Source organism: Lytechinus variegatus, chromosome 6 (assembly GCF_018143015.1).
Source record: "Lytechinus variegatus isolate NC3 chromosome 6, Lvar_3.0, whole genome shotgun sequence".
Lineage (NCBI taxonomy): Eukaryota > Metazoa > Echinodermata > Echinoidea > Temnopleuroida > Toxopneustidae > Lytechinus > Lytechinus variegatus.
In genome coordinates this window covers 26,192,096-26,336,274 of record NC_054745.1, presented here as the reverse complement: position 1 = coordinate 26,336,274, position 144,179 = coordinate 26,192,096, and the positions used below count along the sequence as shown (strand labels likewise).

Sequence of the window (144,179 nt, the reverse complement as noted above, 5' to 3'; positions counted from 1 at the left end):
ATGTCTCTGAGCTTATTAGGACACATTAATACATGCTTGACTGCCAATGATTACAACATAATAGATTTTTAAATCCAGGTGGTTGTTTCATAAAGCTGTCCGTAAGTTAAGAGCGACTTTAAGAATGACTGGTGATCCTTTGTTGTGGTAAATGTTATTGGCGATGATTTAGCATGTAGGAAGGGTTCACCGTCTTTCTTGAAGTCGCTCTTAACGTACGAACAGTTTTATGAAACGATGTCCTGAGCTAAGTTCTGGCATATGCTTATATAATCCTATATTTCTATGATAATATTTTTCTTAGCATGTTTTTTGTTGCATGATCTGACATGTCAAAATGTTTGGTTTTATTTTTGGAATGTTTAGTAAGTCGATTTTTTTTATTCTTTGTTTTTTTTTACATTTAGTTCACTATAAAAGTAGAGGCCGAGTATGATGATGATGGCAATCTGCTAGGTGTGGCTAATCACAATGCAGAAGGGAAAATTACTGATCTGGAATGGAAGAACTATGATCAAATTACCCTGACACAAACCAATCCAATATCATCAGGTGATCAGAGGACCAAGTCAGGTGATCTCGTCTCTCCGTCATGTGAGCAGAAGGCAGAAATATGTGAGGCTAATCACAATGCAGAAGGGAAAATTACTGATCTTGAATGGAAGAACTATGATCAAATTACCCAGACACAAACCAATCCAATATCATCAGGTGATCAGAGGACCAAGTCAGGTGATCTTGTCTCTCCGTCATGTGAGCAGAAGACAGAAATATGTGAGGCTAATCACAATGCAGAATGGGAAATTTCTGATCTGGAATGTAAGAACTATGATGAATTTACTCAGAGACAAACCAATCCAATATTATCAGGTGATCATAGGACCATGTCAGGTGATCAGATCATTCTGTCATGTGATCAGAAGGCAGAAGAAGCTTCAGGAGGCAGCCAGACTCCAACCCAGTTCACATCCATATATGAAAAGGGTAAGCGTGTGTGGCCCTAAAATCTTAAACCATACCCTGAAAAATTAAATTTGCTTATGACTAAAGGGGCGCTTGATGTTATAGTCCATCTCCTAATTTGGCTCTTGAAAACTAGAATGCAACAGGAATATGTTGGGATTTTCATGGCGATGCTGTACAAATTGTTGATAAAATGTGCAAATTCCATTGGAAACGAGTACAGTAGCAAAGCAAACAACAGATGTGCTCACTTAATATGCAAATACATGGTAAGCCAAACCATCATTGACTTTGCAGATGGAAGAGCAATATGTTTTGACTGAAAACGCGCATTGAATTCACGGTCAGGGTTGTTGTTTTTCCTATGTCTTTCTTGTACAAAGAAAATATAAACGGCTCAAACCAAAATTATAAGTATGTAGCTCTTTTGCGATATTTTCCCTGATTCTTGGTTTTATGTAAAAATGAAGTTACAAATGTCAAGCAATTGTTTTGGTCTTTCCAATCATATATTTTTCTTTCAAGGATTATGTTGTAAGGCTGGGGAACAAAGTGTGGAAATTATAGTAAACTTTGAGACTGATTTACTCTAAAATGGGTTTCGACTGTCATGTGTGATACTATGGTTCGGACAACTACAGCTTTGGCAAATGTTTTATTTTAATATGTTGTGAAATGTGGAATGTTAGATCTGAGGAGCAATTCCATGAACGTTTTCGTCCGACAAGTTCTCACGTCTGACAGCTTTCCTTGATTATGATTGGCAAAGAGGCGCTGTTACCATAGTAACTGTCAGATAAAACAGTACTTGTAGGATAAAATGTCTGACAAATCCTTTCATGTAATGCTCCCATGTTCCAAGGATACCTTGTGTGTGTTATTCTTGCCCTTTGTAATATACATACCTAGTCCTTTCAGCACAATAATATAGCATGATGAAAACCTAGCATTTATACATGATAAAACTTTGGACACAACTGAGATAACGTAAATTGGGGCACACTGTAATCTTCCTCCTTAAAGGGGAAGTTCACCCTGAAGAAAACTTTGTTGTAAAAATAGCAGAAAAATTAGTAAAAAATATTGGTGAAGTTTTCAGGAAAATCCGTTAAAAAGTAAGAAAGTTATTAGAGTTCAAAGTTTTGGATTTGTGACGTCATAGACGAGCAGCTGCCCCATTTGGTATGTAATATAAAATGCATGAATTTCAAATTTTGTATGGTTCCTGATGACTTAATTTTGTTTTCTATTCATGATCGGGTGTGAAATGATTTGTCTATTGATATACAAAAGGTAGAGTGAAAAACATTTTCAATTTTCTGAGAAAATGACATTTATTTGATTTTTTACCATTCGCTATGTATGAATGCTGCTCGCATATGACGTCACAAATCAAATAATTGAAATTCTAATAACTTTTTAATTATTTGATGAATATTTCTCAAACCTTCGGCAATATTTTTTATTATTTTTTCTGCTATTTTTACAATAAACTTTTTGTCAGGGTGAACTTCCCCTTTAAGAGGGGGAGAGAGCTAGAGAGAAAAAGCACAGCTAGCTCCCCATGTGTTTAGCACTTTGCAACTTGCAGGGCTAGTTTTCAGTTAAAATTTTTTGCATCGCAATTTCTGCGTAATTTTGCGTTGTTCAGACTTTCATTTTGGTATTCATGACTTTTGGACAAGGAATTATTTTTAAACAAGTATAATTTCCTATCTTTTCCTGTCCTTTTTGGGCAAAACCCCAGGAAGAGTTTAAACTCGGATGTAAGAAAATGAGGAGTACGGCTGAAGGAAATAATCTCTCATGGGAAGCTGCAAGGTGCTGACCACTTATTAAATGGGGAAAACGAAATAGGGGTTGCCTGAGATACATAGGTTCCAGTGTTTTAGCGGTGAGTTTTAGTTCAATGATAGATTAACGTAATAGGGCACCTGTCTCCTCAATGAATCATTAAAATTATTGATGCATATGTATTGTTTTTTCTTAATAGATTCTGGAATCTACAGATGTGAGTATTGTGGATCAGTCTATGCTATTCCTCTCATCTTATCAAGGCATCTCAAGTACAAACATGGGCTTAATGGTGTTGTCTTGCCCTCGTATGCATCAAAGGAACGTATTCTACAGTTTGTTGAAGGAGAAATAAAAAAATCCATGTGTGAAATTAATGATTTTATGCATGGTGAAAAGAGAACTTTGAAAACAGGAAATAAGGAAACTATGATACTTGAAAAGAAACCTTATGTATGTTACCAGTGTGGTAAGGCATTTATTACTGCATATCATCTCACAAGACATAAACGAATCCATACAGGTGAGAAAACCTTTGTATGTGACCAATGTGGTAAGGCATTTTATGAAAAATTCAATCTCACAGTACACAAACGTATCCATTCTGGTGAGAAGCCCTTTGTATGTGATCAGTGTGGTAAGGTATTTCACCATGAATATACTCTCACAATCCATAAACGAGTCCATACTGGTGAGAAGCCCTTTGAGTGTGATCAGTGTGGTAAGGCATTTAGTAATGGAAGTTCATTGAGAAGACACAAGCAGATCCATACACGTAAGAAGCCCTATGTTTGTGATCAATGTGGTAAGGCATTTCATGATTTATCAAATTTTACAAGACATAAACGAATCCATACAGGTGAGAAGCCCTTTGTATGTGACCTACCTGGTCAAGCATTATATGAAAAATCTAATCTCACAGTACACAAACGTATCCATTCTGGTGAGAAGCCCTTTGTATGTGATCAGTGTGGTAAGGCTTTTAGTCAAATACGAGATCTTACTAGACATAACCGAATCCATACTGGTGAGAAGCCCTTTGAGTGTGATCAGTGTGGCAAGGCATTCAGTGTTAGAAATACATTGATAATACACAAACGAATCCATACAGGTGAAAAGCCCTATGTGTGTGATCAATGTGGTAAGGCGTTAAGGCATAAAGGTAGCCTCACAATCCATAAACGAGTCCATACTGGTGAGAAGCCCTTTGAGTGTGATCAGTGTGGTAAAGCATTTAAGCTTAAATCTTATCTTGAAACACATGAACGCATCCACACAGGTGAGAAGCCCTATGTATGTGATCAATGTGGTAAGGCTTTTAGTCAAATACAAGATCTCACCAGACATAAACGAATCCATACAGGTGATAAGCCCTATGAGTGTGATCAGTGTGGTAAGGCATTTAGTGAAAAATATTATCTTACAACACATAAACGCATCCATACAGGTGAGAAGCCCTATGTATGTGATCAATGTGGTGTCGCATTTAAGCAATCTCATGATCTCACAAATCATAAACGCATCCATACAGGTGAGAAACCCTTTCTATGTATCCAATGTGGTAAGGTGTTTAGTCGAAAAGGTAGCCTCACAAGACATAAACGAGTCCATACTGGTGAGAAGCCCTATGAGTGTTATCAATGTGGTAAGGTGTTTAGTGAGAAAGGTAGCCTCACAAACCATAAACGAGTCCATACTGGTGAGAAGCCCTTTGAGTGTGATCAATGTGGTAAGGCGTTTAATCATAAATATACTCTTACAATACATAAAAGAGTCCATACTGGTGAGAAGCCCTTTGTATGTGATCATTGTGGTAAGGCATTTAATGGAAAAAAAAATCTCATAGTACACAAACGTATCCATACAGGTGAGAAGCCCTATCTCTGTGATCATTGTGGTAAGGCTTTTAAGCATAAATCTTATCTTAAAACACATGAACGCATCCACACAGGTGAGAAGCCCTATGTATGTGATCAATGTGGTAAGGCTGTTAGTCAAATACGAGATCTTACTAGACATAAACGAATCCATACAGGTGAGAAGCCCTTTGAGTGTGATCAGTGTGGTAAGGCATTTAGTGAAAAATATCATCTTACAACACATAAACGCATCCATACAGGGGAGAAGCCCTATGTTTGTGATCAGTGTGGTAGGATGTTTAATCACAAAGGTAGCCTCACAACCCATAAACTAGTCCATGCTCATGAGAAGCCCTTTGAGTGTGATCAGTGTGGTAAGGCATTTAATGAAAAATCCATTCTTACAATACATAAACGCATCCATGCAGGTGAGAAGCCCTATGTTTGTGATGAATGTGGTAATGCATTTAATCAATCTAATGATCTCACAAATCATAAACGCATCCATACAGGTGAGAAACCCTTTCGATGTGTTCAATGTGGTAAGGTGTTTAGTCGAAAAAGTAGCCTTAGAAGACATAAACGAGTCCACACTGGTGAAACGCCCTATGTATGTGATATATGTGGGCGGGCATTCAATCAAATACAACAGCTCACTGCACATAAACAAACTCATACAGGTAACAAGCCCTTCATATGTGATTAATATGGTAAGGCATATTATGAATAGTCGAATCTCACAGTACACAAACGTATCCATACAGGTGAGAAGCGCTATCTATGTGATCATTGTGGTAAGGAATTTAATGAAAAATCCAATCTCACAGTACATAAACAAATCCATACAGGTGAGAAGCCCGGTGTTTGTGATTAATGTGGTAATGCATTTAATCAAGAATCTTGTCTCAAAACACATAAACGCATCTATACAGGTGAAAAGCCCTATGTATGTGATCAATGTGGTTAGGCATAATCCAATACAACAGCTCACTGCGCATAAACAAATCCATCCACGTGAAAAACTGTTTGTTTGCGATCAATGTGAAAGGGCATTTAGTCCATCATATAGTTTTACAATACACAAGTAAGTCCATACAGGTGATTAGCCCTTTGTGGTTTATTAAAAACAAAAAAATTAAAACCCACACTTCATACTTCTCTGCCAAATTTCCATTTCAGGGGATTTCTTTTTCCCCTAAGACTTTTGATCTAGGCCTATGTTGATTCAACGGTTACACTTCGTAATTCCGAAACATGTAAATTGCCTATACCTCGATGTTCGTTAATCCGAAAACGAAAAAGGGTTCTTTAATCTGAACATTTGTGGCATAATTCCGAAGGTTCGTTAATCAGAAAAGGAAATGAGGGTCGTTATTCCAAAGGTTTGTTAATCTGAAAACGAAATGAGGTTCGTAATTCTGAAGGTTCGTTAATCTGAAAACGAAATGAACAACGAACCTCATTTCGTTTTCAGATTTTCGAACCTTCGGAACAACGAACCTTATTTCGCTTTCGGATTAACGAACCTTTGGAATATCCGAACCTTCGAAATTACGAAGCTTCGGAATTAAGAATGTATACGGATTCAACTGTCCCTTTTTCGTCTTTGAAGTACTACATTGACTGATACTTCTTCTGGCATCAATCATGAGATGAATATGAATTATATATATAAGTATAATACAGTGCGTCCCACAAAAGAAGAAACACAGATTTATCGATGATTTATTATAACTTAATCACAAATACAATAGACACGAATGACCTACCAATGTAAAGCTTAGAATTTCATCTTTCATCTGAAATTACTTAGATTATTTCTCATGCACGCATGAGTCAGCAAAAACAATTTGAAGCCGGGATACCAAAAAGTCATTTGGCGGGCTGTATCTGGATTTCAAGAAGAAAACCACATTTTAAAAAAGTTCAATATCTGCTCTCTAATTTCATACCTCAATTACAGATAAAGGGTCAATAAATAACAAAGTTCTGGTTATTTGAAATAAGGCTTGAATTTCAATAATTTCATAAAATGAAGAGGTTTTACAGGCCTGCGTTCGAACTCACTTTTGTTAACGATCAGCCATGCATTAAGTCTTTTGTTAACCATACGATAGCTTCTGTGGGAAATCGGTGGAAACACGTTTAATGAAATTATGGAAATACAAGCCTTGTTTCGAGGGAACAACTTTTTTACTTCTTGACAATTTTTTGTAATTAAGGTATCAAATAAAAGAGCAGATATTGAACTTTTTAGGCATTTGATTTTCTTTTTGAAATTCAGATACCCCCCCCCCCCGCAGAGTGATTTTTTGGTATCCTTTCTTCAAATTGTTTTTGCTCACTCATGAGTGAATGAGGAATAATCTAAGTAATATCAGATGAAAGAAGAGATTCTAGGCTTTACAATGGAAGGTCAATTGTCTACTGTATTTGTGATTACATTATGATAAATCATCTCAGTTTCTTTTTTTCTGGGATGCATTGTACAGACATTATTGTATCCTATATATGCATACATGTAGTAAAATAGAAACCCCCCTGTTATTTGATTGCCTTTTTCTCGCATAAGTTATGTGGAGAATGGATAGTTTTTACTTCCTCATACAAGGAAAGTTGAAATTATTTACTGACATACGATTGATACGTCCTATTCACCATGTATTCTTCTCAATTCTCAATAGTTGATGAATGGTGCTTTGTTTTTAAGTATACTTTATTTTTAGGACCATGTGACCTGAGAAAAATGCTACAGATCAGAATTCAATGTGAATGCATTATTAACTTCAAAAGAATATCAGGAGTAAACTAAATAAATATATTATGAGAACGTTGCCATATTAAAGAGAGAACTGGTAAAATATTAATGCATTTTGTTGACTTCTTTATTTTTTATTATTATTTCTGATGATCATATAAGTCCTTAGCGTACGCTCCAGGCTAAGTAAAAACAATATGATTTTAATGGCTAGAGTAAATTCTGATGAATAAAACTGAATATTTCATCAAAATTGAACTAGGAGTAACAAAGATATGGTTACACTTCGTAATTCCGAAGGACAAGGTTCGTAATTCCGAAACACGTAAATTGCCTATACCTCGATCTTCGTTAATCCGAAAACGTAAAAGGGTTCGTTAATTCGGACATTTGTGGCGTTATTGCGAAGGTTCGATAATCTGAAAACAAACTAGGTTCGATGTTCCGAAGGTTTGTTAATCCGAAAACGAAATAAGGTTCGTTGTTCCGAAAGTTCGTTTATCCGAAAACAAAATAAGTTTCGTTAATCATTTCGTTTGCGGACTAAGGAACCTTCGGAATTACGAACCTCACTTCGTTTTCGGACTAACAGACCTTCGGATTTACGAACCTCATTTCGTTTTTTGAACTAACGAACCTTCGGAATCACAAACCTCATTTCGTTTTTGGACTAACGAACCTTCGGAATTACGAACCTTCGGAAATATGAACCTTCGGAATAACGAACCTTCGGAATATTTGAACCCTCGGAATAACGAAGCTTCGGAATTACGAATGTATGCGCAAAGATGCAATACTCTAATGTTTGGCATTATTTTGTTGAAACAGTGTTATGCCGGTCTTCATAAATATGCTATGAGCCAGCTTGTCTAACAATGTCTTATTTCTACTTATTATTTTGTATTTTATAATATGAAATTATATTAGTTGTCAAAGTTAAAGGTCAAGTCCACCTCAGAAAAATGTTGATTTGAATCAATAGAGAAAAATCAGACAAGCACAATGCTGAAAATTTCATCAAAATCGGATGTAAAATAAGAAAGTTATGACATTTCAAAGTTTCGCTTATTTTCAACAAAATAGTTATCTGAATGAGCCAGTTACATCCAAATAAGAGAGTCGATGATGTCACTCACTCACTATTTCTTTTGTTTTTTATTGTTTGAATTATACAATATTTCAATTTTTGCGAATTTTACGATTAGGGTCTCCTTGCCTGAAGCACAAAATGTTAAAATAATGGAATTCCACGTGTTCAGGGAGGAATGAAACATCATTTCACATGACAATGACGAGAAAATAAAAATATTTCATATAACAAAATACAAAAGTAATAGTGAGTGAGTGATGTCATCAACTCTCTCATTTGGATGCAACTGGCTCGTTCATATAACTATTTTGTTGAAAATAAGCGAAACTTTAAAATGCCATAACTTTCTTATTTTACATCTGATTTTGATGAAATTTTCAGTGTTATGTTTGTTGAATTTTTCTCTTTTTATTCAAATCAAGTCTTTGTTGGGGGTGGACTTTTCCTTTAAAGAAGAATTAGATTGACGTTAGATTATTATGTGTAAGATACTCATTCCTCCAAAGTATTTTTTAACAATACGGACATATCAAACCCATTATGTATGGAAATAAGTAGTAATCATGATTTCATAAAATGTCAATCATAATAAACGCAAAAGTAATAATAATAATCCGCTTTTATATAGTGCTTAATACATCGGATTGACGTGTCTTAGTGCTCTCCAGATATTTTATTATCCGGTCATCGGATTCAATCAGTCATTCCTGCACACAATGTGGATGTCAGCATGAATGTCATATCAACTTTTTCCCTTATCTTATTGATATTACATCAGTCCATCTTATGAATATTCATGGATGGGTGCATGCACATATCTTTTTTACACAAATATGCAACAGACTCTAGAATTCAATAACTTTGATATTTTTTATGGAATATTTCAGCATTCTGCTACATATAGGTGAATTTAAATTTTGTAGATATCATTTTCAGCCTGAATTACCACTTAATTTGTGTAACGCCGTTTGAAAATCATAACTGCTTGGGCTTGTTAAAGGTCCAGCCCACCTCAGAAAAATGTTGATTTGAATCAATAGAGAAAAATCAGACAAGCACAATGCTGAAAATTTCATCAAAATCGGATGTAAAATAAGAAAGTTATGACATTTCAAAGTTTCGCTTATCTTTAACAAAATAGTTATATGAACAAGCCAGTTACATCCAAATGAGAGAGTCGATGATGTCACTCACTATTTCTTTTGTTTTTTATTGTTTGAATTATACAATAATTCAATTTATACAAATTTGACAATTAGGACCTCCTTGCCTGAAGCACAAATGTTAACATAATGGAATTCCACGTGTTCAGGGAGGAATGAAACTTCATTTTACAATGACGAGAAAAAAACAATATTTCATATAATAAAATACAAAAGAAATAGTGAGTGATCTCAGTGTTGTGCTTGTTGAATTTTTCTCTTTGTATTCAAATCAAGTTTCTGTTGGGGTGGATTTGTCCTTTAAAAAATGACTTTGATAGAAGAAAACTCCTCTATCCCACGAAGACCACTTGCATATTGCAGGATTGGTAATGTCATAAAGTCATAGGCCTGTATTCTGAAGGCAGGTTTAACTTAAACCACAATTCATTTTGTTTTTTGTTTGAAATATGCAATATTTCAATTTTACAGAATTTACAATAAGAACCAACTTGACTGAACCATAAAATGTTAAAACAATGGTAATTTCACATTTAGGGAAGATATAAAACTTTGTTGATAAAATTTTCATATTTCATATAAGGAAATATAAAGAAATAGTGAGCGGATGATATCATCAGTTCCCTCATTTGCATACCGACCAGGATGTGCATATAACTGTTTTGTGAAATTAAGCGAAACTTGAAAATGCCATAACTTTCTTACTTTACATCCGATTTTGATGAATTTTTCATTCTTGCAACTGTGCTTGTTGGATTTTTCTCTTTTTATTGAAGTTAAATTTTTGTTGGTGTGGACTTGTACTCCGGCTTGTACCCTACATGTACGTTCACATTGACATTACCAGTGCACTAATATGCTTTTCACATTGCATTTCCTTAACCCCATACTATCCTTAACCTCGGACTATCCTTAACCCCATACTATCTTTTTTTCGATTCACACTGTCTTTCTTAACCCCATACTATCTGCTCAACCGTGGTTAATGCCTTAACCCCGGACTATCCCTCAGCTCATGAATACTGATGATTTTACCATACAGAGTGTGATTAACGTGCAATTCGACTTCTGTGATTGGTTAATGCTTTAATAGCCCCACTTTCCTTAGCCCTGTTTCGTTTTCACACTGCATCTCTTAGCACCGCAATTGTGCTAGCACGACAATAAGCCGGCTAACCCTGCTTTTTTGCAGGGCCAGATAGTACCATACTATTTACCGTGCTAGCCCACTTTGCTAAAACGTAGTGTGAAAACGAAGTGGGCTAAGCTTAACCCCGGGAAATTGGTGGGGCTAAGACCCCCCCCCCTTACCCCACCAATTTAGGAAAAAAAAGTACAGTGTGAAAAGCATAATAGTTTCCTTGTAAAGGGCTGTGATACCATGAAGAGGTATACATATACCACAAATTTATTAAGCTTGAACCACTATCGTTGAAGCCTATCTATTTCCAGCATGTTATTTTCAGCCACAAATATTTCATGATCCATATTGAGGTTTCAAATGTATAATTTAGATCAATGTACATACGTTTCTTTATTACATTTCAATTGATGTAACTGTATTTATGATGGTTTTGGTTACTGTTTTGTTTTAAATGAGGAAAACTGAAACTATATAGACTCCTGATACTCATAGTAACTTATCAAAAACCTTTTCTGTGTGGCCTCTGCTTGAGTTTTCAGGCAAAAGATAACAAACACAAAATATAGAATGATTTTTTTTAATGTAGGAGAGCCCGGACTTAAAATAGAATGATTTTTTTTTTAATGTAGGAGAGCCCAGACTTAATATAGAATGATTTTTTTTTTAATGTAGGAGAGCCCGGACTTGTCTAGTCAGACGCCTAGACCACGCAGCTACAGACTCTCCAATCCTATTCTCATAAATATACAATAATTTGGCTGATGAAGTCCCCCTTCCACTTTCCCATTTCTTATGTTATTACAAAAAAATCACAGTTTCATATTTTTTGTTTTCATATGAAGATAGAGTTTAGTTGCAAAAGGTGTTAGGTCCACTTTGCAATATTCTTGTGAGAAACTATATTGTCATGATGTACTACCCTATCATGTGAACATATAATTGGGTAGTACAAGAAATCTACCTGTCTTTTTTTCTCTATATATATTTTTTTAATTATCATCATGGACCAAACCCCTTTTGCAACTAAACTAAAATAGACCTAACCCTTTTGAAAAAAGGTGATTTTTCTTTGCCATTTTAGTTCACTTTTTAATAGGAATTTCAACTTTTTTTGTATCTTATACAGCTACTAAAAGTCTATACATTGAGACATAAAAACCAAATTTGATAAAAATGGACCTACCCCTTTTGCAAGTGAGCTCTTCATATGAAGATACGTTGCAAAAAGGTTAAGGTCCAATTTGGACATTCTGAGAAAAACCATGTTTTTTATTCTCACTTGATCAAATTTCATTCTCAGTTGAATTTCAAAATTTTGGTATCATCAGAGCGACTAAAAATCCATAGGTTTTGAGACAGATTACAATAAAATTTATGATAAATGTACCTAACCCATTTTGCCAAATGAGCTCTCCAGAAGACTTAGGGTTAGGTCCACTCTAAGAAAATCATTTATTCTTCCATATTGCAATATTCTTATGCGAAATTAAATTTTTATGATACCCTACGTACCATGAGGACATACGGTTGGTATAAAAGAAATCTACCCGGCTGTTCTTCATATTTTTTTAAATATTATTTTCCTAGCTTAAAAAACCTGTACCTAACACCTTTTGCAACAAAACTGAAATGGAGCTAACCCCTTTAGAAAAAAAAAATCTTTGCCATTTTAGTTCAATTTCTTAATGAGAATTTAAACTTTTCTTTGGCGTCATCTTATAGAGCTACTAAAAATCTATACATAGAGACAAAAATCAAATTCGATTAAAAATGTGCCTATTAAAAAACAAGTGCAGGCAGGGTGACCAGACGTCCCGTATTTCCCGGGATTGTCCCGTATTTTGCTCCTTTGTCCCGGCGTCCCGACAAACCCTTCCCGGGACGCCTATTTGTCCCGTATTTAAGAATATTGAACAAAATGTAGTTAATACATTTAAAAGTGATGAATCTAAAGCAGAGATAACAATGAAACCAATTTGGAGATGTAATCGGTGGAACAAATTATTGAGTTTTCATAACTAGATCTTGTTGTTTCAGCTTTCGTTTTGAGTCTTGTTGTGTATGATGCCGCTATGTTTCATCTAATTTTTAAGTTTGACAGTTGTTTCACTTTGAAATTTTATTATCTTAATCATTTTAGTTTTTCAAAATTCTAAAAATATATTAAAAAACATCTAATATCATTGTGATATTTGTTAGATGACTGGATTTTTTGTTTGCTTGAAGTTTGAACTTTTTTCCTCTTTCTTTCTTTTGTATCATTCTTTGTTCATCTTTATATCCTACCTGCTTGCCCTTTTTTGTTCCATCTATCTTTATTTCAGATCTTTATTCCCTGAATCTTTCTCTCTCTCTGTATACTTTCCTAAGTTATTAAATATTCATTTTTAGTTCCTGAATTCATTCTTTCTTTCCTTAAACTTTTCTTTGCCTCCTTCCCCCTTTCTCTCTTTTTTGTTCTTTTTCTCCTTCCATTATTTCTCTTTCTTTCATTCTCTCTTCCCTTCATTCTCTCCTCCCTTCATTCTTTCCTCCTTTCTTTCATTATTTATTATATATTTCCTTCTAATTCTTTTCCCTTATCATTTCTTTCCCTTCCTTCCTGTTTTCTTCTTTCTTTGTTTCTTTCTTCCAAAGAATGAAAGGAACATTTTTCTTTCCTTCATTCGTTCTTTCCACCCCTTTTTTTCTTATTTTCTTTTTTCCTTTCTCTCCTTTTTGTCTTTCACACATTTATTCATCTTCCCTTCCTTTTCTTTTATAGGAGCGCCTTGAGCACCTAACAAGGTGGATACGTGCGCAATATAAATACCCTATATTATTATTATCGTTTTTCTTTCTTTCTATATTCATTTTAAAGAATGAAGGAAACTTTTTCTCTCTCTCTTTTATTCTTTCTTTCATCCTTCTTTTATTCTAACTTTCTTCATTTTTTCTCTTCATTTTCCCCTTCATATCGTTTTTCTTTCTTTCTTTTCAATTCATCTCTTTTCTTTTGTCTTGTCTTTCTCTCCTTCATTCTTTCGTTTACCCTCCCTTTCAATTCTTATATTTTGCACAAGTCTAACACTGTATTTTTGTTGATCCTTTTGTCGATTGTCCCGTATTTCATTTTGTGAAATCTGGTCACCCTGAGTGCAAGTGAACTCTTCATATATATGGGCTTGAAAATTAGGTTCGGCCTTACTTCCTCACAAAAAATCAGTAGTCATTTCTAGTCAAACCTAACTAGGATTAAGAAGAAAAAAATGAAGCGACCCTTCTATAAGGATAGCAGGTGATCAATCCCCCTCCCCCCCGAAAAAAAAAAAATGTTTGCATTGATTATGATCCCTTTTTCATTGAGACTAGTTATGATAATAAATGCATACTTCTTTAACAAGTTAACTATCAGCCAATCAAAATTAATGATCTCCGTTGCTTCAGATTGTTATTGCAAATTTGTTGTTCTAACAGGCTTATTATGTAACATTGGGATACTGATCAGTGACCGCTCGTGATTTGCCGTAAGTTTGCGCCACTGATCTCTCCCCTATTACATGTATTAGGGGAGAGATCAGTGGTTTGCGCGCACAAATAGCTTTCCATACTTCCCTTATACTGTACGCTTAACAATACAAACCAAAAAGGGAAAAATCTAAAATTGCATGCTGGTGGTTACTCCACCGACTGTTGTATTCCGATAGGCGTGCCAATTTCCATTTTTTCTCAATCCGACAAGAAACTTATTAGTATAAACGCAGATCTTTGCAATTTTTCCAATGTATTCATCGGAGATCGTTTTTGGTAAGTAATCAGACAGTGCATAGCCAGGGCTATGGTCACGTCGCGTCGATGGTCGAGTTCAAACGGAGCGGTGCCGGTGGCGTGCGGCACGTACGTATACGGCGTGCATCGGCCATCCCATGGCCATGGCCACTGAAGAGTCAAGGGCATGACTTGATGCACTCACACGTATTGCGAGGTTAGTACTAACCTCGCACCAGCACCACTCATCCTACGAACGAAGTTTTTAATTTCATGTTAATTTTAACCTCATTGTTTGAAAGAAAGAAGAAAAAACAGGAACTTGAGGGAATGGTCATGATGGTAGGAGGAAGGGAAGGAAAGAAAGGGATAATGGAAAAAATTAGAAGGAAAATATTTTTTAAAAAAATGAAAAAAAAGGAGAGGGAACAAAGAATGGAGGGAGGAGAGAATGAAAGAACAAGTAATGGGAGGAGGAGAAGAAGAATGAAAAGGAGAGGAAGGGAAAAGGAAGCAAAGAAAAGATTAAGGAAAGAAAGAAAAATGAACACAGAGGCAGAGAGAAAGGATCAGGAAATAAAGACAGATGGAACAAGAAAGGGGCAAGCAGGAAAGCCCGGGGAGGGGCACTCGACCAAAAAAGTGGTAGGGGTGTGCGGCGGGCGAGACAAAAACGGGGGCCTTGGAGTTGGAGAGGGCTTATTGTAAAAAGGTAGGCAGTAGAGGCGCTGGTCAGAAAATTGGGATCGTCCCAGTTTACAGGGACTGTCTCAGTTTATAAGGATTTCTTCACACAAGAAATCTAGGAATGTTCATTCACCTGTCAAGTGCTGACACCAATCAAGTGTGCTAGTCAATGTAAACATATCAGGTTTCATAACAAGATTATTGGAAGACGGTAAGTCATGAAAAATAGACGGTGAACTGGGGGAATTGAGGTCACTGAATCTATTTTTAGCACTCTCAATTTCCGTAATTGCTGTCTTTGTCCCGTAGGGGAAGTGAAAAAAAAACGTCCCCATAAACAAGGACAGTCTCAATTTATCAAGACATGATTTGTCTTGGTTTATGAGGATATCCTTGTTTTCTGGGACAATCCCAATTTTTGGACCAGCGCCTCTACTGGTAGGGTCCTGGGAACGGGCTTCGGAAATACAATTTTGTGAAAACAGGCCCTTGGAATGGATCGCCAGTGTGTGAGTACGTGCGTATGGAATGGGTATGCGTGCATAATGCAGCTAGCGCGGCCTCCGCCGGGTGAGCTCGAACAGAGACGATGGTCGGACAGTGCTTGGCGGCCGCTTTTCACCAAAATTGCAGCAGATCAATGCGACCGGAATGGCGTAACGAAAAATATGCGAAGCTTTGGACCGGATTTTTTTCTTCTTTTTTTCTCGATAAGAACAAAATGCTATGCCTTGGAGCGGCTTTCTTTGATTTTTTTCTCAATAAGACAAAAATGCTATCCCTTGGAACAGAAATTTGGGTGTAAAAATGGGGGTCCCCTCAGCGGCACATACCCACTATGCATTATATACTGAGTGCCCCCCCCCCCCCCCCCCCCCGGGCAGGAAAGAAGAAGAAAGAAGGATAGAAAAGAAAGAAGGATAGAAAAGAAGAAGAAAAAAAGTTCAAACGTCAAGCAAACAAAAAATCCTGTCATCTAACAAAAATCAATATTCGGTGTTTTTTTATATATTTTTTCAAATTTTGAAATAAAATGTTTTAGAAACGAATGATATATCAAAGTGAAACATTGTCAAACTTCGCAAGACCAGGAACAAGTCTCAAAACGAAAGCCAAAACAACTAGATCTAGTTGAAAACTCAACAACTTGTTCCTCTGATACATCTCCAGATCAGCAATCCAGGCATTATTCATAACATAATTATAAAAATTTCCCGCCGAGTTTGTGATTATTTTGGTGTAAAAACTGTCATGTGATTTGTTGCACCATTGAGAATCTGCTACGGTCCTACATGCCTAGCTAGTTGCCTGTCACACGGAGGCAGGAGGCCAGTTTATTGCAATGTACTGACTGTATTGGGTTAGCAAGAAAATCATCGCATGCAGAACTCGCAAAAGTTTACAGTAAATTTATTGTTGTCTCTGCTTCGTCATCTGTTGGTTATTTGATGAAAATTTGTCACTTATGATAATGTATATTTTGTTCAATATTCTGAAATACGGGACAAATAAGCGACCCGGGAAGGGTTTGTTGGGACAAAGGAGCAACATAAGGGACGATCCCCTGCAAAAAACGTTCCACCAAAGTCTTTACAGTAAAAAGATTGGACACTTTGCTGCCTACGCGTAAGGCTTTGCCTCGATTTACGTGGAAAATAGTTTTTGTCTCACCTGCATAGCAGAGTGAGACTATAGGCGCCGCTTTTCCGACGGCGGCGGCGGCGGCGTCAACATCAAATCTTAACCTGAGGTTAAGTTTTTGAAATGACATAACTTAGAAAGTATATGGACCTAGTTCATGAAACTTGGCCATAAGGTTAATCAAGTATTACTGAACATCCTATTAGAGTTTCATGTCACATGACCAAGGTCAAAGGTCATTTAGGGTCAATGAACTTAGACCATGTTGGAGGAATCAATATCAAAATCTTAACCTGAGGTTAAGTTTTTGAAATGACGTCATAACTTAGAAAGTATATGGACCTAGTTCGTGAAACTTGGACATAAGGTTAATCAAGTATCACTGAACATCCTGCATGAGTTTTATGTCACATGACCAAGGTCAAAGGTCATTTAGGGTCAATGAACTTTGGCCGAATTGGGGTATCTGTTGAATTCCCATCATAACTTTGAAAGTTTATGGATCTGATTCATGAAACTTGGACATAATAGTAATCAAGCATCACTGAACATTTTGTGCAAGTTTCAGGTCTCATGATGAAGGTCAAAGGTCATTTAGGGTCAATGAACTTTGGCCGAATTGGGGGTATCTGTTGAATTACCATCATAACTTTGAAAGTTTATGGATCTGATTCATGAAACTTGGACATTAGAGTAATCAAGTATCACTGAACATCCTGTGCGCATTTCAGGTCACATGACCAAGGTCAAAGGTCAATGAACATTGGCCGAATTGGGTGTATCTGTTGAATTACCATCATAACTTTGAAAGTTTATGGATCTGATTCATGAAACTTGGACATAAGAGTAATCAAGTATCACTGAACATCCTGTGCGAGTTTCAGGTCACATGATCATGGTCAAAGGTCAATGAACTTTGAGCCATGCTGGTTTTTTTGTCTCACCTGCGAAGCAAAGTGAGACTATAGGCGCCGCTTTTCCGACGGCTACGGCGGCGGCGGCGTCAACATCAAATCTTAACCTGAGGTTAAGTTTTTGAAATGACATCATAACTTAGAAAGTATATGGACCTAGTTAATAAAACTTGGCCATAAGGTTAATCAAGTATTACTGAACATCCTATTAGAGTTTCATGTCACATGATTAAGGTCAAAGGTCATTTAGGGTCAATGAACTTAGACCATGTTGGAGGAATCAACATCGAAATCTTAACCTGAGGTTAAGTTTTTGAAATGTCATCATAACTTAGAAAATATATGGACCTAGTTCATGAAACTTGGACATAAGGTTAATCAAGTATCACTGAACATCCTGCACGAGTTTCACGTCACATGACCAAGGTCAAAGGTCATTTAGGGTCAATGAACTTTGGCCGAATTGGGGATATCTGTTGAATTCCCATCATAACTTTGAAAGTTTATGGATCTGATTCATGAAACTTGGACATAATAGTAATCAAGCATCACTGAACATTTTGTGCAAGTTTCAGGTCACATGATCAAGGTCAAAGGTCATTTAGGGTCAATGAACTTTGGCCGAATTGGGGATATCTGTTGAATTCCCATCATAACTTTGGAAGTTTATGGATCTGATTCATGAAACTTGGACATAATAGTAATCAAGCATCACTGAACATTTTGTGCAAGTTTCAGGTCTCATGATTAAGGTCAAAGGTCATTTAGGGTCAATGAACTTTGGCCGAATCAGGGGTATCTGTTGAATTACCATCATAACTTTGAAAGTTTATTGGTCTAGTTCATTAAACTTGGACATTAGAGTAATCAAGTATCACTGAACATCCTGTGCGTGTTTCAGGTCACATGTCCAAGGTCAAAGGTCAATGAACTTTAGCCGAATTGGGTGTATCTGTTGAATTACCATCATAACTTTGAAAGTTTATGGATCTGATTCATGAAACTTGTACATAAGAGTAATCAAGTATCACTGAACATCCTGTTCCAGTTTCAGGTCACATAATCAAGGTCAAAGGTCATGTAAGGTCAATGAACTTTGGCCATGTTGGGGTTTTTTGTTGAATAACCATCATATCTCTGTAAGTTTATTGGTCTAGTTCATAAAAAGAGGACATAAGAGTAACCATGTATCACTGAACATCTTGTGCGAGTTAGAGTAGTATGCAAAGTCAGCACTGCTGCTATATTGAACCGCGTGATGCAGGTGAGACGGCCAGAGGCATTCCACTTGTTTGTTAAATAACCATCATATCTCTGTAAGTTTATTGGTCTAGTTCATAAAAAGTGGACATAATAGTAACCATGTATCACTGAACATCTTGTGCGAGTTAGAGTAGTTTTCAAAGTCAGCACTGCTGCTATATTTAACTGCGTGATGCAGGTGAGACGGCCAGAGGCATTCCACTTGTTTTATTTATTTAACAATTTCTGACATTTTTCTAGACTATAAAATCCCCATTCACTAGTAGAGGCACAAAGCCAACATTGGAGACCCTCTCCAATATTGAGGGACATTCTCCCATATTGGAGACTTGCTTCGTAAAAGAACAAAACAACACCAACAATAGCATAATTTTTTCCACCCATGACCCCAAATTTTGTCTCACTGAGGTCAGAGGCCCATTTGTCTTGTGTGGGTGAGAACAGATATCCTTATCAAAATGAAAGTCGAAAGTGAATTTTTAAAAATAGACAGTGAAAAGGGGTAAGTTTTCATGAGGAATCTGCTTATCACATATTTATTTGCCGGCAATTTAGTACTTTTGGCAGCGAATGTAAACAAAGGAAATAGGTCTCCGAAACTAGAGACGGTCTCTGAAATTGTTTTTTGGGGTGGACCGTTAATACAGTCATGAGAAGGGGATGGGGGGGTGAGCAAGAATCCTAAATAAAGCATGAACCTAAGGTTACACTTTGTAATTCTGAAGGTTCGTAATTCCAAAGGTTCTTAATTCCGAAAGTTCGTAATTCCAAAACACGTAAATTTCCTATACCTCGATGTTTGTTAATCCGAAAATGTAAAAGGGTTCGTTGATCCGAACATATGTCGCGTTATTCCGAAGGTTCGTTATTCCGAAGTTTCGATAATCCGAAAACAAAATAAGGTTCGATGTTTGTTCCGAAGGTTAGTTAATCCAAAAACAAAATAAGGTTCGTTGTTCCGAAGGTTCGTTAGTCCGAAAACGATATTAGGTTCGTTAGTCATTTCATTGTTGGATTAACGAACCTTCGGAACATAGAACCTTATTTTGTTTTCAGATTATCGAAACTTCGGAATTACAAACCTCTTTTTGTTTTCAAACTAACGAACCATCGGAATTATGAACCTTCGGATATACAAACCTTCGGAATAACGAACCTTCGGAATATCCAAACCTTTGGAATTACGAATGTATGCGGAACCTAATTGGTACTGGTCTTATTCTTCTCCATCCTAGGATAATCTTGATACCTTCACTTCGGCTTCCAAGTAAAGTGATGTCACCATGCCTCTGCCAAAGACAGATGAATATTCAGATGTCCAGGTTTACTTCACAGCCAATGAATGGGCAGATATCAGTGATTACGAGAGGATTTGTATCCAGAATGTCAAGGAAAACTATGAGACGATGATAGAAGTTGGTAAGTCCAGTAATTTGTCAATGGAGCTTTTGTTCATTCATTATTTCAGGGAAAAAAATGTTGATTGAAAATTTGGGGGTAATGAGAGAAGGTATATTGGTACAATTAGTTGTCAATAAAGCAATTCTATAAAATAACCTTTTTGTACATCCGGCCCCAATTTTTCTCAAGTTTTACATCCCTTCATAAACTGACCAATTCATCATTTGAGAGCATTACAGACTGTCAAAAGAGCAAGGACTCATAAACATAAAATTTCCTGAAGGTACCCAAAGCATGGGGTCGGGTGTAGACATTTTATAAAATTGCCCAATAGAATTTTATCAGTTGAGTCACTAAAATTTGGTTCTATTTTGTCTTTTCCATGCTTACAAGTCAACAACCTACATGTAAAAGTGAGAGCTATAATGTCAGCAAACTAAAGTCTTATCCCTTTTGTTAGAGGAATCTGGAGGTGTTCTTTTATGCAGCATAGGTAGCCCAGGCCTTTAATTCTTTGAAGCTAGGCCACTTGTCACGTGTGTGAATCCCACTTCAGTCGAACGTCCTCTGGCAAGGCATCTATCGTACCGTGCCACTCTCCATCCAGGGCCCGTCGCATAAAAGTTACCATAATGGAAACTTAGCCATGCAATGGTATCTTTCACGGAATTCTTGGTTTTGATTGGCTGTTACCATTGGATGCACTAGCATACCTATGGGGGGGGCAGAGGGGGCAGTCCGCCCCCCTGACAAGCCACCACCCATTCAAAGTGCCCTCCTGACGAGCTTGAAAGACCTTTTTTGCCCCCCCCCCCCCCCGAAGAACTTGAACACCTCTATTACCCCCCTTGACGAACTTGAAGACTTTTTTTTTTTTGCTTGTCAATTTTTTTTCTGGTACGAAGCAATTTTTTTTCTGGTACAAAATCCTTTTTTTATGATTGAAAACCCTTTTTTGTTTGTCAATTATTGATGTGCTACGAAATCCTCTATTTGTGTTTGATAATTTTTATTCATTTTTCTCTTGTCAATTTTTTTTGGCGGACGGTTTTGCCCCCCCCCCCTGTGGAACATCCTAGGTACGCCACTGATTGGATGGTAAACTTACCATGTAACTTTTATGCAATGGGGCCCAGGTCTTGTATGGGTAGGCCTGCCTGTTAGGATGTGAAAGTCTATTTTTTGGAACACTCCCAGGGAGTGGAGAAAGTGCATTTTGTACATTGTGTGTGGGCATTTACCAACCATTGATGATATACATAAACTTATTTTAGAATATAAGGATCAAGAAAAGAAAATAGGCTTAATAGCTATTAAAATGGGGAAATTAGGGCGGCACTTGCAAAAATGGGAAACAGTAAAATTGTGACAAGGTTAAGTTGTAAGTCTTTATTTACTTTCAATATATGTAATGCTTCTCCCGTAAGCTTGTTATATTCAAAATTTTTCATCGAATTGTTTTGTACTTTTTTTAAACATGATTTATTTATAATGAGTGTGAGCAGATCTTCTGGGCAGTGGTGTGTTAGGTGTGTGTGTGTGTGTGTTTGGGTGTGTTTGTGGTGGGGGGAGGGGGAAGTTTGGTCTTTAAGCATTTTTTTAAATAACTGATTTTATTGTTGATTTTTTTAAAAGATATATATGACTCATGATTTTGTTAAGGGCAAGTCCAAGAAAAGGTCACCCTGGAAGGCAAAATTTAATCTTTAATTTAAGAAGTTATCTTTGGTGGGGTAAGAAAGCCCAAATGTGGAATTTTAAAATTTCATAAAGAAAAATTTGATAATATGCATATTTATGCTAATTTGGGGCACCTAATTTGCATAATCAGTAAAATGGGCGTTACGTATGGGACAATTATAAAAATTCATAGAAAATGAAAACAAAACTTCTGAGATTCAGTCATAGGTGGGACATGGACCCCCTTACATCTTATTACTTTTGGCAGAAAAAAGTGGTGTCATCTAATTAATTATGCAAATTAGGTCTTGTCCAAGGATGGAATGTCCCATACGTAACATTTTGAGGATGTTTTTTAAGTTATTTCTCATAATACAATACTTGTATTGTTGCATCTCTGGGAAGTTCTAATTTATTAAGTATGAAAATGTTATACCACAAAAAGTTTCAAAAATGGAGTTTACTTTTTAATTAAAAGTTAATTAAAAAATTGTTACGTATGGGACAACATGTTACGTATGGGACATTTACACACAATGTCAATGGGGAGATTTGTGTACAAAGTGAATGGAGAAAAACAAATTTGAAGAGTGCTCTAAAAACTGATTATTTACCTTTTCTTTAGTTTTTAAACACTGATTTGTTATGAATACTGATTAATGAATACACATGAAGCCCCCAAAAATGTGAAAATGGAAAAATATGAAAAAATAAAAACAATAGAAATACATAAGAAATTCATAAACCATTAAAAACAAGGAATAAAAAGGTTGAAATGGCTAATTTCCCCTTCAGTGATATCAAATATGTCTCAGTAGAACATTTAAAAAGAAAGAAACTCTTTTGTTATTTCCATATTTTAAATTATTTCAATTTTTTGAATTATGGGGAAAATTGTGTACGTTCTCTATGGGGACAAAATGTCCCATACGTAACTGTCCCATACGTAACATGTCATTAATTTGTTTAATTAGAGTCTGTAATTAGAGGGATTTGACTTATGACATGAAACTTGCCATAAATATACTATAGTATTGAGACTTCTATCACACTAAGTTTCAAGTTGTCAAGTGAAATACTTTCAGAGAATTCTCAACTTGAAACTAATGTTTTAAAAATTGTCTTTTCTCTGCGTCCCATACGTAACGGCGCATCTTTTCGCTCTAAAAGGTCAAGATCAAGGTCATATGTCACAATTTTTTGCATGATTATTCTTCTCCTAGATGTCTACCATCATGAGGGTACATGTATTCAATCTAATCAAAGTCATTTAACACTATTTTTCAGGTCATTAAAGCCTCTGAAATGTCCCATACGTAACGCGCGCGAATTCTTGGACTTGCCCTTAAGTTAGTGGAAAAAAAGTGAAAATATGAAGTGTAAAGTATTATATATGATTTGAAATGTTAAATTGAAATGTTATGTTCATGAAATCAGAATAAAAACATTATTCAAAACAAAAAAAATGCCGGGATCTGATGACCAGGGTCATATGAAGCGCAATATTACAAATGTAACTATTATTGGGCATTTTATTTTAATTATATGCTTGAATACTCCCAGGGAGTGGGGAATGTGCATGCATTATTTATGTGCAGGAATGAATGCTTGATTTTATTGACAGGGGTAACAAAATAGATACTGTACATTTAAGTTCAATGTATATCTTAAAGGGGAAGTTCACCTTGAAGAATGGTTTGTTGTAAAAACAGCAGAAAAAATAAGGTTTGAGGAAAATCCGTTAAAGATTAAGAAAGTTATTAGAATGCATAGTTTTGGATTTGTGATGTCATAAACGAGCAGCTGCCCCATGTGTTATGTAATATAAAATGCATGAATTTCAAATTTTGTATGGTTCCTGATGACTTAATTTTGTTTCTATTCATGATCGGGTGTGAAATGATTTGTATATTGATATACGAAAACTACAGTAAAAACCATTTTCAATTTTCTTGAGAAAATGAGATTTCATTAATTTCTCACCATTCCCTACATGTATGTAGGAATGCTGCTCGCATATGATGTCACAAATCAAATAATTAAAATTCTAATAACTTTTTAATTCTTTGATGAATTTTTCTAAAACTTTTGGCATTATTTTTTATTATTTTTTTCTGCTATTTTAACAACAAACTTTTTGTCAGGGTGAACTTCCCCTTTAAGTGCATTATAGATAATCAGATTATCATCTTTTCACTGGAAATTTGTTTGAACAATATTTCAATTTGTTTTTGTCAATAATATTGGTGTTTCATACCAACATTGAAAAAAAATTGTTTTATATACACAGGGGTACAGGTCAACCCACCAATGTTCATGCAACGTCAGCAGAGATTACAGACAGAGATAATTGAGGAAGGTGAGGATAAGGGGGCAGAGACAAGAGGTTTGTGAATTTAACTTAGCAATATAATAGCAACAGAAGTTTGCACTAAGAAAATTGTGATTAGCTCTATTGTTTTTTGGGCAATTTATGCAAAGGTAAATTGTTTTTTGTGTAGGCCTACTTCAAAAATAAAAATAATATCACCTTTGTGAAAGTCAAGCACTAAATTTTGAAGTGATTTTCAACGGTCTGATCTTTCGGGTATGAAGGCCTTACAAATGCTAATGAGTCAAGTGTTGTTTGATGTATCTCAATTGTCCAGAGTCAGAATCAAATTTCTGCTGATTGATTGGAATTGAACTTGGTTCATTGTTTGAACATGATGATTCCAGAAGATTATGTTACCAGAAAAATTAAAGTCAAGTGAGTATGTAATTTTAAATGAGCAATGACAGTGGCATTAACTGATATGCAGATGTGAGTGCATTGGTTGGTTTTGTGGGCATAAGGTATTACTATGGAAGTGTTGAACCCACGAGTCTCAGCCGGGTGGGTTTAGACTAGTTTCCATTGTTACCGCGTGCTCAGTAGCCTGACCGATGCACGAACAAACCTGTGTATCATTTGTTTTATATAATGGTGGAATTTTCTGGAGAAAAATCACTTTTGTACAACCATGCATAAGTCATTACCAACACCTGTCTTGCCATGTATCCGGTAATAAAGCATGCAAGTAATGACTGGATACATGACCAGCCATATGTCATTATACAAATAGCGAATAGGCATGAGTGCGATGGTGCGAGATTTCGCATGAGGTGAAAGAAAGATGCTCTATTGAATAGAGCGTTTCTTTCTTTCACCGAATGCGAAATCTCGCACCATTGCACGAATAAGAATATTCGCTATTTGTGTTGTACAACGCCTCGGAATCTAGCGAAAATATGAAAAAACACAAGAGTTTTTCCCTCCAGTAATCTATGAAAAGGGAGCAAAAATATTGAAAGCAAAAAGCAAAATCCCACAAGCCGGGCCCACAAGCGCACATGATCTTGGACAGCATTGCGCATTTAGCCAGCGGGCTGTACGCGCATTGTTACCTTATTCAATGAAATCGCATTGTGACGTCACCTCCTAAAGCCGTGCAATGGTACATTTTGGATGGTACGTCTTGTGTGCAACGGTACGAATGTGTGACATTCAGCCTCCCATTTGATCGCGTACAACAAGCTAAGTAGGCGTTGTACAATGATTCCTAATGCATGGTACCCATTTTATAACAATATGTATACAGTGCATCCCAGAAAAAAAACGAATCAGAGATTAAGCGATGATTTATCATAACTTAATCACAACAATAGACAAATTACCTACTAATGTAAAGCTTAGAATCTCCTCTTTCCTCTGATATTACTTAGATTATTCCTCATTCATGCATGAGTGAGCAAAAACTATTTGAAGAAAGGATACCAAAAACTCATTTGGCGGGGTGGATCTGAATTTGAAAAAGAAAGCCTGTGAACGCTAGCCTGTAAAACCTCTTCATTTTATGAAATTATTGAATTTCAAATAACCAGAACTTTTTTATTTCTTGACCATTTTCTGTAATTAAGGTATCAAATTAAAGAGCAGATATTATTTCTGAAAATGTAGTTCTCTTATTGAAACCCAGATACAGCTCGCCAAATGACTTTTGGTATCCCCTCTTCAAATTGTTTTTGCTCACTCATGCGTGAATGAGAAATAATCTCAGTAATATCAGATGAAAGAGGAGATTCTAAGCTTTACAATGGTAGGTCATTTGTCATTGTCTTTGTGATTAAGTTATGATAAATCTCGGTTTCGTTTTTTTTTGTGGAACGCCCTGTATATGACTGTGAAGTTATTAATCCATCTCTTCTTCTCTAGGATCTTCCGATGTTCATGATCCCAATCCATGTCTTATAGAGAAGAATGAGTTACACAAAGAGAATTTGAATACAGTAAGTACGAGCATTCAAGAAAATATTGGCAAGACTCTTAATTCATTGGGACAGATCAGTATATATAGGTGGGGGGATGGGGGGGGACAGATCCCCCCTAAATTTGAAGGCTCCGTCACCTTCTATGGGGGGGGGACGGGACGATCCCCTCTAAAGTTATGAGTTGAAAACTTTTTTTTTTTGCTTGTCAATTTTGTTTCCTGCGTCCCCCCTAAATTCATATGGACCCCCTAAACCCCTCTAAAATGTGTTTGGTCCCCCCCCCCCTAAAATTTAGGTTGATGACCTTACTTTTTTTTTTTTTTTTTTTTGCTTGTCAAATTTTTTACATGTGTCCATCACAAAATTTCAGGTGGACCCCTCCTAAAGTTGGCTTCCGCCGCCAATGTCAGTACATGCTGAGTTGACAACCATTACAAGATACATGTAATACAGTTTTTAATCCATGGCTATTACGCTTAAATAATAATCCCACATTTCTATGGTAATTTCTTCTACGGTATTTTAAAAGCATGTGTTTATTTGCATCATTTGACATTTCAAAGTGTTCAGTCTTATGATTTACTTCAGTAACTATATTTTTTGGAGCCTTCTTTTTTTTCAAGTGTAAACTTTTTTGTTGCCCCCTTTTGTCTTGTAATGATATTATACGAATGTACAATTTGATAATATTTTAATAAGAATAAATTGAATTTGAATTGTTGAATTTAAATTATTATAAGTGCAGACCATCCGAAAGGTACACCATTTCTTTATGCAAGCTTGCAGTCTACCCTGTGCTTGTACACAGCCCATGGTATAAGCAATGCCATACTACTTCCTCGTTCTGTTTCACCCTCCATCATGGATGGATGTTCAGCTTGATGCTCTTAAATCTAGCAATTTTTTTTGTTCATGGTTTTAGCGCTTTTTACACATTGAGCAACTCACAGTCTTACCCAGTGTGTTTTTATTATGATCGTAATATCTTCCGCACGAGTCTCCTCACAAAAATTTTGATAATATTTTGTTTATCTTTTTCCCGGGTGTTGCTTTGCCCCTCATCAGTCATAGCAGATGGGACGCTTCATGCTTTCTTGACCGGAGGTCTCGTGTTACTATTTTTTTGCGTTCAGTGCTCTATGTGCGACGCGAGCTTTTGAATTCTTGCTTTGTTTTGAATCTTTTCCTGCCTTGTCTTGAATTAATTGTACTTGATGGAGTTGTCTTGGCGTTGCTTAGTCTGTCTTCACATCTGAAGATGGACAGTCAACCTAACTGAAACGTTGAGTCTCTCATGCTTCTGCTAATCATCTGTAATCGCCGAATCAAGCCAGCATCTCCTCATTCATCTAAAGCTGTTTCAACTCATCAATCTCTTCTGGTTTACAGTCCTTTTCAGGACTACATTCAAGAAAGATTACTGTACTCTCAAATTTCCACTTTCTTGCCTATCCATTTATTTTTCTTCTATCCACTGTTCCTATAATACTCCATATGGTGTACCATAAACCACATCAGCTATTTACATGCCACCATGCCCAGTCCTTTTAGGTTAATCTGTGCTATCAATTTCTTGTCTTTACAAAATTTTCTTACGGACGGTCTGCTGCCTTCCTTGAAATTTTTGTTCTTGTAGATGGTCTTCTTTTTTGTTTTCTTGTCTTCGGGCTTTGTTTCTCAGAAGCCTTCTATTGTTTTTAATGAATTAACGATAATTAATCTGTCTTTTTTTTGGTATTTTCACGAGGGCTTCTTCTGTCATTTGACCTGTTCATTCTAAGTGGTATTTTTGCTTAATTAATTAGCAATTCATATTAATTAAAAAATAAATACTTATTTTTCCTTACAGAGAAGAAGGGAGGAGCCGTGGATTTGTGAGTCCACGTGCCCCAGACGGTCACGTACCTGAGAGAATAAGGTGGAATCATGAGGTTGCGGCCACGCACCCACCAAGTGATAGCCAAAGATCCCTCATCGGGAACTCTTTTGGCGAGAAGTCTGTACTAGATTAGAAAACTTCTCCTGCAGGGCTGCTCGACCCACCGGCTATCGGGTCAACAAGACTGGGATAAGAGAGCAGGACTCTTTTCTTGGCATTGACTGGGCTTGATGCTTTGTCAGCCTCCCTAAGGGACAGGGCTACCAGCCCTTAGTTGTAGGAGACACAGGAGCTTGAGCTTGACGCATAAATCTTACCCGTCAGATTTGGGAGACATTTTTTCTCTGCTGCCGCAAAGAAAACTCGCTCTCTCCCCAGTCTTCTGTACCTTCTGCTCCCCCGAAGGAGCTTGCATAAGAAAAGAAGTAGAAAACTAAGATTGTAAACTTTGTTATTTCAAGCCGGCCTTTTTTTCTGATTCTTGTGCCAATGGACAGGTGTCGTTACTTTATATGTTGCCCCAGAACACCATCGAGTGGTGTGGGTTTGTTCCCCCATGTTCCACATCAGCTTCTGTCGCTGGTGTCCCCGAGCTCCGTTCAGATTAAGCACATGCTCGCCATCCCATACTCTGGAGAGTCTCATAGAGATTCGTCATTGCCGGCCCACTCGTCTGCACGAGAAACCCCCACTAATACGCAGGTGCTACCGACACACTGGTTTTTGTCCCCATTCTGTCAGCAGACTCCCATATCTGCCCATGAGTCATCCACGGGCTGTGCAGGTTATGTCCTCGGACAAACCATTTACAGACTCGCCTGGCTTTACGCTTCTCGCCTGCCGCACAGGATGACACTGAGCTCCTCGAGCGGATCCTTCCTCACATCTACCCCCTGATTGGCCTCGTAGATGGAGTGCAAGTATCCCTCTTTTTTGCCTCTGCCACCGCGCTCATGATGGATTTTAAGGCTGCCTCCGATAGGCCAGCATACCAGGCCCGTGCCTCCACCATTCTCGCGGGGATGCCACTGGGCTGTGACAAATTCTTTTCTATTTATTAGATTGGAAGGTGGTTTTTGCCACAATTCCTACTCTCCCCAACTCTATCGTGTAAGGGCTAGACTAGACACCACTTTTCCCAGAGTTCTCTGCTGTACAGAGGTCAGATCTCCGAAAGGGGCATCATACCCGCTGATCGGTTGAGCTCACTCCATTTCTGGAGCCCTGCCGGGCTTACAGGCGCAAGCATCAGAGTGGAATGTCACGACGAACGTTAGCATACCTCTTGTAACTAATCTTGGGTCAGTAAATACAGCCTACCACTGCAGCTGGCACGGCGTAGTTTGCCTGAAGGGAACAGCTTCTTTTTAAGTTGATTATTTCCAAGGACATTCAAGGCTTTTTCTTTTGAGTCAGCTGGAAAGATGAGCACCTCTTCGGGGGAGGAGCGGCCTCACTTTTCAAAGAAGGGATTGATGGCCGTTACCAGGTGCCAAGCCCATTTATAGAACTCAAGGTCTTCTGCCCATCAGCTTCTTGCACAAGGAAGCGTGCCCCTGGTGTCGTGGGCTCAGTATGAAGAAGAATGGTGTTGCTTATGGGTTGCTCATGAGCGCAAAGGAAGACTGCATGTTGGTGCAAAGAATTGGTGTACCTTTCGGATGGTTTGCGCTTTAATAGCGGAACTTAAGCATAACAAGTAGGTGTCTTCGGTTATCTAGTGAATAAGAAAATCATACTATTTTCATGTTTGGAATGTTTAGTAACTAGTTTCTTTTTTTATTCCCTTTTTCATGTTTAGTTCACTATAAAAGTAGAGGCTGAGTATGACGATGATGGCAATCTGCTAGGTGAGGCTAATCCCAATGCAGAAGGGAAAATTACTGATCCGGAATGGAAGAACTATGATCAAATTACCCTGACACAAACCGATCCAATATTATCAGGTGATCAGAGGACCAAGTCAGGGGATCTTGTCTCTCCGTCATGTGATCAGAAGGCAGAAATATGTGAGGCTAATCACAATGCAGAAGATAAAATCAATGATCTTGAATGGAAGAATTATGATCGAATTACAAAGACACAAACCAATCCAATATCATCAGGTGATCAGAGGACCAAGTCAGTTGATCTTGCCTCTCCATCATGTGATGATGATGATGATCAGAAGGCAGAAATATGTGAGGCTAATCACAATGCAGAAGTGAAAATTACTGATCTTGAATGGAAGAGCTATGATGAATTTATCAAGGCACAATCCAATCCAATATCATCAGGTGATCAGAGGACCAAGTCAGGTGATCTTGTCTCTCCGTCATGTGATCAGAAGGCAGAAATATGTGAGGCTGATCACAATGGGGAAGGAAAAATCAATGATCTGGGATGGAAGAACTATGATGAAGTTACCCAGACACAATCCAATCCAATACCATCATGTGATCAGAGGACCAAGTCAGGTGATCTCATCATTCTGTCATGTGATCAGAAAGCAGAAGAAGCTTCAGGAGACGGCAAGACTCCAACCCAATTCCAGTCTATAATTGAAAAGGGTAAGTTTGTGTGACCCCAAAATCTTAAACCATACCCTGAAAAAAATTAATTTGCTTATGACTAAAGGGGCTTGATGATTTAGTCCATCTCCTAGTTTGGCTCTTAAAAACTTGAATGCAACAGGAAAATTGGGGTCTGGAAATTTTCCGAAAACTAAAGTGGGAGAAGTCACTTGGACAACAGCTTTAGAAACTCTTAATACAATATGTTGTGAAATAAATGGTAATATGGGTCATTATGGTCTTGTGTTACGACTCTCGTAAAGGGGCTTGATGATTTAGTCCATCTCCTAATTTGGCTCTTAAAAACTAGAGTGCAACAGGAAAATTGGGGTCTGGAAAACTAAAGTGGGAGAGGTCACTTGGACAACAGCTTTGGAAACTCTTTAGTACAATATTTTGTGAAATAAATGGTAATATGGGTCATTATGGTCTTGTTACAACTCTCGTCTTTCAATCAAAGGGACGTTTGTTTGAATCCCAGCCATGGTGTGTTTTCCATCAGCAAGAAATATACTCTCAATGTGCTGCACTCAACCGAGGTGAGGTGAATGGGTATCCAACAGGATTGATTCCTTGAATGCACCAAGCGCTATCAGCTGAAGCTAAAGCTGGGATAATATAAAGTGCGCTATTGAATAGGAAACTAGATTGCTATTATTATTAATTTCATTATTAACAGAGAGGACTGGAATGATTACACACACTTGTTTTCTTTGGAGCAGACCAAATGCCCTCGGCTACACCTCGGGCATCTTTTAACTGTTCTAAAGGGTACCTTGCTTCCTAACATGCCCCCTCTCACAAGGAGAACTACATGTAGAAGAACTCATGATAATCAGGTTACACTTCGTAATTCCAAAAAATGTAAATTGCCTATACCTCGATGTTCGTTAATCCGAAAACAAAAAAGGTTTCGTTAATCTGAATATTTGTGGCATAATTCCGAAGGTTCGTTAATCCGAAAATGAAATGAGGTTCGTAACTCCGAAGGTTTGTTAATCCGAAAACGAAAAGAGGTTCGTAATTCCGAAGACCTGTTTGTTAATCCGAAAACGAAAGGAGGTTCGTTAGTCCGAAAACAAAATGAACAACGAACCTCATTTCGTTTTCGGATAAACGAACCTTTGGAACAGCGAAGCTTATTTCGTTTTTGGATTAACGAATCTTCGGTTAAAGGGGAATCCAACCATGGTTATAAAAAGTTGTGTGAAGTTTGGCTGGTAGTCCATTTGTCTGTTTGTAGGTTTGTTAGTCTGTTCCGAAATGTTGAAGTTTTTGTTCCACATGCTCCTATTTCTTTATTTGTGAATCAGTTTTGGTAATACTTGGACATAAGATCCTTGGGTAGTACACATTTGACCCCATGAGAATGATGGGGTCTAAGGTCATCTAGGGGTCAAAAGGTCAAACGATATGTGGTCATGTTCATTCTTATGTGAAGTTTTTTGTTCAACTTTCTCACATTTCTTTATGTCTCTGTCAATCTTGATCACATTTGGTTCCATGGATCCTTTGGAAATACCGCATGAGTGTGTTGTTGATGATTGGTCAAGGGTCACCTAGGGGTCAAAAGTTCAAGTTTATTTTTAAATTGCTCTCATTTCTATATTTCTGCATCAATTAAGTTCACACGTGTTATGTATGATCCTTGGTTAATACCACATTTGTTTTATTGAGGATGATGATGTCAAAGGTCATCTAGGGATCAAAGGTTAAGTTTTTGTTCAAACTGCTCTAATTTCTTTATTTCTGCATCAATTCTCTTTGGGTAATACATGTACCACATTATATTTGTGTTTTTGACACCCTTATCACGTTATGTACGTAACGTGCCCTATCGTGAAAAGGACATCCTTTTTACGTGCTTTTTTGGTCGCGCATGATATCCACTCATCAATGTAAGTGGCCCCCCCCCCCGGAGGTAAACTACCAGTGTGTTGGCTCAGTTGGTAGAGCGTCCGTCTCACAACCGGGAGGTCGGGGGTTCAAGCCCCGGCCACGTCAGACCAAAAGACATTAAAAGATGGGAGTTGCTGCTACTCTGTTTGGCGTTCAACGATTAAAGGGATAGAGCCTCGTCGATCTGGCGCTGCACAGTGGCTGCCGGGCCCGCGATCAATTGGGCAAAGCAAATTTTCGGAGTACTTCATTTCATGTCTATTTCGAACAATAAATTATGGATTTTCATTTTTTTTCAACTCCTTAACTGCCCATGCCAAAGCTAAGCATTCACCCTCAACCATTGAATACCTTTGCTTGCGATCTAGCAGTTTACGACTTGCATAGTTTATTGGAAACAAGTCTCCATCTTGTGACAAATAGACCAGTTCTTAGTTACTTCATGGATAAGTTTGCTCAAATGACCTTTCGTTTCTTTCATTGCGATAGATTTAGCATGCCTTACATGTCAGGATGGAGAAATGGAATAGACCAGGTGACCAGTAGCACATCAATGAACACTCTAGAAAAGGAATTTGTTGCATTTCTACTTTGAATGCATATTACAGAGCTGCCAAGTAGTACTGATTTTCAGTATTTAGTACTGAAAAGAGAGAAGAATGCTGTTTGTTTCATGTAAAACACTGATTGTTTTTTAATTTCAGCTTTTTGTCTTGTCCTGAAAATACTGATTTCCTCACCAAAATACTGATTTTCAGCTTTAAAAATACTGAAATGTTCTCTTTCAGGTTGGCAGGTCTGATATTATAGCATGTTGTACAATGTACTTTGCAAACTGTGAATACCAGTCATTCGTGGATGCATTAATTTGTGTATGTCAATGAAAAACACTATTCAAAAGGATATTTGAAAAGTCATGACTTCGAAGTTGGTGCTTTTTTCATTAAGTTTTAAACCACCAATGACTTTCCTCTGGTCATGGGCAGAATCTTCTGATCATATTCAGAGTGGAACTACGAACTGGCCTATTGTCCTAATCCCTAAAGAAGTCTGAAGGACAAATGCATTGTGGTTGCCACATAGTTTGGACATTGGCATGCACTATGTTGGCCAGTGCGGGAAAAATGCATGCCAGCTTGCATATATACCTGTGCGTGAAATGAGTGTCAAAATTTGGGGACGTATTACAAATTCATGAACCATTTTGTAAACTATGCACTACATTAGCCGTGCCAGTGTGTGCCGCTGCTTGGCGTTGAAAATAGAAATTTTGTGGTGCAAAAAATTGTGGGCACACCCCGGGGTAATAGTGTACATTTCATGACAAGCTCACGGCGGGGCACTCATACTTTGCGCATAGGCTAAAAATAGTTTGCAAATGATATGCGCAAAAATTTTTGTGCAGACCACAAGATCGGTGTAGGAATATTTAAATTTTGGCAAGATACATCACAGAATAAGGTGTTGGGAATATTTGCTTAAAGCATGTGGGTACAGTGCATGAACGTTGCATAAACTATGCGCAAGCATTACTGAAACGTGTTGGGACAATGCGTGCACTAATACAGAGAGGTCATGCTATAAGATTTCCTGCACTGGCATGCTTCAATGCGGGCACTGTTAGAGAATTATTCAAATAGTTGATAAAGGGTATGTATTGTCTTTTCTTGATAGATTCTGGACTCTACAGATGCGAGTATTGTGGATCAGTCTATGCTATTCCTCTCATCTTATCAAGGCATCTCAAGTACAAACATGGGCTTAATGGTGTTGTCTTGCCATCGTATGCATCAAAGGAACGCATTGGACAGTTTGTTGAAGGAGAAATACAAAAATCCATGTGCAAAACTAATGATTTTACACCTGGCGAAAAGAGAATTTTGAAAATACGAAACAAGGAAAATATACTTGAAAGGAGACGTTACGTTTGTGATCAGTGTGGTAAGGCCTTTTGTCAATCTTATAGTCTCACAACACATAAACGAATCCATACAGGTGAAAAGCCCTATGTATGTGATGAATGTGAAAAGGCATTTAGTAAAAAATCTCATCTCACAAGACACAGCCGTATCCATACAGGTGAGAAGCCCTATGTATGTAATCTATGTGGTAAGGCATTTAGTCAACAAAATGTCCTCAAAAGGCATAAACGAGTCCATACTGGTGAGAAGCCCTATGAGTGTGATCAGTGTGGTAAGGCATTAAGTGATAGAAGTGCATTGAAAAGACACAAACGAATCCATACAGGTGAGAAGCCCTATGTATGTGATCAATGTGGTAAAGCATTTAGTCACGAAATTCATCTCAGAAATCATGAACGAATTCATACAGGTGAGAAACCCTATGTATGTGATTCATGTGGCAAGACGTTTAATGAAAAATCCCGTCTCAAAGAACACAAACGTATCCATACAGGTGAGAAACCCTATGTGTGTGATTTATGTGGTAAGGCATTTAGGCAGAGAAATGGCCTCAAAAGCCATAAACGAGTCCATACTGGTGAGAAGCCCTATGAGTGTGATCAGTGTGGTAAGGCATTAAGTGATAGAAGTGCGTTGAGAAGACACAAACAAATCCATACAGGTAAGAAGCCCTATGTATGTGATCAATGTGGTAAAGCATTTAGTCACGAAATTCGTCTCAGAAATCATGAACGAATTCATACAGGTGAGAAGCCCTATGTATGTGATGTATGTGGCAAGGCATATAATATAAAATCCCATCTCACAAGACACAAACGTATCCATACAGGTGAGAAGCCCTATGTATGTGATCAATGTGGTAAAGCATTTAGTCACGAAATTCATCTCAGAAATCATACACGAATTCATACAGGTGAGAAACCCTATGTATGTGATTCATGTGGCAAGACGTTTAATGAAAAATCCCGTCTCAAAGAACACAAACGTATCCATACAGGTGAGAAACCCTATGTGTGTGATTTATGTGGTAAGGCATTTAGGCAGAGAAATGGCCTCAAAAGCCATAAACGAGTCCATACTGGTGAGAAGCCCTATGAGTGTGATCAGTGTGGTAAGGCATTAAGTGATAGAAGTGCGTTGAGAAGACACAAACAAATCCATACAGGTAACAAACCCTGTGTTTGTGATCAATGTGGTGAGGCATTTAGCTGTGTATCTACACTCATAACACACAAACGAATTCATACACGTGAGAAGCCCTATGTTTGTGATGTATGCGGAAAGGCATTTAATGGAAAATCCCATTTCACAAGACACCAACGGATCCATACAGATGAGAAGCCCTATGTATGTGCTGAATGTGGTAAGGCATTTAGTCTAGAGATCCGTCTCAGAAATCATAAACGAATTCATACAGGTGAGAAGCCCTATGTATGTAATCAGTGTGGTAAGGCATTAAATGATATAAGCGCATTGATAAAACACAAACGGATCCATACAGGTCAGAAGCCCTATGTATGTAATCTATGTGGTAAGGCATTTCGATATGAAAATGGCCTCAAAAGCCATAAAAGAACTCATACAGGTGAGAAACCCTTTGTGTGTGATCAATGCGGTAAGGCATTAAGTGATAGAAGTGCATTCAGAAGACACATGCAGATTCATACAGGTGAGAAGCCCTATGTTTGTGATCAATGTGGTAAGGCATTTCGACACGAGTCTAGTCTCAAAACACATAAACGAATCCATACAGGTGAGAAGCCCTATGTATGTGATGAATGTGAAAAGGCATTTAGTCAAAAAAATCATCTCACAAACCATAAACGAATCCATACAGGTGAGAAACCCTATGTATGTGATTTTTGTGGTAAGGCATTTTGGCAAGAAAATGTCCTCACAAAACATAAACGAATCCATACAGGTGAGAAGCCCTATGTGTGTGATCAATGTGGTAAAGCATTAAGTGATAGAAGTGCATTGAGAATACACAAACAATTACATACAGGCTTTGTGTGTGAGAAAACTTTTGTTTGTGATCAATGTGGCAAGACATTTAATCATGTATCTACTCTCATTACACATAAAAAAATCCATACAGGTGAAAAGCCCTATGTATGTGATCAATGTGGTAAGGCATTTAGTCAAGGAATTCATCTCAGAAATCATAAACGAATCCATATGGGTGAGAAGCCCTAATATGTGTGAACAATGTGATACGGCATTAAGTCAATCTTGTAGTCTCACCATACACAAACAAACCCATTTGCCCAAATTCACAAAGGTGGTTATTAAAACCCACGGTTGAATCCATGGTTTATGCAGATTTCCTGTGTGAATTACGCTTAATTCAGTGCGTATCGGTCACGTTTAAAAAAATGTCCAATGCTGATGCCCGCTTTTGTCACAGTGCACCAAATTGTACTCCTGTTACCATGGTAAGATACGCAATTTTATTCATGAATAAAATATGTGGATAACCACTGCAACAGGCGTCAATTTGGCGCACTGTAACAAAAGCGCGCATCAGCATTGGATATGTTTTTTAAACGAGCCCGATACACACTACATTAAGCGTAATTTATACAGGAAATCTGCATAAACCATGGACTCAACCGTGGGTTTTAAAAACCGACCTTTGTGAATTCAGGCCATTGAAGTGATACAGTTGTAAGGCATATATAGAGATGTAACTGCTTTCAGAAAAAAAGTAAACCTATACATGTGATACCGGTAAGCCCTTTTTGTGTGATAAGTGTTGTGAACCATTTAGTTATAGAATTGTTTAAGAAAACTTACAGGCCAGAAGCCAGTCAGACTGCAGGTCCCAAGAAAGTGGCTTCTTTCATCCAAGTGATATTTATGACTTGAGTTGTTTTGCATATTTAATGAGCTTGATGCGGACCAAAACACCTCTTTTCATTCGGTCATTGCTGCTCTAATTGTGCATCGAATTTCATGAATTTGGTACCATTGTAAAGAAGAAGAATCATTCTTTCAGGTCATGTGTTTGGATTTATTCAAAGATTCTGTAATATAGGTTAAAATTTCGATCTAAGGTATTCTACAAAATAAATATTTTCACCCGACAAAAGCTGCTATTTTCACACTTTATTTATGTTTGAGCCCAAATGATTTTTATATCATGATAAAGCTGAATATGTATGCTTTGAAATGATATAGGTTTCAAAATAAGAATTGGTTTAATAATCGGGTCAAGATCACACTTTTCATTTGCCAAGTACATAAAGCAGTTTGAAAACAAGAATACTGCACTCTGATTGGTCAAAGGGACCACCCAGTGATAAATTCCAACGGTTACATTTTAATGATTTTCATTTTCACTGAAGGGTAATATAGAGGGCATGTGTGCAACGCAAGCATTTAATCTAAATTGATTGCTTACTTTAGTATTACGGTAAACTTGTGTGGTACAGAAGTATTACATTTTATCATTTGCTTATTTTCACAGAATTATGGTTACAGAAGTATTGCATTTCATGATTTTCTTATTTTCACAGGATTCTGGTTAACTTATGGTTACAGAAGTATTGCATTTCATGATTTGCTTCTGTTCACAGAACAGCAGAGTGATATACGTGTACGTAAGTGAGGTTGTAAGCATGCAAATAAGGGTACTGTTTATAATTTGCAGATTACAAAAGAATTGGGCTTATCCAAATACTATGTGTTTGGTATTTTATTGTATGCAAATTTACATTTGTTATCCTCTAATATAATGTTATATTATGTTTGATTTATCCCTGAAAATGTGGAAATATCATTGCTGCATCTTTACATGATTGAATCGAAAAATAAATGAAAAACCTTATTATGAAGTAGAAAAAAAATAATGTGTACTTTATATGATGAAATACAAAATGAATAGGGAGTATGTGACATTATCAGCTTTCTCATTTGTGTAGTTCATCACTGATGATGCTCATACAACTGTTTTGTGCATATAGTGCATTGAACTTTACTTTGTTTGTTAATAAGCGATTTAAAAAAATTTCAGTGTTAGGCTTGTTTGATTTTTCTTAATTTATTTGAATCAACTTTTCCTTGATGTCTTGATGTCGACTCACACTTTAAGGGTGTTAGTGCATCATTTAAACATCTACTTCATTGTGTTCCTCAAGGATCCCTTCTTGGGCCATGTCTTTTCATTGTGTGCATGAATTACTTCAGAAATTCTCACAGGGTCCTTTCACTGATGATTCTCCAGTTTTACATAACTCCCAATATCTTGTTAGAAACAGTATGCTCTTCAGTAATTGTCTGTCCAACCTACCTGGCAATGTTTATATTACTCCATAAAACTATGGAGTGATTTTTGCTTGCCAAATTTGATAAGCACTTTATAAGAGAAATGCTCTCATCTACGTTTCTGTCCGGTCATTTGTAAAATTCTCCTACACAGAAATCATCTGTTTAGCAGTCTTTCAAAAATATTGAGCAAATTGCGATACAATACAAAGAAAAATTGTTCTGCTAAATATAAATCTTCAAGTTGTATCGTTTTCTTGGTCTCTTCTCAATGACAATAAATTGTGGAAGAACATGATATGAATCAATGTGATTGCAGAGGTGATTGTCACCATTTTATATGAATTCAGCTATTTTATTAATAAAATCATACGTTTTGCGCTGTGATACAGGAAGCTTTTACAAAGATACTTTTTGTGTGTAAATGTCTTTTATAGCAGTTTTTACGATAGTAAAATCATGGGACCGGAATAGAGTTCTTATGTTTTTTGTTTCTTAAATTTATTATGTATTTCTTTGTTTTGACGAAAAAATTCACAGCCTTTTTTTTGTGAGCAGTGCAGTCAGGAAATTTCAAGTGGTTATTGCATGATATGTTGAGGGGTGGCGATAATGCATCCCCTCCGTCGGGAACACACTAAGAAATTTGGGTTAAATTTTACACCCCAAGGGGCGCACAGGCTTGTCCCTATACGAGTACCCCTAGGGGTGCACACGTACGGGGTGTACAGTGTGCACCCCTATTTTGGTGTCCATTAGAGGGTGTACACGTCTACCCCTTAGAGTGCATAATGTAACCCACCTAAAATAACGAAGATTATCGAGACTTCCGGTCCATTCAATTTCTGTATCGATTTTTTAGTTACTTTTGTTGGGACTCGAACTCACCTCATTTTTATCTGTTGTCAAGATTCTTCCCGCTATGCCAGCGAGAAGCACTGAGAATGGATGAGGTCTCTAGCGATATGATCCGAATTTTATTTGATTTGTGCTGATAGTCGTGATTCAAGTAGCTCTATTTACTGTTTCTCCAATTGTATACGTAATCAAATGTGTTTTTGAAACAATTATCACATAAATATTAAATATTTTAAAAATCATTTCACTTAGGTAAAGTGTGGCGTTAGTGCATTGTTACTTCAGGTAATCTTCGATCACAAATCAACTTTTTCCATACCATGTACGTCTAGCAGCGAGACTGGTGGGGTGTGCGCAAAGAATACAGGGGTGTACAACAGAAACATACTCTCGCATAAGAGCTAACTTGCACCTCGATGGTATTGCGAGGTGTACACACGTATCGTACACCCCAATTGAACCGGGATTTCTTAGTGTCTTCTGTCAGGATTAAAAGGGAACCTTATCTACAAGCACATTGCTACTAAGGATTCCTCCACATTTCCATTAATTGAAAATCCTTGTTATATATATATTTCCTACTTGTCTGTAAATGATCAGCTTTTGAAAATTGTCATTTAGTGGAAGTGAAATTGTCACAGATTTGTCAAAATAAAGCATAAATGAGATGAAACGAAGATAAATGCCAGTAGTGGTAACGACCTACCTCAAAGTGTTGGGTATTTTTCCAGCAATATAAATAGGCTGTTCCACATATGCCTTGTGTTAGTGATCATCAGAATGATGGTTTTCAGTTAAGTTTCACAATTTCTCAAAGATAACTTTATTTCAATGTACCAGATCTAGATTTGTCGTAATATGGTGGCATTTAATCTTGATTTTAAAGACCCTCTCATGAAATAATTGTTTGTTGCAGCTACTTTCTTTTACCTTTAAGCCATTCATTACACATTCTAAATTAAAGTGTTTTTTTAATCTGCATTGTAAATGAACGAACCAAGCAGTCATAATAATGATTTTTCTCCTTCTTCATGAAGCTGGATATGTATTATGTCTTTGTGGTTCTTCTGACTGAATCTTTTTTACCAGCGAGCATGATAATGAACTTTGCCCCGAGTCTCATTTTCATTCAATGTGAACGTTACGATTATTACACGAGATTTAATCGATTGCTCCTATGTACAGGTACTTTGTAATTTACTTTTGCCAAACATGATTTGCAGAATTTGTCTTCGTTTTCTTAATTGTGTATTTTTTTCTGAATAAACTCGAATACAAATAAGAGCCAAAATTCTAAGAAGGGTAATTATTTTAAGTGGTTATTTCTTTATCCAAATTAAGTCACAACCTATGAAAATTTAAATACATGCTATAAGATTGTGAATTTCATTATACGCTTAACCCTAAATAGACTGGGCTATTTCGACGCCTAAGAAGACGGGGGGGGGGGGCTGATTCAGCCCCCCCTTATGATCTCGGCCGTCGATCGTGCGATTGCGACGAAAATTGGCACACGCGTTACCCATGGCATTATCTACAAAACTTTAACATCAAATTCTGCAAAAAAATCTCATGTCTCATTAATTATGCTAATTTATGCGTAAAATCATAAGTTTGCTCTAATTAAATAAGTAATGCCCCTGAAATGCTAATTTTTGTTTCACATACTCTAGATAGGCATCTGATCAAATTGATTTTAAAAAAATTTCAAAATCACATTTATTTTCTTATGTATTCTATTGTTTTCTAAATTTCTTATGTATTTCTTTGTTTTTCGACTTTTTGTTTTTTATTGTTTTTTCAATGGAAATTGTCGGGGACTTTATTTTGACCATAAACAAGATAAAATTAATTGATTTTAAGCAGTAAAAGGAAAAATAATGATACATTTATGAATTTTGGCTAAGAACACTATTTGCATTGGATTTGTACACAAATTCACGTTTTTGAGTAATTTTGGGTCTGCATGCACTTACGAAATGTTGCGTAATTTTAGAACCGCGTACCCGGGGTCACAATTTTGGTCTCAAAAGTTGCGCGAGACTTGAAATTAAAAAGTCAGCGAGCGACGCGGTCAAAAAATTTCGCGTGGCGGATTTATCGCGAAAAATGTCGAGGGGGGCTGAATCAGCCCCCCCCCCCCCCGTCTTTTTAGGGTTAATTTAGCATATATATTCAGAAATGGTAAAATAATGAATGCTTTTGCCACAGGACGCTAATTTAATATCCATTACTAACCAACAATCTAATTGCATTAATGGTTTGAATTAACATTAACTCTCCTCTCTAATGCAATAAGTTTGGTAACAAACGCAAATTTAGCGTGATTTGATACAAGTGCATATATCAAAGCGTAATTAGGGCATAAATTCTGCATAAACTATATTTTAGAATTATAGAATCAAATCACAGTAGTGAATTCTGGGCCCAGTCTTTCAATCTCAAGTATGTGGAAATCCAATGCCATAATTTCAATGACGAAATTTGCACAATGTCCTTTGAAAACAAAAAGAAGCAAAAAAAAAATGTTTCGCCAGTTCCACATCATAAATGACATTTTATTGTCCATTTTGGTATTGTAGTCTGTTGAATAAAATAAATTGATTTAAACTGGAGGTGTTAGTTTTACAACACCTAGCGTTGTTACATTTACACTCTTTGGTTTTATGTTCAATCTCTAGGGTCTTATTTTAACACCTCAGGGTGTGGTCCTCTATTAACACCAATTTGTGTCAGTTATAACACCAGTTTTTACAGTGTACCCGGCTAAGCTAGTCTTCCAATTCAGGCTGGTACTGAAAGCTTTTTTTAGGAATTTCTGCCAGTACCCTTTTCGAATTTACCTCACCTGGGTTAAATGCAGCACAATATGGGTGAATTTGTTGCTGAAGGAGAACACTCAATGGCTGTGGACAATCGAACCCACGTCCCTCGGATAAGAGGAGAGTCTTAACCACTAGACCACGACGCCGTAAGTGAGAAATCCACCTAGCAACTATAAATCATAGAAAATATTGGTGGAGGTTTAGTGAAAATCCGTAATCTAGACTATTTCATTTATGAATTTCGAAAGTTCTGATTTGTGCGATGTCACAGACAGGCAGCTAATCCATATGTCAAGTTAAATAAGTTCCAGGAATGATATCTCAAAAAAGAGTTATTTAATGGTGTTCCAATGAAAAATACAAATTGATTTTTATTAGGCCAACATGAGACCTAATATTTATGTCCCGAATTCACAAAAGTGGTTTCATTTGAAACCATGTTTTTGAAGAAAAAAAAACGGTTTCTAAAACATGAAATGTGGTTCACAAACGATCGATGGTTTCCACTGATGATGGTTTCTAAAACCCACGGTTTAAACCAATGAACGTAGAGGGCAGCAACAAACAATCGTGTTGCTGCCCTCTACGTTCATTTGTTTAAACCATGGCACGGTTTCGACTGTGGGTTTTACCTCGAAACCTGAGATTTCCCCTTTTTTAGCACGCGTACTGGGCATGCTCAGTGCATTGAAAACTACATTCAACAGCTAGCACTGGCAACATTTTCCTTGTCCAAAATCTTTTAAAAATCATAGGAATTCTCTCCACCCCCCCCCCCCTAAAAAAATGTGTTGCCCTGGGTTTATGTACAAGTCACAAACACACGCACACACACACAACCACTGCATGCAATATCCACCACACAACAGCTTGCTGCTGCAACCTCCAATATGGCAAAGCAGGGCCACAACAAATGGCAAAACAGCGAAATTTACAATTCTAACAACTGATCGCCATCAAGTCATATGCAACAAAGAGACACATCAAAAAGCTAATGATGAGAATTAAGAAAGATGCCTAGATCCCGGTACACAAAGGTTATACGATTGATCGTATGCTTGATTTTCACGTTGATTGTACATTGTAGCCTATATGCAATCAATGGTAGAAAAAATGTTCTGCGACCATTCCTAGCCTTTGTGTTTCGGGTCCCTGGGGTCCTTTGCATCAGCATTTCACCCAAAGAAATCAAGCAAAAATGGACTGTACATCTAATGAAAGAATTAGAGGGGGGTTGGGGGGGGGGGCAATTTTGGACGCGGTCCGCGCTTGGACTCGTTAAGGGTATCAAAAACACCGATTTTCAAGAATAATTAAGGATGGTTAAAAAATGGTCAATGGTCAATCGCGGGGTCAAACACCTGTGAGAATTAGAGGGGTATTTTTTTTTTGGGGGGGGGTCAGTTTTGGACGCGGTCCGCGCGCTTGGACTCGTTAAGGGTATCAAAAACACCGATTTTCAAGAATAAGGGTGGTTTTGAAAAAAATGGTCAATCGCGGGGTCAAACGTGTAAGGTTTTTTTCATCGGCAAAGCTTTTTTTTCTAAGACTATATAGACAAACGTGTTTGAGGGCATGCCCCGTCCCATCCCCGGCTTTTTCCCTAGAGGTCATATTTTGGCGACAACTTGTTTAGGAACCAAAATGTGTAAATAATTAAAGCCCGCGAAAAACTAGTTTAGGGTGTTATTTTGCACACAGAGAAAAACTCGTTTACTATGTGGGTGATCACGCATGTATATTTGAGTGGCACCCCCGGGCTCCATCTCCACTGAAAGCGGCTACAATCCTCATCGAACGACTTTATTCGACTCCAAAATCCCTATGACGATGATGTCGTACTTCGGAATGGCCAGGCCATTTCAGCCCTGAAATTCATCCTCGGCGACAAACAGTGAATAGACCCTCTTTGCAATATTTTTATTCAAGATATAGTTCAATATAAACAAAATATTATTCAGTGCACATCATCACCATCGAAAGGTATAAGAGGTATTACCCCTCCCACCCCTTCTTTCCAGAATTGGTCCCTAATTCACTCGATTCCAAACAAGCCAAAGTCAGTCAAGATATCAATTTCCTGTCTTTTGTTAATTATGTTGCGCAAGCAATTTAAAGATACATGGAATAATGTTTCAAAATACTTAAACGCAGTTGAGTGTAAATAAGCTGCGCTATAGACCACATGTATAAATGGGCCATATAATTTATTATTAGGCTTTATAAAGACTAAAAATACCTGATTTTTATTCTATCTCAGAATTAGTCTTTTCATTCGATTTTTAAGTCAAGATTTGCTGTGAATTGTGTTCCACTGGCAATTTATTTAAAGATAAGATACCAAATGTAAACCGCAGGAGAGTTTATTGATATAGCAGCGCTATAGGGCCTATAAATGGTCCCTAAATTATTTTTATTTAGACCAAGAACTCTTGCTTTTATATTTATACTTTTTTAGATACTTTCCTCTTTTTCTCAACTTTTTTGTTTATTGTTTTGGTCAGAGCATCTTCATTACCTTTCCAACTCATATATCGATATATTTGCTAACCATGCATGCATAGAGACCATCTCCGAATGAATGCATTTTTGTCATGTTGCATTTCCTTTATTTCTGTATGAATTTGTGTATTGTATTTGAATATAATGTTTACTTTATATATTTGTTATGATTCCTTTTTTTCTAAACAGTCGCATATTGCCTGAGATTGTATTTTGATCCGGGGGGGGGGGCACTTCCATTCACAAGTGGATACCATGCGCGACCATGGGGTCTCGAAAAGCACCCGAAACACGTAATTTCCATATTCAGAAAATGCACCCCTTAACAAGTATTGGAAACAAAACGATACTCTTGGCAAATATTCCCTGAAATGAACCCCTAAACAAGTCACAGGAATGTTTTATTGTTACGGGTCCTTCGGTCGTCTGCTTTACCTTATTGGTTTAGTACGACCCCAGCACAGGCGCGTACGCAAGGGGGGGGTTTCGGGGGTTCAAACCCCCCCCCCCCCCCTTTCGTTTCCTTTTTTTTTTTTTTTTTTTTTTTTTGCTTGTCTCCCCAGAGGTCCATGGTCTGGTCAAGGAGTTATCGGGCAAGCGCCTGATAACTCCTTGGTCTGGTTATGGACAGTTCCCCTACCCAATAATGTATATGACAGCAATAATGAACAGAATCTCATGTTTCCGACGAAAAACACAGAAAAAATTTCCGCTCGCTTCGCTCGCTCCATTTTATTATATCTTTTATTTCCGCATGTCGCCGACATGATCACGGTATCGCCATTAACAAGGCCATACATGATTATCATGATGTATACTTATGAATACAAGTGAACCAAGACAAAGACATACGTTTTCTTACAAAATATGTTTTACCAATATGAAAACCAAAATGACGGAAAACGCTAAAATGTCGGTTAGCTCGCTCGTAATAATTTATGAAATTCCATAAGTATCTAGTCTCCTGTTCAAGGCCGTATTATGAGTGTTACGAATAGAAGGACATGTAGCATCGACTAATACTTGATTTACTAACAAACTATTGACAACAAATGTATGTTTTGACGGGAAAACGCGAAAATTTCGGCTCGCTCACTCCGCTCGCTCGTAATCATTTATGAAATTTCTTAAGTTTCTAGTCTCTTGATCAAGGCCATATCATGAGACTTACGAGCAGAAGGACATGTATCATCAACTAATATGTAATCATTACCAACAAGCTATTGAGAAGAATTGTATGTTTTGACGGAAAAACGCAAACATTTCGGCTCGCTTGCTCCGCTCGCTCGTAATTATTCATGACATTTCTCAAGTTTCTAGTGTTCTGATCAAGGCCATATCCAGGCGCGTAGCCAGGGGGGCGGTCGCCCCCCCCCAAAACGTCCCCAAAAAGAAAAAAAAAGAAGGGAAAAAAGGAAAAGGGAAGGAAGGAAAGGGAAGAAAGGTAGCTTTGTGTTTTTTCTATTTATTCTTTATTTTTTTCTCAAAAGAGAAACTCCTTCACTCTTCTTGCTTTAAATTCATATATGAATTTTGCTTCCGCGCTGCGCGCGGTTAAATGACAATATTGAAGTTCTCCATTGTTCCCCCACCTTTTCTCTAACCCTGTTTTTCCACCTCAGCTATGTGCTTCTTGCCAGTTAAAGTTAAAATTGTATACATTAGGACATGAATTTGAGTAAGGTTAGGCCGAAGTAAATGTATGAAGTTATCTTTTTTTTTCAATTGATCGCGCAACTTCTGGTCTGGTCGGCTCCGAGCGGGTAAAATCTTTATATCAGTTTCTGCCGTCACCTCCATAAAGTCAGCTTCTCCCGCTTTTTAGCTCATTACTATAAACAACCATAATTTGGGGGCAAACAGGTTCCTAATTTAAAAAGAGGAAGGTATGGAATTCGTGTCGTATTAAATAAAAAAGTACAATATTTTTTTTATCAAATTGTATTAAACTTCATGTCATTTCCCTGTATACATTCATCTCCTGTCCTGTTTTGCGCCCTCAGTTTGAAATTTTGAATGACACTTAAGTTTCTTTATATTCAAAATGAAGCGTTTTAGGATAAGTCAAAAAAATTAATCATCCTTTATTATATAGATAGATAATTTCAATAAATCACAGAAGTTTCAACTTTATGCGCACTATTTTCCTTGTAATGAAGTTCAATAATCTTAGAAAATCAATTGAATTAGAGACGATTGGGTATTAGAGATATCTACATTTGATGAAACGTCCGCCCTTTGAAATTTCATTGCTCATCGCGGGGAGGAATATCTTCCTCTACCAATCTTCTCCTCTGTTTTGCGAGTTAAAAATATGCACTGATGCTAAATTGTTTGTAATCAAATCTGATCTTTCCAAAGAAAGTTTCAATATATCTTTGAGAATACCCTTTTCTCGGGACCCTTTTTATGGCAAAAAATTGATAAATCACTTTAGCTTCCGCGCTTCGCGCGGAGTTAATCATTTTAATTTCCTCCATTGTATACCTCTTTTGTGCGTTTACAATCACTTTTGAAAACAAGGTTCAAAATCGCAATATAGTCAACCGAATTGGAGGTACTAGAGACAAGAGAAACGGCTCCTTTTAATTTTAATTTATGAAACACTAAAAGCTTCGCGCTTCGCGCGGGAGGGGGAAACTCCCCCTCCCTGCACCCACCCCCTACGGAGCGCGCTTCGCGTGCATTTACCGCCCCCTCCAAAATGAAATCCTGGCTACGCGGTTGGCCATATCATGAGTGCTACGATCCGAAGGACATGTAGCATCGACTATGATATCTACAAACTATTGACAATGATTGACAAAAAGGTTGTTTTCAACGCAAAAACGAGAACATTTCTGCTCGCTCGCGGGTCATGACCGCACTGTTACATACCCATCCCCACTTAAATGTTATTGTCTTATTTGCAGCGCTGAAAAAAATCATCACCTCCCCCCCCCCCCCCCGCTCATCACTTTTTAGAGACTGGGCGGGAGATTTAAAAAAAAAATCAGCTCGAACCCCCCCCCCTTTCAAAAATCCTGCGTACGCGCCTGCCCCAGCACCTTCTACACCTCGCGCAAATCGGACTCTAAACACGAAGTGTTGGGTCAAAAATGACATCCTTTATAAAACATTTTGATTTTGTTTTATCATCCCCGCAAAGTCGACCCTAAACACGTAATTTTCCTAGCGAAATAGATACCCTTTTTCATTATTTTTGTGTTTTTGACACCCTTATCACGTTACGTACGTAACGTGCCCTATCGTGAAAAGGACATCCTTTTTACGTGTTTTTTTGGTCGCGCATTTGGTATCCACTCGTCAATGTAAGTGACCCCCCCCCCCGGGATTTTGATATAGGTCAACGAACGTAGAGGGCAGCAACACACAAGCGTGTTGCTCTAAGGAAGGTCAACTCGATACGCGCATGCAACTGAGCTGCGCGCATATTTTATTGTTCATGACAACGAAATCAAATGCCGATCAAATACAACAACAAATTAGTAGTGATCAAGAAACGAATATGAAAGAATATGACTACAACGATATCAAAGATAACATTAAAAATATGTTGAAGGATATACATAAATATGAAAACATACTTTGATATTTAAAACTTTACAAATGCAAGTTTCAGGAAACTAAAATCATTACCAAATCGGTGATTGTTGTTATCAGCGATTTCACCAGACGGCTGAATTAGGTGATTTGCGCCGAGACGATTTTGTGACCACTCGCAAAGCATTTCGGGATTGAATATGTCCCCCTTATTTTCTCTGGGCTCTTCGCTGAACCCATCATCATTCTATGCATAAGCTACATTATGCTCCGTCGTCTGCTTAGATTTCAACCCCCTAGTCTAGCACTGGTACTTGTTCTGCTAGGCGTCGATCAGCATTTATCTGCAGTCCATATAGGCCGTGACTCGATCATTTATTTATTTATTTATTAGAGCAGCCGGGCAGCAATGCCAATGGGTATTAAAAAAATAATTCACGTATCTATCAGTAGTATGTTATCATTTCTTTTCACCATTTTCCCCAAAACTTATAAATTTAGAAATACATTCCAATCAGTAATAAGTGAAGTCTACATCTAACCTAGATCTTGATCATGTTGATCGATAAACCAAAAGCTTCAGTCTTTGTATTTTGGTTGCTCTGCTGAACTGCGCTGGCTCACTCACCGATGGAGATTATAGTAAAATGTCAGAAATTGTTGAATAAATCCCCAGAAACGACGGTTATTCCTGTCTAGTTGATCGATAGACCCAAGTCTAAAGATCTAACTTTATTTGTCTAACTAGACAAATGCTCTGACCAGTCTCGATCTGTTTGTTGAAGATGTTGTTCCACACTGGATATCTAAGTAGATCTAGAATATATATAGATCTAGCACGACTTGTTGGTATGAGATAGTCTATGCAACAATAAAAAATACTAAAATAATAAACTCAAAACAGATGAATTCCACATTGTCTTTATAGTATAGGACGCCTAAATCTAGACCATTTGAGGGTTGGTCCATGCAAGCTAAGTTTGGTTCAATTAAGGCCAGCCTGCATGGGCTAGCCGCTAGTTATGATTTTTTTTAGTCCGTTAAAAGCCTACACTCTACAGGGTAAAGTCTAGATCTAGAACTAGAAGATTTAATGGTTGAAAAGTTACCGTTAGGCCTTACCGTTAGGCATGAAATCTTTAAAATTCAGTTAGAAAATGCATAAAAATAAAATCACGACGAGCTCAGTCACTTTGCTCTTTCACTTTCGAAATTTCTCCAAAAAAGTACGTGTTCTGCCAGCCAAGCCCAGGCCATGCAGGCCCAGGAAAATTTACCAATTTTTGCAATATGGCAAACAAATTATGTAAAAGTCTTTGATTGCACAGAATCAATGGTCAAATTAAGATATGGATGCTGTCAATCAAATCTACTTTCTGCCCAAAATCATAAATTAAGATGGTGTAAAATCTATCTAGCTCCCATTTCTTCTAGTCTAGGCCTAGATCTAAGTATAACTAAGGTCTAACGCAAAACGATGATGGCACTCTGCAAACGATGTAACATTGCAATCAATTTCCCAGAATTGGCTGATTTTTCTTAGAAATTATTGAAGAAAACCAGGGAAAATGTGAATAGGTGGCCGTTTATTCAAGCTTTAATTTGGCTTTGGAAGTTTGGTTGCTCAATGATTATCGACCTTCGACGCGACGCCAGCGCCTGGCTGTGCAGCTCAGCTGCAGCGCAGCCAATGCAATGCATCCGATGCATGAGTTTTTTTCGCCGTCCATAGTCTCGGACTCGAAGTTGAAATTTAGACCCGGATTTCGGGGATTCGGCGCCTTGTATGAAGATTTATAGACTTAAAAGTAAAATGCAATTTAAAATTTGAAATCTGACCTTGAACAATCATCGTTGATAAACATCAGCCCTGAAGCAATTGCACTTCAAATCAGACCAGGCAAATTAGACGTCATTGTGTATGTTGCTAGAAGATCTAAGACGAGTCGACTGAAGCCCCAGCGCATCATCAACGTTACTAGTAGCTACGCGACCGGCCCAGACTCGGCGCACCCAGGCCAGAAAAATGACCTCGATTATTACGGTAGTTGTCTATGCATTTATTAGTGGTGCAGCGAAATTAAGCAGAGGAAAATAAGAGATAAGAGGTATCCTCGTCATAGACTTAATATTCCAAAATGAGAAAAAATGTCAATATCATGATTATTTAAGCTAAATAATTTCTTTAAAAATAAAAGTAATATTTTTAATATTTTTACCTAGAATAACCGACCTAATGATTGTTCATTAAAAATATTTAAAATTAACAAATGAAAAAAAATCAACTCGACAAATTTCCGAAAAGTCCCCCTTATTTTTTAGAGTGGTCACAAAATTCGAGCGGAGTTGACCTTCCTTAGAGCAACACGCTTGTGTGTTGCTGCCCTCTACGTTCGTTGATATAGGTTTTATCGCATTCGAATCGGGACTCATACGCGGTATAAAAAGTTTATATTCGATATCGATAGACTTTTTTTCGATAATCGAAATGTTAACGATCGCGATAAGCGGGATCGATCTTGAGAGGCGTAATGGCGGCAACTTCAGAAACTTCTTTCCGACACTTTTGTTACATTTACTTGGATTACCAACTCTCACTGTCTAGTAAGAAAAACCTACATTTATTACTGTATTATGATGTATTAAAATGATAATACAAGGCTGTGCATGAAGTTGAAAGTAGAAAAAAAGTGTGAAATTTGGGGTTCTTCCTCTGAGAAACTGAAAGCGAAACTGTTTTTGCACAAGACGACAAGTTAGCTGGCGTCGCCTGCGCTTTATATTTTATATTTTCTTGGCCGCCGCGGCAGGCGGCCACGCGCAACCAACCTGCGGATAACCGCTGACAGGGAACAACAGGAAAAGGATACGAGTTATAGATCTAGAAAAGACTAGGCCTAGATCTAGTAGTAAAAGTAGTGTGCAGATTATCCCTTCAAAAATTTACTTAGTCTTAGACTTGGATCTAGAGTCTGGATCTAGTCTAACGTTAACGTCACATATACTATAGCCTAGCTAGCCTAGGCCTACCGGTAAATTATCGCCGTGCGCAAGGAGGAGGAGACTTGATCGAAACATACATAGTACTAGAACTAGATAGTTACTACTAGGCCTACAACTTTATTTCACAGGTATGACCAGGAAGTAGTGCCAGATTTGGGACAGGTGCAGGGGCCTACCAGGGCAGGACCAGGTCAGGAGTCATGATAAAAAATTGTACATTCCGAGGTCAGTAACTGAGAAACGTAAGAATTCCTTTTATTTAGGCTAGGGGCCTAGGCCTACATAAGATTAAGAATGAGGAAACCTTGGAATAGCCTAAGTAGGCCTAATGAATTAGTAAATGCACCCAGTGTCCACAGCTTCGAGAATGGATTAGATCTAGATAAGTATTGGAGATGTGAACCTGTGAAGTTCAAGTTTGATGCTGACCCACCGGCACCAGGACATGACCCGGCCAAGTAAAACTAAAAAGGAGACAGAATTTGGAACTGAATATAGAGTCTTAGAAGTTAGACTGCGTTCAGAAGCATCCAGACCATAGTCATAGAAATGGAAATAGAAATAGGCCTATTGCACCAAGCAAAGGCAAAGCATAGTCAGACTCATACTAGATCTAGTCTAGATCTAGGGCCTAGAGGCCCTAGTCTAGGCCTATGCCATGGAGCCCTAGAAATCTACTCGGTGAAAGCAGAAGTAGGCCTAGAGTCTAGACCTAGATTCTAGATCTATAGTTTCACTGAGAAATCGGTACCATGCATTATAATAATATCTAGGCCTAGGCTTCGGTCAGATGGTATGCTAGTGACTTAACGACGGAAAATGGCAGTAGATCTAGGCTAATTTTAAGTAGGCCTATGCTAGATCTAAGACAGTTAAGAAATCTAGAGTCTAGGTCCAGTTAAGAAATAGATTCTAGATCTAGGACTAGATCTAGATGTACTAGTAGTAGATCTACTAGTACTAGATCTAGAGTCTACATAAGTAACTTAGGCCCTAGATCTAATAAAAGCTAGATCTATCAAATTTAGTCTTAGATCCTAGGCCTAGATCTTATGTTTTTAAGCCATTTAGCCTACAGAAACTTTAATTATTTGTTCACTTTCATATTAAACAAGTTAAGGGATCTGATTCTGATATGATTTTTATTTATGAGAAAGAATTCAATGGTCGTTATTTTGCTGTAGAAATTCTTGTTTAGATCTAGACCACTAGATTTTAGGTCTTGATCTACAGAAAAAATTGCATGGAAGTGGCTACTCACAATAGCCATTTTTTCTAGATGGTCCAGTGGGTGGCCAACCTATGTTGAATGCATACAAAATGCCGGGTTTTGTTGGAGATTTGTAGTCTTCCTTTACTTTTTGACAAGTGACATGGCATTCGAGAAGGTCATAAGCCGATAAGGTCAGATTTTATAGATTTCTACAAATTATTACTCATAAGAATGGAGTGTAAAGTATGAAACTTGATAATGATTTTGTTTTATCACACATACTTTATAGGGAAGACCTTAGATTTCTAAATGCCATGTAAAAAACAATAAGGAAGACTTCAATTTCCATTCAAAAAAATCATGCAGTTTGTAGGTAGCAAAAAAAATATTCTGTCTTACATGAGGTGGCCACCCACTGGACCATCTAGAAAGATGGTTCCAGTGAGTGTCTACCGCCATGCAACTTTTTCTGTAGTGATGTAAAAAAAAATATAAAAAAAAAAATTGCTGCCTATATAGATACTCTATCTCTAGACAAGATTTACATTTAGATCTAGACATATCCAGGTCGTAGAGGTCATATTGTGTCCAGGCCTAACCAGCGTTAGGTTATTTTAGAATCTAGGTTTATTGACCAGCATAGATTTTACTTAGACTAGACCAGTGAGAATCTTAGTTCTAGACCCTAGTTACACCTACATGTAGATCTATTTCTGTTATTTTCTTATTAATGAATATTCAGTTAATCAGGCTGTATCCATAATACCTTGAGATCTGGGGGGCGTTTCATGAAAGGACTTGTCGGACGTTTTATCTGACAAGTCCCATTTTATCCGACAGTTACCATAGGAACAGTGCCTCTCAGCCAATCAAAATCATGGAAAGATGTCAGATCTGACATCTTGTCGGATGAAAATATTGATGAAACGCTCCCCTAGTATCCCTACTATCCCTATCTACATCATCAACCTCCGGACTTTACTACATGTATTGTGGATCTATTTTTGTCTGGACCTAAAATATCTTCATTTTTTTTTATCCACAGGAAATCTTTGGGCTTGATTTTGATCTAGACCACTCAGTCATCATGCCTCTCCCAGCACCGGATGATTACTCGGCTGTTAAGGCTTTCTTCACAGCCAAAGAATGGGCAGAGACCAGTGACTATGAGAAGCTTCGTCTCAAGAACATCAAAGAGAACTACGAGATGATGATTGAAGTTGGTATGTACATGCTGTAGGCCAGGGCCCTGTTTAACAAAGTGTTGCAATTGATCCAAGCAATCGTAACTCTATGGATATCCATGATCAGTGTCATGATTTTGTTTCTACAAGAAATTTGCAAATTGTCCTTCGTAAACAAAGTCGAACGCACCAAATTGTAAAGAAAACAATGAATTGATGGGATGCTTGATACTTCATAATCTCTCTCTCTTAGCTAATCCCTCCACCAAGGAATCTAGAAGAAAACTTTTTTAACACACATGCAATTTAGATGTGGACGTTGCTGGCTTTCCATAGTTGAGGTTGATCAGATTAATTGCAACTCTTTGTAAGGTGGGGCCCAAGCGTTCCCAAAGCAGTACTATTTCCTTTGAAATTCAGTCAAAATTTCCTAGAAATTCGGAAATGGGGATAGTGATGAACCAATGAAAGAGAATTAATTGTTCCTGTTAATCTTCAACCACGTTGACATTACTTTCAACAAAGATATTTTTTGTATTCTACATTTTCTAGAGTGTAATTTAAAATATCACTTACATGTATTTGGGGTTCGTTGGTTTATTATTCGGTTTATTTCCAATTCGTCTTATGCCGATTTGTCCAATTGCCAACTCGTCTACTACCATTTGGTCTATCAGTTTGTCTACTCACCACATGGTCTACTTTCATTTAGTCTAATGCAATTCTGTCTGAAAGCCAGTTGGTCCAATAGCCATTTAGTCCATATACCATTTGGTCTAATTTGAATGAATGAAAGGAAAGCGGGTATTAGACCAACTGCTTATTAGACAAAATGGTCATAGACGAAATGGTGATTAGACGAAGTGATGATTGGACCAAATGGTTATTGGACAAAATGGTTTTTATACAAAATTTTGATGGATGAAAGGGCATTTGACTAAATGAAGGTAGACAATGCGGTGACTGGATGAGATGGCAGTGGACGAATTTGCAATTTACCTATGATTCATTACTCGCATAATGCAAAAAGAAGCTCATTAAAGAAAAGAAAATCATTTAAAATAGTTCGATGGGCCTCCCCATTTACAAAATCTTAGATTCATCTGCTTCAAAAGTAATTTCATCTGTTTTAATTTCTAATCATTGGCTCAGGGATGCTGATTAAAAACTTTTGCAATGTGTTCATATCTTCTCTGGATCTGTGCATTTGTAATTGGAATGCCTGTTGCAATTTATGTATGAATGGAAAGCTAAAGATGAGATTTCAGATAAGTTCAGTTTTGCAATACTTTTCTATCAAGATCTACTGTGGATCTGTATTTAACTGTCAGTATTAGGCTACATTTTGTTCACTGATATAAAAGCTAGATTATTTATAGCATGTGAGGCTTAAAAAAAGTATTCTGACCAGAGGAATAAACAAAATTCAGGAGTTCTTGATCTACATTAGAACACAATTGACTGCAAAATTTTTATATTAGATCTAAACCTTACAAAGAAAAGATGTGATGATTTGATATTATTAAAAATATTTTGAATCTAGATTAACAGAAAAGGGAGGGGTGTTTCCAAAAGGAATCCCAAAAGAAATAGAAGTTCTCGATCTACTGCAGATCACAATTGACTTCATGTAAAAATGTAAATTTGATTCTTATGGATCCAAAGTTACTATTTGAAGAAAAAATTGTGATAGAGTAAAGTAATTTGGTTTCTTTCCATTTTTGTCTCACCTGCGAAGCAGAGTGAGACTATAGGCGCCGCTTTTCCGACGGCGGCGGCGGCGTCAACATCAAATCTTAACCTGAGGTTAAGTTTTTGAAATGACATCATAACTTAGAAAGTATATGGACCTAGTTCATGAAACTTGGCCATAAGGTTAATCAAGTATTACTGAACATCCTATTAAAGTTTCATGTCACATGACCAAGGTCAAAGGTCATTTAGGGTCAGTGAACTTAGACCATGTTGGAGGAATCAACATCGAAATCTTAACCTGAGGTTAAGTTTTTGAAATGTCATCATAACTTAGAAAATATATGGACCTAGTTCATGAAACTTACACATAAGGTTAATCAAGTATCACTGAACATCCTGCATGAGTTTCACGTCACATGACCAAGGTCAAAGGTCATTTAGGGTCAATGAACTTTGGCCGAATTGGGGATATCTGTTGAATTCCCATCATAACTTTAAAAGATTATGGATCTGATTCATGAAACTTGGACATAATAGTAATCAAGCATCACTGAATATTTTGTGCAAGTTTCAGGTCTCATGATTAAGGTCAAAGGTCATTTAGGGTCAATGAACTTTGGCCGAATCGGGGGTATCTGTTGAATTACCATCATAACTTTGAAAGTTTATTAGTCTAGTTCACTAAACTTGGACATATGAGTAATCAAATATCACTGAACATCCTGTGCGCATTTCAGGTCACATGACCAAGGTCAAAGGTCAATGAACTTTGGCCAAATTGGGTGTATCTGTTGAATTACCATCAAAACTTTGAAAGTTTATGGATCTGATTCATGAAACTTGTACATAAGAGTAATCAAGTATCACTGAACATCCTGTGCGAGTTTCAGGTCACATGATCAAGGTCAAAGGTCATGTAAGGTCAATGAATTTTGGCCATGTTGAGGTTTTTGTTGAATAACCATCATATCTCTGTAAGTTTATTGGTCTCGTTCATAAAAAGTGGACATAAGAGTAACCATGTATCACTGAACATCTTGTGCGAGTTAGAGTAGTATTCAAAGTCAGCACTGCTGCTATATTGAACCGCGTGATGCAGGTGAGACGGCCAGAGGCATTCCACTTGTTTACAAAAGGAATCCTTAACAAATTTCAACTGTTCTTGATCTACTGCAGATCGCAGTGGATAGCAAATGTAGATTTTGTTCTACAAAATTAATCTTAAAGTTCTGTATTAAGAAACAAGTGTGGAAAATATTTGAATAGAACTTAAAGAAGTGCAATATATTGCTCGACATAAATAGGGAATCTTATTAAGTAAATTGTCTGCAGTTTAGGCGTTAGACATGGTGAAATCAAACTTTCTTGATATCTTTTGTAAACTTATAGAAAATAATGTATAGGTGTTTGTAGTCTAAGGCTGAGTACATACATGTACATCGACATTTGATTTTCACAGTAACTTTCAGTAATACTGCATATAATTTCATAAGTGTTTTCTATCAATTTGGTTCAGACCTAAGTAATGGTAAATTTTGCAGTATTTCCATATCTAATCTAGATCTCAACCTACAAAAAACAGCTTGCTTTGTGCTTGTTTTATTGGGATGGTTGAAAATATATATTTCTAAACATTGCAGATCTACATTAAAGCATTATGGCCATGATCTACCTTATAAAACTTGTTCTAGACCACACACACAAAAAAAAACAGAATGCAGAGTGGTACAACTATGCGATGATGAAATCTATATTTCATCAGCGGTCATCTACAACTGAAATGTATCTTATAGATTTTTCAATCATTTTATTATTGTTCTTTTAAGTGTAGTGAAGCAAAACTGAGTCTAGGGAAACAACCAGTGAAACAGACTGAAGCTTTCATTCTATTCAAATGATTTAATAATAATAATATAGGGTATTTATATTGCGCACATATATCCACCTTGTTAGGTGCTCAAGGCGCTCCTATATTACCCCCTCCTATTATATTTAGATAATGTTAAATAATGATTTGAAACTAAATAAAGGAATAAGTATCATGTCATGCGATATAAAAGGTGTCATTACGAATTGTTGCAGTTGTTGTGAACTTCTGCTAGACTAGTACCCTCATATGAGATTTCCCTTATGTTAAAATTGATGCTATGATATTAGTTGAAAATTTACAAGCAGGTTGTGTATCATTCAGGCGACTTTTTTCTCACCACATTAACACATGGAGCGTTCTTTTTTATATTTTTTAAAAATTAATTGGACTAGGATATGATTTATTATTTTGATGCAGGGTTACAGGTTGGTCCTCCAGAGTTCATGCGACCTCGGCGAGGAAGAAAGAAACAAATCGTTGAGGAGAGTGACAGCGAGGACAAGGAATGGAAACCTAAGAGAGCTAAAAAGAAATCAAGAGGTAAGAGCCAGGGTTAATTGGAAGCGCCGCCCGTGGTGTACATGTAGCGGTTCTGGCTCTTGCCTTGTAATCAGAGGGTTGTGTGTTTGAATCCCACCATGGCCTAGCGTCCTTTGGCAAGACGTCATTCAACGATTTGCCACTCTCCACCCAGGTGTTACATGGGTACCCGGTAGGATGGGAAAGCCTATTATGTAGTATGCCTAGCAATTGAGTCTTCAATAGAACTCTTGTTGGAATGCTCCCCAGGGAGTGGAGAAGGTGCATACATTGTATGCGGACGTGCAGTGATCTGATGACCAGGGAAATAATGTATCAGTAAAGCGCTTAGAGACGTCGTTCTGATGTGTTAAGCATTATATAAATGTGGAATATTATGTATTCTGTAAAATCAAATAGCCCACCTTCCTGGTCATCAACACCATCCCCCTATGCTTGCTTTAGCTTTTGAATTGTTCAAGGCTCAATCCCTGTTGATTTTAGAGTGTTACAATTGTTTATGTGAACTAGAAAAAAAGGCGTTTGTTTGACATGTTTTATACATGTCAAAGGTAAGAAGTATGGGTAAGTTTCTAATGCCCAACCAAAATGATGATAATTATGGTATATGAGAAGATGATGATGCGATCTTGATATTGTTATGCATGTCATTCCTGCAGGATCTTTTCATGCACCATTCAAGGTCCAGCAGAAAGTTCCCAAACCAGTTCATACAAAGAAGAAAAAATCATCTCAAGAGTGTGCAAAACCAGTGAGTACTAATAAAAACATCAAACACTTTTGAAAGAGAAAAATAGAATGCTGCATGCATTCAAAGTTACGAATATCAATTCTCTCAGTGTCCTGCTTGGTCAATAAAACAAAACACATTGATGGATTTATTTGACTTCTTTAATTGCACAACATTATGCTATAGTATGCACTTACCTTAAGCCAGGGTAACAGCATTGATGTTAGACGTATATAATACAGTCAAGGATTGCACATTATCTGTTTTCGTGTGCCTGAGAGTAAGTGAGAAGCTGTTGGTCTCACAAAAGTTTGTTATATTAAACAAATCTTTAGATTATGGTTGTGGAGTTCTTTTCTTTGGAACATTCTGATCAATATTTTTTTTTAAACATTTCTGGACAATCCTTCTCTAGCACACTGTAGCATCAGGGTTTATGATCATTTTATTCTAATGCTTAAATTGCAGAACTTTATGCTATAATATGCTCATACTTACATTAATGATAAGAACATTGACGTAAGATATGTATATATTTGAAAAACAATAATGCTGCAATCAAGAATTGAACATTATTTGTGTTGTGTGCTTTAGAGTAAGTGATAGATTAAATGAAATCTTAGATTTTTGTTGTGGCTTCCTTTTCTCTGGATCTTTTTTGTTCAATATGTGATTGTGAAGTACTTTCAAACAAATGTTTAAAAGTAGTCTTGAAAAGGACTGTAAACCAGAAGGAATTGATGAGTGAGAACAGCTTGAGTAGTAGAGCTGATGAGGAGATGCTGGCTTGAGTCGGCGAGTAGAGATGATGAGTAGTAGAGAAACTCGACGTTTCGGACAGGTTGACTGTCCGTCTTCAGGAGAATACTCTACTCTCAAATCTCCACTTTCTCGCCTATCCATTTCTTCTTTTCTTCTATCCACTGTTTCTATAACACTCCACATGGTGTACCGTAAACCACATCAGCGATTGTACATGCCACCATGCAAATCTTCAAATGTTAACATTGTTTGACATTCGATTACTATTCTAGCACACTGTAACGTCAGGTACTGTGTATGATGATGATGGCAATCCACTGGATGATTCCAATCACATCGGAGGAGAGCGGATCATCGATCTTCTTGAATGGAAGGACTATGATGAAGCTACTCAGACACAAACCAATCCAACATCATCAGGTGATCAGGGGCATCCGTCAGGTGATCTCAACGCTCAGTCATGTGATCAGAAGACTGAGGAAACCTTGACAGAAGCATCTCCAGCAGGGGAGCGGACTTCCAAGCCATCCCGATCATCCTGCATGAAAGTTGGAGGGAAAGCTGGTGGAAAGGCCAAGTCTCTGTCAGGTGAAATTAACATGGTCTAAATATGTCCATGAAATATCTCATAAGTTAATGTTTTCATACAATACAGTAATTTTCTGTCATTTTTTAAGATCTCAGGTAGGATTCCAGACAATAGTTTTCTTCATTTCAATGTATTTTCATTATAGAAATGAAAGCTGGCCCTTTACATCCTCTGGAAAAAGTGCTAATATAAATATTAGGAGTAGAGGTAGTAGTACACATTGTAGTATTAGTAGTAGTAGTAGTAGTGTATTATTGTTATTGTTATTATTACACTTTCTTTATTGTGTTCCAAACCAACACAAAACCTTGATGTCAAAAATTGAGGTACCCCATTCTGTGAAGAAATTGATCCACTTGCTTGGATATCACCACTTGGGCACAGTTACACAAAGGTAATAGCGATTAATCGCTTAATAAAATGACCAATCAAGATCCTTGTTGCATGCGCATATCGCTAAGTAGACTTGCTATGAACCAAAGGGAATTGTTCTTTGAAATTATTTATCATTTGCTGACCTCAGTGTTACGGGCTCTAGGTTTTCTCTTTAATTTCTTTTTCTCAATTCCCAAATCACATGCGACTGACAGTTTTGCCTCTCAAATTGCTAGAAGATGCATTCAAATACCAGTAGTTCATCTTTCCTGAATGTAATCATTTACTGAAAAGACAAAGTTTTAGGAAACCTTCCAAATTTTGCAGTCAGAGATTTGAAAGTTTAATTCTCTTTATCACATAAAATGTAACTTTTGTGTTTGAGGTCCCCCATCTAATCATAATTTCACTTTATCAAGAGGAGGATAGAAAAAAAATTCAAAGCAGACATCTCTTTCCTTTGTAATTAAAGCCTTTGAACATATCTGATGAAAATATTTATAGCATATCATTAACTTATGAGATAAGAACATCCTTATCAAGTTTGTGCTCTTTGGTTTTAGAAAGGAGAAGAGCAAAATCCCATCCATCGCCAAGACAATCTAGGTATCCTCGAAGATCCGTGACTAGGAAGTGCTACAAAGAAGATGAGGTTCCTGATGATGATCATTACATCTGTAAGTAAATATATAATGGAGATATACATGTATCACCATAATTACACCCCTATTTTCCTACAGATTAAGTACAAATCTTCATGGGCCATCACTAGTACAGAGTTGCCAAGTAGTACTGATTTTCAGTGTTTAGTACTGAAAAGTTAGAAGAATAATGATAGTTTCATGTAAAATACTGATTTCTAAAGTTTCAGTTGTATGTGTGGTTCTGTTGTATCTTTTGAAAATACTGAATTCCTTTCTGAAATACTGATTTTCAGCTTTAAAAATACTGAAATGTTCATTTTCATGTTGGCAGTTCTGCTAGTATATCAATGACTCTGAATAGATGATGATTCTGTCTTCTTTTATGTTCTCATTTGTAAAATTCTTTGTTTTTGTACAGCATATATTGTTCTGATTTTTATAGAGAGAGGAAGAAGAAGAAGTAAAAGGAGATTGGGTCATGACAATAAAGAGAAGTATACAAGCAGGAGAAGAAGATTTAGAATAATGAGGAAAATTTAGGCGGAAAAAAATAAGATCACAGAAGATAATGACAAAGGAGAAGGGAAAGTATTGTTTTAATAAATAGTAGGATAATAAAAGGTGAAAGAGATGCGTGCAGTAGTAGATAGTATTTGCAATGTTATAATTCAATGCCTAACATAAACTCTTAGATTGTGAGGACTGTCATGAGGTCTTTGAGGGTGAGTGCTCCAAACATCCCCTCACCATCATCAAAGACAATCCCATCGCTAAAGGATGTAAGGACAGAGCAATAAAGACTCTACCAGATGGTCTAATGGTCAAGCAGTCATCGATACCAGGGGCTGGTCAGGGAGTCTTTGCGACCAAGTTCATTCCTAAGGGATATCGGTTTGGCCCTTATGAAGGTGACATTGTAGACCTGGAAACCGGATATGATAGTGGATATGCTTGGGAGGTGCGATTTATTTTATCTTTGAATTTTTTCTCTGTCAAGAAACATGCCTGAACGGTTTTTCGTAAAGCTGTTTCTAAATTAAGAGTGACTTTAAGAACAACTGGGGATGCTTTGGCAAATGAATTTCGCCATTAATGTTCATCGGTGATTATCTAACGCTTAAGAAAGGTTCACCAGTCATTCTTAAAGTCGCTCTTAACTCGCAAACAGCTTAATGAAACAGTCCCCTGATATCAATACTTGACATGAAGCTTTTAGATATTGCTCTCAGTTTTTGTCTCACCTGCGAAGCAAAGTGAGACTATAGGCGCCGCTTTTCCGACGGCGGCGGCGGCGGCGTCAACATCAAATCTTAACCTGAGGTTAAGTTTTTGAAATGATGTCATAACTTAGAAAGTATATGGACCTAGTTCATAAAACTTGGCCATAAGGTTAATCAAGTATTACTGAACATCCTATTAGAGTTTCATGTCACATGACTAAGGTCAAAGGTCATTTAGGGTCAATGAACTTAGACCATGTTGGAGGAATCAACATCGAAATCTTAACCTGAGGTTAAGTTTTTGAAATGTCATCATAACTTAGAAAATATATGGACCTAGTTCATGAAACTTGGACATAAGGTTAATCAAGTATCACTGAACATCCTGCATGAGTTTCACGTCACATGTCCAAGGTCAAAGGTCATTTAGGGTCAATGAACTTTGGCCGAATTGGGGATATCTGTTGAATTCCCATCATAACTTTGAAAGTTTATGGATCTGATTAATGAAACTTGGACATAATAGTAATCAAGCATCACTGAACATTTTGTGCAAGTTTCAGGTCTCATGATTAAGGTCAAAGGTCATTTAGGGTCAATGAACTTTGGCCGAATCGGGGGTATCTGTTGAATTACCATCATAACTTTGAAAGTTTATTGGTCTAGTTCATTGAACTTGGACATTAGAGTAATCAAGTATCACTGAACATCCTGTGCTCATTTCAGGTCACATGACCAAGGTCAAAGGTCAATGAACTTTGGCCAAATTGGGTGTATCTGTTGAATTACCATCATAACTTTGAATGTTTATGGATCTGATTCATGAAACTTGTACATAAGAGTAATCAAGTATCACTGAACATCCTGTGCGAGTTTCAGGTCACATGATCAAGGTCAAAGGTCATGTAAGGTCAATGAACTTTGGCCATGTTGGGGTTTTTTGTTGAATAACCATCATATCTCTGTAAGTTTATTGGTCTAGTTCATTAAACTTGGACATAAGAGTAACCATGTATCACTGAACATCTTGTGCGAGTTAGAGTAGTATTCATAGTCAGCACTGCTGCTATATTGAACCGCGTGATGCAGGTGAGACGGCCAGAGGCATTCCACTTGTATTGGTTTTAAATCAATTTCCTGATTCTTAACTTCTACAAGTCATCTGCCAATCACATTGAATCATTTCAGTAGCTTCTCTGTTATTCAAAATTGTTTATCATAGAATTGACAAGATATATGAAATAGGCCCTTTTCAAATGGTCCAGATTCTAAACACTGACGTTACTTAAACCATGGAAGCTTTGCAGTCATCGTTTCTATTTGTTCCGATTTTAAAAATGATTCGTACAAATGAATCATCTTTAGTTTGAAAATTGTTCAATCAGCTGTTTACAAAAGGCAATGATCCCTTTAATAAGACAGCAAAATGTGACCCTAATTTCCCCCATTAAATTTTTCATTTATCACAAAACCATGATTAAAAATTTGTTACTCCCCTTTTCTGTTATATGAATTTCAACTTACAGTTTAAATGCCAGTACGACTACTAATTGATTGCAAATCAATTTTGTCACTTTGTTGCAAAGTGTAATCGTTGACATTTTCTGTCCAATTTTCAGCCCCATCTTCTTGTTCAAGCTCTATTTCAGTTACTATGTTAAAGTCTGGGCTGAAAAGATTTCTATCTAAATAAATAGAGTAAAATTCACAGAGAAAAATGCTGAAAATTTCATCAAAATCGGGTAACAAATAACAAAGATATTGAAGTTTAAAGTTTTAACTAATGCACTAAATCAATTATCAATTCAATTGTTTTAGTTCTTGGTAGAAAATTTTTAATAAACCTGATTTCATATAATGAAATACAAAAGAACAAGTAGGTAATATTACATCATCAGCCCGCCTATTGAATATTGATAAAGACATGACTAGAACTGTTGAGTCACCACAATAATGCAAATCTTTAAAATTCAATTGGTTTGTTTGTTATCCGATTTTGATCAAATTTTCAGCATTTTACTCTGTGAATTTTACTATATTTATTGAAATTAAATATATGCAGCCTGGACCATCCTTTTAAGTTCAATTACAATGTCTATTTCAATTTTCCACCTGCTAGATCTGTACAGAAAGCAAAACTCACCACTACGTTGACAGTAACAGTGAGCTGACAGGCAACTGGATGAGATACATCAACTGTGCACGCAATGAGGGTGAACAGAACCTTGTAGCATTTCAGTATCTTGGTGAGATCTACTATCGTACCTTTAAACCGATCTGTCCAGGAAGGGAGCTACTGGTCTACTATGGGGAGCAGTATGCTAAGGATCTCGGTATCCCATCACAGCTCAATAAACTCAGTGTAGAAACAGGTATTTGATTCAGGAAGATTCTTCCTTTCCTCCTCGTTCTTTTTCTTATTATCCTTTAAATTTGTTTCTTACTCTCCTTATGCATGCACATTGTCTTACAATTAGATTGAATTGGAAACTTCCCTACAATGTACATAAAGATATGTCCTAAATAGAAGTACGTGTTTGATGTGTAAGTCCTATTTAAGAAAAAAAAATGAGTCTACATCTTATGAAGATCATGACTGGAATCAATAGATTGACTTGAAAAAATACATGAAAGTCAAATAATTTATTTTATTCATTTGGGTATATTTAGTTCATTAAAAGGACTAAAATCTCATTTCAGCAATATTCATTCAGTGTGGCCTCTTTTACGGATGTAAACTGTTGTCTTTGCGGGCATGAGGCATTGGTCGATATACTAGTCTTTAATATCTACAAGCAATACTAGGTTATTCAAAATTCATACCGTAATAATTTTACAGGTTTTCCAGCCCATCATGGAAATCAGGGAAAACATTTAAACTCTTTTCCAGTCCGGGAAAATCAGGGAATTTGATTAAACAAATGCCTCAAATCAGGGAAAACTGCCTCAAATGAGGGATAAAATCAGGGAATTTTGATTGGCCCCAAAGTCAAAAGCATGGTAGTCAAACTCTGATTTTTTTTGCATGTCAAAACATCAACCACTGAATGACTGTTTGAGGTTTTAAGGGGGGGTCTTCTTTTTTTACATGTAATTCACTGCAACAACTTAGAAAACCATGCAAAACTGGGAATGGGTTTAAATGATTACTAGGGAATGTCTAAACTTCATCAGGAAAAAGTCAGGGAATTTTGTTTTCTATAAAAGCTAGGAACCCTGATATAAGGAGATACATCTTCATATCATATAGTTATAAAACTTGAAAAATTACAGGCATGGGGGGGGAGGATTATCAGAACAGAGGCTTTGAAAAAGAATGAAATTTATGTAATTGTTTCATTGACTTTGTCTGTACCCTCCCCTGTTATCCCTCATCATTTTAGATTCTGGAGTCTATAGATGTGAGTACTGTGGATCACTCTATGCTATTCCTCTGGTCCTGGCAAGGCATCTCAAGTACAAACATGGTCATCGTGGTGTCATCCCTCCAGCAGGTGCACCCAAGGAGGACATTCTACAGTTCATCAAAGGAGAAATACGAAAACCTGCTCTCAGTAGAGTGATGAAGATCAACACTAATATACTAAATCATGGTAGCAAGGCTGTGTCTAATTCTAAGATCAGAAATTATTGTAAAGCAGAGATGAAATGCTTTGATGAAAATAAGATACCTAAACATGACCTCTTTGCAGGTGATGTTGAAAATATCAAAACAAATAGGAACTCTGATATTTTTGATAAAGAATGTAATGAATTTCCAGATAATAACTCAGAAGGTAAAGAAAATCATGTCGGTGAAATATTGTGTACTATTGAACACAATCCCACAAAACAAAAACTAATTCATGAGAAGCCCTATATATGTGATCAATGTGGTAAGGCATTTAATCAAGATACAGATCTCACAAGACATAAACGAATCCATACAGGTGAGAAGCCCTATGTATGTGATCAATGTGGTAAGGCATTTAATCGTGAACATCATCTCACAACACATAAACGAATCCATACAGGTGAGAAGCCCTATGTGTGTGATCAATGTGGTAAGGCATTTAGTGATGGAAGTACTTTCAGGAAACATAAACGAATCCATACAGGTGAGAAGCCCTTTGTATGTGATCAATGTGGTAAGGCATTTAATCAAGAAATTGATCTCACAACACATAAACGAATCCATACAGGTGAGAAGCCCTATGTATGTGATCAATGTGGTAAGGCATTTAATCAAGAAATTCATCTCACAACACATAAACGAATCCATACAGGTGAGAAGCCCTTTGTATGTGATCAATGTGGTAAGGCATTTAATCAAGAAATTCATCTCACAACACATAAACGAATCCATACAGGTGAGAAGCCCTATGTATGTGATCAATGTGGTAAGGCATTTAATCAAGAAATAAATCTCACAACACATAAACGAATCCATACAGGTGAGAAGCCCTATGTATGTGATCAATGTGGTAAGGCATTTAATCATGAATCTACTCTCACAAGACATAAACGAATCCATACTGGTGAGAAGCCCTATGTATGTGATCAATGTGGTAAGGCATTTAGCGATGGAAGTTATTACAGAAGACATAAGCGAAAGTGTCTCGGTGCAAACACACAGTGCAATAAGAAAACTGTGCAGTCAGAAATGAACGTCATACAAACCAATGAAATATAACCCTTGTGTATTATGCAGTTTTCAAGACATGAACCTCCTTAGGTAATTACCAAATTCATTTAATTTGGATATGAATTACAAGATATTTCAAATGCATAAATAGATTTTTTAGCAAATGATTCCATTCTAGAATTTAGAAGCTCTCAAATTTTTCTGAATTGAAAACAATTAATCTGAATGAAATTCATTAACTTGATCATTTATTTATCTGCTTTTTTCCCTTAATTAGTTTATAGCATTGCATGTCCATATATCACAAAAATATTAATTTATACTTTTTATTATTTTTTTAACTGAGTGTTCTCTATCAACAGTGTAATATATGGATCCTTATATAAGGTATATATTATATATATGTGTGTAATATATATAAAATCAAGTACATGTCGACACAGGTGCATTGAATTCCACCAGTGTAAATTCTGAGGTATTTTGGATTGGAATGTTGTTCTTCTTCAAAGAAAAAAAGAAATGTTCATTGGTCGAGTATATTTCAGTTGAAATTTACTACCTGTTGTAGATTACATGTACATGCAAGTATGAGATGTAAATTTGATTGGAATTTATTTCTATTTAATTACACAGCAATCACCTTCAGATTGTTTTTGAGAATGTTTGTCTACTTGAGAGCATCGCAATAAAATTGCAATCACTTGTAAGTCAATTTTTGGTTTAAAAAAAATCAATCGTAAGTCTTGAAATCAATTGCAATTGTGGTCTGCTATCCGAAACAAGAAGTTTAAGTTGATAGTTAAACTTTATCACTTTCATTTTCAGATGGAAATTTTATTTGGCCTACATCTGTAGATACATTCAAACATCTGTTTCGTATTGCAAATTCGCCTTGGGAGTGAACTATATGCCATAAATGTTGAAAATGAAAGATTCTTCATTCAAAATTTCACTGAATTTCTGATATTTAATCTTAAACTGATTAAATGTTTATTTATGAAAGAAGTGAATAAATTCATCTTCCCAAATAGAATTGTGTTAGAAACAATATGATAAATTTTTGACATATAAACCATTATCAAATAAATATTCATTTGAAGTACAATTTGATAAAAACTTTATGTAAATATGTTTCAAAATGTGGTAATAAGTTGAATGCATGTGTTGTCAGACATACACAAAATAAAGTTGAATAATTTTACTTAATTTGGTGTTCTTAACCAATGTCAAAGTTGAATTCAAATTTCCATAGTAAATTGAATAAATCAAATAGTGATTAAAAATTATAAATTGAAATTACGATAAATCCTTAAAAGCAGGTATTCATTAGATTCATCCTGCTTAAGATATTTGATTATGCATGTCTGGGGAGCGTTTCATCAATATTTTCATCCGACAAGTTGTCAGATCTGACATCTTTCCATGATTTTGATTGGCTGAGAGGCACTGTTCCTATGGTAACTGTCGGATAAAATGGGACTTGTCGGATATAACGTCCGACAAGTCCTTTCATGAAACGCTCCCCAGGTGTATCACGGAGGATTAACTAAAGAACAGTTAGAATCAATACAGAAGAGAGCACTGAAAATCATAACTCCAGGAATGTCTTACGATGAGGCAATTTCATTTCTCAATCTTGAGTATCTATGCAATCGTCGAAAAAAGCTCTGTCTTAATTTGTTCCAACAAATACAAAACCCCAACCACAAACTTAAAGGGGTGGTCCAGGCTGAACGTATTTACAGCTCAATAAATAGAGTAGAATTCACTTAGCAAAATGCCGAAAATTTCGTCAAAATCGGACAACAAATAGCAAAGTTATTGAATTTTAAAGTTTAGTAATATTTTGTAAAAACAGTTGTCATGAATATTCATTAGGTGGGCTGATGATGTCTCCACTTTTTTTGTGTATTTTGTTATATGAAATTAGGTTTATTCAATTTTTTTCCTCCAAGAACTAAAAAAATTGGATTGACAACTGATTTAGTGCATTAGATATTTATTGCTGCAACTTATTTCATTATAAGGGAGACATTTTATTCACACAAGTATGAAATAATGAAAAAAAAACATGATTTTATGTAATATAAGAAAACGGAAAGTGAAGATGTGACATCATCAGCTCGCCTAATGAATATTCATGACGACCCGTTTTCACAAAATATTGCTAAACTTTAAACTTAAATAACTTTATTATTTGTTATCCGATTTTGATGAAATTTTCAGCGTTTTGCTCAGTGAGTTCTACTCTGTATTAAGCTATAAATATTTTCAGCCTGGACCACCCCTTTAACTGTATCTTACTAGCAAAACATGAAACCAGATACGCACTGAGAAAAACCAATAATCTTGACCCACCAAAGTGTAATACCAATAGGTACAAAAATAGTTTTATTCCCTGGTGCTTATATCATTTGCAATGATAATTTATGTATTGTTTTAGATTCTTGTTTGGGTCTGGATTAAGTTTAATAATGGCATTATTATGGGCATGCATTTTAGGACAGTACTTCCTGATTTTTTGTATGTCTGTAAGTTTCTCTCCTTTTAAATGTATAATTGTTTTTTTTAACTTTAAATAATTTATGTGTATTCAATTTTAATATAAGAAATTATCAATCTTTGTAAGATATGAAATGTATAATTGTCAACCATTTTTATTTTGTACATAATCCAACCTTGTATACGGTTGCAATAAAGATTGAATTGAATTGAAAATGTAAACATTGAATTGAAAATGAAAACATAATTTATTGCCCTCATTACTTATCTTTAATTCTTAAATAACACACAATTTAACAAATATATGCAGATCCAAACAGGGTCTATTTATCTTTATGTTTTTAAAATAAAATTAGAATATAAAAAGACTCACAGAATAATATTACAGACAAAATAAAGATGATCGAAATCTGATTCATAACCATTAAAACAAAAATTTGCACTTGTATAAAAGGAACTTGTATCTAAAGATTTAGGAAATAGACTAATAATGTGAACTTAAGTGCACTAGGTAAATAACATTTCAATCTTAAAAGAAGGTTAGTATTCATTCACAGTGAATTGTTTTTAATTGTAGTGATCATTCAAACTTGAAAAGGGCTGAATAATCTGTATCTTTCTGATTACTAGATTTATAAGTGATCATCTGGCCATTTATTGATTTAAAAGGTGGTGTTAAAATGACAAATTTGAATCAAAGCAGCTGAAGAAAAGATTATCAACTTGAAAGCCCGTCCAGTTTTGTATTATATTGAAAAAATAGAAGATGCTGGTAGATGTTTAATTCACAAAACTTACCCCCTTTTACAAGAGCATAATACCGGTTCGAAAATTGACATGGAAACAACAAACTGTACATTTTCATGTGTTCTGCATGTAAGAACATTTCTTCAATTCATTTCAAATTGATGTGAGGGGATTCTTATCAAATGAAGTGAATGTTCACATACATTCATGCTTATAAGAGAAAAGTGTAATAAAACCGATATATGTTATTTTTTATAAACTTTAAACCAGGATTTCATTGCTGCACCACCATGCACTCTTCAGTTACATTTTTAAAAAATAAAGAAATCAATATTAAAACTAAATTATGAGTCAATGGAAAGCACTATAAAGACTTCAAGTAATTGGGTGTTTCGTACTGCCAAGTGATGATTCATGTATATATGTAAATATTTGTAAAACTGTTAAAAAGTTTCAAAAATGTTTGCAGTGTAAGTAATGCATTTATAATATGAGTCTCAGCCTCAATTTACCATTACAGCCTGATGAAAATTTATGATTTTTTAAATTATATTCATCACTTTCATTGTAAAATAAATAATACCCCCAAAAATGTTAGCTTTGTACATAAACTGCTTGGTAATGAAAATATTGTTGGCATTGTTTTATTCTCCAGTTGGACTCATGACATCTGCGTATTTTGAAAGTTTTTATCGACAGTTACTGTAAGCTTGTAATTAATTTGAATTTTTATCGAATCAAATCAAACTTAAATATATTTATTCACAATTGCTACATTTTAAAGTATTTTAACAGAATTTGATGTTCCATGATGGCTTGTTTATTTCAAATTTTGAATAAAATTTGCTGGTTTGTTCTACACTTGTGCTAATTAAATTTTATCTTCCAATGAGAAAATATTGTATAATGTTGAATATTTTGTATTTGTGTATGTAATTGATGAGAAATTTGAATGTGTTATGAACATACAGGGAAAAATTGAATGATGGTGCTTGAATACATATGCTCGTGCGACATTTGCTCTGGTCTTAATATCTCAGAGGACATAGAGTTAGCATTGTAAGAGGGTTTTTTGTTCGGAATAATGACGGATTGGGACTTGTTTACTTTGGGATGTTAGGTTTTATTTTGGATACCGATTTTCCATCGGATCGATTGTCGCAGGAGCAAATGAGATGGAACCGAAAGAAAAGACAAATTTTTTTAGAAAGGTGGGGGAAATAGAGGGAGAGTATGGGTGGAGAATAAAACGGAGAATGCATTGCAAAAACTCTAGTGTTGATTTAACACCAGTCCGGAACCTATATTATGACCACACCAGCGAAGTGGTAAGCAACACCAGTTTCGTGTTGGTATAGCACCAGATAGGTGTTTATACAACACCAATTAGTTTCAAAACAGCATCGGTTTGATTCCAAACTGGTGTTGTTTCAATACTTCTCTGGTGTGGACATATATATCCGGGCTGGTGTTACATCAACACCGGAGAAGATGGAGATGGAGAGAGGGGCAAGAGGGTTTGATGTGGGAGAGGCAGAGTTCGTGAGTAGTACGGATTCTCGATATTTGATCCTGTAAATATAAAGAATGTTGATTTCATGCAAAAATAATAATTTCTAACGTTCAGTTTTTTATGTTGTCTTAAAGTATTCCTCATCAACAAATCTTATTTTCATCTTTTATAGCAGTGATGTTCATGTTGGCAGCTCGTGAGAGGAGTACATTGTAGATAAGAGGGAGCAGACATAAAAATGGACGATGAAAGGGATACAAATTATATAAATGGAACAAATGAGAAAGAAAGAGAGAGAGATTAGAAAGGGGGACGGAGAAGATGAGGGAAGGTGAAAGAGAATATAAATTATAGAGATGAAAAGATGAGAGAGAGAGAGAGATTAAAAGCAAGGGAACGGAGAAGATAAAGAGTTAGCAGGTAGCAGACACCAAGAGACGAGATGTGGAAGGGGGTAGAAATTAGAGAGACAAAGAAGAGAGAAAATGAGAGACAGGGGATTGCGAAGATAAGAAATAAGCAAGGAGCGCCATGGGACGCAGAAGGGCTGAAACGGGATAGATGTCATAGAAATTGAAAAATTGAGAGAGAGATTAGAAGAGGTGGAGAAGATGAGGGAAGGTGAAAGAGAATATAAATTATAGAGATGAAAAGATGAGAGAGAGGGGGAGAGAGATTGAAAGAAGGGGTCAGAGAAGAGGCGTCAGCAGGGAGCAGACAAGAAGAGAGAAGGTGGGTGTTGAAGGGAATATAAATTTCATAGAAAATGTAAAGGTGAGAGATTAGAAAGAGAGGGCAGAGCTAGAAGATGAGAGTTTAGCAGAAAGAAAAAAAAATGGAGGCGAAATAAAGAGATTAGGTCTACAATAAAGGGGAAAGTTGTACATGAGAGTAGGGGCAAATTGCCAGTAAATTTTAGATCCAATGAGATCTGCAGTTTTATTACACATGACATAGAACACATGTGGAGCTTTGGGTAGTGGTTTAGTCGTCTGACTTTGAAACAGAGGGTCGTGTGTTCAAATCCCAGCCATGGCGTAATTTCCTTCTGCAAAAAACTCATCAACATTGTGCTGCACTTAACCCAGGTGAGGTGAATGGGTATTCCCGGTAGGAAGAAATACCTTGAATGTTTGAGCGCCTGTATAGGCGGTTTAGCAAAAGCCGGGGTATAATAGCTTGACCCGCTGTTAGAACAGTTTTCGAAACTGAAGTGGCTACACTGGGTAAATATACCTATAGTATTATCATTATTATTATTATTATTGTGATCGAAGATAAACTAAAAAAGCACGGCCTGTAAAAAAAACAATACAAAATAGCACAGTAGTGATATGAATACAGGTGCAAGGATAATTCGATTCCCACTTGGTGCACTAGTGCCCTTTGGTAGGGCATTAAACCTCTTAATTACCAGGTCCCTCAGAGAAGACTTTAATCCGTTGGTCCTCTGGTTGCTTTCTTACACCCATTCGCTTTCATGGCAATCAGGTGACAAAAAGCATATCACCATCATTTACCGTTTAACATAATTCTTAGATAGAGCCTGAATAAAGAAAGCATGCATGCAGTGCAAGCATAACTCTTTGACATAGGGCATGAATAAAAGAAAGTTATGTAGTGCAAACATAATTCTAAGACATAGGGCCTGAATGTATATGTACAGCACATGTCAACGTGTATTGCATGCCTGCACCATGCCAAGTGTTGAATGAATATGAAAAGCTCTAAATGGTTGGCTTTTAGGGTGAAAGGTGTCCTGGGGAGCGTTTCATTAAATGAAGTGTCGGACGTTTTATCCGACAAGTCCCATTTTATCCAACAGTTACTATAGTAACAGTGCCTTTCAGCCAATCAGAATCAAGGAAAGATGTCAGATTTGACAACTTGTCGGACAAAAATGTTGATGAAACGGTCCCCTGGAGGATCCTTCATAGTCAAACTGTAGGCATATTATACAGTGCGTCCCAGAATAAACGAAACCGAGATTTAGTGGTGATTTATCATAACTTTATCATAAATAAAATAGACAAATGATCTGACCTACCAACGAAAAGCTTAGAATCTCCTCTTTCATCTGATACTACTTAGATTATTCCTCATTAACGCATGAATGAAAAATAATTTAAGTATTTTCAGGTAAAAGAGGAGATTCTAAGCTTTAAAATGGTAGGCCATTTGTCTATCGATTGTATTTGTGATTAAGTACTGATAAACCATCGATAAATCTCGGTTTCCTTTTTTGTGGGACGCACTGTACAACCTTGTATTTTGATCATATATGACGTGAGCCTTGTATGTGAAGTCTGAAGACATTGAAGTAAAAACTGGACTGAGAATTGAAGGAGATAATAATAAAGTGATATATGCATTCATTTTTATTGTCTATCCTTGCTTCTTTATTTCGTGCACCCGATTATTTCATTATCACTGTGAGTATATTGTAAGTCATGTGAAATCAAACTGAAAATTGTAAATAAGTGCATACAAAATTATCGACAATTTATTAGACATTGCCTTTATAAGGAAAGTAAGAACAAGAATTTAAAAAATGGAAGGAATGTGAACGAAATATTAGAATGAAAAGAAGATAACTGGGTGCGTCGTGGTCTAGTGGTTCTGACTCTCGGCTTTCAAACAGGTCGTGGGTTCGAATCCTAGCCATGATGTGTTTTCCGTCAGCAAGAAATTTATCCACACTGCTCTCGACCCAGGTGAAGTAAATGGGTACCGGAAGGAGATTTATTCCTCAAAAGCTGTTCGCACCAGAATCGGTAGACTATATAGCTTACCCGGGGTAATATATAGGAGCGCCTTGAGCACCTAGATAGGTGGATAGGTGGATAGCTGCGCTATAAAAATCCTAAATTATTCATTTTTAAGAGAAAAAAGGACAAGGGGTTTGTGAAGAAACGGTTGTTGTGTTTTAGAGAACTGAGAAAGGGGGACCTAATTTACACGATATTACAACACTTTTTATGATCATAATAGCAATAATAACAGTGTCAATCAAAATCACGAGTGTTGGGTCTCGGAGGGGGGGGGGCGGATTGGGGGTTTAAACCGGCCACCCCGAGCTCCCTAAAAAATAATTTGAAAAAAGGAGTGTGGTATCAAACTCAAACACCCTCCCTTTTTACGAGAGTGGAGTTGCGCAAGCAGAACTGTGTTGGATCTACGAGGGGGGGGGGTCTCAGCTCATCGTTATTGGTTCAAACTAACTTGTCAACCCCCCCCCCCCTCTTAGCAAAAACCTAGGTCCGCGCCACTGTATAATGATAAAGCATATCATGACAATGTTTTTTGAAATAGCATGAACAGAAACAAAAACAACAAATTTTCTTCAGGGTCAGATTTCTTTTCCTTCAAACAGGAAGTTCACCCTGAATAAAAGGTTGTTATATAAATAGCAGAAAAAAATTGGTGAAGGTTTGAGGAAAATACATTAAATATTAAGAAAGTTTATTAGAATTTAAACGTTTGGATTTGGGACGTCATAAACGAGTAGTGTAAAATGCATAATTGTCATTTTTTTAATGGTTCGTGGTGACTTGAATTTTAAAAACGGGTGTGAAATGATTTGTCTCTAGATATACTGAACGGATGGTACAGTAAAAACCGTTAATTTTCTGAGAAAATTACATTTCATTTATTTTTTTTATCATAGGATATGGTGGAAACCTGCTCGCACATGACGTCACAAATTAAATATTAAAATTCTAATGACTTTTTTTTATTCTTTGATTTTTTTGTCTCAAACCTTTGATGATATTTTTTATATTATTTTCTGCTATTTTTACAATAAACTTTTTGTCAGGGTAAACTTCCTCTTTAATAGAAAAGGGAAGACAGTATACAGTGAATTAAATCATGGTTTACAGGCTTTTATGTAATTTAGGGCGTTTACTATGGGCCTATTTGCTTTTGAGGAATTTTATCTCGATCCAAACAATTAACAATCCCATCATCATTTGTCTTCGTACTTAGCAAATATCACGATAATCTTCAAATGAGGATATCTTAAACCAAAGCTGCCCAATGTGAATGTTACTGTCTGGTACAAATCACTGTTTGGTATAATATCACACCGAAAATAGCAATGAAACATTAAAATGTAAATTGGGTTGTCTGGTTCAAATCGGTGTTTGGTATAACATCACATTAAAAATCGGGATGAAACATTTAAATGTGAACTGGGTTGTCTTTTTCGAATCAGTGCATGTTTGGTATAAGACCACACCGAAAATAGGATTGAATATTAAACTTTGAAGTGGGCTGTCTGGTTCAAATTATCTTTTCGTATACAGGGGCGGTGCCAGGTTAGAGGGGGGGGGGGGGTGCAAGACAGTCTTAATATGATAGATGTCATATCTTTTCTCATGTAAAAAACCCAAGGCAATAATTTTATAAAGTTACATAACCTATACCTAATTTCTATTCTATTTTTATTTATTCCTCGATTTTCTCCTCTCTGTCTTATTTTTTCACTACTTGTAAAATCATACAGGAAGTCGTGTCCCTGTCCCCCCCCCCTTCCCCTGGGACACGCCGTCATTTTTCCTTTCCCTTTTATTAGATTGATAACATTATTTAACTGGATATACTCTTGATGATCCATCACCAATATTGCGATACACTCTTAAAATGCAGGGCAACATACTGTCAACACAACAATTGGGTTAAAAAATATTCAACTCTGGGTAGGTTTCAACCAATACTGTGCAGTTTTCACCCAAAAATCTACCCAGAATTGGATAAAGGTTTAACCAACTGTTGTATGGACAGTAGTTACCCAACATCTTAAGAGTGTAGATAAGAAGAAAACAAACGATGAACTCTGCAATGTTATTTGGGTACTTTATGTATTCCCCCGATGCATTCTTATTTATGGATTCTTTTGTAACAGATTACGTCAAAGATTAAAGGACAAGTCCACCCCAACAATAACTTGATTTGAAAAAAAAGAGAAAAATTCAACAAGCATAACACTGAAAATTTCATCAAAATCGGATGTAAAATAAGAAAGTTATGGCATTTCAAAGTTTCGCTTATTTTCAACAAAATAGTTATATGAACGAGCCAGTTACATCCAAATGAGGAAACTGATGACATCACTCACTCACTATTTCTTTTGTATTTTATTATATGAAATATGAAATATTTTTATTTTCTCGTCATTGTCATGTGAAATGAAGTTTCATTCCTCCCTGAACACGTGGAATTAAATTATTTTAACATCTTGTGTTTCAGGCAAGGAGGTCCTAATCGTCAAATTCGTAAAAATTGAAATATTGTATAATTCAAACAATAAAAAACAAAAGAAATAGTGAGTGAGTGACATCATCGACTCTCACATTTGGATGTAACTGGCTCGTTCATATAACTATTTTGTTGAAAATAAGCAAAACTTTGAAATGTCATAACTTTCTTATTTTACATCCGATTTTGATGAAATTTTCAGCATTGTGCTTGTCTGATTTTTCTCTATTGATTGAAATCAACATTTTTCTGAGGTGGACTTGACCTTTAAATTTTCATTTCCATGCTGCGAGTATTTAAACGAAAATTGTAGGGAAAATTTATCGGAAGTAGATATTCTCCCCTCCCCCCCAAAAAAAAAAATATCGACCAGGTTTTCCATTGAATAAACTATAAGTGACATGAAAACTTGGGATTCATAAATTCATGTGCTTGTTCTGTTGTGGGTAACGAAATGAGGCAAAAATATTTGAAATGGCCAGACATTTTGTATGTGGCAAATATTTCTTAAAAGCTACAAGCGAGCGAAGTGAACGAGCAAAATTGTTGCCATTTCAAAACGTAAATCAAATTTGCCATAGATTTTGATCTATTTAGAAAGTAATTCTTCACACGGTTCATTTCCTTGTCTCCTTTTTCCCTTGGTTGTGGAAATTTTGGGGCTGACCTTTCGAGCCCCCTCCCCCTCCCCTATTTCTACACCTTTGCTTTTATGTAAGCCTATCCAGAAAACAAAGAGTCCTAGGGTTAAAATCGGTTCCACTTCAAGATATGAAACATATGTGAGCGGTGGGACTGAAATTGCAATTGTGCACCATCGATTATCTGTCGTATAGGGTGTTGACACTGTAATTGTGCCCCCGTCTGTTTTAAAAGCCGGTAACTTCATTGGTCATTTGTTTTCATAGTTTTCCCTTTTTTCCCTTCATTTTCTTTACCACTATACTTTTTTCTCTATCTCCCTATTTTATATGCCCCATGAGAATTGGTTGCCTAAGCCACGTGCATTGTACCGTCCATTTTGTTTTTCTTTCTTTTACTTTTCGTCATGGGAAATTGAAAATTCCTTCCAAAAGAAATTGAAAAAGGGTCATGACGGGAAAGTTCTTTAGACAGAATTTGAATGACATTTCTTTTTATTCATTTTTATCATAATTATTCATCTATTATTAATTTTTTTTCTATTCAGATTTTCTTTATAGGGAAATTGTATTTGAAAATAGTGTTGACCATCCCCCCCCCTTTCAATTGTAAAATATTTTGAACTAGGAAAATAATGAATAACAATATTGTTCCACAAAATTAACCCTGGTGTGTATACTTACATAATATTGTATGGTGATGCAGTCTCGGTCTGCAAGTGTTCAAAACGTGATTAATGTGATTTTGGATTATAACACATGACTGTTTGGTGCAACTTTATCTTTAAAGTGTTTAAATACTACTCAAGCCCGATGGTGTGTCGTAAGATTAAATCGCCGATCATTAAGGGGTTGTTAATCGCGCGAAACAATCGTCCGGTGCAGTGTTCTCACAATCACCTCTCCCTTTAACGCGATTCAACCCTCGTCTATTTCTTCAATTTTTGTTTAATTTATTTCTGATCCTTGGAAAAATAGGATCCCTTTCCATAGAAGGGATTGATTTCTTCTCTTATTTTACAAATAAGAAAAACTAAGAGACAATGAGAGGGATTATAAAAGCTACACTGGCGATTCTCCTGCTGGCGTGTACAGCCCATGGTAAGTTTGAATATTTTGTTTCTTTTCCCCCGATATTTTGCAAGTTTGAAAATGAGTTTTATCATTTTCATTACACTCAATTCGCCATGCTTTGTTGTTTGGTTCGTATTTGCTTTTGAATGTCTTTTGCCTACTTGAACAGGTAATATTTGAAATTTAAAAATGTCAGAACTTAATATTGTTTCCTTTATATTCACTTTGGTCTCAGACTCTCAATTACATGTTATACCGTATTCTTGATGAACTAGTTTCAAACAGTGCTGTTAATTCTGAAGGGCACACATAATTACATAAACTTTGAATATCAACAGTAGGCCGATATGATTTGAAATAACTTAGGTGTTTTTTATCTAAACTATAATGACTTTAACCTTTGTCTAATTTCTGTAATGAGACAGGTTCCCATGGAACTGGGAAATAATGTAGTTGATTTATAATCATTGTAACCATATTTCATTTGTAATTGTTAATACATGTTAGGACTTTTGCCTGATTTGTATTTGTTTGTAATGTTATTAATGGAACTGAAAATGAAAATAAAACTTGAAGTTTGAACTTGGACATTTAATAAGACCATAAATGAATATTTTTCACTAACTATTCGGATTGGTTCTATATGAATGGCTCAGAGCATAAAAGTGAAAAATATTTTTTTTTCTTTGAAATGCCCCCCGATGTCGTGGTGATTTTTCCTTCATTCTGCCACTAACATGACTTATGTAATCTCTGTCTCAGGCATTGCTAAGTTTGTCATGTGACATAATGCGTGAAAATATGACTGGGCTTTTGTATAAGCCTTTGGGCGTGCTGTACCTACTGGGGCGGGGGCGGGGTCGCAATAAACATGTGCCAAGAATGCTGATTTTCGTGGGTTCATAAAAATATTTTCATTTGATATATTGCTATTAATATTATTGTGATTATTTCATTCTCTTTTATTATCATTTATATATTTTTTGTTCTTCATTTGTGTATTTAATTATTTATTTGTTTATTCACGCATTTTATTATATATTGTTAGTACCCTTTGGGGAGGACAAAGTCAGCCCTTTTGGGGTTTTAGTGCCCTATTGTATGAATCATGATCCAACATGTGTAGTCAACACTAAGTGAAGATGTTTACTTTCTGGACATTCCTCATGCAAGGACTGAACGATAGAAATTATAGCTATTACGCCAATCTTACTTATATCAATGTCGAATAAAAAAAACTTCTCATATATTCAAATGTATATAAGTCTCTGTACGTCAATCATATTTTGTAAGCTTTGCATCATTTGTCTTCATCTGACTAATGCGTTGTATGCATTCAATAAACTGAATTTAAATTTAATTGAATCGAGAATACATCCCCTTCTTAAGTGAAGACATATACCTCATCTGCTTTTTTACTTTTATGTTTTAGGCTTGTATCATTTTTAAACGAAAGAGGCAATATTATATCGACATTTTAAGATTTATTTAGGGATATAAAAACCCTTTCTCGCTTGTCAAAAATCAGTGCTGTACCATAAAGCAGATATGAAATAAGTATAGGAATATATATATTGCCTACAGATCAATATCTTACATGTAGGTTAAGCTATAAGCTAGCAATGATTAAACATTTCGTGTCGTCTTTAAAAGATATTCCCCCCCCCCCCCCCGAAAAAAGGGATAAAAAATATTGTTTTTTTTCTAAAAAAAATGTTATTCAGTAAACTACGGTAATGCACACCGGGCGCGCTAACGGGCTTTAATCAAAACTAACTTGGCTTTCTGGTGGGATGTGATTCTTTAATTAATCTTTTTTTTTACATGAAGCTACTGATTTTGAATGATGTAATTTATATACACTTTTGCCTGATTTGTATTTGTTTGTAATGTTATTAATGGAACTGAAAATGAAAATAAAACTTGAAGTTTGAACTTGGACATTTAATAAGACCATAAATGAATATTTTTCACTAACTATTCGGATTGGTTCTATATGAATGGCTCAGAGCATAAAAGTGAAAAATATTTTTTTTTCTTTGAAATGCCCCCCGATGTCGTGGTGATTTTTCCTTCATTCTGCCACTAACATGACTTATGTAATCTCTGTCTCAGGCATTGCTAAGTTTGTCATGTGACATAATGCGTGAAAATATGACTGGGCTTTTGTATAAGCCTTTGGGCGTGCTGTACCTACTGGGGCGGGGGCGGGGTCGCAATAAACATGTGCCAAGAATGCTGATTTTCGTGGGGTTCATAAAAATATTTTCATTTGATATATTGCTATTAATATTATTGTGATTATTTCATTCTCTTTTTATTATCATTTATATATTTTTTGTTCTTCATTTGTGTATTTAATTATTTATTTGTTTATTCACGCATTTTATTATATATTGTTAGTACCCTTTGGGGGAGGACAAAGTCAGCCCTTTTGGGGTTTTAGTGCCCTATTGTATGAATCATGATCCAACATGTGTAGTCAACACTAAGTGAAGATGTTTACTTTCTGGACATTCCTCATGCAAGGACTGAACGATAGAAATTATAGCTATTACGCCAATCTTACTTATATCAATGTCGAATAAAAAAAACTTCTCATATATTCAAATGTATATAAGTCTCTGTACGTCAATCATATTTTGTAAGCTTTGCATCATTTGTCTTCATCTGACTAATGCGTTGTATGCATTCAATAAACTGAATTTAAATTTAATTGAATCGAGAATACATCCCCTTCTTAAGTGAAGACATATACCTCATCTCTTTTTTTACTTTTATGTTTTAGGCTTGTATCATTTTTAAACGAAAGAGGCAATATTATATCGACATTTTAAGATTTATTTAGGGATATAAAAACCCTTTCTCGCTTGTCAAAAATCAGTGCTGTACCATAAAGCAGATATGAAATAAGTATAGGAATATATATATTGCCTACAGATCAATATCTTACATGTAGGTTAAGCTATAAGCTAGCAATGATTAAACATTTCGTGTCGTCTTTAAAAGATATCCCCCCCCCCCGAAAAAAGGGATAAAAAATATTGTTTTTTTTTCTAAAAAAAATGTTATTCAGTAAACTACGGTAATGCACACCGGGCGCGCTAACGGGCTTTAATCAAAACTAACTTGGCTTTCTGGTGGGATGTGATTCTTTAATTAATCTTTTTTTTTACATGAAGCTACTGATTTTGAATGATGTAATTTATATACATATGTATTGAAATGAGTATAGAGAAATAGGTCTTGAAATTGGTGTCTTTTACATGACATATTAACATGGGACAAGGGTCGTTGCAAGAACCTTAAAATTTGCTTCTTAACTCTGGTTAGTCTTTGATCAAATTATCAGACCGATATTGACTCAAAGACAAAGGTTGTACTATTAAACGTAATCGGTATTTGCGCATTGGATCTAATTATGAAGCCACTCAAATTCAAACCATTCTTCATATGAGACCCAAAGTAACCAAAAGTTCCTTTTTGTGTGAATTTGACCCTCATTTAACTGCATGATCAGTGATTTTAGGTCAAGTAATGCACGCGGTCTTAGTCATAAAACAACGACCTTTGTCTCCACAGCTATTCGTCAACGTTAAGAATGTGATTATGATATTTGTTAAAGATTTAAGCGGTAGTAATTAATACCAATAATTGAATGAAAGATAAAACAAAAGAGAATCGATAAATGTCCTTCGCCGCTACATGTATTTCACAAGTAACACGATATGAATGCATGGTTTTAACCTCTCGATTAAAGTTGTAAAATAGCTGGTATTAGATCGAACCTTTCGTGAGTCATTTAGAAGTTTAAAAAAAATGTAAATTTTCAAAATTACGAGAGAGAGAGGCAATTGCCTATAATACATGGGCGGAAATGTCTCCAAAGTTAGGGGGACCAATTTGACAAGCCCCCCCCCCCCAAAAAAAAAGAAAGTTTATCACCAAAAATGTATGGTCATTTTAACTCATACAAAATTTGACAAGCAAAAAAAAGGGGGAAAAAAAGTTTTCACCCAAAAAAGAAGGTCATTTAGTCCAAAATACATGTATTATTTCGATTGTGAATTGATGTATTTATCTCCATCATTGAAGACCAAAAATGGAAGCGGGACATTTGATATTGTGTCCCCCCTACTATTTTGGGTAGGGGAGATACGTCCCCCTGGGATTTTCGCCCATGCTGAAATACCCACCCCTCCCCCGCCACCTATCGTCAATATTTAACCTAATAAAAATGTCATTTTCTTTTTCTTTTCTCTCTTGTGATATTTATCTACAGCCGCCGATATCTGCGGGAATAATATGACATATCCGGGAACTCTAGAATCTCCGGGATTCCCGAGCCCCTATGCAAACAACCTTGAATGTTCAATGACGCTGACGGTCGGCAATGGACGTCTAACTCGATTACAGTTTCAAAGCGTTGATTTTAGAGACGACGGCGATGGCGTTATGGTTGAGGATGAGTACGGCGCTGTCACGGTAAATCTTGATTTTGTTTTATTTTATTTTTTTATTTTTTTTTGCAAAAAGAACGGCGTGAGAGTTAGCACCACGTATACTTAATTTACCTACCCGCGTGGAAACCATACCATCATGGTGATGTTTGCCTTTATTTTGCAAACCCCTGTATTTATTTGACACTAAACTAGGTATTATTATTTGACACTGGGCCTAAGTTAATTGATATCATTTCAGCACCGACACAAACCACTGGTAATGGGTTTTACGGACTTTGTAAGTTTTTATCTTACTGCTGTGTCATTTTTTTCTTTCCTAGCGAAATAGATACCCTTTTTTCATTATTTTTGTGTTTTGACACCCTTATCACGTTACGTACGTAACGTGCCCTTCCGTGAAAAAGACATCCTTTTTACGTGTTTTTTGGTCGCGCATGGTATCCACTCATCAATGTAAGTGCTCCCCCCCCCCGGTTTTAATCAGATCACTTTCAACCTCCCTCTCTCTCTCTCTCTCATTGGCCCTCTGTAAATTTCTTTCCCCTTCCCTTTAGTGGGTGACCGGCAGTGCAATTCCCAAGACTTTTCTAAGCACCGTACTCCATGTCACATTTGTATCTGATGGGGTCAACACCAACGGAACCGGTTTCCAAATGGCCTACGACGAGTATCCTCGAGGTATGGTATTTATTCTTTGAAATTTGTTGATAATTCTCGTAATGAGACTTTCCGCTTTAGTTCTTTAGATTTTTATGGGCTATTTTTTTGCACTGTGTTTTTTTATTTCATTTGTTCTGCTTGATCCAACCTTTCCAGGTCTGGCATACAAAACACATGATTGTACACACTATGTTATACGCTTTCCTTCACACACACACACACACACACCTTTTTATAATCACGCACTCCTCTCAACCCTCACAACCCCACCAAGAAGTAGATCCCAACTCACACCCACTCCCTCACCCACACCCTCAACCTCACACGCGCGCTCCCCACACAACGCATACATACATCCACACTCTTTCATAAGCAATGTCACACACTTTAATACTAAAAGATAATGCATCACGCATCCACCCACACGCACAAACCCATCCCGCATACGCATGCTACAGGCGTGATGGCTCAGTTGGTAGAGCGTCCGTCTCACAACCGGGAGGTCGGGGGTTCAAACCCCGGCCGCGTCAGACCAAAAGACGTTAAAAGATAGGAGTTGCTGCTACCCTGTTTGGCGTTAGTTCAACGATTATAAGGGATAGAGCCTCGTCGATCTGGCGCTGCACAGTGGCTGCCGGGCCCACGATCAATTTGGGCAAAGCAAATTTTCGGAGTATTTCATTTCATGTCTATTTCGAACAATAAATTATGGATTTTCATTTTCATTTCATTTTTTTTACAGACACGCCTAAATTACCATACCTAAGCGTCCTCACCCTCACAAAGCCATGCAATCATTTGTTGGCTCAAAGTAACAACTTATTAATTTTTTCCCCATTGGGAGCCTAATTTTCTACAAGCTCTGCTATTTATTTAGGCTCCTCACTGTTTTACATTTTGTAGTGTACCTTATGCTTAAATACTTATGTTAGATATTTAATTTTATCATATCATTGATACACTATGTTTATGAACACATTTGCTATGTACATTATGATATTTGTTTCAAAAGTGGAATCAATAAATGAATCATATCTATGAATTCAGTAGTTACGATTCGATGGAGATTTCCAATCATCTATACAGTGCGTATCAAAAAAAAGTTTACACTTTGAAAAAATCCTGTAAAACTATGCATTTGTAATTTCCTGAAGATTTTTCCACATTTTAACATTGGTACAGGTCCATTAAAGCAAATAACGATATAACTGTCAAAAAATATTTCCGCTTGAGTGAGCACCACTTACTTTTGAAAAGTTAGTGAAAAATGATTTGCGCAGAACATTGAAATAGTTATGCGAATAAAAGTAGACCGTAATCATGAAGAACACATGGAATTTAGCTAGTAATATTGATTTGAAGATATCTTCTACTTTGTTAGACTTGTTTCCTTGCCCAAAATACTTCGAAGAGTGCATTTCGCCCGACCCCTCTTCCCCACACACCGAGCCCATCGTGACGATATTTGCTTTACACTGAGGTGTGATTTACATGGAATGGCTTAAGCTTGATTCCATTATGTTTATCATTGCTAAAATTGAGAAAAGTTTGGAGAAACAAGTATTTAAATGAAAAATGAAATGTAAACCCACTTTCAATGATAAAAACTCGGTGAAAAAATGCTGGAGATATCTGATATAAACTTTTCTTCAGATTCAGTTATGTCCTCAGATCCAGCTGGCACAAATAGGGTAAAGGTTGTGCTTAATAAGAGTTGAAATTTCACTATGGGTGGCAAAATTGTTACAAAATGCTGGAATGTATCCGTTTTATTTCAATTGACTAAAAGTGCAAGGGAAATGTATGATAAATGTTTCGTAGGGTAAGTTTGATTTCGCCCTTTCCCCTTGACACAACATTAAAACGAGCATTTCTGCGCAAACAGATTTCTGCGAGCTTTACAGAAATGGACAGTGCTCACTCAAGTGTAACATTCTGACAAAACTTTTACTTTCATTGGATAGATGAGACCCAAACCCAAGATTATACATGCAAAAATTACCAACATGTTGTATATTTTTAAATTCCCAGGGCTTTTTCAAAGTGTAAACTTTTTTTTGATACACACTGTATAGACCTTTTAACCATCTCATATACTTTATCTCTATCCTATATACTATATCACATTTTCGTTTCCTCTCACGTTTATTTGTTGTTGTTTTTTTTGTTCTTTTCGCGACTAGGATCACAGTCACATTTTTGTCTTTGTCATTTTCTAATAACATTCGATTATTCTTTGAGAAGAACTACAATTCCTATTTCACAATTTGAGGGCTTATATTCGAGAAAGTATGAAATACATCATGAAATGCAAAGAGTCTAAACAATTCAATTCAATACTTTATCCAATATCCATTCAAAACATAATACAAAGTTATATAAAGTAACATAAATGTACAAATTTTACAGACGAGCATTCTTACTTCGTAAAAAAAACAGTATGGCCCGTATTCTGAAGTCAGGTTTAACTTAGACCATGGTCTAACTCTGTGCTAAAATTATGGGAAGCCAAAAGTGTCAAAATTGTTATTGAGTTGTATGTTTCTTATGTTTACTGTGCTCTTTCCTGATTCATTGATAATGAAGACAATCATCTATTTATACTTCCTAGACAATTATGAATGATTTGATAGCCAAATGAGCTAAAATATGATATCTCTACTGTTAGTGATTTATGCAACAATTGGCTATCCATACTTAAACCACAACTTTAAACACGAGTCTAAGTTAAACCCGACATCAGAATACGGGCCTATAATTTGATTTGATTTTATTTTATTGATTTCCGTTTCACAACATAAGTATGATGAATATAACATGACAAGGTCGATAATACTGCAAAACATAATAAAATATATATAACATAATCTTAGACTTAAGGAACACAATTCAACAAAAAAAACCTTATGTGACATTTGTATTTTAAAGTAAAACGGAGGGTCTTGCCGAATAATATTGAGCATAAATGGAAATGAGCAAACAGTATGGTTAATGTTCGTCATATTCTTTCTAATCATAATCCTTTTTCAGACGCAGTTCCTGTCAAAGAAACATTTTACCAGGTGACTGCTAAGCCGGGCAAGCCACTCCACCTTTACAGCAACGACTACCCCATGTTTTACGATGACAACACTCACTATGTTTGGAACATTACGTCATCGGGTCCAATGACGATCACCGTGGTCGACTTGGAAATGGAGGTACGTGACTGGATGAAATTGACCGCGTACTCAGCGACCGGTGACCCGGTAGAAGTTCTATCGCAAATGGGCACTCCCACTATGAGCATGGGACCAATCATGGTAGCAGACATGGATTACGTCATTGCAGAATTTCGATCCGATTACTCGGATCGGGCATCGGGATTTCATGTAATTGTTGAAACAAACAGTGGTAAGTTATGGAATTAAACGGGTATAGGGTATAACAAGAATAAAGAGAAATACACTTACCGCCCTTTCACACGGTAACAAATATCGTAATTTGAATGATGTTTCCATTGAAAAATAAGGCTAATGACGAATATTTAGCACATGTGAAACCAAACCAGAACAGGATTAGAATCACGAACGCTAATCACAATCACGATTACAATAGGAATCATCATTACAATTATGATTCAAGATTCACGTGTGAAAAGGCCCTTAGTGAAAATAACTAGAAACAAGCAAAGTTAGAAGGGGAATAGGAAGCAAAACGATAAACGCTATAATGAAAATAACATAGTAAGATATATCGACCTAGAATATGGAGATGAAGAAAGAGAAGGCATTTTTTTGAAAAATAAGTATGAGAACTTAAAGGGACTAGAAAAAAGAAAGAGAGGAACAAGAAGGTGAAAAGGAGACGAAAAGCGTAAAGAAGAAGGCGGAAGAGTGATACTATAAAAAATAAAAAGGGAGAAGAACGAGGAGATTTAAGAAGAGTTGAAGAGGAAGAACATGAGACATTATAGAAAGGATAAGAGTACGAAGAAAGTTGGAAGAGAAAATGATGATGGTAGAAAAAGATCAGAAAGCAGAAAAAGGAGAATATGGAATAGAAGGATGAGGTAATAGTCTTCTTTTGTTTACGTATTATGTTGGAAAATATCTGCACATTTTAAAAAATATTGGGTTAAGTTTTTACCACTCCGAGGGTAGTTGTGTGTCCAACCCATTTGGGGCAGTATTTTACCCAATGCGGGAAGCACATTGTCCAGTAAGGTTTAAAAAAGCAGCAATTACTTTAGAATTTGAAACATTTTCATCACACTGGATAAGTAAAAATGCCCAAAAGAAATGCCCAATATTGGTAGGACAAAAAATTACCCTCATTGAGCACTTCTACCAGGACCAAAATCCAAATGAAACCAGTTTGATTTCCAACTGGTTTCAATTGTTTTCAATTGGTTTTAACTGGAATATAACAATTTCCAGTTGAAACCCGTTGGGCAACTGGAAATCCTAATTGGAACCAGTTGGGTATAACTGGAGATGACTTCTATCTTGAAAGGTTATTAGCTGGAAATTAATACCCCTTTCATAAACCCCATTAAAATGAATTAGGCGGCTAATAGCAGCATAATTTGGTCGTAAAATTGGAGGAGGACAAGAGTTATCCGCATTACTCTGATGCTGCTATTATCCGCATAATAGCAGCATCGGGACAAGATTTTGAGTTTATGAACGCATTTCCAAATTATGCGGATAATTGCCATGGTGCGGTCACAAGCTCACCCTTTTCCAACACAACCACATCGGAGGGGGCGTGTCCAGTTGTCATGGCGATTATCCCCCTTTTTCAGGACGGGCGCTCGTAAAAATAATGCGGCTTATTTTCGGAGTTTATGAACGCAATTTTTATTGAATTATCCGCATTACTCTTAGGCGGCTAATTGGAGGATAGGTTTATGAAAAGGGTATAATTCTAATTGGAACCAATTGGGTAACTGGAAATTAAACTGGAACCACTTGGGTAACCGAAAATCCTAACTGGATCCAGTTGGGTAATTGGAAATGACTTCCAATTGGTTTCCAATTGGAAATTTTCCAGTTATCCAACTGGTTCCAATTGAAACCAGTTAATTTGCAACTGGAACCAATTGCCAAGTGGTTCCAGTTGCCCAATCGGTTTTAACTGGAACCAATTGCCAACTGGTTTCAATTGGTACCAGTTGTTCCAATTTCCCTATTGAAACCAGTTGGCCAACTGGTTGGAATTGGCTTTGCTCTTATTGATTTCAACTGGATCTTGGTCCTGGGTACCTATTACTTACAGTCACACCAACGAAACCACTCCAAATCGACAGATGGTATGTCATTTTAAATGACGTAATAGAGTTGGCCGAGATGGAGTCGGTTCTGCATATGTGACTGTGGAATAGTGACTCGATGTCTTCCCAATCATAGCTGTAGGCCTACGCATCGGAGGGGCAGTTGCCCCCCCCCCCCCCCCTACCCCAGAAATTTTGAACACTTTTTAATGAAAATTTGTCCAAAAAATACCAAAAGTATGTACAAAATCTTTTAATTTCATTTGAAAAAGGCAAAAGCTTCCCCGCTTTCGATTTTTTTTTCGAAAAAGTTTACTCGTACTGCCCCCATCCCCTCCCGCAAACAAAAAAAAAATCTGCGTGAGGCCACGATTCCAACCTTTGGATATAGAAGGAACATATCTTTTATTTCTCTCCAGTCACACAGATGGAAGAAAAACCCGAATCTTCATCCTGCGGAGGCAACTTCACACTGGAACAATCGGGTAAGAAATAATGCCTTAGTTGCTTCCTGACTTATTAAACATCATGCAATGACGTCATCACGCCGCCATCTTAGAGGCTGAAGCCATTGCTTAGTCTGCAAGCATAGCCTCATACTTCACACTTTAACAGACCCTAGCGTACCTACGGGGGGCAGTCTGCCCCCCCCCCCGACGAGCCACCATCCATGCAAAGGACGTATCCCTGCCCCCCCCCCTGACGAGCTTGAAAGACCTTTTTTGCCCCTCTGACGAGTTTGAAGACCTCTATTGCCCCCCCCCCCCCCTGACTAGCTTGAAGACGTACCTTTTTTTTTTGCTTGCTTGACAATTTTTTTTTTCAGGTACGAAATTCTTTCTTTGTGATTGACAACCTTTTTTTTTTTGCTAGTCAAATTTTTTGGCGGACGATTTTGCACCCCCCCCCCCTAAAATGGAAAACCGTAGCTACGCCACTGTAGCCACAGTATAATATAGTGAACAGTCTCACTTCTTCAGATTATGCATTATATGTAAATTTGAAAACTCAGGGTCTGTGCCTGCAGACTAGCCAATGACTTGCATGTGTTGGTGATCTGCATCCAGCTGGCCCGTATAATGACAACTCCTTTTACGCATATTCGAATATCCTCTGAAGGAGGGCGTTTTGGAAATATGACGTCATATGCATAAGGTCTGTACACTGTAAAACTACGGTGCTAAAACAACACTAGTCTGTTCTCAGGGGACCCCACCCTCAGGTGTTGAAAATACACCATTGACATTGAGAAACAGAATGTTTTAATATTGGATGTTGAATTTGCACCTTAAGTTTTACACTGATGTAAATTTCGTGACTTTTAGGAAGACGTGTAGTTTTAGCACTTTTTGGTTTGCAGTATATGATACACTTTAATGCAATCATGATACAGCCATGATGTCTTTGACATGCTTTATGTTATATAGAACACATATTATAAAGGAAGTAAATCAATGATACAAAGGCAGTTACAATATATATTTCTCATGTGGAAATATGCAGATAACAACACTGTGTTATGGATTTACAAATACACAGTAGTGAGAGCGGAAATATTAACTGAATTTCAACTGTGCGCCACGAGCATAAACTAGGCGTATTATATGTGCTGTTCCTATATACGCAAAAGTTCACAACTATTGCGTTTCCGTAGAATTTCAACATTCAAAAAGGCTTTGAACGGCCTTGTAGCCCGGATGTAGATAACGCAGCCAAAGCCTTAAATTAAACACTAATCTTATTTGAGATTTATTCAAGCACTATCAACTTTGGTAGGTCTTACGTGCATTATCAAAATGATGGTACAAAGAATCTGAAAGATTAATCTATTGACAATTCTGATTTTCACGACATATTTGTTATAAGTACCGGCCATTATTCTCGTGTGATTCTCTTTTCTTTTGTTTATATGTATAAAGAGCTCTTTTTAAACGTTTATCCAAATCGTATTACAACTATAGTTTTTTTTTTTCAAATAAGTACCTTCACGAAAACAATCTTCAATTTTTTTCTTGATTCACTAGCAAGGTCAAATGAATCAACTGTTTTATACAGATTTCATTTCATTTATTTATTCTACCATCAAAAGGATAAAAAACAGTACAATATACAGTATTGACAAAGTATCAGAAAAAAAACAAATAGAAGGTTCGGAGACCCCGCAGAAGCAATGCTTATAAAAGGGGTCACCATGATATCATGACACATTAATACATTACAAATAGCAATAATAGATTACTTACAAGAATCGTTAAAAAGACCGCTGGGGTTTTTTTCACATAAATGAGAAAAATTAAAAAAAGTTCCTGGACCTCCAACCTAATAATCGATCAAACAGTCAATCTTCAGTCATTTAATAAATCATTAATAGACTAACCAACCAATCATTCTTTCTATCAACCAATCAATCAATATATAAATCAAACAATCAAGCGATCAATCAAGCAAGCAATCAAAAATTCTATTTATGTTTCTATCAATATATCAATCGCTGTGGCCCATAGGATTAGTCTTTGAAACACAGGGTCGTGGTTTCAAATCCTAGCCATGGCGTAGTTTCCTTCAGCAAGAAATTTATCCACATTGTGCTGCAATCAACCCAGGTGGGGTGATTGGGTACCTGGAAGGTATTTATTCCTTGAAGTGCACTGAGCGCTGGAAAGTTGCTTGAGCTACAGCCGGGGTAATAATATCCAAGTCCTTTGGAAGCGCATAGAGCCGTTATTCATAATGTGTTATGCGCTATACAAGAACTGACTATTATTATTATTATCATTATTATTATTATAAAGCCATGTACAAATGTATCTCTCCATCCATCTTCTATAGCATCTGTTCATCAATCTATTCAATTGTTAACTTTCAGATCTAACAATAAATTAAGCACCAGTTTCTTGTTTTTTTTTTTACAGCTCTTTCCTTCAACCTGCCGGCTGACACATCTGATCTCTTCTGTGTCTACAGAATAACCAACAGCGAGACTACATCAAGGATTCACGTCTTTGTCGATGATATGAATACAGAAGAGGGGTAAGAATTAAAGACGGGGGCAAGAGCGATGCTGTAGGGGTGTATGATTATTTAAGAAGTGAAAAGGGGGAGAAACGAGGTAACGTTGAAAAATTAAGAGTGTGAATAAGGGAGATACGGGTCGTATTGGCTTTTGTTAGTGCTATTAGCGTACCTACTGAACTTCCTTTTCCCACATTGGAAATATGTATCCCTATTATGGAACAATTTTGAAACTTAATGAAACAAAATCTAAGTAGACGAGGGTGTTTCAAATAGACCTATGTCAGTATATACTCCAATGCCATTGACACTTTACGCGATTACCTGTAAAGGTACGCCAATGCATTATGGTGATGTGCGTGTCTTGGAAGTATATAAAGAAGTAGTCAAGATTTTAAAAGATTTCAATATTTTAACAAGCAATCATATGTCTTTTTCTCTCTTTTGTTATAGAATTGATTCTCTGCATGTTTTTACCGGTCTTGATCCCACCGACTGGTCCAATTATCGTCGCCAGCTCACGGGCTCAGTTAGTGATGAATACATCTTCCTCCAGGAAGGTCATGGTGTGACCTTGGTCTTCACTTCCGGGTCATCAAACATAAGCCGCTCGCTAATGTTAACCGTGGATCATGTTCAAGGTGAATGCGCGTTATCATGACAAAGGAAAAACAACAACTAGAATGAAACGTACATTCACTACAACTACAAGCTTATCGAGTTGCCAACTCCACAGTATATCGTAAACTAACCAATGGTATAATGGTAACAATGCTACCATTGTCATGTTAATACATGAAAATGTCATATTTTTTGGTTGCGCTATACCCCTGCGATGCCGCCAGGTCGACGCTCGACCGTTGGGTATTACCGTATCCCATTTCTTCGGTTAATGGATCGTCCTGTCGGCAGCGCTATAGGGTACAATTTTCTTGTAAATCAAGATTATGTTGTTATTGTTGTATGCACTTATACAATGTTCTTTTTCACTGAAGTGCAACGATATATTTTGTTTATTTTAATTATTTTTATGACGAATAAAAACTGCAAAGATAAAAAAATGCTTTTTAAATGAATGTTGAATTGAATCTTCAAATTACATAAGTGAACGCAGACGAAATCGGAGAGTTCCACAAAATCGGTCCAAATTTTCTATTACAAAAATAACAAAATTTCTAAATAGAAAATAATTGCTGAGGACTTCTGTATTTTCTACTAATACTCACTTAGACCAAACCCGATTGGTTTATTATCAATGCGATTTATTTATTTATTCATGTTTAACGAAAATCGATAAAAAGAACAGTGGAGGATAATCCAGTTTGTTTTACACACTAACCTTGTTACATATTATGCCATTATCATTAGCATTGTTAACAATATTATCATTATTATTACTGATATGATTTTTATAATTGATATTATTATTATTATCATTATCATTATTATTGTTATTATTTATTACTCTATACTTAAATCTTTAAAACCCAGATTACGGTTGCGGTGGGACTCTGGATCTGACAACCTCAAATGGGGTAGGATCCATTCACATCGGGAATTTCTCCCCAACCATGACACACGTGTATTGCCAATGGCTTGTTCACACATCGATCCTGACAAATGTGAACGTACGTGTATCGTCGATGTCTGGTAAGTAATCATCAATTTCAAGTGGATTTCGAGGTCTAAATTGAATCAATACTAATAATAACAATATTGCCGAGAGTGTATACTGCTGCTTCATATTAAACGATAACATGGCTACATTGACTTTACTGTATACCACATTGAGTAGATATATTTTAGAAAATATAAAAAACTGTTAATGAAGAAAAAAAATGATTAGTGGGTTTTCATGTAGCACTAAATATTTTCATAAGATAATGAAACAGTCCGCGCTCGACCCTTGTCGTATCATAACTGCCAAAGGCTTTAGAACAATTACAATAAAATGATTATGTACGGAAACGTGTTTGACCAATAAGATGACATTCTATCATTTTATACCTAAAGAAATTAATAATATTTGTATCCGGAATAGAATCCCTGTATGATTGGTTGGAGATCGGTTACGGGTCCGACCCGACTGATATTGGCAGCCGATTGAAGTTGATGACAGGTGATGTCGGGAACCACACCTATTCTACCTACAACGGTGATCTCTGGATCGTATTTTCTGCCGAAGATCTCATGGCCGACGAGGTCGACATTGAACTCACACTTGATGACGGTAAGTTTTGATAAATGAGGTGATAGTGAAGATGATGATTTTGGTGATGTCGATGTTTATGATGATGGTAATGATGATGAAGATGATGGAGATGATGATGACGATTATGATGATGATGTTGAAGATGATAATGACGATGATTATGGTGAGGATTAGGTTGAGGATGATGATGGTGGTGATATGATAATGGTATGCCGATGACGACATGGTAATGTGATGGTGATAGTAATGAAAATGATGATAAAGATGATGTTCTTGACGATGATGATGATGTTGATGTTGACGATCATGATCAAGCTAATAATGTTAATAATACTTTAGTCATTTATTAACTTACAGTTTGAGTGGCAATAAAATTCTTAGTTTGATTGATTTTGTGACACCCTTAATATTAAAATAATTCTTATGGTTGTTCATTGTATTCATCACATCATAGCGTATCATTATCTAATCACTACATCTTCCCAACATGTTCCTCTTACATTTTGTTTTTAATTCTTATCAAATTTTTGGCTGTGCAGTAATTTGGTAAACTTTTTGATAAATGTGGTTTATACGGTGCTAAACTGTGATTGATAAAGCATCTACTTGTCAGAGAAAATAGTAGCCGGAGACGGGTAGTAGACATTTTAGTTGCTTGACCAGTAGGCCTATGTCTTTGGTACTGGATTAATCATGTTAAAAATATTGTTAAAGATTCACTGTAAATGATTGATATTTTATAAATCTGACAAAATTGTAATAATTGTTACAATTATCGTTTATATATTTTTTTATGAAAACATTAAGTAGACATTTATCTAATTCCGTGTCAACGCTTACGCCATCACCTTTTTCCCTAATAAAGGCCATTTCATACGACAGCATGTAGTATCCTAGGCGTGAGAAGTTTGACAATTTGATTCAATATTTTCCCATAAATATGTAAATTTAACATCACTTTTTGTTGTTGTCATTTTGACAGATGCTTGCCTGATTGAAACTCGCTTGGACCTGAACGGCGTCGTCTCCTCCCCTCAGCTCGCCGGCGGGTATTACCCAAATGATGCCGATTGCCAGTGGATAATCCAAGTTCGAGGCGGTTTCCAAGTCCGAATTCATTTTACCGAGTTCGATTTGGAACTCGGGCATGATAAACTCATTATCGGCGGATCAAATCTCATAGACGACAGCTTCGGGACATCGTACATTGTAAGTATAATCGTTCTTTCATATTTTGTGATTGAAATTTTGTTTTCCCATTTTTTTTTCAAATTCACTTTGGCATCATTCGATGTTATTTCTATTAACAATAAATCTTTTCAAAATGAATGAATCTTTGTCCAGTTTTTCTTTAAATGTTCATCATATTCATTCCATAATGTTTATTTCACATTTTTGCACTTAACAACCACTTGTATCTCTTCTCTACACATTCTCTCCAATCACTCTATTTAATGACTATTGGCAATTCAATGTATGTTTGCAAGTCTCTAACAACAAAATAACCGGAACAGCATTTGAATTAATACAACCATTTAATAGGAATAACAGATCAAATAAATATACCATACAAATCTATTTCAATTATAAGGAATATAATTTAGATTGTCTAGGATGATTATGAAATTCACATAACTCACGAAGATACCAATCAATTGTCTTCTGTCTTTTCGCTTTAATTCGTTATCGATCATTTTAACAGGTCATAACAGGATCTGAATTACCAAATGATGTCGTCAGTCGGTTCAACGGTCTCAATATCCGCTTCACATCCGACAGTTCGGGTACTGGTTCTGGATTCAGTTTTACCTATGAAGAATTCTGTAAGTTCCGCATTATTTCAATGTTGGTTCCTATTCGGTACGGGTATTGGGTAATGAATATCATTTTTTTATTATTACATTCTAAAAAATTGGGCGCCCGTGTGTCTTTTTTTTACGATCGCGACACGACCGTGGATCGAACCCACGACCTCCCGTTCATGGGGCGGGCGTTCTACCACTAAGTTCCTATATCCTTTCCATTCTCAAATTAACTTTTATATAAGGTCTTTGATGCAAGCTGCCCCTTCAAAAAAACCACAATATTCTAAGCCAATCGCGTTTGCATGTTTTTCCTCAGTCGAATGCCCAACCGGATACAGCTACAATCCGTCAAACGATACCTGTTACAAGTTTGTTGACACGCCCGCTGATTGGTGGAATGCACGTTACGACTGCGACAACGTCGCCGATGGTGACATCGTGGTGATCAACGACCAGGACGAGAACGATTGGGTCTTTGAGATGATCACTGCCATGCAGGGGAATGATTCAAGTGGTTGGTGGGTTGGTGAGTATATACTGGTTTGGCGTTCTTTCGAACAAAAATATCAGCTAGAAGAAGTCGATATGGACATGACTAATGGGACGAGGACAATTTCTCTTTTGTTTTTTTACTCAAGCAAGTAGAGTGAGTGATCAACAAGAAACATCAAGCATGAAGCGTGAAGGGTTAATTCCACCCCGGAAAATGTTGATTTTAATCGAAAAAGATCAATCAAACAAGCATAATGCTAAAGATTTCATTAAGATGCAGTTTCAGATGCAGATCAGATAAAAAGTATCACCTTTTTTTTCGTTAGGTTACTACGATGCTGCCATCAACGGAGAATGGGTTTGGGTAGATTGCCTTGCGGAAACCGATTTCGCGGATACTAACTGGCAGGTCGGAGCACCGAATAACTCCGACGACAACCATTGCGCGTACATGAATATGGCAGACGGAAAATACAATGATGACGATTGCTTCAATGCTAGACGCTATGTGTGCGAGGTCACTCGGAAGGGTAAGTAAAGTATTGTTATCGAAAGGGAGTTGAGCTGTTCAACAATACCAATGCAAAAAAATAATAAATTGCACTTGGCCTCAAGGCAGCCCCCCCCCTAAAAAAAAATCAAACAATATATAAATGTGATCTCGAAGAAAATTGTTATACTTACTCATGTTCATAATACAACTCCTAAAACAGTCATGGAAACAATGAACCTACATTTATTATTATTTTGAACTTTAAAGTTCAATTTTATAAAATATCATACATACAAATCAATATTGGTAGCATATTTGGTCCTCCCAGTGCATCAGTTGGCGGCGAAGGAAGAGGATGGCAAACTTGATAACTGTTACCTGATGGTCCCAGCTCCCAACCAACCCATGCACTGAGAATACTAGTATATAAAACAATATAACACGAAGATAAATAAATTACAACTATCAACAAAAAAGAACATTTATAGATAAATGCAAAGGAAATGACAAATATAACGCCTTCACAATGAAAATCCCGGATAGAAAATCAACCCGTTCCAATCATGAAAATCGTTTGTAAACTGGTAAATATTGTGATTCTTAATGGTTCATTAAAAAAAAGCGTTTGAAAAAGATTGGAAAACTCATGAATTAGAAAGTCAATGCTATGATGTGAAAATGACATCTTGCTAATTACATTTTTCAAATTTGTTGTCATTGACAAGCTATAAAGATCTCGTATAATTCATCAGTTTGGATTTTTCTATGAGATCTCCATGATCTATTTTTTACAAAATTTGTCAAAATATCTTTTTATTTTCACCTTTATCTTAACATTCTAGATTATGTGGACTCTGATTGTTATCCCTCTAATTTCCAAGTTCTTGAAATTGATGACGACGAGGTTTCATTGTCTTTCAACAATTCAGAATTCGTTTGTGATGTATCCGGTTACAAGGTGCTTATAAGATCAAACGTTTCTCTTGAAATTACATTCACGGTTTTGTGTAAGAGTTGAGGTGCGTGAAGGATTAGCGCAGGTGGTGGGGTGTAGAGGTGTAGTTTAATTGGGCGCGGGGAAGTTTTAGTGAGGGTAGATGGGGTAACACTGTACACGTAGGGGGTGTTTGAGTATTGTGCTTGATTTGGTATAGAGATTGTGAGTCAGAAGATTTGATAGTGTGTGTGTAGATGCTTGTGGGTGTGTGTGAGAGAGATTGATTTGTAAGTGTGTGTAGATAGGGGAATGTAAATGTGTGGGTGTGGGAGGATAATTACATTGTGGTATAGATAGTGTGAGTCAGATTTGATAGTCTGTGTGTGTGTGTACATGGGAAATGTAAATGTGTGGGTGTGGGAGGATTATTACATTGTGGTATAGATAGTGTGAGTCAGATTTGATAGTCTGTGTGTGTGTGTACATGGGAAATGTAAATGTGTGGGTGTGGGAGGATTATTACATTGTGGTATAGAGAGTGTGAGTCAGATTTGATAGTCAGTGTGTGTGTGTGTGTGTGTGTGTGGAGATGGGGAATGTACATGTGCGGGTGTGGGAGGATTATTACATTGGTGTATGGAGTTGTGCGAGTCTGTACAGAGTATTGAGATAGGGCATTCATTGTGGGATGAAAGCGTGAGTGTGTGTGTAGATCGGCGAACAATGTACATGTGTGGGAGGGAGGATAAGTGAGTGGGTGATATCAAATCCGGTGTTGGCCTTGGTGTTGAAATGTGGATTGCTTCCCCTTGCTTCAAAACTTATCCAGAGTTTGTAAAACTGATCCAGATCACATTATTGACATCTCAACAACTAGTGAGTGACTTTTCGGGACCATCTTCATTTTAGGTTTGGTGTTATAATCGTGTCAAAGTTGACCTAACACCAACACCAAAAGGACAACACTGAACTTGAAATCACCCAGTGCGAGTCTGTAGATTTTGTAAGGGATGTGTGCGTGTGTGAGATGGATGTGCGAGTGCGTGTAGGTGAGATAAATCTAGATGCGTGAGTGTGGGAATATTATTGCATTTGTGTATATAGGGGAGGATGGGTGAATATGTGTATATAGAAGAAGGGTGAATGTACGCACGTCTCTGAAGAAGCGATAGGTAGGCAGTATGTGGGTACATGCATACATACAGTACATACATCATGGGAGTCTTCACATATATGGATACATATATATGCAGGAGCAATGAGTGCAAATGCCGTGTAGATGTGGGAATGTATCTTCGGGAACGTTAGACAGAGCGATCGGTGCGTGTGCGTAGAAGGGAGGGATCAGTGCGTATTTAGATGTGTGTTGGTGGGATGTGCGTGTGCTAGAGAAATAAGCTTGTCCTCGTATAAAATGGGAGTTGTGTGTGTGTGCGTGTGTGTAGGAGGGAGGGGAAATTATGGTGTGTATAGTTGGATGATATGGTGTCATGTGAGAAGGTGGGATTGATTGTGTGTGCGTGTGTGTGTGTGCTATCTGTAGGTGTTTGGGGGGTTATGTATTGGTGTAAATCAATGGCTCATTAATTTTCATTTCTAATCTTTATCATTCAAATTTGCCTAGATTCGTTACAATACCACGGAAAGTGGAGATTTTGTTGAAATTGAGCTTGAAGGCGCACTGAACACTGACGTCATAATAGGTGGTCTCTCTCCGGCCACAACTTATCTATTTGAACTGACAACGTGCACGGTCACCTACGGGTGCTATGGGTATAGCACTGCATTGTCCGTTCTTGGCACGAGTAAGTCAAAAATTACTATTTTTCCTTTGGGTCTTGTTATGGGGTCTTTTAATCTTCGTAAATGAATAATTACTTGTAAATATTGTTATTTTTCATGACTGTCTCAGTAAAGGTAAATAAAGCGGACTCATTAATTGGTACTAAGCATGACTTAGTAAACATGTCTGAAATACAGGTAAAAACGGTGTTTAAATTTTAATTCATCGCTATTTACTATGTGAACCTTACAAAAAATTTTGAAACATTTAAAAAACCATAGTTTTTATATAAAGAATTACACATTGAAAATCAAACTTTGTTTAAACTTTAACACTTGTTTATGTCGTTTAACTATTACTGCAAGGCTCATGCAGAAAACAGCGGCACACACACACATATATATATATATATATATATATGCGTTTCACTTGGAAGAATGGCTTTATTATATAGCATTTGAATAAAATGAATGAGTGTTATACATTTTTTTCCATCTCTTTTGACCTTGAATAGCCACTTGCCCTACTGATTACGAGCTGGGTCCAAACGGTCATTGCTACCGCTTCAGGATACTCGATCTCGGCTCGTGGTGGCCGACCGGACGCCGGACAATAGCTGTTGCGACAACGTGGCCAACTCCGATCTCGTCATCGTTAATGACCAGGCGGAACTCGACTTCCTGACATCACGCTCGGCTGAGATCAATGCCAATATGACTTGGTGGGTCGGTGAGTAAAATGAGTATTTAAAAAAAAAACTTGTTTGTATTATTAATTCTTTTCGTATTTGGCAATTAGTGCTCCGTTGAATACCGGTATATCTGAAAAAATATACACAAATGAACTTATATAAAAATGATAGTAAGGATATTGATAGCCGCGGGCAAGGGGTGCATGCACCCCCCCGTCCCCTTTACTTGAAAAAAAAACGGATATCAAGTTAATGTACTTTGAATGCTTTTAGGAAAACAAATATGACATTAAATGATCCTTTTTATAATAGATCTGATATGTCTGGGGCAATATGAGGAGTTGACGATGTATTCTGAACTTACAAGTATTATCATCATCGGAGTTAATGTTACATATAGAATACACATACAGCCACGAACGAATATCCGAACGCTGAACCCATAATTCAGGAGGGGGGTATTTGTTGTTTACCCCCCCCCCACACACACACACACTTGAATAGCATGACTTCACGGATTTACGTCATTGTATGCACCTTAATGATTTTTTTTTTATGTCCCCTTTACAGGTTATTCCGATCAGTCCGTAGAGGGCGATTGGCGATGGGTCGATTGCACTGAATCAACCGAATGGCAGAACGATCTCTGGGCCGATGGTTCCCCTGGCGGCGGGAGTGAGGACTGCGCTGCTCTTCAACCAAGCGGTGATCTCGTTTCTCTTGTGTGTGACGAAACACTGAGTTACATCTGCGAAATATCACCAAAAGGTAGGAAATTTTCATTGATTAAATTGTTCATTTATTTATTCTTTATTCATTCATTCATCTTATTCATTTAACTATTTGTTTAAAGATTTCGTAATCCTTGTCAACTGTATTTATCTATATATTTCATTAATTTATTAATTTCTTTCTATCTATCTAATACTTATTTATTAATTTCTTTGGACTTTTATTTACACAGGGGAGCATAATCGTAGATTTCAAAATTCCTTTCTACAACGGCTTTATTTACGTAAAATACACTCCCTTTTAATTGTATCTTATATATTTATATTCCATTCATAGTTGTTGCTATGCTCTCATCATTGATCATCCTTACAAGAAAAAAAGTCATAATCAAGATATTCTTACCTTACTCCTTATGTTTAAGTTTCATATAGTTTCTTTTTAAAAAAAGTAACATTTTGACTGTTATGTAAAATATCCAATACCTCTCCGCTCTTGTTTGTTCTTCACATCTCCATTACTTTTCTAAAACATTTTCCATTTTAGAAGTTGTTTAATTTTCTTACCATATTCTTAATTCTTAATTCCATTTATGCTTTCTTCCCCTTTTAATACTCTTCTCTTTTCTTCATTACTCTCCTTTTTTAACGTTCCCTGCTTTTTCATCATTAGCTTATCCTTTACGTTTTTATTCACCCACGTTAATTGTTGTACCTAATTTAAACACTGGGAACGATTCTCACGCTCTTAAAACGGGGAGTGAACTGTGTGTAGTCTCATTGACTGTGTGTTATAAATACATAGTCTTACCATATATGTTTTAAGACATCTACTAACACTATAGACAATGAATTGACCTCTAATTGTATTTGTAAAGAGAAACTAAAATGTTTTAAGAGGAAAAGTAACTGTTTTGCTATAATTATTGCGGTATAAATGTATTTAGTAGATAATTAGCAAGTTATCATTCTATATTACTATAGTAATATAGAATGGACTACACTGGCATTATGGGTCAGGAAACTGGCCAGGTATGGGTAGTTGAGGACTCCAGATGGTGTTATTGTTTTGCATCTGCTTTAAAGGTTTCGAGCTCCAAGATGCAAACCCAAGTAACCTTGCCGTTGTCGCCACGCAGACAAGCATGATGGTCACGTGGACGCCGTCTGACACCAGCTGTGACGTCATAGGCTACAGAGTACGTTATTGGCTGGCAGATGAAGCCAACGCTGACGTCAGCTTCGGTACGTATTGAACGGGGAGTGTTTTATGATGCAGATGGTCAGTGATTTCACTAGTTTGCTTTTAGTCAATAACAAGCAAGGATTTCGGTAGCTTGTCACAGTGGAAAACGCCATTTCTTTCATAAAATACACCATTCGTCTTTCACTTTACACAAATAAAGACAAATGTTACTATAAAATTGATTTTATATGAAATTCTAATTTTTGTTTACTTTCTGCATCCTCTCCTCATTAAGGCCCGATATATAATAAATGAATAAACCTAATGTCATGTAATAAAGTACAAAAGAACAAGTGGGGGTATGACATCATCAGCCCACATAATGAATATTCACAAAGACTTGCCTAAAACTATTTTACCGCAAATGCAAATCTTTAAAATTCAACAACTTCGTTATCTGTTATCTGATTTTGATCAAATTTTCAGCATTTTGCTTTGTGAATTTACTCTATTCATGGAGATATAAATATCTCCAGCCTGGACCATCCCTTTAGAATACTTACCCCGAACAAATACTTCAAATACTTATCCTAAGCATGTCAACTTTAAAAGAGGAGGGCGAATGACCGTTGCCAAATTCAAATACATATTTAAAGACAACGGCATACTTTTGCCATTGAATTAAAGGTCGTGTCAACTTAGAGCACATTTCAATATAAAATTGAATAAACATATAAATATATATTACCCTGACGTGGTACAGAGATGTTTGACAAAGCTATTACCCGTTATAATTGATAATACCTTTTTAGGATGATAACGCTGTTATCAACTTAAAGACCAAAGTCTATCTTCAATCACCGTTAATCATATTTACAAGGTAGCTTACGCCGTAGTATTTTTCTTTGATATAAAATAAATAAGTTAAGACAATAAACGCCATGAAAAGTCAGTTTATAGTCAACTTATATTCAAGCAAATAAAAAAGAGTTAAAAAAATACAGTTTTTAGTAGACAGAAGGTATTGTGACTGGTTTGGTCATGTACATGTGTATATGTTCTCTACAGAGAACCAAGTGGAAATATGTAAACATTACGAATTTGCAATTCATTTAGATATGCACGTGCGTCCCATTTCTGGGAACGTCGTAAAATGATTTCATAATTCTTTTTACATTCCATATGTTACCTAAACGAGCTAACAAAATATCAATCCTCGAGCATTTCCTGAAAGGAAGTAAGATGGAGGAAAATGACGTTCGGACGTATGAAATGTCAACTAATTGATAATCAAATAATATAGGATTTGTGTAGCGCACGTTTCCACCTTGTTATGTGCTCAAGGCGCACACCCCGGCTAAGCTATTATACCGACTAAGGTGCTCACAGGTTTTTGAGAAATGACTTCCTGCCGGTACCCATTTACCTCACCTAAAATAAAAGTAAAATCATGAGGAGTTGTCCTTATTCATTTTAGTTTTTCTGATTTATTTATGTAGAGCTGGTATACGGAGGTGATCAAAATAGCGCCACCATCGAGGGTTTGTTGCCAGACCGCATGTACAACGTCACTGTGGGGGCCTTCCTCAGTCAAGATTACGAGCTCTCACCAGTTGGACCCGTTTCGGTCAAAACAGGTTTGAAAACCCTACTGAAAGAGCATAGTGTAGCGCCATGTGTTCACAGTGTAATTACACTGTGTTTAGAGTGTGTTCACATTGCGTTTACAGTGTGTTCACAGTGTGTTTAGTGTGATCAAAGTGTGTTCACATTGTGTCCACAGTATGTTCTAATTCTGTTGAAAGTGTTTCCACAGTGTGTTAAAAATGTGTTTACAGTGTGTTTAGTGTGTTCACAGTTCGTTCAAAGTGTGTTCATTGTGTGTTTAGTGTGATCAATGTTTGTACACAGTGTGTTTACAGTGTGCTGACATTGTGTACAAAGTGTGTTGACAGTGTGTTCAAAGTGTGTTGACAGTGTGTTCAAAGTGTGTTGACAGTGTTTTCAAAGTGTGTTGACAGTGTGTTCAAAGTGTGTTGACAGTGTTTTCAAAGTGTGTTGACAGTGTGTTCAAAGTGTGTTGACAGTGTGTTCAAAGTGTGTTTACTGTGTGTTCACAGTGTGTTGACAGTGTGTTCAAAGTGTATTTACAGTACATTGTGTTCTCAGTGTGTTCACAGCGTCTTAACACTGTGATTACAGTGTGTCCCAGTGTGTCAGTATGTATTTAACGTACGTTCACAACGTATTAAATAAATTCCCACCTCATACATACACATTAATAGTCCAGGATAGAAGAGGCGTAACCTTGTTTTTTATATATATTATACAATATTTTTTGATGGTTTCTTGTCAATTCGAGGGTGCTGATTACGAATCTGGATGATGCCACTCGTGTAACCTTGAGCATTTTCCACAAATTGGCAAAATTCAATATGGCTGCCAAAATATGCAAGTTACCCATAAAAATCCTAAAATTGTCTGCACATTGGCGATGAAATGCATGGAAGCGTGTGGCAGGAGTAAAACACACTCTGAAAAATAATTTTTGACAAAATATTTATTTTCCTGATATTCAAAATGGCCGTCATAGTCCATTGTATACTCTATTATATACAATATGAATAGGGAAAACTATTTTTCACAAAAATGAGCACTAAACCGCAAAAAATCGCGATACATGAACGAAGTAATATATGCAAATCGTCATAAATATATTATTTATTATGTCATAAATGGGAACATTTATTTTGTATTTTGATGTCTAAAATGGCCGCCACTGGCCCAAACAGTATTGCGTACAATGCCAATGGGGGCCAAAAAATCACAAGAGTGATCACTAAAATGCATATTATTAAGATTAAACAAGTGGAATACTGACTAAAAACATAATTGTTAACCAAATATATTATTAATATGCCATGTATGTGATGAATGTTGTATTTAGATATTCAAAATGGCTGCCAAAGGCCCTAAAAGCATTATGCACAATGAGAAAGTGGGGCAAAGAAATCACAAGAGTGATCACTAAAATGCATATTATATGTGATAAATTCATGGGATACTGTTTAAAACACATATTTTCTAACGAAATATATCATTCAGGTTTAAAGTTTGTGTTAAATACTGTATTTTTATTTTCAAAATGGCCGCCAGAGACATTAACAGTATTATGCACAATGCAAAGTGGGAAACCAATATTCACAGGAGTGAGCACCATAAAAACAAGGTTTGGTCAAGTTTCTGTGGGGCTTATCCTAATTACTAATTCTAATTACTAATTCTAGACTAATTCACTACGAAGTGAAGGGTAGTAATATTGAACACCAACAGATGCTAATGTATCTATTTTGTTGACGAACACCCAAATGTCTCATCTTAAAATGTTAGAATGTGTTCATTGAGGGTAACGGGACGGACATTATATTGATTCTGGTTGACTTTTTGTTTTCTTCAATAAGTAGATAAGAATTAATATATCCTTAACTTCCCGGATATAGTGGACAAAATAATGTAAACACATATACATTAAGATAACATAAAGATAATTTCGCACTGTGGAGTGTGGACACCTCTACAAAGTAATTTTCACAGTGTGTTCAAATAGTGGACCACGTGATGATCAAAGCCCCGTCTTACCATGAGTTACGATTGATCTGATGAACCTTGATATGTCCATCATTGTCATAATTTTTCCTACAGGATATTGGCACAATGCCATTTGTATAAGGAAAAGGGCACACCCAATATTGTCAAAACTATATAGTGTGTTAGTGTACATCATATCTCAAAAACGTTTTGAAGAAAACACGCGCTTTAGATGTTGGCCATAGTTGTGGTTGATTGGGTAAATCGCAATTCTTTGTACACTGCGAAAACTCCGGTGTTGGCTTGACACCAGCCCGGAATCTATAATATGTCCACACCAGAGAATTTTTAAATAGCAGCGGTTTCGTTTTGGTCTAACACCAGAAAGGTGTTTATATAACACCAATTAGTTCTAAAACAGCATCGGTTTGATTCCAAACTGGTGTTGCTTCAATACTTCTCTGGTGTGGACATATATAGATCCCGGGGTGGTGTTAAATCAACACCGGAATCAGCACCGGCGGTTTTGCAGTGTAAGACGGAGCCCTGATTGACACTGTCAAAGTGTTCAAAAAGAGGATTCACATTGTGTTTTTCACTGTGGGACAGAGCGTTTTCAACAGGGAATCTTCCAATCCTATGATAGTGATGAAGACAATAGGCCTACATTGTAAACACTGTAGTGTTAGAACTGACACCAATTGGTGTTAATAGAGGACCACACCCTGAGGTGTTAAAATAACACCCTAGAGATTGAACATAACACCAAAGAGTGTAAATGTAACAACCATAGGTGTTGTAATAACATATATAGGTGTAAAACTAACACCACCAATTTAGCACCGGTGTAAAATAACTGCTGTGGTCCTTTATGTACACCGGTTAACACCACAGTTTTTGCTGTGTACTAAAAAAAATAATTATGAAAATTACTAACAATGATAACGAATTGATGTGATATTTTTGTTTTATTAAAAAATATGTATGATTACCACTGGTGTAAAAACGTCACATCTATTCATGGGATGATTTATTTTTCCACCCCACCCTCCCCCCCCCCCCCCCCCACTTGAATAGCATGACGTCATGGAATTCACCCGTTACGATTTGTTTAAGAATTAGATATATATATTTACATTTATCTTTTTAAGAAAGCGCTGCTTGCTAATTCCTTATTGTAATCACACTCCCTTTGCAGTCGCTGCTATCATCCTCCAGTGTTCACCCACCACCATGTCAGTACGAGTCCCCCTGGAGCGGCTCGGCGGCGCATCCCTTGGAACCGACCTTCAGCTGATGAACGATGGCAACTGTCAGGGAGTGATATCAGAGGATGGAATGGCCATCGTTATCACCACAAATCTAACTTCATGTAATAACGAAAGACGTGTAAGTACATTTTTATTCAAAATTAAGAATTAAGTTTGATGCGTCCCTTACAGTGTCAACTAATTTTGAAATTAAAATTTCTTTGATATTCTTAAGGTTAACACTAATATTTTATTTCATCTTTTTTATTTCTCTTTTACATACGGCTTTTATCTTTGATTACTTGATATGTCCTCTTTTAAAAATGTGCCTATACTGGACTTTAAATGTGAATGTATACAATTAATATGTACAATCGGCAATGTGCACACATTGTTTATTCACTTTGATAGCTTCATTAAACTTTGAATATACTTTCTCACAATCAACTATACATAATACCCACAACTGTTCTAACCTTCATTTCGATGAATGAGTGTCACTGTTGGTCAGGTTTCATTTTTACGAATGTGACATGACCACACTAAGCCTATGCTCATGTTTTACTTAAACTCACACAGCAAAAACTGTGGTGTTAACCGGTGTACATAGAGGACCACACCAGTTGACACCGGTGTTTAATTGGTGATGTTAGTTTTACACCTATAGGTGTTATTACAACACCTTTTGTTGTTACATTTACACTCTTTGGTGTTATGTTTAATCTATAGTGTGTAATTTTAGCACCTCAGGGTGTGGTCCTCTATTAACACCAATTGGTGTCAGTTTTAACACTGCAGTTTTTTACAGTGCATTTGTTCTATTGTAACACCCTTCCACACTGTGAATTGTCTTATTCCTCCTTGATATGTTCACATTATTTCCACGGTAAAAACCCCATCCGTTAAATAATCCAGCTCATGTTTCTTTATCTAATTTGATCTTCACTTTTTCAACCACTTTCCAAATGATACTTTTGATTTGATTTTTTGTTTTACATTCCACAAAAAACCCTACATCTTTAGCAAATGAGAAAATAATGACAATTACTTTCACTTATTTACAAAGTAATCGTGGTAATATCAAATTAATTTGACGAAGATATAAGTGAAACAATGTTGAATTTGCATTTTTTCTTCACCGTCATCAAATTATAGGAAGATGCCACGTTCGAGTATTACAGCAATACAGTGGTTGAGAGAGAGTACGGGGTTGTCACCCGCGTATCTGATGTGTATATTCCCTTCACCTGCACCTACAACCGAACCGGGCGAGTGGGACTACGCTCGTACGAGCTCAAGAATTATCGTCTCAACGTCACCAAAGAGTCCAGCGGCCAGTATGCCTTCGCTTTGGATATATATAGGTCAGTTTATGATTTTAAGAAATTCGTACCCATATTTTTAAGATTGATATCTGTCGGGTTGAAGTCGTTCAACAATTAATGGGTGTATCTGCAAGGTTTTTGACAAATCTCTTATTACAGTGTATGGCAACATTCCGGCAGATACCAACAGAAAAATATACGGATATAATATTTCATGAAATTCTGTAGGTGTTATAACTTATCATTTTAATATTGCTCTTCGTCGAAAAAGCTTTAAAGTAGATGTCCTCTGTCTCTTGTTAACCATTCCCCTTTTATTTCTTATCTTTTGTAATTCAAGATTTATTGATCCTTTTCATCAAAATATACATGACAAAACATTCATGATATAATGGATCACATATAAAAGTTCATTCCCTTTTTATGTTGCTAATGTCAATTCCTCTTTTCTGTCAGGATAAATCGTTACTGATGTATAATCCTTTGGATTTGATTTTAAAAGGGAGTTTAAGGGTGAATTAAAAGTAGGCCTACATCGACATTGTAAAATATGTATTTTTTCAATTCTTGGGTGATATTGGCATTCTCAAGCCACAATTCTTTGTTAACATAATATCATATAATCAAAAGAGCAAGTCATTTCTCAGGACTGCTTCCATTGTGTCAATTATTCCACTTTGTTGAAAGGCCAGTTTTGACAACCTGGATTAAAAAGGGTTAAATCTAGGGTTAGCGTTAGTGTTTGGAAAAACATGACGAAAATATGGTCAACCGGATAAAGAAGACTTTGAATTATATATCAGTGAACAAATCTCAATATTGATAAGAAGTTATTTTCTTGAATTGAATTGACTTGTTTCAGAGATGAAGGTTTTGAGGAGAAGTATCTTGAAGAAGACTATCCTGTCGATATGGATCTCAATGATGACCTCTACTTCGGTGCTTCAGTTCCATCACAGGAAGGGACCTTGGACCTGTCAATCACCCGTTGTGTGGCCACGCCCTCAAGTTCATTCAATGACGACCAATTCCTTTTTATCGAAGATGGGTAAGTCTGATACAGTTCCCGGCATGGGATTGAACCTGATGGTCAAGAGGTCACGTGACGCCCCAGCCACACTCACGAATTTACCTTAAAAATTTTCCAACATGTACTTTTTTAAAGCTTTCCAAAACTAAGATCACTTCTTCATTATTATCATGATTATACCGTAATTTTTTGTAATTTCTTGATTCTTTTGTTACATTAATTTTTTGTTGATTTTATGTGTATTTTTATGTTTTTTTGTAAAACATTTGTCAATTCAGCTCAACATTTGGTTTAATAAATCTTGAATCTCTTGAATCTTGAAATATCATTAAATTCCTGCTTGTTGATGAAGAATAATTCATATTAATTGATACAATGAATAGAGGATACAATCAGTACACAACGTACGTTATTTCTATATAGATCAACCATTTTCAATACTTGTTGGCTTGAAACTTTTCACATATGGCTAGGATGTATTGCTCAGGTAAAGTGTTTTAATATCTACCCAAGATTCTGTCGTAATGTTAAACTATGTATGATCCCAATGATTTGTGATCGTCAACTATATACATGTAGTTGTATCTTACTATTTACCATTACATGTGTGCTCTTTCTGTAAAGTCACATGGATTGGAAAGGAGGTGACATGACTTTTGCTTCGGCGATAATTGCTCGTCTAAGACCGTTAGGATTTCAATAGGGTTAACGTTGGTTTAGGGTTATGTATAGGACAGGGTATAGTAGTAAATCAATGGTTGAAGTTTGGTCATTCCATTAATGTGGGGTATTACAGCGGATCAATTGTCGCCAGAGCAAATGTCATTTAGTTATTCTTTTTTTTCCTTTTCCGGCATCCACGTGACTCCTCCTTATTCTACTGTTCATACATATTGTTTACATGTTTGGTTATGTCGAATAAAATAATAATAAACTAGATAATGTATAAGTTTACTATTTTTTATCCTAAGCTTTCCGTGTCTTTCTATTTTTAAAATAGCTAAAATTTTCTGTCTCCTCCCCATATTTGAACATTGTCTCTTTTATTTCTTTTATTGTCTATTAGCTGTTCTGTCGATGAAGGTACAGTAATCCAACCGGATGAGCTTGACTTCGTAGGGGTCACGATGAAGACCTTCCGGTTCGTAGGATTAGGAAACAGAGTAAGTCTATAGGGAACCAAGAAATAAAAAGGACGGGAAGAGAAGATCCTCCTCCTAATGAAGCCATTCTAAGGTTTTGTTATGTTAAATATTGTAAATAATCATAAAATATTGATCTATCTTGTGCAGATCTTACAAAAATACAGCACTGCTGGAGAGAATACAGTGTCACACTGTAAAAACGCTGAAATTCAACAGTGCGAAAATGTTCTTACACTGTGGACACCTAGACAATGTGACTGTTCACAGCGTGTTCACATGGTCGACAATGTAGATATGTGATTCGCACTGATGAAGTGCTCGAATTTAACAGTGTGAAGGTTATCTAATATTGCATTCCACAGTGTGAACACACTGTTCTTTCAAGTAGGGAGTGATCGGTATATCATTTTACATTAATTAAATCAATTAGTGCAATTTATTTTTATTTTTATAAAACATTTAACTCCCTCTCACCGTAGGTTACGAATTTCCCTAGAACACAGTGTCACGCCGTTTTTCACAGTGTGAAACCATTACCATACTAACAGTAATGATAATTTTTTTTAACAGTTGAAGTCACATTTTCACATAGTCAGTATGGGATCACAATGTAAACGCTCACCTTGTGTTTCCAATTATTTTTACACTATCAAACTTGAGCAGTTCACACAGTCCTCTATGGGAACACACTGTAAATGCTCATACGGTACAGTGTGAAACTGTTAATTTTGAGCATTGTAACGTTGTGAGTCGAATCTTCATTCCACAGTTTGTGAACACACTGTGAACCCTCACTCCGTAGAAGTGTCCACAGTGTGAAATTATCTTCATAATTGAACTTGAGCGGTTTTACCATGTTTACACTGTACTTTTCACATATTCCACTATGTGAATACACTGTGCACCATTGCACTATTATCATTATTATTTGTTTTGGCGTCATGCACCTGTGCCTGGGAGGCGAAAAGCGAATTGAATCACTATGACCTGCAGGTCTCTCCTCCCGATATAACTGATTGGGGGGGAATGCAGGTGGACCACTACACCAGGGTTTCCCCGACTCGCATATATACGAATAGTGCAGTGGGTTCTTAACGTGCAAAGGTGGTGACTCTCCTCTACACGGGGCCTCCATGTAACGTCCTATCCGAGGGACGGAGTGTTTTTCATTGTAACATAGCCTGCATCTATGAAACATGGGAGAAACGTTTACACACAACGCACTGGCTTCAGTCATCCGCCCAGGGTGGACTCGAACCCACGATCTTTGGTTCGACTGGCAGACACCGCTCTCACTATAGAGGTATCCACAGTGTGATATTACCAGAAAGGTCAAACCTCAAGATGTTGACGGATCCGAGTCCACCAACGGGACAGTCGTATCCACGCAACCCTGATGCGGGTGTGTGAGGATTCCCTCTTTCTTTGCCTGTCTCTCTTTCAGTCAACCCAAATCAGTTTATTCTTACCACCTCTCAATACTGACTATACTTGCATGGCTATTCTTTCTGTATTCTAGGTTTACATCCATTGTGACCTCCTTGTCTGTGACGCAACAAGCGGAAATCTTACTGAATGTGACGTCACATGCCCAAGTGGACTGAACGGTCGCCAACGTCGTGACGTCACATCCTCGAAATCCACGCTTGCGCGTAAGAGGATTAGCCGTGGACCAATCAGATTTAGACGTAGCTCAGAATCCTACGAACACATGGACTGGATGATTAAAGGTATGCGCATTGTCGATGTAGGATATTTTTTCTTCTTTTCCATTCTATAAGCAAAGAATGATTGATTGATAACGAATTAAAGCGAATTCTAATAAAATGAAATGAAATGGACACCTGAAAATAAATGCTTTTTAATGAAGTACTCTGATAAGCAAGATATATCAGTACAAGATACAAAGTTCAAGAAATATATAATATACAAATCATCATATCATTCTTGTAGAAATTAAATATAAATCCTTGTAAAATATCAGTGTTTTTATCAATATTGTATTGAAAGCCTATTTCATGTTTTCTTTATTATGTTTTAAAATGACGATATGAACTGTAATCAAATTCATTGGTTCAGACCAATCAGAATAATCATGATGATCTCACATACTTGTTACCTTTAAAGTAGCGTGAATGCCCTCAGCAAATCCTCGGGCGTGTTAAAACTGTTCCGAAAGTACCTCGTGCGTGTAACCCTCACTAATCTCCTCGATGGTGTGTACTATGTCTCATGCCTAGTTCCTACTTTCACGATTCGCGCCACGACTAAAACGGTGATCTCAATCGTGGTAATGATCGTAGTGGTCGTATCAAATCGTATCAGATCAGTATTGGCAATCGTACTGATCGCATAAAAAGATTGAATGGTTCATAAACTCTCACGATCAGTTACGGACGACAAATGTTGGCATTCGTCACGGATCGCACGACAGTTTGGATAAGTAATTGGATGAAGGGTTTTGACGGGGGAGGGGCAGGGAAATGTATTGCTGTACACATGCATGACTAAATCATTTCCAAACACCCCCTAAACGAGTTTTTCTCTGTGTGCAAAATAAACCTCTAAACAAGTTTTTCTCGGTCTTCATTTACAAATTTTGGCTCCTAAATAAGTTGTCGCCAGAATATGACCCCTAAACAAATTTTGTTCAATCGGGAAAAAAAACCCAAACACTTTACAGGAACGAGGAGGAAAATGCCCGGGGAAAAAGCTTTGGGGAAAAACATACCTAAAACACGTTATGCTAGTCTCAGAAAGAAAAAAAATACCCTAAATAGGTTGACCCCGCAATTGACCATTGACCAGTCTTTCAAAACCACCCTTTTTTTCTTGAAAATCGGTGTTTTGGATACCCTTGACGAGTCCACGCGCGGCCCGCGTCCAAAACTGAAAAAAAAACACCCCTTTAAAGCGTTTTTTATGGGGGGTCTCGCATGTGTTCAGCAATATATTGACTGCCCCCCCCCCCCCGGGGGGGTTGAATAATCAACAAAACGTGCCAAGCAAGCGATAGTATTTAAATAAGAAGTAGAAAAAATCCATCATTTCTAGATTCTAGGAATGTAGGGACAGGATAAATTCATTGTGGGAAGATTCCAAGCGGCGCGCCTCACAAATCAATTCATCTATTTTTCTACAGTCAAACACACGAACTGGTCTCACGAAAAGTTCTTGTAGATTTAAACTGATATTGATTTCAAATTTCTAGATTATGATAAGGGGCTTGAAAAAATCTCAATTCGATTTTGACCTAAGACTCTCGAGATTCTTTTTGATGCTGTATACGGTCGCGCCAACGAAACGATCTCCAAACTGACCGCTGATTTGCCATTCGAAAAAAGGTAATAGCTTTGACCAGTCTGAGCCCCGTTGTTTGAAAAATAACCATTATAGCTTTGCCATGCAATGGTAACTTCAATGGAACCCTTGATTTTGATTGGCTGTTGATCATCGTTGCCATTATTGTTATCACTTCTTCTTTCTTTTTTTTTTTGGGGGGAGGGGTCAAATAACACGGTCAACAATAGTCGTCGAAAAAGCCAAATTTATGTCTTCATTCGTCCATAATGTAACCTTACCACTCTCGTTGAGGCTGTGTTCAACCTATCTACTTCGTGCAATGGATCGAACACAGCCTCAACTGGAGTGAGGTCAGATTGCATGATTAACTGATATGAATGCATCATTTGTATATTGATAAGAATATTGGAATTCATTGTATCTGTGCGTTTGTTGTTTTTTTTGTTCCTGTCTGATAACCATATTTTGTTATGTTTCTTTTTATTTACAGACGATAAATCCACTGAAACGCAGGTTTCTGCGTTCAACCCGTGGATGCTGGCTATTGTTGCCATGGTAACGATCATGATCGTTCTCCTTGTTACCGTCCTGGTTGTCGTCCGGAAGATGACGTCAGTGATTCGTTCCCAGAATGCCAAGAGGGACGACGAAGCCTCGGTACCACTCATGAACTAAAAGAGAAAATAATCTCGGATGTTTCATCAAGTTCGAATCTATTTTACTATAAGTTTATTTTATCATTAAATAATCTGTTACGTCATTTAAATAAAAATCTCACATTGCTAAGAATCCCGTGCATAACATGATACGCAGTGAATAATTTCAAACCTTTCTCGACTCTTGAAGGGATGCTTCATTAATATTAAGCTTAGGACTAATGTTTAGAATATGATTTCGTTAAAGCAATACCAAAGAAATATTCCTATTATTAGGATAATGGACAGGAAGCTTGTTATAATGAAGTTCATGACACTTATGGGCATGCTCATTTTGTTTTACTTCATAGTATATCGTGTTGTAATCAAAATGTAAATGATAAAGTAACCATGAGTGGAGTTGATATGTCTTTTCCTGAAAATAGGGCTTGGAACAATAACAAGTTTGCATACAAGCAGTGTATTATTTGAAATAGCTAATCGCTAACGTTATGTCACGCAAAATGACAGGTAGTTTGTTACAAAGACACAGTGCAAGAGGTCTTAAAGAATGACCATCTAGTATCTTTTTACGATTTGGACATACTCTCTGCAAAGGGCCCATATTGGAGGTCCTCTTTGCAATCTAGAGAAAATTGCTAAAGAAATGTTCATGCTCTCTTGGGGGAAAGGGGGTGTTTGAAAAACCTTTCTAATCACGATCTTTTCTGAGAGTGGCTAACATGCAAAGGACTCAACTTGAATCACTTTGGAGGTAACATAGGGAAAACATATTCTGGTACTTTTTTATTGGGGTTGGATAAAATTTTGTCTGAGAGTGACCAACATATGAAAAGCATATTTCGTAGATGGTGTTCAAGTGGCGATGTCGAGTATAGCTGTATTAAATCTTTGTTTATACTATAAAATTAGTTGCTTATCAATACCAAATGGAAATTAACATGGGTTTGAGGAATGTGTAATAATCAAAATAATGCCATAATTATGTTCATTTCATCTTTTATACCTCAGAGAGCATGCTGTTTTCAAAATAAAGATAATTTAAGAAGTATGACCAGCGTTTTCGTTTTTGATTAATTGTACGCGTCCCCCGCCCCCTCCCAGCCCAAAAAAAAATCTGCGAAGGGCTATGAAAACATGGAAAATAAAAACGGAACAAAAAGTGATTATTTGAGTAACAAAGTTTGATTCACTTATGTCTCGTCTGTGAATATTACCATTACATGGCATGGTATCCTATGATATGAAATCGGGCTTTGCAGTTTTAAAGACTGAAATACACACGGACATATAATATGATTTAAAACAAATGTAAAGCATAACTGCGGTACTATTTACAATATAAAGATACACAATAATGTCGCATATTCTATTGGACTTATTGAATATCATATTAATCTACAATCATAATAAATACCATAATTACGCTGAATTAAGTGTAATATGAAACACATACAGAATTTAAGTAAAATACAAAATTTTGAATTTCTAAAAGAAGAGATGGTATGTGAAGAATGGGATGGGAGGGAGGAATGAAACGCGGGATAGGCTGAAAGAAGTTAAGAAAATGGGAAAGCACTTTCAGTTTGATAAATTTCATGAGATGTAACAGTGGATTTTTTATCCAACTTCTTTCCTCCCATAGCAGTGCTCAGCATATTCAAGGCTTTAATGTAATAACAATGTGTGACGCCATAATTGAAAGTGAAGTACGTCATTTTTCGTTATTAAAAGCCAAATGCATCGATGTTCTTTTCCGGGAGTTGGTGATCTGACGCTATTTAACAGAGGGTTACAAGTATTGGTTTTTATAGTGATCATGGTATATTTTGAGGGCACTGTGCCTAGCATAATGTATTACTGTTTCTAAAACAAATTGAAGTGGGTCCATGACATTTGCTCCAGCGGCAGTTGCTCCGGCGACATTTCCTCCGGGGACAGGATTTGCTCCCCTCCAAGTTCTACACACTAATCGAATGACTAACTTCAACCCTGGATTTAACACTTTACTCTACCACGAACTTAAAGGTCAAGTCCAACCGAGCAAAATGTTAATTTGAATAAATAGGGAAAAATCAAACTAGCATAACGCTGAAAGTTTCATCAAAATCGGATGTAAAATAAGAAAGTTATGACATTTCAAAATTTTTCTTATTTTAGCATAATAGTTATATGAACGAGTCAGTTACATCCAAATGAGAGAGTCGATGATGTCACTCACTCACTTTTTCTTTTGTTTTTTATTGTTTGAATTATACAATATTTCAATTTTTATGAATTTGACGCTTAGAACCTCCTTGCCTGAAGCACAAAATATTAAAGTTATAGAATTTCATGTGTTCAGGGTGAAATGAAACTTCATTTCACATGACAATGACGAGAAAATCAAAATATTTCATGAAATAAAATACAAAAAAAATAGTGAGTGAGTGATGTCATCAGTTCCCCATTTGCATACCGACCGAGATGTGCATATAACTGTTTTGTGAAATGAAGCGAAACTTGAACATGTTTAAAACGTCATAACTTTCTTATTTCACATCCGATTTTGATGAAATTTTCAGTGTTATGCTTGTTGAATTTGTTTCTTTTTATTCAAATCAAGTTTTCGTTGGGATGGACTTGTCCTTTAACCCTAAACCTAGCCTAAAACAATATTGCAACCCTTAAACTCTACACGAAAAAAAAAAGTCAGGAGCAATAGTCGCAGGAGCAAATGTCGTGTCTGCAACATCTAGGCATATATGGGGGGTGTTTCACAAAGATTTAAGTATGACTTAGATCGCACTTAAATGTCGACGCGTACATGATATTCAACGCGCAATCTTATTGATCAATACGCAGTAGTGCGCGTCCTCTTGGCATGATCTAACTGTTGTTGTTGTTGTTATTTTGAATAGGCAAACTAGTCAGTTTTGACTATTGTTGCCTTATAAATATGCTTTTCTTTTTTTTCAAAATATGATAATTTCTTTGTTCAAATTATGTCAGTTTGAAAAGTAAAAGAAAGAAAGGAAAGAAAAGTTCCCAGGAAATTGTGCAAGACCACCTCTCCTGCCCTGTATTAGCATGATTAGTACGTTATCCTGACAAGCCCAATGCTGTCATGCCTTTTATACTGCGCGCAACTAGACATTTAAGTGCGACTCTAAAGTCATACTTAAATCTTTGTGAAACACCCCCAGGGTCTATCTCACAAAAAGTGTCTGCATGGCTGATCCCGGTGGGAGAGGTATGAGGTAGGGAAATAATGAGAGAGAAGGGAGAGAAAGAAAAGAGAGTCCAATAAAGATAATTCCTACAACTTAAGGGGGCGACAGTTCTCAGTGAAATATTCATAATATTGTATGATTGCTTATCAAAATAGTACTTCCATAACATTGTTATTCGTTGAGGGGGTACATATAATCTTTCTTCGCCCCCCCCCCCTCTCTCTCTCTCTCCCTCACTCTATCTCCTTTTCCCCTTCTATCTCCTTCTCTCTCTCTCTCTCTCTCTCACTTACTATTTTTACCCCTTTATGTCGTAACCTTTATCCGAATACAAAAGGATCAATAACACTCGAGTGACCAAAGAAAGAAAAACTATTCAAATGCGAGGACTCCTAACGTCAATAAAAGTACACAAACGGTGTTGTGTGTGCTGTGTAGTTATTCTGAATAGCGTCGGGGTTGAATAACACTTTACACGACGCTGCGACATCTAAAAGAAAGTAAACTTAAAGATTACCCATTTCAACATCTTAGCAAGTGGAACAGACGTTTCTTTGGAATTCTGGAGAAGTTTAATTTACCTATCTCACGTTTCAGTTCCTTTACTGTTCGAAGATCGTCCGGTAACACTGCAGAAGTTTTGTCTGCGTGCATGGCTATTGGAAAGGGATCGCAGGACATTGTCTTCCAAAAGAAGATAAGTGAGGCCAGCCAATTAAGGCCGACCAGCGAATGTTTTGTTTTGCTCGTTAATATGACAGACGTCCATCCTTACATTAGGGAATAACACAACTCTCAAGTACGACTCTACTCTATTAAGAGGACTGTACTCAACGGAAGAAGAACATAGGAGTCCATCCAGGCTGAGATCATCGGTCTTATGACAGACCCACCAGTTGAAGATCATTTGGTTTATGGTGCGGAAAAGACAAAACAACAACACGTTGATTTCACGAAATGCTTATACTAGTGAATAACCTGATGTTCATCCGGGCTAAGCTCGTCAATCCAATGACAGACTCACCACTGTAGGAGATCATTTATTTTGTGTGTGGAAAAGACACAGCACCAGCAACATTCTTGAGTAAGATGGAGTTAGTTTGTTTCGAAAACGATTGATTGAGCCGCAACTTCTAATCGCAAATGATTGCTGGTTCCTTACCTGAAGACGTTTCACAAATGTTGTTTACTTTGAGTGAGTATATTTATATAATGTCATTTATATTGTAGGGATTGATTTTGTACTTCTATTTCTTTCCACTCTTAGTCATGAATCGTCCCTTTTTTCTAATAGAACATCTCTCATCTATATTCACCCTTTTCATCCTAACTTTCTATTTATGCACAGCACTCTCTTATACACTAACTGCTGTACAGTCCTCACACAAGGTTCTTTTGTATTTAATCACTCCACCATCTTTCATACAACTTTCTTCACTCCTCTCTCTCTTTTACTCTCCCTCTCCTTCCACCTCTCTCCTGATGATTGGTTATAATATTAAGTTAATGCAAGCCTAGATAATAATTTGCATATAGTTTGAATAGGAATATATCCTTTGTTTGTATATTTGAATATTCAGGTATACTTTGTTCTATTGATTGACATTTATATGAATATTGATGTTCCTAAACTAATTTGAATGGAACGTTGCCTAGAATGCAACAAGGCTTAAAAAAAACTGGGAGTTGGTCAGTAAGTTCTCAACCAGATAACATGTCTGCTGGGCTGCCTCTGTGTTAAGAGTTCTAGAAATGTGAGATTTTGTAAGAACCCCGTACTACAATATCTTAATATGTACGAGTGGTATTCCCTGTTGATATCACTCATTCAATGAACAAAGTTATGATATAACCTTGTTCTCAATTATATCTCCATGTGTGGCAAAATAAGGATGGCAATGTTTGGCTATATTTTCTCTTTTTCTTTGGGACAAATGCTTGATTTTTTTACACTGACAGTTCTCATTACACCTATTCGTCATACAACTTGTCCCTTAAGTAAATTTGATTCTTTAAATTATTATTTTTTTAGTAAATACAAAAATTATTCCCAAGTTACTAATGAAAAATAAATTGCAACTGTATGGAAATTAGTAATTATGGTCACAAAAGTGATATTTTAATCATTTTTAAATGTGTGCTCTGTACAGCATTGGCATGCCATAGTCCAAACTATAGATTCCCCACAGGCAGGGTGGTTGCAGTGAACAAGTGGTTGATATCGAGTTTTCGCAAACACATATGCGCAGACGCTTCCGGAAATGTTGAGAATATATTGAAACTGTCCATCATATCACAATAAACCGATTAGAGGTCATTGCCGAAAATAGGTGAACATGGACAGCAGATCTCATCATCATCATCACCATTAGCATCACCACCATCATCATCATCATCATATGTGAAAGTACTGTTCACCAGGCGGTGTACCATCGTAATTGTAAGCTGACGAAAAACTGCAGTTTGTTTTTTATATATACCGATTTTCGACAAAGACTGTTTTGTGATAAAGGGCTTTTGAAAATAGATTCTCACCTTTCCAGAAAGAGTATGCGTCTTGGTGCGAAAAGTCCCTATTACGAGGAGGACACCGTGCTTGGTTATTATGGTCATTCAAAATGGAACCTTGACAAGTTATCATCTCCCGACAGGCAGGGTGGTTGCAGTGAACAAGTGGTTGATATCGAGTTTTCGCAAACACATATGCGCAGACGCTTCCGGAAATGTTGAGAATATATTGAAACTGTCCATCATATCACAATAAACCGATTAGAGGTCATTGCCGAAAATAGGTGAACATGGACAGCAGATCTCATCATCATCATCACCATTAGCATCACCACAATCATCATCATCATCATATGTGAAAGTACTGTTCACCAGGCGGTGTACCATCGTAATTGTAAGCTGACGAAAAACTGCAGTTTGTTTTTTATATATACCGATTTTCGACAAAGACTGTTTTGTGATAAAGGGCTTTTGAAAATATATTCTCACCTTTCCAGAAAGAGTATGCGTCTTGGTGCGAAAAGTCCCTATTACGAGGAGGACACCGTGCTTGGTTATTATGGTCATTCAAAATGGAACCTTGACAAGTTATCATCTCTTGGGCTTCATGTAGGACCTACCCTTTTTGTTACATGTGCTTTCATAATGGGCCATAAAACAGGTAGAAATTCTGTAACGGTCTCAGAGTACCCTGTGACAAGTATTTTGTTGGTCTCACAGGCCTAATTCATTCCCCATAGACTCATGTGTTAAATTGGCACTTCAAAAAATTCATAAAAAATAAGGATGAAATTCGGGGGTCGAATGTTTACTACCAGTGGATAGGATTTATATCTGGCAATCCATATCTGACCAGAAAAGGGTCCCTCGACCGGCTCATTTTAAAAATAAATTGGCGTGTTTGAAGACATCGTCGGGGGGAGCAGATTCATCACTTCAAACAGCAAAATATAGCCCTAATCCTTCCGCCAGTCAAAATATAGTCCAAAATTTGTGATATTTCTTCCCAATTTAGGGAGGAAGTTCAGTAATTACCAAAAATAGAATCAGTGTTAGATGGACAATCATATGCATACACTTTGTCAATCAGCCATATCAAAATAAAAAAAATAGCAATGGGTTGGCTCGAATGAATATCTATGGCCTGCCACTAGTGATTAGGCCCGTGAAACCAGTAATGTTCCCCTACCCTAGACAATGCCTGAAATGTGTCATTTTTATAATAGTGTTGAAAAATATAAGCCATTTCTTGATTTCAGTATCTTATCCATTTTATACCCATTTCACTGTTCGCCCGCAAGCAGAGAGATCGCCCGACCGAAAAAAAAGATAAAAGAATAAGTGATTTTTGCATGTGCACGAGCGAGCATTGTGTCCATAATTATAAAGTTTCCGTTCCACTTGTTGCTGTATATATAATTTTTGCATTATCCTATGATAAGACAATGTGAAAACTGGATTTATAGGCCCGTATTCTGAAGTCGGGTTTAAACTCAGGTTTAAAGTTATGGTTTAAGTATGGGAAGCCAAAAGTATCAAAATTTTTATTAAGTTGTATGTTTCTTATGTTTACTTTGCTCTTTCCTGATTCATCGATGGTGAAGACAATCATCTATTTATACTTCCTACACAATTATGAATGATTTGAGAGCCGAAAGAGCTGAAAGTATGATATCTCTACTGTTATTGATTATGTAACAATTGGCTGTCCATACTTAAACCACAACTTTAAACCTGAGTTTAAGTTAAACCCGACTTCAGAATACGGGCTATAGGATCTGTGGTATCACTTAGAATAACCTTCAGTATGATGCTCCATATCATAAAAATTAGCTGCCTTGGGGAAAGGTGTCTATTAAAACTACCATACTACAGTGTCGAGACCAACCTCCCTCTCCCTGCCCCCCCCCCCCAAAAAAAAGTTTTAGACAAGGTGAAAAACCAGAAAAGGAAAGAAAATATGATATTTCTCTCTGGATAATATGGCTATTTGCATTTCGATTTTTGTTAATATTTCGTCCAGAAGGAATTAATAGCTGCGGCCCCTCCAAATTTGTTTCGCTTATTAGGCTACTGCCGGGTACTAACATCAAAACAAAAATTGAGATTACCTAAGAACTCCTCACATTTTCTAATAGCTACCCATAATGCCATATACATCACTAAAGATAGTATTTCAAACCCAGATTCCGCCCCCCCCCCCAAAAAAATAATGGTGATGAATTTTAAATGATGATCTGATAAGACTACAACCAAGGTAATTATTTTTTCTTCTAGAATTAACGGAAGTCTTTCTCTTACAACGTCAATAATTTTATTTTCTTTCAAAAATCATTATGCAGAAGAACTCGGATGTATCGTTCTCACTGGCAATCACCATTAATTTCATGAAGAGGTATACATGGTAATAGAATGGCAACGATACCAGAGGAAGAGCCACACCCACTTGCCCCTACACCAACCCCACAACCACCACCACCTGAACCCGAATTACCCCCGTACGCCAGAGTCGATCCTAACAAGACCCCAACGCGTCCCGACTTGGGATCTCCTCCACCGTATGCAAGTGTGGTACCTGAAACATACACGAACAATGCATACGAAGGTGAAGGTCGATGTAATTATTATCAAGGTCATCCACAAGGTCAAGGTCATTCTCAAGGTCAACCTCAATGTCATGGACACTCTCACAGAGGACCACCGTTTCCTAGATATCATCATCATCCGCACAGACATGGCTGGATGGACCAATCCGAGGCCATGCACGATCTCGACGTCGACCACGGATTGTCGACGTCATTCCAACAATACAATCACTGCTCCTACGATGGCATGAATGTAAGTATTTGTGCGTTTCCTCATTTCTTCGGTGTTAGGTTTGAATCGGAATGAAGCGGGCTTGTAGTATTTGCTACATAGAATTATGCTAAAATACAATGTTCGCTCGTCGTGCTCGCCTGCAAACTGATCTACGAGCTTTGTTAATGAACAATGTTCTGTTGCTAGACTTGGACGAAGTCTTTTAAACTAACTATCCTCATACTTTTACAATTTGCTTCTTCCCTACATTTATATTTCTTATGTGAAAATAGGGCATATCCTTATCATGTTTATGGGCATGCCATGATGAAACGAAAGGTCTGAAGCTCACAAACAATAATTATAATAATAATTATACTTGCTTTAGCGCTTAACACTTACTTTGTCAGAAGTCTCTAAGCGCTCTACAGTATATGCAGCATAATTACCCTGGCTTTAGCAGTGCAGCTGTTACGCGCGCTGCGTTTCAAGGAATAAATTCCTGCCAGGTACCCATTTACGTCACCTGGGTTGAGTGCAGCACATTGTGGATCACTTTCTTGCTGAAGGAAATTACGCCATGGTTACGTCAAATTAATAATGAGCATAATGTTTGAAATAATTATCACCGACTCTCTCAATCATTCTCTCTCCCTCTCTATCCCTCCCCCTCTCTCCTTCTCTGCCCCCCCCCCCCATCCCCCTTTGCCCCATTCCCATCCCTCCATACTATGTACAGATGTCATATCCGCCACACGTGACGATTATCCGTGACAGCCAAGTCGGTGCGCCGGTTAATGTGAACTGCTTATTCGGTTTCGGATCTTTCATTCTCTGTTGCTGCTGCGTGCCGTTTGGAATAGCAGCACTCATCAAAGCAGTAGAGGTCAGTGTAAACGCATGGAGCTATAAACACAGCTCCATGGTAATAGAGAGAGAGAAAAAAGTTAAATTGCCAACTCGTCTACTCATCACATGGTCTATCTTCATTTAATCTAATTCCGTTCCGTCCATCAACATTTCGTCCAACAACTATAGTTGGTCCAATAATCATTTTGTCCAGTCTAATCACCATTGCGTCAATAATCATTTCGTATCATAACCAGTTGGTCTAATGTCCATCTTATTTCCATTCATGTCGCCCAATGAACACTTAGTCCAATTAGACCAAATGAATTATGGTTATAAGGCCATCTGGTGGTGATGTAGTGAGCGACCGAAATGGCAGTGGATAATGGACGAACTGATGGTAGACCAGATGATAGTAGACGATTCGGTAATTGGACGAATTGGCATTGGACAAATTTGGAACTAAACCGACTGTAACCAGTGAACTCGACGAGAGAGTGCAGCTGAGGAAGGGGGGGGGGGGTAAGAGCATGGACGAAGGCCTCAGCATTTGGTCAACAAGAATAGCTACAGGATGTACAAGAACATGTCCATGATTATGTAACCAAGGAAGCGACCGATCTGAACAAGGCTGATTTGATCATTCACTGATATATTTGTTTATTTATATACTTATCTTCATTTATTTCATTTATTCGTGTATTTCATTTATTTATTTACTTTGGGGGAAGCGTTGCAATTCGCAGATTATATTTCAGGGTAAACTGCAGTTTCTCCCGTGAAGATTTTTAGGGCCTGTACAAACGATTTGAAGGGAGATCCAGGGTTAAGACATATACAAATTAGGGTAGTAGGTCTAGTGGGTTTTTAACAGGCATAGACTATCAATTCAATTGAGAAAATAAAAATGCAATAGTTTGTCCGTTTTTATTGCTGGGACACAAATCTGGCCCAGTATTTTTTTTTAATTCACCGTTTGACCTAAATGATACTCAAAAGTGAAATATTTGATTTTCCTCTTTTAATACAGGCTCGAAACAGACTTTTAGCCGGGGACGCCGCCGGGGCCAGGAGAGCTGCGACATCGTCGAGAATGTGGGCTGGATCGGGGCTACTGATTGGTGCAGTGTTCCAGCTCTCACTTGTATTCTACATATTTTATCATAATACATAAACACTGTAAAAACTGCGGTGTTAAAACTGACACCAATTGGTGTTAATAGAGGACCACACCCTGAGGTGTTAAAATTACAACCTAGAGATTAAACATAACACCAAAGAGTGTAAATGTAACAACAAAAGGTGTTATTATAATACCTATAGGTGTAAAACTAACACCACCAATTTAACACCGGTGTAAAATAACTGGTGTGGTCCTCTATGTACACCGATTAACACCACAGTTTTTGCTGTGTGGAGCATAACACGTTTGATGTGTAAGAATAAACAAACAGTTTTGTATTAATATATGTATATCAACAAAGGTAGTTCTGTGGCTGAATGAAAATGACTCTTGGCCACGAGGTCAGGGTTCGAATCCTACCACAGCTCTTGCGTCCTTTGGCAAGGGGTTTATCCATATTTGCCACTCTCCACCCAGGTCTATTAAGCATTTACTGTTTTAGAGTGTGTGTATATGTTTACACGACCCTGAATAAAAGACCCTGGTTAGCACTCTCAGAATGGGCCGTTCACAGCTGACGATCCACTTGTCTTAAAGGGAAATAAACCTTTGGAACAAGCCTTGCCTTGTGTCGAAACAGAACTGAACCCAAAGAATAAGAACAAAGAAAGTTTGAGAACAATCGGACAAATAATGAGAAAGTTATGAACATTTGAATATGTATCGATCACTAATACTATGAAGATTCTCACAATAGAAATGCTACAACTAAGCAAAAACTGTGGTGTTAACCGGTGTACATAGAGGACCACACCAGTTATTTTACACCGGTGTTAAATTGGTGGTGTTAGTTTTACACCTATAGGTGTTATTACAACACATTTTGTTGTTACATTTACACTCTTTGGTGTTATGTTTAATCTCTAGGGTGTGGTCCTCTATTATTAAAAATTGGTGTCAGTTTTAACACCGCAGTTTTTACAGTGAAGACTGTGTGATATCACAAGTGAACAACTTTTCCCTTGATCGACTATAAAATACCCCCAAAATGTCTCTTTTCGCTTTTTCTAATGGGGACACAAACTATTCATCCATGATGTATTCTTTCAAAATCTGTATTGCATGCTCTCCTATAGAAAGAACACATGATCTTCTGATAGATGTGTAAAAGTGGCGGTTTAAGTGAAATATGTTCTAAAGTAATGGTAAGAGTTGTTCACAAGTGACATCACACATCTTTGTCGCATTGCCAATGGGAGGATCTCCATAGCATTGGTGGTCGCAATATTCAAATGCTAATAACTTTCTTATTTTGATTGATTTTTGTCAAACTTTCGTCGATCTGTTACTTTGATTTTTCTGTTTTCACACAAGCTATGTTGTTTCAAAGGCTTCATTTCCTCTTAGATGACTTTCCCCCATTTTTCATTACGAAGAGCTCTATTCAAATCAAGTTATTGCAGCTGTCCAGGTATAGCGTACATGTAAAAGCCAGTTCGTAGTTCCACTCTGCGCATGATCAGAGGAAGGTCATCGGTACTAAAGTGACACGGGGTTCAAATTTTAATGAGATAAGCACCAACTTAGGTGTCTTGATTAGGCCTATTCATAAATTCTTTTGAATTGTGTTTTCATTTATATCCATAAAAAAACAACGAACGACTTCTATTTCACAGTTTACCAAGTACATTGTACAACATGCTGTAATGTGTATCCAAATTAGAAATGCAACGAATACCTTTATAGAGTGTTCATTGGTGTGTTATTCTAGTCACATGGGTCCCGTAACACAAAGGGACTTGATTTTCACGATAGATTGTACATTGTAGTCAATGGAATCAATCGTAGAAAAATGTTGCTAAGCTTTCTGTTACTGGCCCCTGGTCTTTTCATATTCTTCATCCTGCTATGTAAGGCAAGCTTACCGTCATATTTTGCTTTGAAATCTGCCTATCATAATGAACGAAATCAAAGGTAATTTAACCAAAATTGTCCATGAAGTAACTACGAACTGGTCTATTGTGGTATTCAACTTCTATTAAAGAAACACCAAAGGTTAGTGATTAATCGTAGCCTTGATTTTCACGATTGATTGTACATCGTAACCAATGTAATCAATCGTAAAAAAAATGTTCTACAATAATTTATACACTGTAAAAACTGACACCAATTGGTGTTAACAGAGGACCACACCATGAGGTGTTAAAATAACACCCTAGAGATTGAACATAACACCAAAGAGTGTAAATGTAACAACCATAGGTGTTGTAATAACACCTATAGGTGTAACACTAACACCACCAATTTAACACTGGTGTAAAATAACTGGTGTGGTCCTCTATGTACACCAGTTAACACCACAGTTTTTGCTGTGTAGGAATTCTGTCACGGGCCCCAGATGATAAGAACAGTACGTCAGTGATCACATTTGGAAAGTTTGGAGAAATATGGATAAAATGTCGTGTCACCAGAATAAGGGCATACTGTAGTCTACAGGCACAGATCCTGACTGGAACTTTGATCAACAAGTGTGCCTCCACGCAAAGACTAGCACATACAAATCTTGCAGTGAGCGAGAGAGCCTTCAGTAGGCTGCCCATTCAGACCCTTAACTCGAGTGAAGGGTTTGCACAGCAGACGAGGCCAACTGCAGGGTAGAGCCACGAAGTCAAGTCATACTACAGACTTTAACTAGATATAGGCCACCCTCAATGACTTATCGCTTTGTGTTCGAAAATCATATAAAATCAATATTTATCATTAATTAATAGTTTATATTTTATTGGTAAATTATAATTAAAATGTATATAGGCCCTGTTTATCAAAACAATAAATTTGTGAGATTGTGCATGTCATCACTATGGATTTATCTTTATATTTACATGTATGTTTGAACGCGATTAAGATTGAGTGATTTATGAGAATTTTGAATATTTAGATCACTTATGCGATATGTTGATCCTCACGTAGGCAATCACAAGATCAGGGGAGTGTTTCACAAAATTTAAGTATGACTTTTACCGTGTTTACACTTGATCGGCTTTTGGTTCAAAACCAAAACCGATGCAGAATCGACATTTGGTTTATCCTGCACTGCGTTTACACGCTGTTACAGCTCGCTGTTCAGAACCGCGAGCCGATTCAAAACCGATTAAGTGTAAACACGGTATTAGAGTCGCACTTAAATACCGAGTTGCGCACGGTAAAGTTTGACTGCATTGGTCAGATCCAACGAACGTAGAGGGCAGCAACACATAAGCGTGTTGCTCTAAGGAAGGTCAACTCCGCTCGAATTTTGTGACCAGTCTAAAAAATAAGGGGGACTTTTCGGAAATTTGTCGAGTTGATTTTTTTTTCATTTATTAATTTTAAATATTTTTAATGAACAATTATTACGTCGGTTATTCTAGCTAGAAATATTAAAAAAATTACTTTTATTTTTAAAAAAATTATTTAGCTTAAATAATCATGATATTGACATTTTTTCTCATTTTTGAATATTAAGTCTATGACGAGGATACCTCTTATCTCTTATTTTCCTCTGCTGAATTTCGCTGCACCACTAATAAATGCATAGACAACCATCTTAATAATCGAGGTCATTTTTCTGGCCTGGGTGCGCCGAGTCTGGGCCGGTCGCGTAGCTACTAGTAACGTTAATGATGCGCTGGGGCTTCAGTCGACTCGTCATAGATCTTCTAGCAACATACACAATGACGTCTAATTTGCCTGGTCTGATTTGAAGTGCAATCGCTTCAGGGCTGAAGTTTATCAACGGTGATTGTTCAAGGTCAGATTTCAAATTTTAATTTGCATTTGACTTTTAAGTCTATAAATCTTAATACAAGGCGCCTAAACCCCGAAATCCGGGTCCGAAACTTCGAGTCCGAGACTATGGATGGCGAAAAAAAAACCCATGCATCGGATGCATTGCATTGGCTGCGCTGCAGCTGAGCTGCACAGCCAGGCGCTGTGTCGCGTCGAAGGTCGATAATCATTGAGCAACCAAACTTCCAAAGCCAAATTAAAGCTTGAATAAAATTAAACCTATTCACATTTTCCCTGGTTTTCTTCAATAATTTCTAAGAAAAATCAGCCAATTCTGGGAAATTGATTGCAATGTTACATCGTTTGCAGAGTGCCATCATCGTTTTGCGTTAGACTTAACCTTAGTTATACTTAGATCTAGGCCTAGAAGAAATGGGAGCTGGATATTATACACCATCTTAATTTATGATTTTGGGCAGAAAGTAGATTTGATAGACAGCATCCATATCTTAATTTGACCATTGATTCTGTGCAATCAAAGACTTTTACATAATTTGTTTGCCATATTGCAAGAATTGGTAAATTTTCCTGGGCCTGCATGGCATGGGCTTGGCTGGCAGAACGCGTATTTTTTTGGGGAGAAATTTCGAAAGTGAAAGAGCAAAGTGACTAAGCTCGTGATTTTATTTTTATGCATTATCTAACTGAATTTTAATTCTCATGCCTAACGGTAAGGCCTAACGGTAACTTGTCAACCATTAAATCGTCTAGTTCTAGATCTAGATTTTACCCTGTAGGCATTTAACGTACGGACTAAAAAAAATCATAACCTCCTAGCGGCTAGCCCATGCAGGCTGGCCTTAATTGAACCAAACTTAGCTTGCATGGACCAACCCTCAAATGATTTAGGCGTCCTGGCGTCCTATACTATAAAAGACAATGTGGAATTCATCTGTTTTGAGTTTATTATTATTTTAGTATTTTTTTATTGTTGCATAGACTAGTCGTGCTAGATCTATATATATTCTAGATCTACTTAGATATCCAGTGTGGAACAACATCTTCAACAAACAGATCGAGACTGGTCAGAGCATTTGTCTAGTTAGACAAATAAAGTTAGATCTTTAGACTTTGGTCTATCGATCAACTAGACAGGAATAACCGTCGTTTCTGGGGATTTATTCAACAATTTCTGACATTTTACTATAATCTCTATCGGTGAGTGAGCCAGCGCAGTTCAGCAGAGCAACCAAAATACAGAGACTGAAGCTTTTGGTCTATCGATCAACATGATCAAGATCTAGGTTAGATGTGGACTTCGCTTATTACTGATTGGAATGTATTTCTAAATTTATAAGTTTTGGGGACAATGGTGAAAAGAAATGATAACATACTATTGGTAGATACGTGAATTATTTTTTTTAATACCCATTGGCATTGCTGCCTGCTCTAATAAATAAATGAGTCACGGCCTATATGGACTGCAGATAAATGCTGATCGACGCCTAGCAGAACAAGTACCAGTGCTAGACTAGGGGGTTGAAATCTAAGCAGACGACGGAGCATAATGTAGCTTAAGCATAGAATGATGATGGGTTCAGCGAAGAGCCCAGAGAAAATAAGGGGGACATATTCAATCCCGAAATGCTTTGCGAGTGGTCACAAAATCGTCTCGGCGCAAATCACCTAATTCAGCCGTCTCGTGAAATCGCTGATAACAACAATCACCGATTTGGTAATGATTTTAGTTTCCTGAAACTTGCATTTGTAAAGTTTTAAATATCAAAGTATGTTTTCATATTTATGTATATCCCTCAACATATTTTTTAATGTTATCTTTGATATCGCTGTAGTCATTCTTTCATATTCGTTTCTTGATCACTACTAATTTGTTGTTGTATTTGATCGGCATTTGATTTCGTTGTCATGAACAATAAAATATGCGCGCAGCTCAGTTGCATGCGCGTATCGAGTTGACCTTCCTTAGAGCAACACGCTTGTGTGTTGCTGCCCTCTACGTTCGTTGGTCAGATCGTGTCATGAGGACGCGCACTACTGAGTATCTATCAATAAGATCACGCGTTGCATATCATGTACGCGTCGGCATTTAGGTGCGAGTTAATAAAGTCATACTAAAAAATTTTTGTTAAAAACCCCATGAGTCTTTTTTTATGAGAGGAAAACATGTATTAGAAGCTTCGCATTATGTCATTGATGAATTGAAATATCATTCGATGACAATGTTTTGGGTATAATTTCAGTGTCCAAAGGAGAGAGATGTATGACGTCATGTGCAGATCTTGTTCGCATTGCCAATTTTATTGGAGGATCTCCAAGGCATTAGTAATATCGACAGGAATATGGTCATATCTATCTTATTGCTTGTCCAATTTTACTCAATCTTTCGTTTTAAAGATTTTTTTTAATTGCTCGATTGCTTCGCTCGGTCGTAGCTCCTTTCCATGGATTGAGCTCTTTTTAGAATGCAACCTAACTCGATTTTTAAAGAGATTTGATGATAGAAACTGAAAACGAAAAACATAAATATTGCTAGCAGAGTACATTTTACATCATATTGCTGATGTTTACACAATGAGAAATTAAATCGGATTTTTTTTCTTCGCGCTCACATCAATTGTGTACTCTCTAAATGCAAAGTAGCAAATCAGGAGCCCGTTGCAGAAAGAGTTGCGATCAATCACAATCTAAAAATCACGCGCAACTTGATTTTCAACCAATCAACAGAGCGCATTTGGAACTTGCGATTGATATATTTGGCTTGCGTTTAATCATAACTCTGCAACGAGCCCATGGTCCCTAGACACAGTCCTCTCAGAGTGAGATGAGGAACTAGTCCTGATGGAATGAAATTTCTATTTTTCAAGAGTGAATTTTTACCTTTTTTTAAATAGTTTTAAAGAAAATGCACACTTTCACTCGAAAACGGTAAAATTCACTCTTGAAAGATTGAAATCTCATTCATCAGGGGCGGTATTCTGAAAGCACATTTAGCGGTCAATTAGCGCTAAATTAGCATTTTGGTATTCTGAAAAGTCACTTAAGTGCCCCTTTCCTTATTTGGCAGGGATGCGTTGCGCGCACTTGCAATAGTACGCGTTATGACCGCGCGAAGACTTAATTGAGTAGTTACGAGACCAACGAACGTAGAGGGCAGCAACACACAAGCGTGTTGCTCTAAGGAAGGTCAACTCAATACGCGCATGCAACTGAGCTGCGCGCATATTTTATTGTTCATGACAACGAAATCAAATGCCGATCAAATACAACAACAAATTAGTAGTGATCAAGAAACGAATATGAAAGAATATGACTACAACGATATCAAAGATAACATTAAAAAATATGTTGAGGGATATACATAAATATGAAAACATACTTTGATATTTAAAACTTTACAAATGCAAGTTTCAGGAAACTAAAATCATTACCAAATCGGTGATTGTTGTTATCAGCGATTTCACCAGACGGCTGAATTAGGTGATTTGCGCCGAGACGATTTTGTGACCACTCGCAAAGCATTTCGGGATTGATTATGTCCCCCTTATTTTCTCTGGGCTCTTCGCTGAACCCATCATCATTCTATGCTTAAGCTACATTATGCTCCGTCGTCTGCTTAGATTTCTACCCCCTAGTCTAGCACTGGTACTTGTTCTGCTAGGCGTCGATCAGCATTTATCTGCAGTCCATATAGGCCGTGACTCATTTATTTATTTATTTGAGCAGGCAGCAATGCCAATGGGTATTAAAAAAAATAATTCACGTATCTATCAGTAGTATGTTATCATTTCTTTTCACCATTTTCCCCAAAACTTATACATTTAGAAATACATTCCAATCAGTAATAAGTGAAGTCTACATCTAACCTAGATCTTGATCATGTTGATCGATAGACCAAAAGCTTCAGTCTCTGTATTTTGGTTGCTCTGCTGAACTGCGCTGGCTCACTCACCGATGGAGATTATAGTAAAATGTCAGAAATTGTTGAATAAATTCCCAGAAACGACGGTTATTCCTGTCTTGTCTAGTTGATCGATAGACCCAAGTCTAAAGATCTAACTTTATTTGTCTGACTAGACAAATGCTCTGACCAGTCTCGATCTGTTTGTTGAAGATGTTGTTCCACACTGGATATCTAAATAGATCTAGAATATATATAGATCTAGCACGACTTGTTGGTATGAGATAGTCTATGCAACAATAAAAAAATACTAAAATAATAATAAACTCAAAACAGATGAATTCCACGTTGTCTTTATAGTATAGGACGCCTAAATCTAGACCATTTGAGGGTTGGTCCATGCAAGCTAAGTTTGGTTCAATTATTAAGGCCAGCCTGCATGGGCTAGCCGCTAGGAGGTTATGATTTTTTTAGTCCGTTAAATGCCTTCAGGGTAAAGTCTAGATCTAGAACTAGAAGATTTAATGGTTGAAAAGTTACCGTTAGGCCTTACCGTTAGGCATGAAATCTTTAAAATTCAGTTAGAAAATGCATAAAAATAAAATCACGACGAGCTCAGTCACTTTGCTCTTTCACTTTCGAAATTTCTCCAAAAAAGTACGCGTTCTGCCAGCCAAGCCCAGGCCATGCAGGCCCAGGAAAATTTACCAATTCTTGCAATATGGCAAACAAATTATGTAAAAGTCTTTGATTGTACAGAAACAATGGTCAAATTAAGATATGGATGCTGTCAATCAAATCTACTTTCTGCCCAAAATCATAAATTAAGATGGTGTAAAATCTATCTAGCTCCCATTTCTTCTAGTCTAGGCCTAGATCTAAGTATAAGTATAACTAAGGTCTAACGCAAAACGATGATGGCACTCTGCAAACGATGTAACATTGCAATCAATTTCCCAGAATTGCATGGCTGATTTTTCTTAGAAATTATTGAAGAAAACCAGGGAAAATGTGAATAGGTGGCCGTTTATTCAAGCTTTAATTTTGCTTTGGAAGTTTGGTTGCTCAATGATTATCGACCTTCGACGCGACGCCAGCGCCTGGCTGTGCAGCTCAGCTGCAGCGCAGCGCACAGCCAATGCAATGCACCCGATGCATGAGTTTTTTTTCGCCGTCCATAGTCTCGGACTCGAAGTTGAAATTTAGACCCGGATTTCGGGGATTCGGCGCCTTGTATGAAGATTTATAGACTTAAAAGTAAAATGCAATTTAAAATTTGAAATCTGACCTTGAACAATCATCGTTGATAAACATCAGCCCTGAAGCAATTGCACTTCAAATCAGACCAGGCAAATTAGACGTCATTGTGTATGTTGCTAGAAGATCTAAGACGAGTCGACTGAAGCCAGGCCAGCGCATCATCAACGTTACTAGTAGCTACGCGACCGGCCCAGACTCGGCGCACCCACCCAGGCCAGAAAATTGACCTCGATTATTACGGTGGTTGTCTATGCATTTATTAGTGGTGCAGCGAAATTCAGCGGAGGAAAATAAGAGATAAGAGGTATCCTCGTCATAGACTTAATATTCCAAAATGAGAAAAAAATGTCAAAATCATGATTATTTAAGCTAAATAATTTGTTTAAAAATAAAAGTAATATTTGTTATATTTTTACCTAGAATAACCGACCTAATAATTGTTCATTAAAAATATTAGAAATTCACAAATGAAAAAAAATCAACTCGACATATTTCCGAAAAGTCCCCCTTATTTTTTAGAGTGGTCACAAAATTCGAGCGGAGTTGACCTTCCTTAGAGCAACACGCTTGTGTGTTGCTGCCCTCTACGTTCGTTGTACGAGACTTTTGGTATTCTGAAAAGTCTCATAGCGCTCAATTAGCGGACTTTCCAGAGGGGAAGGATAATGGTGATAAGAGGTCCATTATGTCTCATCATATCTTGCTAAATGTGGCTTTCATTTCGTATAAATATCATCAAATCGGTTTAATACAAGGAGGAAGGAAGAGAATAAAGGAGAGAGCTAAAAAGGGAATATAATAAAGGGCGATAATGTGGTATATAGAAACAAGTAAGATAAGGAATAGGGACCATATTTGGTAATAAAGAATGAAGGGGAAAAAGGAGACATAAATTGTGTACTTATGGGGAAAATATGACTATTATTTTTCTATATTTTCTTTTATTATTAGCTTCATAAACTATTTTGTTTTTGCACACTTTTTTTGACAATAATGAAATTGCCAAATCTCGGTAGATGCAGCAAGGGATGAATTAAACCTTGTTTCTGACAATGAAAAAATAAGCATTGACCCCTTTAATATTTAAACGAATATAGAATAAAATACAAGAGAAAAAATAGTGTGTGATGCCATCGTTTTCCCCACCTACAAAAACCTATAAATGTCATAACGTTTGTACATTAAATTGTTATTATATAATGTTCAAATTGTGATTGACAGCAGGGCTCCCTTGTAAAGCAGGCCTCTGGCTTGAATGGGACTACCCTGCTTTTTATAAAGAAAACATGAATAAATAAATAAATAAATTATAATGAATTTTCGGCTTTCTTTTTAAATAAAGCTTGTTGATATTTAAAATGTTTTTTTCAAATTTTGTTGGAAAAGATTTCTCATATAAATGAAAGGTATGTAGTTTTTAAAATAAGTAGGAATTAAGTTAAAGAAGACCCCCCCCCCCCTATCTTGGCCCCGAGACAGAAGCAAATAAAATATTGTAAAAAAAAAAAGAAAAAGAAAGAAAGCTACAAATGGATTCAGTGGATAAGGGGTTGTGAAAATCAGAACGCGTTCGAAAAAAAAGAGAAAAGCACAAAGGTACAATAAATAAGAGAGAAAGGGAAAAGACAACAGTTAATTTCAACAACATAACGAACCTCTAATCTCCGATGCAAATATGCTTAAGCATTATTTTTCAGCAAAAGTTCTTTGTATCAAGATCGTGGTGCAGTGCACCTGCAGCAGCCGGGCGCTGCGCTGCAAGGCAGCAAAGTGAAGAGACACTGCGCGCTAGGAGAAAAATTTACGTTGTAAGAGCGCATTTGATTGGTTAATTCGGCTCAGTAGGGGAGTGGCCTAAAGGGACTTAATTGAGCGCTAATAGAGTTTTCAGAATACGAATTTGGAGGTACATTAGCACTCCATGAAATGGGTAACTTAAAAGGATATTTAAGTGGAAACTTACGAGACTTTTCAGAATACCCCCCCAAGGACTGGTTCCTCATCTGGCTCTGAGAGGAATGGGACTAGGTACCTGATTAGTTACTTTGCATTTAGAAAGAATCTACCCCCAAAAGACTAATTAAAATGTACATTGATCGTGATTCTAATCATGTTCTAGTTTGGTTTCACACGTGCTAATTATTTGTCAGTAGCCTTTTTTTCACTGGAATCGTCATTCAAATTACGATTTTTTTTTACCTTGTGAAAGGGCGGCTTGTTGAAGCATTCATAGCATTACCCTGCTCCTTTGGAATTATAAGCCCGTTGTTGCAGGGTTGGTTTGCGTATGCTTGAGCAGGGCCAAGGGCGCCGGAAGCGGGGGGGGGGGCAGGGGGGCACTTGCCCCCCCCCCCCCCAAAAGATGAAAAATGATAAATTATTTAAGGACAAAAGTAAATGAAGGCACTTTTCTGCCCGAAAATTGTCATTTCCATTGTCAAAAATGAAAAAATTTTGCCCCTGACGGGGCAAATACATTATCATAGTAAGCCTCGCGTCTTTTGACGAACAGTTCCTCTGTGAAACATAGCTTTGATAAGCCCCCTTTTCCATCTTATTACAGTGTGATAACGTTTAACCTTTTAATGAATACATTTCAGACTAAAAGCGAATGGCAAATTGATAGTGGTCCACCAATGATTAGGTTTATAATTATATGATGCTGGCTGTGTCGTCTAACAAACGCGCGGTCGCCCAGAAATGCTAAGACCGGACCCGATATCACTAACGCGCGTGAACACTAGTTACTCGAGCAAGATATGGAATCTATGTCATAGCTGTCAAGCCCAGAAACCATAACATCTCGAGAAACTTGTTTCAATTATTTCATTTTCAACTAAATATAAATTGAGTTAATACAGTGATAACAAGAGAGTGGTGTTGGCTCAGTCGGTAACGCGTCTGCCCCCCCCCCCGTCGAAGTCGAACCAAAGATCGTAGGTTCGAGTCCACCCTGGGCGGATGACTGAAGTCAGTGCGTTGTGTGTAAACGTCAGTCTCCCATGTTTCATAGATGCAGGCTATGTTACAATGGAAAACACTCCGTCCCTCGGATAGGACGTTAAATGGAGGCCCCTTGTAGAGGAGAGTCACCACCTTTGCACGTTAAGAACCCACTGCACTACAGTATTCGTATAAGAATAGGGGAAACCCCGGTGTCGAGGTCCACCTGCCCCCCCCCCCCCCAATCAATTATATCGGGAGGAGAGACCTGTGGATCATAGTGATTCAGTTCGCTTTTCGCCTCCCAGGCACAGGTGACACCAAACAAATAATAACAATTCAGTGCACTAAAGAAAATACCAAGGTCATTTCAACTCAATATAGACATGTTATCGGAAAATTACACTCAGAATAATCATGTGTAGAGGATTATAATTTATAATTTGTAAAAATGGTGAATCCCACTCGAAAGCAACTTAGAGATAATGTTTAGACATGAAAAAAATAAAATCATCTGTGAAAGTGTCTTCCTGACCGGACTCATATTATCCGAGATATGAATAAAAATGTAAAGAATGTAAAAGAAAAAAATAAGCGTTACAGTACCAGCAGTACTGCTCTACTATAAAAAAAAATCTTAAGATATTTTCACAGCCCCATATTTTCCTCTATTCCTTTTCATTGGCATGATTGGAAGGCGTTTTGTCTGATACTATTTCAGCTCATATGTATTTTAGATTCCAAAGCTTCTTCCCATTACCTGATACTAATCAGATCGTGATGGCAGCTATGTTCTCTGGTTCATCCCAGCTTTTGTTATTCATGGACGTTTGCAAAAATTAAAAAAACAACCCAGGAGTGGGTGGGGCTGCAAGACCTAAATTTTCGAAGAAACGTAAGAGCGAGGGGATTTGTGATGGGGGAGCTTTTGCATTTTCTAGAATAAAATTGAAGGATTTCGTGCACACTTTCGGTGAATTTTGTGAATTTTGCCCTCTCGATCGGCGGCCCCCGGCTGCGTACGGTCATCTTTGTCATCTTAAAGTCTTTAAAAGGCCTATATTACATTGGTTTGAAACAATTTCGTTTGCAATAAGGCTCGTAATTTGCTGGAACTGCGACCCTGGTCATGAAGAAACACCAGGCTGGGTCATGAGGAAGCAGAAGGAGCAAAAAGAACTCCAAGACTGTTTAATTCTCAAGAAATTTTATTTTTGAATGCACTTAGAAACGCAACTTTTATACTCCGTTTTTACACAAAATCCTTACCGTGGGGGGGGTCCCATAGCCTCTCCCGCTCGATCGCTTCGGTATCTCACGCTGTCAAAAATATTGTGCCCCCTTCGGGATTTTGCCCCCCCCCCAAACTGAAAGTGTTCCGGCGCGCCTGAGCAGGTGAGGGCCCAGGTGGGAAGGGGGGGTTCACTACAAAGTGATCGTCATTTTGGTCTCGAGAATAAGCCAGTTCGTAGTTCCTTTCTGCGCATGATCAAAAGAGTCTACGCATGATCAGAGGAAGGTCATTTGTACTTAGGTGACATGGTGGTATAAATTCTAATGAGATAAGCACCAACTCTGATGTCTTGATTATTCATATATTCTTTTGAATAGTGGTTTTCATTTACATCCACAAAAACAACAATGCGTCTTCAAACGACTGGTATTTCACAGTTTGCCAAGTACATTGTGAAACATGCTATGATATGCGTTCAAAGAAGGAATTCAACAAATACCTTCATAAAGTATTTATTGGTGTGCTATTCTAGTTACCTGGTCTATTCAATTTCTTCATCCTGCTATGTAAGACAAGCTTACGTAATATCTTGCTTTGAAATTTGCCTATCATAATGAAAGAAATGAAAGGTCATTTGACCGAAATTGTCCATGAAGTAACTACGACCTGGTCTATTAGACCAGCAATAAAAAGGGGGTTTTGTTACATTTCTCTATTTTGTCACATCTACCAGAGTTCAAAGGGGGTGCTGCCTATGATATACGCAGCACTCACAGCACCTCCGCTTGCAGGGCCAAGAATTCCAGTGAACATGGCGAAGCGGGCAGGCTTGTGGAGGTGTATGTGGGAAGCTGGAGCAAGGAGGAGTGAGACACACCCAAGTTCAACAGTTGCTTCTCGGGCTAGCCATAAGAGCTTGTCATTATTAAGGCATGGACTTGTTTTCTTCCATGCATATTTCAAGTAATTTAGCATCAATTATTTAACAAGATGTGGACCTGTTGCTGCATTATGTGGACAGGCGAAACCTTCTCTTGGATTTGGACATTCTCATCAAGTGAGGAACTGTAAGTGGAATAAACTAATGCACTTTCCTTTTCTAACTGTTGTGTATACAGTAACTACGAAGGAATCAAATTTACCAACGAACACATTCCCATGCTGGGGTAATAATGATTTCAACATTGTGAATAATTGCAGTTATTTCAGTCCTCATGTGAAATCAAATTTGAATGGAACTTATAGGGCAAAGTAGCTCAGTTTATTGAATGATGTTTGCCTTCAATATAAATTGTAATACTGGAAGGGGAAAACGTGTTTCTATTAAAATTTGGGGATTGGAACTGGTAGTTTGTTAGTTAGGTCAATGGATGTGTACTTATAAATTATGATCTCCTTTTGAATCTCATTATCATGCCTAATGTTTTGCATGATAAAAGTCAGTTTTTCTGAATTAAATATATGATCTTTGTCAGTTTGTACAAACTGATAGAAATAGCATCATTGGTGACGTAAGGCGGAGAGCAGATGTCCTGTAGCATTAGCATCTTAAGAGATTCCGGCAGCTCGTAATGAGAGTTAATTAAAAATAAGGGAATTCATCTTTGCCGAAGTTGAGATACGTAATGTCTATGACAGAAACTGCAGCTCTAATGATGGCCTTCTTTTCAGAATTGATTTTCTGATAGAAATATATGTATCTTAGACGTGGGAATCAAATGCAACATAGCGTATTTGACAAGAAAGTTGGAAAGATTGGTAAAACTTGATTGCAAATTTGAGTTTTGTTCCAAAAGGAACGAAATCCAAAACAGTTTTGTTCCAAAAGGAGGCCAAATCCACTATACTGTTTAAAATTGGTTATTTTTTCCTATTTTACATATATGCATTAAATATTTTCGGTGCATGTTGTGGATATAAGTTCATACCATCAGTGCAAATTTTGATGAAAATAACAGAATTTTATAATATTAGAAACATTTTTGGATTTAGTTCCTTTTGGAATTAGATATCGAAAAGTCACCGTCCATAGAAGAGATAAAATATCTTCTTTTTAGGGGGGGGGGGGATTTCAGTGAAATAAACATCAGTAAAGAAGTAGAATGTTCTCTGTTAACCATATATATGTGTTCCTTATTCAATTTCCAATATCAAACATGTTTAAATTGGCAAAAATAAAATGACATTTTACTAAGGTTTTGTTCCTAAAGGAAATAAATCCATGAAAAATAACATTTCAAAAATTCTTTAAAAATTGATAATGATGGTAAATTTTTGATATCATGATTTCATTAATCTGAGATGATAGTACTATCATATATATATGGTTTTATTAGTAATTACTTGTCTCGACCGGCCACAGAAAAATTGGTTCACGCTTTAATTTCGTCCCGTCTTGATTTTGGAAATTCCCCATTGTTTAATCTACCCCAGAATCAGTTAGTGAAAGTTCAGAAACTTCAAAATGCTGCCGCTCGCATCGTTTCTCTATCCACCAGGCGCACTCACATTACTCCTATTTTAAGATCCTTACATTGGCTCCCTGTAAAACAGCGTTTTATGTTCAAGATTTTGTTGTTAACTTTCCATTGTGTTCATGGCTCATCTCCCCAGTACCTTATTTCACTGATCAAAAGTTATTCCCCTTCAAGATCCTTACGTTCCTCCCTTTCCAATTCTCTTGTTACCCCCAAAGTTTCCAAAACTTGGGGTGAAAGATCATTTGTTTACTCATCCTCGAAACTATGGAACAGCCCCCCTCATAACATCAAACAGTGCTTGACTTCTGAAACTTTCAAAAATTACCTCAAAACATTTCTGTTCAATTCTTCTTAATTTCTTTTATAATTTCCTAAAAAGCGCCTTGAGCACTCTACAGAGTGGATTTGGCGCGATATAAGTCTTAATTATTATTATTATTATTATTATTATTAAAATAGAACAACAGTAGCTAAGGGAAAGTGATGAATTAAAAAAAAAACTTGATTTACAGAAAAACACCCAAAGTGGATCTTGCTCTATTCGGAACATAACTATTCAAATAAATAAAAATTTAAAAAATTTACTTGCGTTGCAATTATGGTTACTCATTGTTCCAAGATAGTTAAGTGGATATGGACGAAGTACTATAGCATGCGATCGAAAACATAAATTTCCAAGTATAATAATTGATGTATAAGCTTATAATGTTTCTCTTTTGCTTTGATTTGTCTTTCTAATAATCTGTTTTTGTTTGTGGTAACTCCTGTAGGAACTCGGCAGGACAGCATTTTGCTGGTAAACGCCAGGCTGGTATATGACCAATTACCTATGAAACATTTTACGTCTAGGTTAATCAGTCATAGTGGCTGACGTTATCAAGAAGTCAATCAAGAAGTCTCATTCGCATTATCATACTTTTCGGGGGCGGATGTAAGATTTATTGGCAAAAATCAGATCAGGGCTCCATAACACAAAGGTTTGCGATGAATTGCAAATACGAAAGAACCGCACTGATTGGTCCCTGGTCAGTATTTCAAACCTAATGCGCGTGTAACATTGATAGTGATTGGTCAGATCATTTAGCGATTGATCGCTAATCTTTGTGTTACGGAGCCCTGGAGCCCGTTGCAGAAAGAGTTGCAATCAATCGAAACTCTAAAAATCACGCGCAATTTGATTTTCGACCAATCAACAACGCGCATTCGGGACTTGCGCATGATTTTTAGAGTTGCGATTGATTGCAACTCTTTCTGCAACGGGCCCCAGACCCTACAGGAAAATGAAATGACAAATGAATCCGGAGTCCAGAGCTAAGATTTTTAAAAACAATAGTTTAACCTTAAAATGATACTGGTGGTTAATCTGTGAAAGTGGTATGCCCTACCAATCGTCGTGGCTCCGATGGAACATGAACTTTGATTCCATGAAAAGGATATGAAATTCACTAAATATATAGCGCAAGGGCGACGCGCAGACCATGGCCCTGGGAAGCTTAGCCTTTCTATAGCATGTTCCTCTGGATTTTTTTTTGGGGGGGGCGGTATATCTTATAATGTAAATTGTTAGACTTTCGGGTCGTGTGGTCCAGTGGTTCGAGCATTGGACTTATAATCGCAAGGTTGTGAGTTCGAATCCACACTCTGCATGCCACTGTTTTAAAAAGGCCCGAGAGTAATATCTGTCGTCTATAAAGTCAGCCATTATGACGGATTAAGCTAGACGTAAAATGTTTTCCAGGTAATAGTTTATTAACCAGCATGGCGTTTATCAGCAAAACGTTGTCTTGTCGAGTTCCTTCGGGAGATACCATAAACAGAAACAGACACTTCGTTTACAAAGCATCACAGAGCCATGTAGTCACAAAGCTTGTTCTATTAATAAAGTACCTTACTTTCTTTCACAAAATTTTACATAAAAGTATCACTCGATCGGTAACTCTGGCGCGAATCCCTACACAGACACATACCGTTCATCAATATCGGACAAGCCATGTTATGAGATTGTAAAGTTTTTCTTTGTTTTTGTGACGCAGTTCTATGCATGTCTTCATGAATAGACAATGATGCAAAATTGGTGATTGCATGCATATCCCGCCTTTTTTTGGGGGGGGGGTTATTACATGAGATTATATCTATACAGGCCTATTCATTTTTTCACGTACATAGAATGAAAAAAAAGACAACTGATCTAATGCATATATACTTCACATTATTTAAGTATAAGGAAGACATATCATAAACACACTCATGTATGGAAATATGGAATAATCATCATTTCGTGTATTAACATCAGATGAAGTTAAGTGGGGACATCATCAGCACACCTAATGAATATTCATGACGATTTGCATATAAGTTTTCACCGTGACACAGAATGCTTTCAAGGACATAGAAATTTATGGTAATAATATGTTATGTTACGTTATGCAGGGCCCGCTGGTAGAGCAGTTTCCTAACTGAAATCTCCGTATACATTCGTAATTCCGAAGCTTCGTTATTCCGAAGGTTCGGATATTACGAAGGTTCGTTAATCCGAAAGCGAAATAAGGTTCGTTGTCTACTTGATTTTCAACCAATCAACAGTGCGCATTTGGGACTTGCGTTTGATTTTTTGACTTGCGTTTAAACGCAACTCTTTCTGCAAAGGGCCCCTGATGATACTATTTTTGATAAATATACACTCTTTGCAACAACAACAAATGTTCCAAGTCTTTCTGATAAGTTTTCTTTTAACCCTCTCAACGCTTGATTGATTGATTGATTTTATTTGGCAAGTCACCATAACATATATACAGTAGCATTAAAACAACAGGCTTGCACAGGATGACCCACGAAAGCTCGAAAGCTTATTTCCAGTGGGGTCCTGAATTAAGATAATAAAATGGTTCAATTATACTATTTACATATTAAAAATGAAGGAAAAAAATCAGAATTTAGTATTACCAATAAATAATATATATAGACAATAAATTAGATATATACAAGAATATAACGAAGAAGAAGAAGAAAAGAAGGAGAAGGAAGAGGAGCAACAGAAGAATAATGGGGACGAGGAGTAGAAGGAGACGGAAGAAACTGATAACGAAGGAAAATAAATAAGGAGAAGAACAACAGCAAAAACGTTGACGACAATAACAACACGAAGAGGAGAATAGGAAGAGATAAAAGAAATAGAAATAGAAGAAAGAACATATCGAAGCTTCAATCACACTATGTAAAATACATAATAATACCTGGTAGAGAAGA

At 36.8% G+C, this 144,179-nt stretch overlaps 5 protein-coding genes across 6 annotated transcripts in view; all 5 read left to right on the top strand.

The window, feature by feature from the left end:
• The window catches only part of LOC121417277 (zinc finger protein 493-like), a 16,831-nt gene extending 10,932 nt beyond the window's left edge, over positions 1-5,899 (top strand). Inside the window, exons 5-7 of the mRNA XM_041610919.1 lie at positions 408-984; positions 2,957-3,399; positions 3,736-5,899. Of these exons, the coding sequence (XP_041466853.1) occupies positions 408-984; positions 2,957-3,399; positions 3,736-5,322 (2,607 nt within the window). The 3' untranslated portion in view covers positions 5,323-5,899. The remainder of the gene's footprint in view (positions 1-407; positions 985-2,956; positions 3,400-3,735) is intronic.
• A 7,885-nt stretch (positions 5,900-13,784) lies between these two features.
• LOC121417668 (zinc finger protein 271-like) lies at positions 13,785-36,928 on the top strand. The gene is made up of 7 exons (XM_041611401.1): positions 13,785-14,557; positions 20,259-20,442; positions 24,395-24,490; positions 26,339-26,412; positions 30,075-30,822; positions 34,399-34,971; positions 35,476-36,928. Exons 2-7 carry the CDS (start codon positions 20,307-20,309, stop codon positions 36,840-36,842), a joined length of 2,994 nt encoding a protein of 997 aa, XP_041467335.1. The 5' UTR covers positions 13,785-14,557; positions 20,259-20,306; the 3' UTR covers positions 36,843-36,928.
• Positions 36,929-53,801: 16,873 nt separating this feature from the next.
• Positions 53,802-67,188, top strand: LOC121417667 (histone-lysine N-methyltransferase PRDM9-like). Its single transcript, XM_041611400.1, has 8 exons — positions 53,802-54,079; positions 58,023-58,145; positions 58,805-58,896; positions 59,910-60,225; positions 61,165-61,278; positions 61,938-62,203; positions 64,585-64,837; positions 65,849-67,188. Exons 1-8 carry the CDS (start codon positions 53,944-53,946, stop codon positions 67,135-67,137), a joined length of 2,589 nt encoding a protein of 862 aa, XP_041467334.1. The 5' UTR covers positions 53,802-53,943; the 3' UTR covers positions 67,138-67,188.
• Positions 67,189-78,586: 11,398 nt separating this feature from the next.
• LOC121417276 lies at positions 78,587-115,873 on the top strand. The gene is given in 26 exon segments (XM_041610918.1): positions 78,587-78,852; positions 83,108-83,310; positions 83,843-83,966; positions 86,979-87,341; positions 89,622-89,687; positions 92,115-92,232; positions 92,668-92,855; positions 93,706-93,864; positions 94,256-94,444; positions 95,409-95,635; positions 96,129-96,249; positions 96,548-96,757; positions 97,050-97,253; positions 98,059-98,174; positions 99,778-99,958; positions 100,451-100,554; positions 100,557-100,665; positions 101,198-101,395; positions 102,442-102,600; positions 104,041-104,178; positions 107,328-107,518; positions 108,535-108,743; positions 109,567-109,752; positions 110,801-110,897; positions 112,399-112,609; positions 114,673-115,873. Coding segments are annotated over 26 exon segments (4,314 nt in total). The 5' UTR covers positions 78,587-78,794; the 3' UTR covers positions 114,858-115,873.
• Positions 115,874-118,459: 2,586 nt separating this feature from the next.
• On the top strand, positions 118,460-125,433 carry LOC121417274. Of its 2 annotated transcripts, none has more exons than XM_041610917.1 (4): positions 118,460-119,245; positions 122,904-123,396; positions 124,097-124,243; positions 125,237-125,433. In XM_041610917.1, exons 2-4 carry the CDS (start codon positions 122,971-122,973, stop codon positions 125,378-125,380), a joined length of 717 nt encoding a protein of 238 aa, XP_041466851.1. In that variant the 5' UTR covers positions 118,460-119,245; positions 122,904-122,970; the 3' UTR covers positions 125,381-125,433. The 2 variants fall into 2 exon arrangements, with proteins under 2 accessions (XP_041466851.1, XP_041466850.1); XM_041610916.1 differs by having other exon boundaries at positions 122,901-123,396.
• The last annotated feature ends 18,746 nt before the right edge of the window (positions 125,434-144,179 follow it).

Excerpts from the sequence above, each read along its gene's own strand:
- LOC121417667 (XM_041611400.1), top strand. The coding sequence starts at position 53,944 with ATGCCTCTCCCAGCACCGGATGATTACTCGGCTGTTAAGGCTTTCTTC. Across the intron at positions 58,897-59,909 it reads CTCAAGAGTGTGCAAAACCA|CACACTGTAACGTCAGGTAC; the intron begins GTGAGTACTAAT and ends TTACTATTCTAG. Across the intron at positions 62,204-64,584 it reads ATAGTGGATATGCTTGGGAG|ATCTGTACAGAAAGCAAAAC; the intron begins GTGCGATTTATT and ends TCCACCTGCTAG.
- LOC121417274 (XM_041610917.1), top strand. The coding sequence starts at position 122,971 with ATGGCAACGATACCAGAGGAAGAGCCACACCCACTTGCCCCTACACCA. Across the intron at positions 123,397-124,096 it reads GCTCCTACGATGGCATGAAT|ATGTCATATCCGCCACACGT; the intron begins GTAAGTATTTGT and ends TACTATGTACAG. Across the intron at positions 124,244-125,236 it reads CACTCATCAAAGCAGTAGAG|GCTCGAAACAGACTTTTAGC; the intron begins GTCAGTGTAAAC and ends CTTTTAATACAG.
- LOC121417668 (XM_041611401.1), top strand. The coding sequence starts at position 20,307 with ATGCCTCTGCCAAAGACAGATGAATATTCAGATGTCCAGGTTTACTTC. Across the intron at positions 20,443-24,394 it reads TGAGACGATGATAGAAGTTG|GGGTACAGGTCAACCCACCA; the intron begins GTAAGTCCAGTA and ends TTATATACACAG. Across the intron at positions 26,413-30,074 it reads ACAAAGAGAATTTGAATACA|TTCACTATAAAAGTAGAGGC; the intron begins GTAAGTACGAGC and ends TTTCATGTTTAG.